The following is a 144,179-nucleotide window of genomic DNA, read 5'->3' on the forward strand; positions in this document are numbered from 1 at the left end:
GCAGACACTTCTTAGTCTTAACCTAGAACCGTATCATACCTTCAGGGACTGGACAATAAAATGGTAGATGAAATTCACTGAAGGTAAATATCTAGGTAGAGATGCATATGGAAAAATGATAACCCTTATTTCAGATATATTCTCACAGCCTCTAAGCTGGCGTTTACCATTTAGGAGCAAGGTCTTCCAGTTACAGCAATGAAGAGACTCTTTTGAATCTTTAATGCTGACCTCAAGTAAGTACTGGGGAAATTTCAGAAGAGTGGGAAAAATCTAGTGTGCCAATCTTTCAAAAGGGCAAAAAGGATGAATAAGTAAAAGCCAGTTACCCTGGTTATCTGGGAATTATGGGAGGATAGTAACACTCCATGATTTCATCCAAAAAAGCTCATGTACAAATTAACTCAATATGACTTGTTGACAGAATTACAAATATAATTAATAAAGGTAAGTGATGTGATATACTTAGACTTCCATAGACTTCATAGTGTTTTATGAAAATTTGATAAAAATTTGAGTATAAAAGCCATCAACAAACTTGATTGAGTGAAAGTGCAGAAATAACTGCAGACAAGGAATAATCTTCATAGGATTTAGAATTTACCCTGTTCTTGCAGGGTGATGATAGGTTAGAAAACCCAGGTCAGTTAATCAGTATTCTTCAAACAGGAATATAACACACATGATAAATGCATTTGTACCATAGATCAGACAACTAAATTTGTGGTGGAGTTACTGACTAAAAGAACACCTCAAAAAGAACTTGCTGTTGAAAAGAAAAGGAGGTTGAAAATGAAAAAGGAAAGGAGGTTGTGGCTTAAAGGTATCTTGAGAGTATCACAGAACCTTCCATCTGATGCTTCCTAAAGCCTAGTATAAAAATATAGTCAATCTAAGCAACCTTTTGCAAAGCCAATACCTCCAACTGAAATTACCTACAACAGAAAACTTGCATTGAAATTGTAATTTCAAGAATTTGAAATTGCCTACAACCAAAAAGCTCTAACTCATACTCAGGTCAGGCTAATCTCACATACAAAAAAAAAGAAAAAAGTAAAAAAAAAAAGAAAACCATCAATTCATTAAAGACTAAGCTGGAAATCATGAACACAATCAGTCAGGCTAATGTTATATTGAAAATGCTAACTATTATTTCCTATCACATGAATGCTTATTATTGCATCTTTAATTGCATTCTTTTAACCTTTGTTTTTCCAGTTATATGCGGCCCTATAGGGGGTTTTTATAAATATATAAAAACCTATAGGTTTTTATTTTTAAAAGCAAGCAAAAAATTTGATATATTGACAACCAAGAGGTTTGTCCACGGCCAAGTTACATTAGATTTGATTTATGAGTATCTTCCACTTGAGGTAAAAGAAGGAATGGGTGTGGAGATAGAGCTACATTTTCTCTTTTCTTCAGAGTCGCTCAAATGCAGTTGTTCCAATCTGTCACCCCTTTCTTTCTGTCCTGTTTCCATTACACTCCTTGTTTAACCATGATTGTCTTTGCATCCCAGCTTCTGTTCAGTAATATTTTTAACCTGATCTTTTCCTAATCTATCCTAATCCTGATTTTAGTTTTGCTAATAACCAATCACCTTTCACCCAATTATAATCTGCTTTCCCTCATCCCAGTCCCTTCCTTTCACTGGGTCTTCTTCACATTTCCATACCTGACCTCATTACAAATCTTTCCTTGCTATAACACCTTGACAGAGGCTCCGATTCACATTCCAGATTCCCTCTCACAAGACTTGTTGACCAAATTCTGCTCCTTATCTTTCCCCAGATCTGCCTTTTGAACCCCTCCTTTCTCCATGCTGCTTGCGTGGTAGCTGGAGACCACTTACAACACAGAAAACACAGGACAACTTGACCTTAATTCTGGCACTGGTTCCTACTTTCCCCTTGCCCTTCGCAAGGCAGCAAGTAAAAGCGAAGAGTCTCTGACCAGTGATAGGATCCAGGATATTGACTCACCTTCTGTGAAAGAGGCCACATACGGTTCAACTAGCAGTAGACAGTGTGAAAGGAAAGCACATGCTCAGGGAGGAAGAGTCTTTTGAAATTTTAGGGTTTTAATATGAACAAAGTTGGCTGAGCATATATTTCAAATGTTTATTATTTGGCCAAATTTCAACAGATTTTGAAGGGTCTAGCAAAAAACACATCCCTGACCCATATTTCAAGTCTCTGTTGGAAAGGAGGGGGCTGCTGTTCAAAGAAACATGACAAAAATAATGTATTGCTGAACCACTTCGGTTGAAATTAAAATAAAATGCAAAAATAAAAAATCTTAGCCTGAGGCTGACACAAAACATGGAGAAATTTCCACCCAAAGAACTGAAGTTGTGCCAAGTTATAAGCAACTGAAAAATAGGGACTTATAACGGGGACTGATAATGAAAAGTATTGATAATATTCATTTTAATATTACTAATGATGTGATGCCACAATCCTGTCTATAATAACTGACAAGTAGCACTCTCTTATATAGGCTAAAAGTAAAGGCATATAATCTACCACAACTATATGGACAAGCAGCCACATAATTATGTATCTTTCTCTTACAGCAAAGTGGGTGAGATAAGAAACTAGGTGATGGAGGATTTTGCTTCTCCACAGAAATAGGATTTTCATTGGTTTCACCAGTTGTGCAAATTTGTTTTTGTACAGCTGTATTTTCTTTTAAATCCTGAGGAGCAGACATTTGTCCCCTAGGACAATTTTTCAAACATGTATGAAAATATCCCTAGTTGCTGTGTAGAGTGAACAAAATCCATATCCAATATCCATACGCAATTATGTTCCATTAGTCACCCTTCCCTCCACCCCCTCCTTCCTCCCTATTACTTTTTTACCAAAGACACCTGGCTTTTTATTAACTATTGCACAGATTGAGGATGTCATCCTCGAGCTACTGAGTACCAACTTTTCACTTGACATTTTGCCAGAAAAACTCTGCTTCCTTAAAGACTGAGTGCTGTAAGCTCTATTATCACCAGTATTGCTGATCAGTGTACTCTCCTAGTTTACCTAAATAAGTAGCAGTCCACTTAACCTTTAAGAACTCTAGCATCTCTAATAAAAGCCTCGTTATTTTTCCCCTCGTATCCCAACACCTTACTTGTCAAAGGTCAGTAAGGGAGTGTTTACCATTCAGCTTCAGAAACATCTCTCAGCAAATGATATGAATGAAGAATTACAGTCAGGTATTGTCTTGCATATAATACTTCCAAATTGCAGTCTGAGGTTGGAGGGGTCTCTGTCTTGGGTTAGATGAATGTCTGTTTTATAATGATTTTTACTTGGCACAAACTTTGAAGGGGGGAGGGGACAAGGCTATAATAACTCAATATAGTATGAGCCTAAATTAGTGTAAGTAGGGATCTGATCTACATGCAATGTAAGTGACATCATATGCACATGGGAGTGTATCATTTATACATTTTTCCTTATTCAATCCAGCCTAAGTTCTCTGTAAAAAGGATTTTCTGATCTGCCATTGAAATAAAAAAAAGAAAAAAAGCAAGCCAAAATATGATTCATTTCTGTCGTCAACTGTTTCTTTTCTATTGTCGCCAATGAAAATTCTTTTTGATTGTCAAGACATGTGCCTAGGTTTTTTGAGTCCTTTATTTAAAGCTTTCCCTTAAAGACAACAATTGTTTTGTCAAGCTTTCTTATCATCAGTTGAATGTATTTACTAGTATGATACCTCTGCTGCTTCCTGTTCATAGATGGTGTAAAATGCCTGTCTTTGCCACTTCAGACCAGAATGCCTCCAGTTGTCTCTTCACATCATTCTTTACATCTTTATACAAGAACACATGTAGTCCTGCATGTGTATTAAATGCATGTTGCAGTAAGCATGCGTACTAGAACCAGATTTTGCATTAACCTATTCATGTAGAAACATCCTTGGTTCATCACAGGCACCAGATTGACTTTAAAATCATGCTGCCCTTTAGTATAACCTTTATGGCACACTCTACTGGTTGCATTATGCAGTAGCTTTATAAGACAGTAATATTATGCCTGATACTCTGATGTCCTATCACACCTCAGAGAACACACCAATTAGCCACATCCTAGATGGTAATCAGCCTGCTCCCCATCATTTTACTGAGAGAGGGTTTAGCTGTGCTTTTGTGCAATGCATGAAACTCTGATGTGCTTTTCACTTCTTTTGTTGATTAGATGAAAAGATGCTGCCCATGGCATCACACAGAATTTCCCTAAATCATTTTCAGTGACAGAAATGCTGTGCTGTGTTGGACAAGGTGGTGGGGTTGAGTTCATATTCATCACTAAGGAATTAAATCTTCTTGGCCATAAAAGGTGATAACAAGTATTTCCAGTAGCAGAAGGTCTTTAACTGTTCAGGAATAGTGCATGGAAGGATGTCTAGACACACATTACTTCAAGGGATGACTACGCCTTTGCCATTTGCCTTTGAACAGATAGGAAAGTAGCCTGTCATTTGGAGGAATAAGTTGGGGTTTTCTGGTCCTCTTTTTTCTAGCTATGAAAATAATTGGTGTCTGTCACTGCTTACACAGCACAGTACATTTTTCCAATACACAAGGTTAGTTACACAGGTTGCATATTATTATTCTAACTCATGCCAAAAATCCCTTCATACTTCAAGGACCTCCAAACCCAACTTTCCCCATTCTTCCTGGCCAAAGATATATTCCTTCTAGAGCGCTATCTTACAAATCCTCCTGTCTCAAAGCATTGCTGCCTTTCCATATAAGCTTTAAATTCTGTCACCCAAATTCCATGGTTTTTTGGCCCAGACCTCTACAGCTCAGAGCCCCAGCTGATACCTTTTACTCAACAGCCCTGCTCTCCTTGAACACTACCCTACCTGTCCTCTGAAGTCTCCACTCATACTCACTGCTGATTTCCCACCGACTGCTAAACCTTGCATACAGCATCATCTCCTCACGAGGTCTCCCCATGACAGCTATGCTTACCAGAAATCTTCCCACGTGAAATTTACAGACTGGGAAAAAAAAAAAAAAGATATGACAGGAATGAACATACATATGAAAGCTCTACCAGATTCACTCTACTATTATTAATAAAACTATGATTTTGGATTGTTCTTCAAAATATGTCATTCTACCTAGGAACATTATCATCTCTTCCTAGTCTAAAACATGTTTCAAGCAATAAAACATTTCAGCTAACAACTTTTATCTCTTTTTTAATCAAATGCATGTGTGCATGGTCTAGTTTATTTCTGAAAAGTCAGTATCTTTTTATCAATATTTTACCAAAATCTTAACATCCTTTCTGTTACTGCACCAATAAATATAAATCTGGGAAGGAAATGCATTAGCGACATTACCTAGTTAGCTCCAACATTTGTACAACTTATCCAGTCATGTTTATCACACAATAGGCAGAACAGCAAAACAAAAAAACATAACAAAAAACATAATAAAAAAATAGTAGTGTGGACAAATGTGATAATATGTCTGTGTCTTCATGTAAAATTTTATGATTTTGTACTTTACTAAAACCCAGTTCTTACTCATATTACCAAAAATTGATGCATGCTATTTCCACTGTTAACCAGACAAGGGATAAAACCATATTAAATTATGTCCTGGTATGGAAGGCATTAAATAATATCATAGGTAACATGGACAGTTGAAGGAAGTTGCAGCAGGGAGTAAGGAAGCCTTAAAAAGGTGAAAATTAAATCAAAGAAGAAGAAATTCTGGTATTTCATATTTGAAGCTCCCTGTGGAGACTAGGATTGGGCATGACCTTGATCTTACATCACTGCTGGCAGAAACAGGGTGTCCACCAGCTCTGCCTACCCTCAGCAAGGTGTAATATATTGTATAAAGGAGCTCTCTTTTATTACTGAGCTCTGTTTTAATGCTCTTACCAGGCCACAAGCTAAACATTATGTCTTCTTTTTACCTACCTTTTTGTTCATATGCTGTTGCTAGAATGGCTTTGGCTGTGTTTTATTCTGTGCCACTAGCTTCTGAGCTGTAGAGAAAAACTTAAATATTTTGCATTTAATGACTGACTGGCATTGAAATTTTTGGGTTTAGTGTATCAATAATAAAAAAAAAAGTTCTTTAAAAACAAAAGAACTGATAGCACCCCTCAAAACATATTTCCTGGGTTTGAAAAAGTGGTTGCCATGAAATATTTGTTAAAAAGGAAGAAGGGCTTTGTTTGTTTTTCTTTTTTTCTTTTTAGTAGACAGCTTGTTGCCAAGTAGGATAGGCATTATTTAGGGTAGCAAAGAGAAGATATACCAAGGTCTACTGTCTTTTGTTACTATATATTTATGAATTATGCTGGTGAGCTGCCATGTGGTTAACATCTTTCACTTTTTAGGCTTCTTTTTTTCTTATTTTCTCTTTTCCTTCCCTTCTCTTCCCAACAGCCCTGTGAGTCATTCTTTATATTAAATGCTTTCTTCTTCCACCATCCCCAGCTATCCAATTTCTACCCAGACCTAATAGTCTCTGCAGACAACATGCAAGTGAATGTTGCTTTTCCTTTCAAGTCTTGTAGTTCTGATTCAGACACGTAGCCTTAATGTTGCTTCAGCACTGTTCACCAAAGCTGCGCAATAGCCATGGATTCAAGAACCTGTCACACTGTAGCTCCATGATGGTATCCATGGAAAGATTAACTCTGCAGCTGTAAATACTTGCAGAGGTACAATAAAAACCACTTAGTTGTTTTTGAGATCCTCTCTTCTGAGGACTGTGCCCACGTACAAGAACAATCTGTTGCTACCAAGCAATGTAGTTTACTCCTCCTTTCTTCTGACTATTCTTCCCTTTTATTGGAGACAAGATCCAGTTGTGATCCCATGTCACATTATGGCTGAAGCTAAAGCAGAGAGAACAGAGAAGCACATGTGATAATTTTAGCAGCCACTGTTTTAAAACTGCAGTAGTTTCATAGTCTGAAGTTCCAAATGTAATAGAACAAAATGTTAGCTCTTTAAGTGCTTTATAGGCACAAGTATTTCCTTTACTACAGAAGTGAGAACTCCCATTCAACACAGCCCATGCCATTGACTTCAATGGTCATTCAGTAGCCTCCATAATGTGAATAATAAAAATTAATTGGGGGCTGAGGCAAAAGTGCAATATATCTTTCCTGAATCCCTCCATGTCCTGGGTATCATAAAGCTTTCAAACAAATCTTTCTTCCTGTTATCTATAAATATATAATAATACCTTGGGAGAGCTCCTCAACACCTACTTCCAGCTGCTAAGCAGCATGTAAAGTCATCTCTGCATATTTTTCTTGAAAATATGGTTGAATGGTTCCTAAGAATCCCACTACCAGAATGAATTTTCTTTGATATGCTGCCCACTGTGTTTTAAGTTTTGAAAAACAGCAACTCAGAATATTTTTTGCCCATTGCCTGTAAAGAGAGAGGAGATGATAATCCTCTAGACAGCGAGTGATTAAACAGCAGCTTATTGATAGGTAAGTTAAACAGCAGGTGGTTCTCAGTCTTCGAAAATACATTGATTTGCTTTCATTATTTAACATGGTTTATGTCTGGTTTTGTTTCACCTGAACTTTAAGAAAAAAATGTTAGTATAAAAATTTTTCAGTTGGAGATGAAAGGTATTAAGACTACTAGAACTAGAAAATAATAATTTTAAAAGTCCATAAAAATTATAAAATACAGATATAAAAGTTGATATAATGGATATCTAGCTAAGTATCTGGTAAATATGGTATATAGCTATTATATATATATATTTACTACCTTGCAAATACAATGGTGACACTTGTATCTTTTCCATAAGTATATTACTTTTGGTTACTTTTGTTATTTAATCCTAGTTATATACAATCAATAAAGACAGATAAAAGAGCACTGCTACCTGAAGGCTGAAGGACACGGGAATAAGACGCCATAGATATTCCTAAATGAAAAGAGAAAGTTTGCTGTAACTCTAGAAGATCCAGAAACTCTCAAGACCCTGCAGATGAAAACTACCAGATATGCTATTGCCATATTTATGTTGAGGTTTTAGATCAATGATCTAAACTGATCTACTAGATCTATTTTAGCTGGATTGTTAACAGTAATGTTAAACAATAGAAAAAACATCTTAAGTGCTCAGTAAAAGTGAGGAAATTGGAAAATATTATCCGGTGAAGTTTGTATTAGGGGTGATACTGGACTGAATTTGCAAACTGATTTTGCAAATTTGATATTGGTTAGCAACAACTTGCAAACTGATCGAGGAAAGAAAACTATTCTCATAGTAAGGAGTTTTATTTACACTAAGTAAGGATACCACATCACATCACAGGATGCTAACAGTCCTACTGCATGCATTCAAGCAGCCATTAGAGAAATACATGCATCAACTTTCAGCACCAATAACCTAAAGTAAGACCTAAGTAAGGCCTCTAAGAGAGAAAATCAGTAATTCGGCTATAAACCTAGAGTATATGCTTGACTTTGAAAGACATATTGAAGAGCAAATATTTTAATATTAAAAACATCTGTGATTTTTCTATCATTCCTAAATCACTTGACTGTCTGTTAGGTTCTTTAACTTCCATATTGCCTGATGAAAGGATACTTCATGATTCCTCACTGTTCATAGCATTCATCTCAAGTCACGGGCATTAATTTTGTTTCCTTAATAATTTTCAGAAATCAGTTATGACAACATGGGATTTTTTCCTCTTTGTTTTTTTATTGTGACACTTCCTTACCAACAACTTTAAAGTATGTTTCTACACTCTCATTCACAATGTATCTTTTCAATGTACTTGTGAACAAATGTAGATGGCTATTTAGATGTCTACTATATCAGCTATGTACAGTAGTTATGCAAGTGAACAAATCTGTCCAGGCAATGAAAGGATTTGTAAAGAATAGCTACGCTTCCTTTAGAAGACCAGGCCAAAAAGCAAGTCTGTGCCCTGCACACTGCCCCGTGGAGCTCCATGAGACCCCAGTGCTGTGTGTGTTTCACCTGGCATTCAGGTTTCCTGCAACTGCACTATACAGGTGGAGTCTGAGCCTACAAATCCCACTTATCATCAAGTGAGGTGATATCTTGTTAGCCCGACTTTAGTGATATTGGGTCTTTGTGACCAGATAGGCATCAGGCATGGGTCAGGCATGTCAGGACACACATTTGTTTCTGGCCCACATGTGTAGGCAATAGAATTGGACATGGAAGTACATTGACTCAGATTTCCCCTTAGTCTGCTCTGAAACTCACTGCAGCCGGAGCGGACACAGAGACATGCAGTGTGGACAGCTACTGGGTTTGTGCTTGTGTAGAAAAGTGGGCCTTAGTTTGATACACATTTCTGAGATGCACCAGATGGTTTAAGCAGGAATGGGTATAGACAACACAAAGTTAGCCAGCATTTCCTGATCACAGTTCAACTACATTTTCCAGTTCCTTCTTTTACCTTTCCTCTATATTAAGTTCTTAACCAACGGGTATATGTCACAGCCTACCAATAGGTCCTTGTCTTCAAAGACCAAATCACCTAATAAGCGTACTACCTGTACCATGGTCTGCCACAGTCAGAGCTTATTTAAAGAAAGAGAAATATTGCCATGCTTAGACATGAGGAAAAAAAAGAATTCACATACCTTTCTTTAGGAATATAGTAACTCACCCTGTATTCCTCTTTGTACACCCACCCAAGGAATATTGATTTTTTTTCCAATGCCATGGATAAGGTTGCCCTGAAATAGTACTGAATTCACCTTTCTCCCCAAAGAATCCATAGAGTCAAGTTTATAACATTCCTCCAGGAATCAGAAAATTGTGTTTGTTTCGGTACATTAAAGTGCTTTCTGACATGTCAGTGTATTATGGACAATATATGGAAGACAGGGAAAAAAACTTCCTTTAGTCTTGTTCAAAGGAAGTGTGTCAGCCACTACTGCGCTTCTGGGGGGCCTAACAAGTCAGGTCCTGAGTAAGAAGGACTCTGTTAAAATTACAGTGTTCCTAAGTGTTAAAAAAAAGCAAGATTTTTGTCACCCAAGGCACTCCGTTCTAGAAAAATGGCAAATATCCAGAGTTCAGGCATCTCTCATTTATGGGAACTAAATTGATCCTTTGTTGTTCTTTCCATTCAAAATTTTTTCCCTTTTTACACTATTTCTGTTAATCTGACTTTTTTTCCTGGTCCTTTAATTTCCCTTCAATAGTGAGAAATTATCCATCTATTTCTAACGTTAGTTAGTGGCTCCTGGCTGTGTACTCTTTTTTATGGGTTAGAAATAAATCGTGCCAAGCAAAAGACTGTACTGGTGACAGCACCTGCCTCCCTGCTCTTCCATCTCTGCAGGCCCCTCTTCATAACTACATCAACTGTGCAATTGGGTGAAGCAACTTTGTGGGGTGCTCCCATACTCTGGGCAATTAAGACACAATAAACTACTATCTGTTTTACTGCTGCAATGTGATCACACTCATGGTTCGACAATGGTAATCAGCTCTAAAAGGCAACACTAAACTAAAGCCGTTTCGCCTTTGATCAGTGAATAGCATTCAGGTGAGAGAAGATTCAGGCCTTACATCTATCCCCACAACGATTCACTGAACCACTTCCACACTAAAGAAACCTGCCAAAGTAATCAGGAGGTTTCTCACCAATTGCTTTACCAAACTGAGATACAAGGGTAAAAAGCAAAAAGCATGCTGACTCAAGCAGAAAGTATGCTGAAGAAGTATGCTGATTAAGCCCCCTACACCCAGGTGAAGTTAAAAAATCCTCTGACCTATCAAATTTTTAAAATAAATTCAAGGCAGGCTTCCTTATAGTTTGAAAGCTCTTGGATATCTATAATATTCTTACCTCATTTTCTTCCATGGGGAGAAGATGAAGACCTGTAGAACATAATGCCAGAAAAGATCACCAAACCTCCAAACCTGATGATCATGTGGTCTTCTCCCTTTTTCATATCACAAACCTTATATATCCCTCAGTGTCATACAAACCCTAAGGTTTTAATTAGACCAAAGAGTTTCAGAATAAACTCTGTGCTACAGACAGAGAAGAGGAGATCAAAACATTAGTAATGCCAAAGGATCCTTTGATGTTAGAAAACTAATGAAGTGAGAGCTGCCCTGATGATTCCCAAAAGCTGAACCACATCCTATGCTGCAGAGGAAGTTGAAAACACCTTTCCCCCAGCACACACACACACACACACACACACACCAGCATCTAGATCCCCGTCAATCTAAATCAGGTTTGACACTCATAAGACAATCGGCCCAATCCTTAACCTTGAAGCCAACCACAGCCACCAGGAACCAAAGAAAGCAGTTTGTCTTTGCTAACTCAAAATACAGTTCTGTCTGGACCTATTGTCCTGGACCTATTGTCCTGCCTAGCTGTGGTCAATCTCTGATATGAGGAAGGCCAGGAAAAATAAAGAGGATGCCCACCTCAGAGTACAGCTTGCTAATTACAGCTGGACATATCCCTGAGAGTTCCCACCCTGTTTTGCAGATACAACAGATGATATATTTGAAGCGTCAACACGTCTAGATCCTGGTAAAGGTGAAGACTGTGGATAAGTTTGCCCTATAAGGCAGAGAGATCTAAGCTAGCTCAGGACAAGGCTAAGACTGGAAGCAGCATAGCCACATCAGCATAACTACACTAGCCAAAGCATAATGCAGTGCAGCAATGATGTGTCTGCACTGCTTCCAGGACCTGGAGTATAATTTCTGTTCAGCATTGTACAGCTGTGTAGATCTACCTCCTCATCTGGAGCTAGCCTGAAAATCTTAAACAGAATTCTGCACTGTAAGGAGGCTCACCCCTCATACATGCTTCCTATTGTTTCAGGTCACGCAAGGAAGAACTTTTAGACACTGAACACATTCAGTATCTGGCAACGTAGCATCTACTTTGCATTATTAAAAACTGCTGCATCCCTTCTTGAAAACAGCTACTTGCTGTATATTTTCCCTAACACTGATCAGGCAGGACTGAACCCTGTCCATTTCTAGGAAATCTCAATGACCAGTTTACATCCAATATCATTGTGTATTCAACACCAGCAGCATAGGAGCAATCCTTCAAATAGGCAATGCCTGTTCTTTAAGAACAGTCTCAGGAAAATAGGTAGAACCTGTTTGTTTCCATTATTGTCCTTCTTGTTCTTTTTCAGTGGAAAGTGTATACAATTTAAGAATGAGCACTAATATCCTTTGCTTCCTCTCACAGTTATTCCTTTTTCACCTGTACCTTTTTACACATAATTTGAGAACTGACTTGACTAGTACCCACCTGCTCTCCTCAGAAAATCTATTCATCTGTCCTACGCATTGGTCATTTAAAACAAATTAAAACATGGGGAGCAAAGCCACATTAACTTCCTTCCTTCCTTGATCCCTTGAGGAAAAGCCTTTCCAGCATAGACTGTGGGTCTTATTTGACTGACTTTTGCACTTTTGATTGGTCCTTGGATACAGCAGTGAGAAGATATTTCCTGTGTTGTAGAGTGTAATAAGAGCAACAGATTTTACCCTGAGCCATGAGCTGAACAAAAGAGGAAATTGGAGTGCCTCGCAGTAATTAATCATTGTACGATGAGACCTGTCAAAACCCTTTCTAAAGCTGATATTGCTGTCAATAACCAGCTAGTACATCACCATCTGTGATTGTTTAAAATATCAGCCTATACTGCGATCAACATATTTTACACTTACATTTCTTTTTTATTTACCAAATATAATTCTCCTAAGTACTATATGTGCTACAGCATTTGCCAGATGACAGTACTGCTTGTGTCAATATCTAAACTAAACGCTTTTGCCCATAGCAAGTATCCAACAAATCCCCTGAGCTGTAAAATAAAGTACCAGCTAAATTACATTTGTATCTAGTCTAAATTCCAGTGGTAAGAAAAATTTATCATGAAACATTTGTACTCTGGGTGTTGGCTTATGGTTGAATGAGAAAAGAGAGAAGTATCTCAGAGTAGTTTCATGTCATACTGAAAGTTAAAACAAATAATAGCTGCCAGATTCTCAGCTGATATGAAAGAAAGTAATTCAACTGTAACTATAGAAAATTATGTTGCTTTACATCAGTTGAGAATCTGGTCCACAGGCCCAAGCAAATCTGAACCTAAATTTTATATTTTCTAAATTTTATGTTTTATCTCACTAATTGAGAACAGTGGCAGCAACGACTTCCTCTAAAAACTACTAACTTGCTCTTTCCTTTATCAAATGCCTGTGTGCTTTGTGGAATAGGCCACGAAGTTATGAGGTAAGGCTCAATTTACCTCTAATATTGTCTTACTTAACAATAAAAAAAATCGAAGCTGCTTTTCCTCTAACTCAGTGGCTGCATGCAGCCTGTGAGACACTCTTCTGTTGCCTGTAGCCACAGAAAATTAAAATGTTCAAATAGAGGTTAACAAGCAAAGTAAAGGAGGATACTGCCCACAATCAATTATTTGCACAATACTGTTTTTCAGGGATTTTTGTGTTTCACATGCTTGATAACTTAGTATTCTGTTTCTTCCAGATCCCACTGTAAGGGAACTAACTCTCCCCGGAGACTGCGTGAGGAACTTATTTGGCTAACTCAGAGTCATACTTCAAGACCCAGGCTACACACTTAATGTACAGGCCGTGTGTAATCTTTTGTGTTTTGTCTATAGAGCCCCACAGAACTCAAGCTCTCCCCATTTCCCTTCAAGATTTTGAATGTAGTTATCGTCTTTAGTGTTAAGAGCATGCAATACACAGGTAGCTGCAGAGCAACTGAGTTCTGCTCCTTGCTGTCACAGGAAACTACAAAGTGTCACTTATGGGACACGCTAAGGGGAGAAGGAACACAAAAGTCCTAGGACTTCTGGGGGTCAAAGCAGGGAGGCCATGATGGAAGGCTGTGAGTGATAAATTATCACTTGAAGAGCCCCGTCATAGAGGATGAGAATGGGAGAGGTTGCCAGCAGGTACTGGCTGTAGAAAAGTATGCAGACTGTAACAAGGTCTCCTGGGTTGGCTTCTAGTAGTCAGTGAGCATAGCTTCGCTGCTTCCCATGTCTCTCCTCATCCCATTCCTTGTAAATGTCTGGAAAATAAAAACCAACCCCATTGTTCCTTGTGGTCTGGATCTGATGAGATCAGCCAAATGTATAACCCTGTCATATAGCATTGGTCCTTGGTGTTCTACTCTTTAACTGACCACAATAAATCCCATGATTTGCTTGCATTCACATAACCAAGATAAACAGATTATTCTGCTGCAGTAACCTACCCTGTTCACTAGCTATCTCTCCAAACTTTTCCACCATTGGAAGTGGTGGAAACACAGCAATTCTCAATACTTTTGTTTCTGGTCACTGATACAAAGTATTAAATAGATTAGAACAATGAAAAAAATCCCTGCAAGATTCAGCTCAAACCTCACACATTCGGTGATAACTCTGTGTTTACATGCCAGGACCTGTAAGATAACCTCTTTCACTGTGTACCATGTTAATCCTGAATCACTATTTTTTGAACCAAAATAATGTATATAACTATATACATGTCATATATACACATCTGTAAGACATGTCATGTCTTACTGAAACCTAGGTACCTTGTATCAACAATTCTGTTTTGCAACCAAAGTAGTAATCTCACACAAAAGAAAGTTATTTTGACAGGATCTACTTTCCATATGCTTATGTTGATTGGCATCCATTCTATTTTCCTCCTTTAATTCTTTGGTAAAAGTCCCATATCAGTCACTCTATTTTTTGCCTGGGATCGACGTCATGCTGACAGCCCTATAATTATGTGGGTTGGCTCATTTAGTCTTTTTAAGCATTGGCATGGTATTATCTTTCTTCCAATCCTCTGGAATGTCCTTAGTGTTCATAGGGCTATTGCAAATCAACATCCTGGTACACACCAGTTGAATACGTGCTGGTTTACCACTCGCTAGTAATTTACTCCTGTAATCCATCTTACAGAAGTTTCCAGCCGATGAGAATCTTGGAGAACTTTGTGTGACTGCACTTTTTTGCCTAAGTTGCAGTTTCTGAATAAGAACTTTAAACTTTAACAGTATCATCACTGAAGTGAGATCAAAACCTCAGAACTTTTTTCCTGTATTTTTTATTCAAAAAAATTCCAGGTGGTTCTACATTAAAGCATGCAGGACATGTTTTCATATATACATGCTTGTGCTTGTGTGTGTTTATAAATATGTAAAATCACATATCAAGTTAAAATGAATACGTGAATTATATGAAAAATTATTTGTGGTCAGGATAATATTGTCCATGTCTATGCTAACAAGTGATTTAGTGCAACAGGAGGAGTCAGCAGACCAAAGCAGTTGCCGCTGTGGCTCCTAGATCTAAATGGTATTTCAGTCAGGGTCTTGCTCTGTGCTCAGTTTAGTTTGGTTCCCTGCACTGAGTGTATGTAAGTGGTTCTCAGCTATCTGAAGGACAAGTCATAGGTATAGATGGTTATGCCTTTACTGGGGGTTGGTGTTTGGTGTGCAACAAGAGCAGAACTTTTTTCCTCTGAAAAAAATCCAGCTGCATGCAGTGAAACTGCTCTACAATCCAAATCAATCTGCAGCAAATGCTTTGGCCAGGGAATTTGCTTCCAAGCTGGAGTGTTGTTCTCAACCAAAATGCAAATGTACACACAATCATTGACAATATTTTGTCGCATTGAAATAATTTGTTATGGAATGTTTCAGTTAGTTTGTTTCTTATACTTTAATAGACATTTTAGAATCTTTTTTTCACTAATGAAGTATATGATGTTGTATCAAAGATGATAATTAGATCTACCGTGTATCTATCTCTATTATTAATTTATCAAAGAAAAGCAAAAGAGAGATTTAATTTCTCACAGTTTAGCAAAAATTATTAGCTATTTGTTACATCTACTCAACCTAAAACCAGGTTGAATCTAAAACAGATGCCACAAATGAGCTACTGAGAAGAGGGTGCTGAGGGAGATTTAATTCTACCCACATCAAGCATTTAGATCAATGTATAGCTGTACAGGTTATTATTCTAACTACACTCTATATTGCACAGATTAATTATCGCTTCTGTAGTTGAAAAAGGCAATTGATTGCTTCATTTGCTCAGTCCTAAAATTAAAAACTGCAATGTTACACATGTCTTGGGCAGAAAGTGAATGTCATGAGGAACTTATAGCTGATAAAACATGTGATCATATTTTTCTGAATATCACAGAGCAGTATAAACAACTTCCTTCATGTGGCACTATTTCCTTGCTGTATATCAGATCTGACAGAATGGCTTGATATAGGTTCCACGCACAGAACAGAGATATGAATAGCCTGTCTAGGGGTTGCTGCTCTGCCTCTGGGACCATGACATAATACCACATTTCTATTTGCTATGTACTGCAAAGCTTACTCAGCTTGTAGTAACCTGTAGTTTCTAAGGGTTTGAGTATGGCCTCCTATTACTTCAGCCACTGCAATGTATAACACTTTTCAGTTACTGCCCTGATCATCATGTAAAAATGTTTTTGTTAATATATTTGCTAACATTGGTTCAAATCCCATTGGTTCTAGAACTTGATTGTGCTAAGAAACCTGCTTTCAGTTTCTGGTTTGCATTAATTCATGGCCACTTCATAGCCTTTGGTTATTGTACAAGCATTGTTCTTTGGCATTAGTTGTTTTTCCTCCCTTTCTAATATTTTTCTGCAACATATTGGAAGATGTAAGCAATTATAACCTTACTTAGCCTTGTCTTTGCTACAGTGAATGAAGAAGGCCTTTCAAGTACTCAGCTGAGCAATAAGAATTTGAGAGACAGGTAAAAATACTTTTTGATACATTCTTAAGCTTTGATACATTCTTTGTCCCAAAGCTCCATAACTTCAAAGAAAAAAAAAAGTTTTAAATAGGGAATTATTATAATAATTTTAAAATTATTTGAATATGCTTTAGACACATTTAACATATAATATCTTTCCTCTGAAGACCTCCAAGGAATTAAAAATTCACTAATTAAGTACTGTAACATCCTTGAGAGGCATATACCATAATTATCTCCATTTTACAGATGGAGTAAGTGAAGCACACGGAAGCTAAGTGATTTGTCCAAACTAACACATTCCACTGGAGTGTAGCCAGGAGAGATACCCATGGTTTCTAATTTCCAGTGAAACAATAGATTATGCTACACACACCAGCCCCCAAAGGCAGTATGTTACTGTTTCTTCACCAGAAATTGTTGGCTTCCTTTTTGAAAATAAGATGCAAAACTTTGCATTAGTTCAGATTATCTAGTAGCTGCCAAGCAGTCTAAAAAATGTATTAGCATACAAATAATTATAAAGGGTTGTACTCAATGAAAGACTGAGTTGGAAATGATACCCAAACACTCTTGCTCAACGAAAGCCTTCAGTCTTGTATCTTCTTTCCTAACTGCATATCTGATCATCCAAAATTCAGGCATCTCTCTTCATATGACAAAATCATGTCTGATTAGGTAATAGAAGACTGCATATGCATCAGGTCATAGCACTGTAGGCTGCTAGCATGTCCCTTTGACTAATTAAACATGCATCCATTACAATGATAGGGAATATCTTCATTTTGGACAGCATCCTGACATAGGTCCAATTATATGAGAGGGCAGAGGCTATAATCCCTGATTATCTCCATGACAAGCTCTGTGGCTTTCTCTAGGCAAAATTTTTGTTGCCTACTAGTAGCAGTTCATAAGGTTCTGGAAACCTTCTGAGAAATGTCTGTATTCTCTTTAATGTAGCATACTTCATCCGACATAAAATTCAATTTTGAGAGCCAGCACTGAAATTTAGGAACCTCGTTGTTTCCCTTCCTCTCTTTCCTGCATCTCCTAATTACTACTGGGTGATTCTCCTCTCTTGCGTATTCTCTTTCTGACCCCTGACTTCTTTGTTACTTTAGGATACAGCCTCAAAAGGAGACTAACACATCTGTCTCCATCTTCCCTAATTAACATGCACCCTAGAAGGAGCTAAAAGACACTTTCCAGAGAAGCACAATATGAAACAGATGGTTTGGACCACTTGGGCAGAGTAAGACATTGATTCTGGTCTTCCTTGACAAATTTCTAACTACTAGACTACACCATAAAGGATGGGAAGTGCAACTACTCTGACCTCTTCCACTCTGTGAGGAAGAAATGAGTGGACCATGTTCATTTCTTCTGAAATGGAGTGGGCTGTTGGCCTGAGAGTCCTAGTGGGTTTGCTCAAGTTGTGATTTAACTTCCTAAGTAGCTCTGGATAGTTCCCTTCTCAACACTTTGGCTGTTTTGGATACAGTCTCAGATGCTACTTCCCCTATAGCATGTTGTTTCAGATTGAGTAATGGGTCCAATGTATTAAAATTTGCCAAAAGGACAAAAATAGTAGAAATGTATAGCTCTTACAACTTCCCTGCCTTCCAGAAGTTGGTGACTATAAAATACCTGAGCTGATTATTTTACTAATTCATGTTTCATGCAACTCCTGCTCAGACTAAAAGGAATTGCACATACTTATTTAGAGGAGGAGAATATCATAAATCTGGGGAAAAAAAAGTGTTTATCATTACAAAATTTAACATTATGAAAGTACACGAAGCTGGTTTGCTGTTTGCATGACAGATACAGAGATTAAAATTCACTCTCAGAATTTCAACCTTACAGAACCTCTGCTGTCTTAGAAAGCGTACAATATCCCCTTACCATGACCTATTATTTGAAAAAATGTGGAGAAACATGGTACTGAATACATATGTGTTTTGAATACGAGATAATCACAACTTATTATAAAATTCATATATAGGTTTATTTTCAACATTAGGAGCTAAATTTAAAAATAATTTTTACAGAGTAAGCATCTGACACCTATTATTATCCAAATACATTTAAAAGTTTGAACTAAATAAATATGCTAAGAAATATGATCCAAAATTATAAATTTTAAGATTGTCGGTGGAGCTTTTTCCCATTCTTAAATATTGTGCATCAATTATCATGGGATAGACAGTGAATAAATATGACAGTGTAAAAAAAAAAATCATAAGACTTGTATTTAAAATGGATATACATATATAGCCAGTAAAATTTGCCAGTGATGCATGAGAAAAACTTATATATTAAACTCTTTACATCTACTTTTATGTTCCTATATATTCATTAATTAAAGAGCAAGAGCAAAAAATGTATAAAGTTGATGAAAGGTTTACAGACCTAGTGACCTATCCCAACCCCAAGGATTAGTACGGAAACTGTGTGTGACTGCAAATTATTACACCAACCTTATTAGGATAATGATTTCTCACCTTCCATGGTGCTGCATTGTTATCCATAAGCTCCCAAAGGTCCTTAAGCTTGTTAATAACCATTATAGATGTACAATGAAGTGAATCAAGACTCAAATGAACTCACCTGAGCCTAAGTAGATTAACCCTGTTCAAGTCTGATGATGTCCATATAAATTCATCTGGATCTCCTTCCATCAATAAATAGAAAAGTGCAGCAAAGCGATAAGACAAGAGTATATTTTATCCGTTCTTTTTTAAAAAACTGCAGGAAATTATGCAGGACACAAATTCAGGAATCACTATTTAAACTGCAAAAGAGGGTCACCTTTTCCTAGTGGGGACATATCTGGGCTCCTGGGATTATATTTCATATGTGTTCAGCACTGAGCATTCCTGAGTCCTGCTCACAGGCTGAGGGCACCGTGACTTGTAAGCTGACTGCAGAAATGTGAATTAAACAAAGCTGGACATCTTCTGCATTAGATTATTAGCTAGTCCCTAAGAAAGTCATTGAAAAGATGATGTGTGCAAAAATGAAGAAACATTCACATTCAAAATAAAGATGCAGGTAGCAATGTCTGAAACTTTTAGACTAGTTTTATATTTCTGAAGAAAGAAAACAAACCTTGAATTTGTTCTATTTTAGAGGGAAATCAAAACATGTTTATAAAATAGTCTGCTAGGATTCATAGACAATACTTAAAACAAAAAGATAAAATGTACTTAAACATACTACCAGTGGGATTTCACATACAGCCTAATATCTTATTTTTACACACATTTAAGTCATAGTATTCCTGCATGTAATAAATATATAACTATGCCATGTTTTAGTTTGCAGAAATCCTCATCTAATATATTAAATGTCAGATTTATAATTATTTTATTACATGTTGTTACAGACTGTGAAAGAGGTGGAGTTTAATGGGAAATTTAAAAGTGGAAATGGTGTTTCAATGTTTGAAATGGATAATGAAGAAAGAACGAGCTTATGATGGTGCTTAGATGAAGAGTGGAAACAGAAGATAGAATTAAATTACAGAGTCCTGACCATGATGATGTCTGAATTTGATGTCGAAAGACATGACAGGTGGACTTTGCAAAGCGTAATGTGAGTACCAGAACAGAGAGATAAGTATGGAAGTAATATTTCAGACAGGAATGATCATTCAGACCTGAAAAAAACAGATCAGTAATTAGGCAAGAAACCACTCTCCATGACAGCTCAGGCAGCAGCAGCAAAGAAGGGATATTTTAGTGTTATTGTTCAAAAATAAATAAGATTAATTACCTGGATATAATCTGTATGTTGTATGTGAAGAAGACAGATATCATACAAGGACAGGGAAGAGAAATCTGGACCTAGAATGAATGCATGGTAGATTCATCTGTTGTGATGGAGAAAGAAGACCACAGGGTGATCTGGAAGAAAAGAGAAGACACAAATTTGCTATATACTGTTGTCAAAGCCAGAACATTCAGCAAAAGAAGAAGGAGGGGAACAAGAAAAACCATTTCAGTTATGGGACTGAATAAACAATAAGTGATAATAAAATTAATATGGAAGTGGGTTGTTAGAGACCAGATTATTGGATGATTGGCATCATATCTGTGTGGAGGGAGAGATAGGGAGACAACCATTTTCTTTAACAGGAAAAATTTTGCATCGAGAAATATTGTTCATGATGGACTAAACAGAGGCAACCTGAAGCAAATGTCCCCATCATTCAAACTGCCTGTCTTCTTAGAGATTTATGTTATGCTCTGTCTCTTGTGCTCTTCCCCATTTATACAGGATTTGGAAGACAGTTCTGGAGTGATATTTTACCAAGAACACAAACACTCTCCTTTCCATTAAGAGTTGAAGCCAACAAAACAGCAGAAGGAAAAGATCTAGGTGCAAAGGCATCTCTTGATACAAGTGATTCAGCAGGCACTGCTTTGGAAGCTGCTCATTTTCACTCCTTGTAGTTCAGGCTTCAGATTCCGGCTCATCTCCCCATTTTTGCTCCTGCTGCACCTCTGCCTTCTTATTCTCATCCAATAGTCTTATTAAGTTTATGAATGAACAACTTTTTGCTTTTGTTTCTATGTAACATCCTTATCCTTTACACCACCGCCTGTTTTGTCTATGTAGATCATAAGCTATCCAGGGTATTTTAACCAACCTCACAGAAACACATAGAAGTCTGGAGAATAAACTAAATCAGAAAATTATATTTTTGACTGTAATTACCTAATTTATGCTTTCCTTAATCCTGGTACCTTTTCAAGAACAGCTACAAGATAGAAGATGGCAATGTCAACTTTTCAGATGATTTTCAGACATTCATGGGAAAGCGATTAAAAATAAGATCATGGAGCATAAGATCATGGAGTTGAGAACCAAAATCATGCAAAATCAAACTATTTCTAGGGGAGAAAAAAAAAGCCTTTACTGTTAATTTTATAGAAGGGAAAACATGGGTGTTTTATTTGTTTGTTTGCTCTTTCATTTTGCTTCATTTTTTTTTAGCTCATCAGTCTCAAACAAGATTACGGTATTTTCTGATTACTCAGATAAAACCTGCCAGAACCGGAGTTCCAGTTTCCTATGTTCAACTGTTGTTTTTCCCCACTGAGAAGCAAGAGTTCAGACAGATGTATGTAATAAATTCAGAAATGTTGATCTGCACTGCAGATGAAAGGCTGAATAACAGTATAGTCATAAAACTGAAACTTTTCATACCATGCAAGCAGCCTGTGCTATATTTTACTCCACACTTTAAGATATATCACAATGACAGATTTTCTAATGTCAGGATATCGTATCAGAAGAATTCAAAGAAGTTTCTCAGCAGCTGCTGTTAGAATAGTTGCAATTGACTTATAAAGCTGTCTGAATCATAGTAGTTTTCCCTTTTTCTTACACTTTTGGAGTACTTTTTTGTTAGTGAAAAATCAGATTCAGAACAATCTAACTAATATATTCAACCATTCCACAAGACTGCTAAAGATAATGTTCGTAGCAATAAACTGAACTGGAAAGTTTATAGTAACAAGAAAAGTATGTAAACAGAACTTTGAGAAGGTAAGTGATTTTTATTCAGACTATCCAAAACACTTTATTTTTTTTACTTCATAAACATGTACTTAACTCAAAGTCCTAAAAAAAAGGTGGCTTGACAGTTCTGACCAAGGTCGTAATCAACATCTGAACCTGTCAAAGCAGCTTCCAGCAAAGCCTAGAAAAAACACTGACACTCCTGAGGCTCCCAGTTCTCCCCTTTTACTCAGTTTTCCTGTTTCAGATCTCTTTGCTTTATGAAACAGTACCTTTTCCATCCTTTCTATGGCAACTTTCACATTCTTCTTAAAAATTTAAATGGACTATAAGAATATTTTCCTCAGCTTCTCAATGAGCATTGCAAACCACCAAAAGGGATGCAATCAGGAGCTTTGCTAATTGGCAAAGCAAAATGAGATGTTAAAGGACAACAACACTATTCAGAGAAAAAAAAAAACATTGAAAGCCATTTTGGAACAAACTTATGCACTCCAGTTTTCAGGAGATGTCCTTAACTGTGGAACATAATGTAGCACATTTGTCCCAAACTTCTGTGCATGCTTGTGGGTCACTAGTACAGTAGTACCAGTTTAATTCCCCCAGACCTGTACTAAAGTTCTATGTGGCAGTAAAACTGAATAAGATTAATTAGTAGGAAGCCTTTTGCAGCTTAAAAATTAGGCCATTGTTTTACCATTTATTATTTGTGATGAAAATCCAACATAATATTTTCTTGCATTAAATACATGCAAACTTGACTTTTAAAAAGTTTAGTAGTATTCAGATTGCTAGAATGCAATTACTGACAAATAACTTCTTAATTCCTTTTTTACAGGTAGCTTATGTTATGGCTGCTTTGTATGCAGGAGGTTGTAAAGTCAATATCCATGGAAAACTTTTGAAGCACTTTTAGCAAATGTACTATCAAGCTGTATCAGTCACAGCAGGCAGATACAATTGTAAACATGTTTGGTTTGGAAAAGAAACAGCTTGGCTAATGATAGAGATAAATATTGGTTTGCATTTTTAACATTTACTTTGTACTAATAGACTGTTTCATTTCATAAGCATATAAGCAATCATGGTAAAGTTATGGCAGGACTACAGTATACTGGCATATTTATTCCTTGAAGTTCCCCAATCAAAGACAAAACTCAGTTGTTTGCTTTGATATTTATTTAATGATGTGAGCCCTGACTGGACTTGAGTCAACCTCAAGTATTTCATAGAGCAGTGAGTTTCTTTTGAAATGGAGCAATGTAAACACACTTTCAGGTGTTGTATAAATAGCAAAACTGTAACGCATAATATTTCTTTAAATTAGCACAGTGTTAATAATTGATGGGGGAGGGGTCATATATAGGTTACCTGGCATAACAACAAAGCTGTTTCTCAATCTGTAGGAAAATGCATAACATAAGTTACAAATGTGCAAAATATATGATAGAATAATCAAGATTATTTAGAACTGTCCCTGGATATCTGAAAAAGACTTACAAAATGCTTCAATGATATATTGATATGCATTGTTTTTCCCAAAGGGACTTTTTAATCTTACCAGCCATATTAGCATTACAGTAATTATCTTATAGTATCATAGTCAACCATGCTGAGAGATCTCAGATGCTTCATGCACTCACTGCTAGTATTTTGATATGGGTGTTCTTGCTGCCTGTTCCTGAGCATTCGCAATTTCCATACTCTTCCTAAAGTGAATCAAGATCAGACAAGTCAATCAAGGGTAAAAGATTGAAAAATACTTTATTAAGCAATGACTGATGATACAAACAATAGGCAAGTGACACAGTGGTGTTGCTGTATAGGTACAGTTTAGTTGTGATATTTTCATTTCTGTATTCTCTGTAGGAAACATTGGCTACTGTCTACTGAAGGCAGTTTAGTCAATATGCTCTCACACACACACACTCCCCCTGTTTGTTTAATGTTGAGAAGACGCATAAATTGTAACTAGACCCTGGCATTACTAAAATTAAGAGTAAAGGACTAATGTGAGTGTTATTTGAGAGCATAGTGATTACTCCTATGGAGAAGTAGTATCAGTCAAACAGGGACAGTTCAAAAGTGCTTGGGAACTTATTTTGGAGCTAGTTTTCAGAAGTGAGGAGACACAGAAATTCCTCTCAATGTAAGACTAGAACTGACAACATCAAATGGAACAAGAAAAATTCCAACAGAAAAACACTTTACAGAAATTATTAGAAGATCCAGGCTGATAAATTCCCTCTCTGTCTCTTCACCCAGCCCACAGAAATGTCTTCCCTCACCCAAAATGCTCCTACCTCTTTACCTAGGCCCCACGTTTTTCTGGCCCTTGAAGGCGTCACCCCTTTCCTCTCACCCATTTTACCAGCACAGCTCATTACCTTCCTCCTCAGCCTGGTGAGATAGCGTTTGACTTCATGCAATGCTCAAAAGTCACTTCTCAAAAAGTTGTCTCAAAAGTCTTTCCCAGATGCTAAGGCCAGCCCCTTGGCTGCCCAGAAAAAGAGAAGTGAGCAATGCTTGGCTCCATTTTTGGAGGCAGGAAAGCAGGAAGAGATGGAAATTAAAAAAGCTGTAGAGATTGCTACGAAGCTCTCTGTGAAGAACCAAAGTGCAAGGGCAGGTAAGGAGCTATTGGAATTGGGACACAGTCCTTCAGGGAATACTGAATCAAAGTCAGATGAAAGGGAAGCAAGGGAAGCAGAGGAGCTCCAGATTAGAAGAGCTGCAATGCCAGACAACTGCACTCCCTATGTGGGAGAAGTCTGACCTGAGTGGTCCAAGCCAGAAGCCCACTCCTGGCTTACTTCATTTTTGGGTTAGACATGTAGCACAAGAACATGCTCTCCACGCCACACTGAAGGGAGCAGGTAGGGAATAGGGGATAATTGCAGGGGCAGGCCACAGAGCTTGCTCCCAGGCTACACCCAGGTTCTTCCCCACTAGACCCACCCTACTCTTCAAGACAAAGTGACTACTTTATGTGGGTTTCTCCAAGCTTTAGGCAGTATTTCTCCTAGAAAGGAGTAATATTTTTTGGCTTGTGGTTTTTGATGTTTCTTTTCTCATTGCTCTTCTGACTCAGCCTCTAACATCCATTCCTCAACAGGAGAAAATTACTCTTTCCACTTTACAAGATACATCCCACCAAACACTTGCAGAGACAAGAATTGGCTGCTCTTGCTATCCGTCTGCTGAATGCTATTTCAACCCAGAGGTGGCACACTTCCTGTATCATCTCCTCAAAACCTTTATTTCTACACCTGACTTTTCTACCTGTCTTTCTCTTCACTGCCACTAACGCTAAGGCTATACATGGAAGCACTACAAAACCAGAATAATTCAATGAGTGTGAATACAAAGGGCATCTCCCATAGTTATGAAGGTTCTATTTAGGCAATAGTCTTCAAGGTTTTTTGAAAAACAAGTTGTCAGTAAACATAAAACTTTCTTAATGTTCTGTATATCTAAAAGATTATGTCTATTATTCCTGAATCTGAGAACAATGCTAAGTGACTTTTTTTTTACTTTCAGACTACAAATTCTTCTGTCTTCCACCTAAATCCCTAGTTTGATCAGCACGTCCAGTTTAGATCAGTGCAAGCCACAATCAAAAGTAAAACACTCCATCTTTAAGAACTTTCACCCTACTAAACACATCTGATCTAACACTGGAGGCAATTTAAAATAATATTCTATACCATAAAGGATTACTGATGGTGTCTGCCTAAACCAGCCTTGCATTTGTGGCCTGCTTATCAGGATTAGCACATTTGACAAAGACAATGAAACTAGATCCACATGAATGAAACCATCTGTGGGTCCTAAACTGCAGAATATCCAAAGAGAGATTGAACTCTGTTCTACACTATCCAAGTGAAATGCAACAACAAAGTTCAATCTACATGTTTTACAAAACCATTAGAAGAGCTTGATGTCCATAAAGTTGAGATGAACTTAATGTTTTTTAAGTCTTTACATATTCTACATTCAGTATTTTAGCTAATAAGTGGCCTGACATTTTATAAGGTTTTGTAAAGAAATATATACAATACACATGCACTTCTATAGGCAGAAGAGCAAATAATTGACCACAAATAAAATGCATTCACTTTCAGGAATATTCTACTGTAGTTACCAGGACTAGTGTTAGATGTCAAGTAGAAGTCCAACTGGCATATCCATTGTGTACCCACCAGAGGTAGATGGCATGCAATACCTTAAAGTTTTTCTATCAGTACCATGCCATAGCCCTGACAGATAAGGACTTGTGCTTGACCTTAGCTGTTCTCTGACTGCCAGCTCCATGGCAGATTTTGCTAGGAATGACTTTCATCTGCATTGACAACCAAAATATAGTGAACAATGTTGTTACACTTCTGAGATGAGAGTGAAAGACCTATGTGTGAAGTGCCAGTCAGAAACAGCAGAATATGAAGACACATTACTTAATGTCACTTACAAATATAAAACACTTAGGAAAGACTAGAATGATAACTTCATCAGTAGAAGGGAGGGGGTAAGCTTCACAAAAAAATTTAGCATTTTTTAAACAGAAAAAAGTCAGCAAACAGCACAGGGTAGGGGTCAACTTGAGTAATACTAATGAACAAGCACTGATTTCTGCCCTTGGAATCAATAACAAAATTATACCATGGCATCCCAAATACATGCTTCTCGGACCTGCTAACTTTTCCTCTTGACAAGTGAGGTTTCTAGATGGGTATCTATACTCATCCAAAATCTTTTGGCAGCACAGTCAGTGAACTAATTCATCCAAAGATTTCTGAATTCCATAAACATTCTTCAGTATATTCCCTAAAACATGTGAATTCCACAAAAATGAAAACTCTACCTTACCAACAGTAAAGACAGCAAAATCAGTTTTTCAAATTTTAGAAGATACCGGAATATCCAGACTTAATTTAGTTCCTTGATCCACCAAGAAAATGCTAATATGTAGTGATGTGACCTTAGACTGAATATAGACTAAATAAATACTTTCCAGAAAACTTCATTTCTGTACCCACACTTTAAAAGACTGTTGAAAACCCAAAGAGGATTAAGAACAGACACACAGGTATGCTTCCAGTTGTAGAAAACATAATGGAAACCAAAGGAGTTATTTAGCTCTACTTAGCTCCAGGGGACTAAGAGTCACAGTATATAATACACAAAACCATTTCTGTCTGTATTAATGGACCTAAATGGTGAAGAGATGACTGCTGAGGACATACAAAGCCAGAGAAGAGCCTACGGTCATCATTAAATAGTGATCTTTAATGTTCCTTACTTTCTCCTGTCCTTCATTCACCTGCCCATTTCTTGTATTGCAAGGTCTGCTCTACAATTGCCAGCCATGGCTCATTCCTGCACTCTTTTACTCTGATGGTACTCTTACCATTAGTGAGTGTCTCTAAGAAATATCTAAATTCATGTTCTTTATCTAATGAGCAGGTCTATGTCCAGGCTAAATAGATTTGCTTTTCTTCCTAGTGGAACGCATGTTCCCTGTCCATGTCATCATTTCTGACATTTGGCTTATTCTTCAAAACTCTTGTTTGTTTCAGCACACAGGAGCTCACCAATTTATTTTAAATAATGACTGACAAAACCCAAGACCAAACCCATCTTATATTCTCACTAATGTATCCAGTCCATTTGCTGATCCTTCCCAAGTTCATTCTTATGCATTTTCTCATTTTTCTATGGTTGTAACTCTCCTGTGGCTCTTTCTCCTTGTAATATATGGATAGCTTACTATCTTCCATCTCACAAAAAATGCTTTTGATCTGCTTGCCTACCTAGTCCATCTGTCTTGCACCTCTGAGCTAAATAAAGTTCTATACTATACTAAAATTAAAATGCATTTCCATCCTATATCCTCTCAAACAAGTTCTTGTACAGTGCAATAAGTCAAAACCACTCTCATCCAAATGCCTAATGGCATTTTCCTAGGCAAACCTTAGAACTAGTATTCACTCTCCTCCTTGTTCTCTCAGCTACCCATCAACTCCAATCTTTTTAGAAAACTCCTATCCTCTTATGACTATCCTCCATGACATTTTTCAGGTTCTTTTTTTAATGTCTGCAATTGCTCTGTCAGTGTGTCCTTCCTCAAAGTATTTCTTAAATGTGATAGTCACAAAAACAACCCAATAATTTGACATCTGAATGCCATAACCAATATCATCCATTGTTTCTTTAAAATCTTATTTGCTGCTTCTTTTTATACCTGGTTTGTAAGCTCTGCATTTTATGATTATAGTATTCAGCACAGTGAAGCTCATGAGTTAGAGCTCCAAATTATAGTAATGTTATTCATATTGAAATTAGCTTTCAACGTTCTGGAAGGAAGTACCTTTTTGGATTCCCCACATTTCTGTGAAACCATCATAGCTCAGTACAGATATATGACACCAATTTTTGTATTTTTCTTTAGAGTGAACTCTAGGATGAGTTTGGTGATGAACTTGTTTGCTGATGAACATCTGAGTCACAAAGTTGAAAATAAGCCAGGTAAGCTGGTGAATTGTCATGTGTCAGTAGTTGAATAAGGAAAGATAAGTGTACATGAGTGTTTAAATGCTGGGTCCATCAGAGATCAAGTGTTCTGAGGAAAGCACATGATCAGATGCTAGGTAGAGATGTGAACAGGCTAAAAATCATAACAGTAATTATTACTATTTTGATTTTGTTATCAAATGTCAGGAGAAAAAAGAATTAAACTTGCTTCAACAGGAAATTCTAAAATCCCTCATAAAGAAATAATTCTCAACTTTATATATTTATGTGAATAAAACTGCTAGATTCAGATTGCCCAAACAACTTTAAAAAGTAGATCAAATCACAACTGTTCCAAAGTTCAAATAATGAATTTGCATCCATGATTTCAATCTCTGCCGGACGATGCAGACTACAGCCAACAGACATGGCATAAAACAAAGTGACCACAAAATCATCTCTAGATTTGGACCTTAAGCTTATATCCAGTCTTCAGCTATAACAAAATCAGAAAGAAAATCAACTGAATTTTGATAAACCCATTTTGCTCTTCTAAAAGACTCACTGTGTAACTGAACTATTTCTTATTTTAATAACATAAGCAAAACAATACAATTTAAAAAATCTGTTATAATTTCAAGGTTTGCTGTATTTTTTAATGTTTGGCACATTCTTTCTAAATACTTGTTTGTAAATGAGAATTTTTTTTTAAATAAAATATTCTTAAGTAATATTTTTTACACCAGAATAAGTCATGTCTTGAAAGAACTATCCTCCTATATTTAGGTGTTTTCTTTTCTTTTTCCTCTAGCTTTATGCAGAATCTCAAAGTTCTTCACAGTACCTTATTCTCGCGAGATTTCACCACTTCTACTTCTCTGCAATGTAGTAAATGTGAAAGTTGACCCCACAGGTCTTAAATAGGTGCCCTTTGCTTTTATGCTAGTCATGAAAATCACAATTGCTGTAATAATTTGCTCCTAGCAGTAGTCTAGCAGCTGTCTAAATTTACAAGGTCAGTTCTAGCACAACCTAAGCCAAACTTTTTAGAGACCTCAGGGTCAGGTTTCAAATAACTGCACATTCCTACTTTAACCAAAAGCAATCCCTGAGACTCAGCACACTTTAAAGATGAATGTTCATCTCTTCTCACATTTGAAACTTCAAAGGCCCAATTACTACTGGGCTGACATGGGCTGTTTCATGATACTTCCTGTGCAAAGTGCTACCTCTCTGCACTCTGTGTTTCTGATGCTTCTGTTATCGCTGGTCAGTTTCTCTTTGGCAACACAAAATTCAATACCGGGTTTCCTCTCACTTCTTCCTTGCACTTGTTAAAAGCAATTACTGTTAGCATTCATATTTGAACTTTGAGTTCTGTTTCCGGGATTGTTTATATTCCTTACGATGGCTACATTAATCACCAGCTATTGGGTTATCTTACAGTCAAAACTATTGGAAACACCTGGCTGGAAGATAAAAACAAAAGTAATGCTACCAAAAATATCAGGATTAAGCTCAAGTTAATACCACTATAACCCTGTCCGTACGCAGTTTGCTTTCAGGGAAAAAACATTGACAAAACTTCTCAATTGACTAAAAGACGATGTTTATCTTGGTAACAGCAAAGTTCTTCAACATATATTTGTGTATTTTTGTTATTGGGAGAGTTTTAGTTGCTATTTTCATTTCCATTCAGTGATTTAAAGGCTTTTTAAAACGGAAAAACTCAAGTGCAAAAAATTGTATCAGGCACAGAGGTAAATCACACATCTTTCACTCATAACTTTCCTTCCCTAAGTGGGTAATTTGGACAATATGGACTTATTTTTCTGATGTCAAATCAAAACTTTATTATTCTTCATTTAGTATCAATATTTTATTTTTAAAATAATCCTGCATGGTACATCATACACAAAAGACCTTGGTTAATTCATTAAAACTATTAGTTAATATCTGACAGAAAAAGAGAACAATCCCAGCATGGTCACTTCCTGAAAAGAACCATGAATTCATAGGACCAATGAAATGGGTTGGGATTGGATAGTGTGGAAAGGATAAGATTCCTTGCATAAATTAGTTACAATTTTTTTTTCATTTTTATTTCAGTGCAATGTCATTTAATAGAATAAGATATAATAATATAGTTTGTACTGCAATGTTCACTTAAGAAACAGCTTAAGAAACACTTAACAATCAACTATGACTTCTGAACCATGTTTTAAAAGATGTGAAGACTTATACTGTATTTAAGAAGCTTAAACCTAATTCACCTGCAAAAAATGTGAAAGTTCAGTTGTGTCTTGATATTAACCTGCAATCTTGAAATTGTTTGTTCTTTATAAGAAAAAAAATTAGTGAAATCATTCCCAGTAACTTAATACCCTTAAATGGTTTATACTAAAATGGTTTGCTCTCCTTTCAGGGATTTACCTTAATGATATCATTCCAAAGGAGTCTGGTTTAGATCAAACTGGGTTAAAGATCATGACTGTCAAAAGATGATGTCACTTAGATTCCATTACTAATAAAACCAGGGGTCATTTTAAGTACAGAAACAGATTGATATTCATGCTTTCTTTACCTCTCATACCTTTAGTCATACGTTAAGAAGTCATGCGTTACAAAGGTAAAATTTAGCCCCTTCCAGCATAGTTCAACAGCATAGTACATCAACATCATATGTACAGTTGTTTAGCACCATTATTTCTAAAGTATACTGAAAGAAACATCCAAAATCAATTTCAATAAATGAAATCACCCTGTTTAGCAGATCCTAATTTCTACATTTTACAAAAGTTAAGGATGGAGATGAAAAAAATCACATATTTATTCTATCAATCCATACAGATGTAAATACAAACATACTCAGTACAGCCAGTACTCAGTACAATGACTATGAAATGCAAAGTTAGAAAAAGCTAAGATAAGCTTGGAAGGCTAAAAATTTATAACACATTTGCAATAGTTCAACAGTGATTCTTCCCTTGCCTTATCTATTTATTATTTTATAGCTCTCTATGCTGTGTCTGACATTTTCCAGAACTATCCAACTTTCACTTATGCCTAGAAAACATTATATATATAACAAAAACCAAAATAAAGCAAGAATAGCAAAATAAAGCAAGATTATCCACCTGCAATGAAGGATTGCAATTATCATTTTAAGTGAGAAACAATAGAAGTCCAATTAAATTTTAGGGACATGGTGTAGTGGTGGACTTGGTAGTGTTAAGTTTACAGTTGGACTCGATGATCTTAAAGGTCTTTTCCAACCTATACGATTCTGTGATTCTGTAAATAAAGGAATATTTGCCACCGTAGGATACCCAAGTTGCATGAAATGGTAACTTTCAGTGAAATCTCTAAGAAGTCAAAGAAAATAAAATCCTATGATTTTCATTACAGGTTTAGATCTTGCCATCAGCAGTCTAACGTGCAAAAGGAAAAACAGGTACAGAAGACTGAGCACTTGATGAGCGTTAAAATAGATACGTAACTAATTATGATGGAGTTCGGTCTGCATATTTAGGATCCTACTCATCAACTCCTGCTTGCCTGAGTTCATGGTTTTAACAATTAAAATCCAGATAAATCTATTGCTAAAAGTTCAGAAAAGATTCAGAACTAATCCATTCCACTAGCCAAGATTTCATTTACTTTTGTGCATAGTGGTAATCTTAGTAGGAACCACTAGATGGTAGTATGACAGACAGTGCAACGACTTCTCTTCCTTGGATGTTTGTGGGTACCTCCTAAAAGATCTGCTGTTTGTCAGCTGTGACACAAGTCAGCATGAAATTCTATGGTTCTTCTCTGTATTCATCTGTACTTCCCATTCTTTGATACAGTTGCTGCAAACTTAAATGTTACTTAAATGTTACCTGTTACCAAAACATTTAATTCAGAAGTATGTTGTAAGGTGTTCTTCCACAGCCTGTCCCCAGCTATTCAAACAGTGCTAACCGTATTACACTTTGATTTCTCCTTTTACTCTTTCTTCTACATATTTTTCCATGCCAAATCTCCTGTCTGCCTTATTTTCAAGGTTACTTTCAAATTAATTTCTGCTCTGTATCCTGTAAGACATAAAAGAATTAAAAACAAACAAGAAAAAAAATAAATACCCATTTGTCAAAGGTGAACCATAATATTCTGAAACCTGAATGTTTCCCCTATTCTCCTTTTATTTTTTTGTCATCTTTTGGGTAAGAAATATCTAAAAAAAATATTTTTTTGTTTCTGAGATTTCAGGATGATAACTGAACAAAACCAAATATTAATAGAAGGATAATGTTTAGAAACAAAACTTTTCACAAGGGAATGTTCTTCTGCTTAAAATTCAGAAGGGCTGTATAAATATGTTTAAATGAACACTTTCTAATATATATTCTCAGTAAAATGTTTAACTTGCACTTAAATTAATGTGCCATATGGAGAACTGGACAAAGTTCAGCCTAAAATGGATAAACCAACCTTTGGAAAAAATAAACACTGCCAGATACTTCACAGGTTGAGTCAGCTATACAACCTGTTGAAACATGTGAATTACCTGTTGAATCAGATATTTAATCTACTAAATCAAAGTTAACACCTACTGAGTCAAGCCTACCACCTAGTAAAAAATTATTAGTAAAGATTTATATGTGTTCAAGTGAATTACAGTAAACACATTGCCCAAGAAATACAAAGTGGACTACGTCAGCTGTGTTATTTATTGCTTTATGTTTACATGGTAACAAACATTCTGCTATGAGGGAATTTCCCATTTAAATAGCAAGAAATAAGGTCTTCCTTTGGTGAGTCAGTTTTCTTCATTAGATGGCACAGATTCTCGCCAATGAATTCACAGATATTCTAATATCTAAGCAGAACTTGTAGGAGTAATCAGGGGGAGGGGCAGTGAGAAGACATCTGTGCAGAGTTGCTTTTCTCCCTGCTTCTTTTATTATTCTTTCCCTCATATATCATGCTGCTACACATGTAACTGCAATGAAAAGTATGTGGGAAGAAGAAAAGGGGCTCTTGTCCAACGCGACTCATGAGAATTTCAGTTTGTAAATCCACTCTTTCAGCAGCAGATGGTTCTGCACACTATGTCTTTTCTCAAATCCTCCAGTCCTTCTACTTGTAGAAGCTTGTATATAGGCTGTTTTTTTAATATTTTTCTTAGACATTTTTGGAATGAAGCTACATCTATGTTGCCTTTTGCCCCTGCACAGATTTCTTTGGTGAATATTTGTGCTTTTTCAGTATTTTGGTTGACAGACCTTCTTCATCTAGAAACCAGTGAATGTTGTTTTTTAATTCCATTTGTTCCTTAATATTCTGAAGAGGATACTAATTTTCCTTAGCTCTAGTATCAACAGATGTCCATTTGCTTCTTTTTTCTGCAACTCATAGCTTCTGATCAGGTTTCAGCATTCATTCCCTTCCATTGGTTTTGTATACAGATATCCGTAATAGGTATACTTTTCCTTTAGATCTGCCATTTCTTAAGTCATATTGTTGCCTTTTGTAAAGCTGCTTCCTTTCTTTTTGGTTATGGCTTGATTATGGCTTTTGAGACACAGAACATGTGCCTACATTTGTGTTTTAATTTTTAGCAGGGGAGTATTTTTGAATTGCCAATTGTCCCTATTACCTGTACTTTGATTTGCATCATGGAGCTGCCACAGAGCACATGAACTGAAATCCTTTTGGGTGAAACTAAACAAGAAGGCGTATACACAATGCAAGTCAGCTGCAAATGGGCTGCAGTCTATAGGACAGCCTAGAGCTTATTCCTCCATTAAAATGCATGTTGTGTGGGCATGAACACCACGTGTTTCATACTACAGATCTTGCTTCTACTGGTCCACACTACTTGCTACTGTAGAGATAACATAGACATAGAGTCCCAACTACCTTTCACATTTTTCTCTAGCAAATCTAAGACCTAAACTCACACCCACATACCCACACATATACAGAGATGATGATTTATCGAGATTAAGAATACTTACATTGACTCTGCACAGGAGGAAAAAGTATTACCATTTTTATGTGGATGATAATAAAAAAGCTTTCTTCCTTTTTAAAGATCCATGCAGGGCAGGTACAAATGCCTAAAAAAATTTTATAGTGAAATAAGCCCCCCCCAAATGAAAACTCATACTTAACGTATATTTGGGTAAAGACACAGTAATATTGAAAGTGAGACAAAATACAAAAAATTTCAAGCTTTTCTAATTATTTTGAATATATTGAGCAGTAATCTATCTCACTTTCACTGTAGGGAACCTCCCATTCTGATGCGGCACTTAACAGTTACCTCTCAGTAACAGGTATGCAGAAATACGAAGTAAATTATATTCTTCTCATAAGTTGGGGAGGTTGGTGTGCTTTTCTGTTGTTCTTTTCCTCTTTTGTTTTATCATTGCATAAGAAGTACAAGGAAATCTTCTGAATTCTGGATTATAATCGATAAATCAACAGAGTTTCTGTAAAAAGTTTTGTTGATTTAATGACCTAAGATATTTGAATGTTTGGCCTGGTTATCAATAGCTTAACATGATACTGGAAATAGAACACTGACTGCTACAGAAAGGTTGTGTGTTGTCCAGCAACCACGTTATGTTTCCAGAGGATAAATTTTCATATGGCACGTAACTGTGAAACAGGTTTTACTCATTAATACATGACTTGTTACTGACCTAAAAGAAAATTGATTAGTTATTTGCACTGCACCATGCTTGAGATACTGAGAAACAGCTGCATATGTCTTTTATCTATGGATTTGTCACACAGTATTTTCTGTTCATACACACAGGATCAAAAAATTGTATTTGTTTTACCTAAAGCAAACAATGACATCCATTATGAACCTACTTCAGCTCCTTTGGTATCTTGGAATAGGCACACACTAAACACAAATTGACATATATAGTACGTCTTTCATAAACTGAAATACGTTGTTTATGGTGGCTGGACATTTCTTAAAACCACAAGATAATTACAATTACTTTACACCAAATACTCAAAGGAAGAGTACTCATTATCTGTTTTATAAAAACCAGCAAACTGATCTAATTCTGTGTGATACTGTGGTTCCTAAAAATAGTAGCCTTTGGAAGGTTAGGTAAGTAATTATTGTAGTAAAAATGCAAACTGTTCTGCATATTAATGAAAAATTACCTTTTATTGTTGTGAGATAAAATAGATTCTTCTTTCATCTGGTTTTGAATTATTAGTGTCAAATTATATCATGAGAGAAAACATTGTTTCTATTATAATAATAATAATAATAACAATAATAATAACAATAATAATAAAATTATATTAACTATTAGTAGCAGTAGCAGTAAGCACTACCAAGACACACACTTAAAAAATTCTCACTTAAGAACTCAGAATAGAAATACATGGCAGCACAAGGGAAATAAAATCAAAAGGGCTAGACAGGGAAAAAAAGTGAGTTAAGAAGTTGCATATGTTAAAGGATTTTATATAGGGATGATTTGGCATTGATTAGGGCTCTCCAAAGGGAAAGTGTTGGTTGGCTGGAACGAGCTTTCCAGTGCACCTGCTAGCACCTCACTTCCTTCCTCTTTAACTCAGTCACCCTCGTAGCCTAGCTGGATTAATAGAGGTACGTGGTGACTTACCTCAGCATAAGAACGGTTGTAATCACTGTGCTCTCTTTCTCCTTCTTCAGGTTCCCAGGTGCATCTCACTCTCTTCTGCCACTGGAAAAACAAGTAGTTGCTTTTACGAGGTGGCTGACAGAGACATGACCTAGTGCCCTGCTGCTCCCCATGCTGGCTTCCCTGGAGCATGCCAGGCTTCATTCTTCACTTACTCTATCCCCGGGCTCTTCCCAAATCACTCACAAAAAATCTGTAAATTCAGGTGTCATGACTGTAAAAAACACAGAACCATCCTGAATATGAAAGAGCAGAAAACAAGTCACTACCACCTTCCACCAATTTGATCTTTGTTCTTTTAACGTCCTGAATTTTCTTCAGATTAGTGCATTTCTTTTAAGCACTTTGGTGCTAGGGCCCTTAGTGCATCCCTCCCAGAATCTGGCTGCCGGGGCTGAGGGACAGCTCAGCCCCAGCGCAGCCACGGGTGGCCCCGTCCCTGCTGACAATGAGCAGAGGCACCCAGGCAGCACCCTGACATCTGTTTAGGAAACAATCCTAAACAAATTCAATGAGTTTCAGTTTGGTGGGGAAGTTAGCTTCTAAACAAGAAGAAAAGACAATTGCTGGAATCTCGAATAGTCTCATGCAATTCAGAGATGTGCTTAACACCTGGGAGAAAAGGTACTTGTTTATTAATTAGAAGCAATGGTGAACGAGTCAGACCCCAGCTACTACACTGTCAGGATGACTTTATGGTAGAAGTTTCACAAAATAAATATCTACCACGAGTTTTACTTTTTACCCTAAAAAGCTCTATTTCTATGGAAATTGTGAAGCCAGGCAGCCCTGTTTTATAAATTTTTATGTAAACATAAGAAAAAAACAGTAAAAAACCAGTATTTTTGCAAATCCAATCTGGAGTCTACTGAAGTACTCTGACATACAGCAGTGAAAATGGCACACCTGGTTGAAGCCAGAATGGACTCATTCCAGCACAATTTTATTTGCATGGCCTATAATTACTACAGTTGTTATCACTTGACTATGCAAGGAACTTCTTGTTAAAATAGGATCATGTGCAAACAAGACTGTAAACATATCTTTTCAGTTATAAAATAATTGAAAAAAAAATCCCGAATATATAATCTTCTCATTTGTAATGTAAGAAACCTGTGCAAACTTTTAAGAGAGAGTTTTGTTTAAAGTGTTTTAAGTCACTTTAGAACGGAAGAAAAATTTTGCTGTGAATCAAGAGCAGGCTTTAATTGGGATTAAAAGTTGAGAAATAAGTACAAAAATTAGTGAAACTTTTTATCCTGAGAACATAGACCTGTGGTTCCTCTTACGCTGCTTATACCTTCTCCCCAATTCTTCTCACTGTTTTCCTTACAGAATTGTATCCCTATGTTGGCTATTGTACTGAGAATTAAGGCAATGTACAATTTGAAGCCCACCTCAGGTTAATGTCTTGATTTTTTTTTTTCTTTCTCCCTTCAGAAATTTCTTCTGTAAGTATTGTATTAAAATCCCTCTATTCTTTTTGAGAAGGATGGGGGCAAGGGAAGACATCCAGCAGATGCAGATCTAGGGTACATAACCAAATAACCAGTGGGCCCAGTAATATCAGTGACACAGAAATTAACCAAAATGGAGGAGCATGGCGATGAAACTGTATGCCTGATACACTCTCAACACACATCCATTCATTGGGATCAAAGTTAAAAAAAATCAGAACATTTATGAAAAAGACACCCTTACAGGCCTCCTTCAACATATGAAAGTCAAGGCACCACAGAGATATCCACCCTTTTCTCTGCAGCTCCTCCTCTAAAAAAAAGGCAGACTCTGCACACAAAAGAGGCTTTTTCTCTCAGCTTGACAGCCCACTGCATGCAGGCAGATAAAAGCATTTTGGATGCTTGCCAGGAGAGAAACCTTAAAGCAGCTTCATTAGGCAAAAGTAAGATAATCAGAGTAAATATACAATGCTGCCTTTGTTACTTAAGCTGTTTGATTGGCTGTTATGCTATTGGCTGGCCGATTAATACCCTGAGCACAGGGCACCGACAGTTCTGGGCACCTCAGGGTGCACGCAGGAGTGTCAGCATCCCATGCGTGGCAGGATTTGCAAAATGGCTCTGCATATTTCCCGCTTGTTCAAAGCTGAGAAGATATCCGCCCAAGAGGTCACTCCAACATGCTAATTATGATTTGTGTATGTTAATTATGTCAATGCATGCAAAAAGTGTGCAGCTCAGGAAAAAAAATATTAATTTGTAGGAACAACCTGAGTGCTGGCCCCAGCAGTGCAAAGGGGTAGGTAGCAGAAAGGGCAAGCAGAGCAAAAAAGTGTCCAGTGATGCTAATGGAGAGATCTGTGACTCTGCAAGTAAAAGAGAGGTGCTAAAGAAATTCCTTAGAGAATTACTATGAAATGGTGACCATGGAACCAGAGAGTGGGATAAATGCTACGAAGCGGAACGGTGAAGGAGACGAACATTAAAATGTCCTATGCTACAGTGGGAATACTACAGGGTCTTTAAGCCTGTCCTCCACAGATGAGCTGAAGATCTCTTCCCTCCACTTCTGCCATTAAGATTGCAGGCCATGTGAACATTGTTTCTTCAGAAAACAAGGAAGAATGTAGTGCCTATGAAATGTTTATTAAGTATTTATATTCACAGTTCCCCTTCAGCTAACCACGTTCTGCAGGCAACCTCAGCCAACATATTCCGTCACATCAAAATCCCCTACCACCCATCACAGAACCCCTCCCACCACGTTTATGTACAAGTGCATGACTGTAACAGTGCCTGTCTTTGTCACGAGCTTTCCCCAAACTGAAGGGAATCTTCCAAATCTGAGACCATTTTATTATATTATAAATTAAGTGGATTCAAATACTTAAGCTGCTTAAGGATGCACGGGAGAAGCTTGGTTCTTGTTGGTCCAATCACAGAGGGAAAATGTAGGAGGGAAAATTGGAAAGCTAAATTTAGGCTGCCAGGTAGGGGACTAAAGTCTCCAATGTGCATGGCAGCATTCTCTGAAATCCTGCATGGTCTGAGGGGCAGGCAGGGACCCATAATCTCCATGTGTAGGAAAGAAAGAGCCTATATTAGAAAGACTTGGCTGCACCTTCATTGTAACAGAACCAAACTGTCAGCAGTGGAAACTAAAAAAGTCACAGGGGTCTCTAAAGTGGAAGTTTGACTGGCAGCAAATGACAAGCCCTGTGTAAGGCATTTTAGAGTCTGAGTAGGAGGATAATTGATGGGTTTGTGTTCTTAGGCTGCTGACTTCTTGTGGGTGGTGAATTAGGATGTGCTCCAAACTGGCAGTTACAACCACAGAAGTCATAGTTAAGCCCATTTCTGCGGCAATGGCCACATCTGGCATGGCTACATCCTAGTAGTCTGAGCCTCCTTTGTCTCTGCAGCTCAGAAGGATGTAGTGGATATAGAAAATGTGCACATGGAGAAGAAAAACTAAAATGATCAAGGAGATGGAGTAGGTACTTCATAAGGACAGATTAACATTTTTTCTGGAGGGAAGGCCAAGGAAAGGATACGACCAGGTCTTACGAATTCAAAAGGGTAGATAAACAGAAATGAAGAGCTGTTGTTCACTAAACTCAGCAATACGTGCATGCTGTGGCAGTGAGTAAGGTGGCACCAAGCTAGTACAAGATGAATTTAAAATAAAATACCAATTTTACCAGTGGTTGGAGAATATCTGGAACTTGCTGCCCCAGGAGGCTGTAGAAGCAGATCTGAAGAAAACAGGACCAAAGTCATAAACAACAGGCTCACATGTGGATAACAGAAACGTGTGTTAAGATCTAACTTGCAATGTTCCTAATACAGTAGCTGTAGAAGTTGGGGGAATATGTGAGTAATGGCTTGCATCCTCTGACCTGCCCCTGACATAACACTGGGCTAGAGGGACTGCTGGCCTGCCCTAGGGAGGGCATTTCTCATTAACAGCAGGATCTTAACACTGCAATGTCTGTTGTACTATGTCAATGACCGAAACAGACTGTTGAAGCTAATCCTGAGAATACCTGATCATCACACCAACAGTGTAAACTTACCTGAAAGCCTTAATGTCTGAAGTTTGCCCTTGGCAGTTGTAAACATTCACCTCAGTTTTTCCACTTTAATCTGCTTGAACCTTGTTCTATCAAGCACACTTCTCATAGGTACTTACACCATGCAGATAAACTAACTGTCCAGTGAACAAGAATACAGTTTTAATTCCTCAATAATTCAGTTTTAATTCCTCAATATGAGGAGCAATGTCATCAAGCATAACGCCAATAAGACAAGAAAGATTAATTCTCTGTGCCTTAAACAAGTGGTAGTGTTTATCTAAGACTTAGTTATAGTAGTCAGCTCAATTGCCCAAGGGATTTTATTACAGTCCTCACAAGAAAAGCACAAGAGAATGAATCTGCCACTGTAGGTGAGGACTTAAGCAGCATACCATAGCTGCTCTTTGAGAGACCATATAACACCAAAAACTGTCAGAACTTTTTGTGAAAGTCCAACACTTCAATCCATTATAGAATGTTTTCCTAGACAGAACTTGCTCTTGAAATCAAATTGCAAATGCACTCTAATGTCCTGAAAAGCATGCTAGATATAGTGAAGCTATTTCACTATGCTCCCGTATTTCGAAATAGCAACTAAATCTATGCTTATTCTCATTCAGTAAGGCCCAGTTCAAATCAATCTAAATTGCTCAAGTAACTGAATGTTAGAGCATTTGGGTTCCAACGATTTACTATTCACAGCATAAAGAATTATTTCCTTTTATCACTTTTAAATTTGCTAACACTCAGAGTAATTGAGTGTCTTCTTGTTCTCACATTATGAGACTAAATTAAAAGCACCAAACAATCCATCTTCATTAAACAATTCACTAGTCAGTATACCTCTTCGTTCTTTCTTTTTTCTAAATTGCTTAAGTTAGCTTTTTCACACCAGTTTTCTTTCACTGCTTGCCCCGTTACTTTCTCTGTCCTGAATATTTTTCTCCCATTCATTTTTTGATCATTCAAAAGGGAGGTCATCCAAGATTAATGTCTTGTTTTCCTATGGTTGCTGAGTAAGAACTTTACTAATTCAAAACTAAACTAGTCTTTTTTTATCTATGTTTGCAGGCATGGGGTTTGCATAATTTTCCATGAGAGCTCTTACAGACTACTATGGACTAACCCTACCTTTGTTTGGACGTGCTGATGACTGAACTTTCTCCTTCCCTTCTTTCTCAGCTTGACCAAATGAATGGTCAACAAAATCTTGAGCTCTGCTGGAGGAAGAGAGGACAGAAGTTGGCTGTAGAGAGCAATTGGAGGAAGTCAGTGTCTTCCAGAGACAGGCAGAAAAGCTTGCTTTCTTCTTTGAGGTGTGTTTTCCCAGAAATTCCAGTACATAAAATTAGGAGAGGCACTGACTGAACAGGTAAGTGTTCTCAGCACAGTCTTTTTCTTCGGGAGTCAGCTCCTGATCAGTATTATTTGCTACCCTCATAGTTGGCAAATCAAAGAGAGCAAGAAAATGCATCTAAAAAGGTAGGGAAAGACAGATGAAAAATGTGTTCCCAGAAGCATAATACCCACCTCATATGACATTTACCATGGCTGCAGTGAATCTAATTTTCAATCCAGTTCAACAGAGCCCCACAAAGTCACTTCATTGGGGCCAAATGCCTAGATGATTCCCAAAAGCAAGATCATTCTAGTAGAATGCCTGTTTTTAAATGAAGATATTGCCTTAAGAGCCATATTACAAATATGATGTAAGGAAAATAAGTAGTAAGATCATAATTACAAGGTACAAGTTATTCAAGCATTTGCCCATACTGGGGGCACTGTAGTATAAACAGGGTCAAATGAGAAAGGGCATAAGGTAACTCTGTCAATCACTAGTGTTCAGTCCCTATGACTGAATAAATAGAAAGTGGGTAATACAGGGTTATGCTAATGATTTCCCCATTCCTCTCCAAAGCATGATAGTCATAGTGACTGGGGACACAGAAAGGCAAACCAGAAAGGCTGCAGCAGAAGAAAACTCAAGAATGATAGCAGTCTTCAGTCATAGACAGCCTGGCTAAATATCAGGTTAGGACATGACAGAGACAACACTCCAGTATCTCATCCAGAGATACTGAAAGCACCTCTTTGGAGCAGCTAGTTAGCAAATCCAAGAGAAGACAGCTCGTGCTTGCCTTGCTCCCAGCACTGACTAGGGTACCATTCAAAATTTTACTACCAAAAAGCTACTCTGCAGTAACTGATAGACTGTAGTCACAAATTCATGCACTGGCGCGAGCAGAGGTGAGGGGAGGTGGGACTTAATTTCAAATAGGGAAATTATCTAATGTGGCAGTATATTAAAAAGTAAATAGAAGGTGCATTTGAAAAGGCATAATACTTGCAGGTAGCTTGGAGATTGCTTGCAGACCACAAAAACAACCCAACACAAAGTTCAGAGACAGACAGTCAGTAAGGTTGCATAAGTATGTGGAAAGAATTCCATGCAAGGAACAACTAAAAAGCTACAATGCTTCAGCTTGGAAAAGTGATAATCAAGGATGGATAAGATGGAAGTCTGTGAACTTAATGAGTGCCTGTAAACTTAATGAAGATGTTGAAAAGGGAATAAGATTCCTTGCAAGAAGTAAAACATGAAACAAAACAAAAGGATCTAGTTCTTTGTGCACAGTATACAGTTACTGTACGGTACTCTTTGCCATGGGATCTTGCAGATGTGAAAAGTCAGTCCAGCCTTCTCTTCAACTAGTATGAGGTTTGCAGAAGAAAAATTAATTAGGAGTTTCAAAATTAACAGACTACTTGAGCTCCAGCAGTCTCTGAACCACAAATAGTTGAAGGCCAGGAGAGAATTGAGAGGAACTATTGTAACACCTTTCCTTCTTATAATCTTCCCTAGACATCTGGTGTTGGCCAAGAATGATACTGAGGTAGACAGACCTTTGGTCTGACGTAGTGCAGTCATTCTTATATTTTTATGAAGAACAAATCAATAACATGAGTTGTAGCAAGTTGCAAGGACCAGATGGTACTCACCTAGGAGTTTCAAAGGGACTAAAATATGAAAAAAATGCTCTGCAGTAAGTGATTCAGTTAAAACATAAAATGTCCTTGGTAGCATGGGTAGTGGCAAATAAAGTTTCAGTTCATAGAAAGGTTCTCAGTCTGAACTGTGGAACTTCAGACTAGAAAGCCAGATTTCCATACTGGAGAAAATGATAGAAACTAAAATCAAAAATAGACTTGGTAAGTCTATGGATAGCTGTGAATGTAAAGTGGAAGACATAATTTGCCTCTTGTAAATATATTTTTGGAGTTTATTCAAAGAATCAATGACCAAGCTGAAAATAGTATCTGACACTGGCTTTTCAGGATTTTTTTGACAAGATTCTTCAGTAAAGATTTGTAATGAAACTAAGTTCTCATGGACTAATAATTAAAAGATAGAAAGCAATGAGTTAAAAAGTGGTTGATATTAACACTGGAAAAGGTTACCACTAGGGTCCTGGGACCTCCATTTTATAACATGCATAAATGATCTAAGAGAGAGAATAATTAGGTGACAACACTGCAGGACAATGTCAAGATACTGAGTGACTGGGAGATCAAATGTCAGACAATATCAATGTTGGTAAATGCAAAGTAATGTACATGGGAAAATAATCCTAACTGTTCATATACACCAATGGTCTCTAAACTATATGTTACCACTCAGAAAATCCTGGATTTCCTGCAATTAGTTTTCTGAAAAACTTAGGCCAATACACTGAGGTCCTTAGAAAAGCAAACAAATTTTAAGAGTTATAATCAAAGGAATGGAAGACAAAACAGAAAACACTTTGACTGAGTTATGTAGACTAGTCAGGAACTTGAACACAGTTTATATTTCTAGCCCACTCACCTCAGAAGTATACAGTAAGATTGAAAAGCTACAGGGGAGGATAGTAAAGGTGTACAGAAAACTCTCTCTGAGGAGTGACTAAAAAGATTTGGATTCTTTAATCCAAATTATGAAATTACAAGTAAGGAATCCACAGAGAGGTAACTGATGAAGTACAGGATCATGGCCTATGAAATAATGAGTGAAACAAGGAGGACGGGTAAGGAAGTTGCTGCTCAGACAAGTGAGGAGGCATCAAATGAGACTACCAATTGCAGGCACAAATCAAACAAAATAAGCTTTTTTTTCCCATATATTGTTCAATTGACCTCCAGAAATCTGTTATGCTACTACAAATTCCAAAAAGAAGCGGGGGGAGGGAGAAGATCTGTTACCCCTAAGTATATTCATCTCCAGGTCAAAAGATTCCTAAATGGAGGACATCCTGGAAAGTTCACAACTATCTAGGAAGAAATACACTTTCTGCTTGGCCTGCTCTTACCTTCTCAGATGGAAATCTCTGACAGGATATGGGAGTAGGGAAGTTGTTAAAGACAGAGATTATAATTCCCAAGCATTTTCAATAACACTGCCAAAACTTTAAGAGCTGATGAATGAACTGGATTTGCCCCCCATATGATTGCTCATTCTAGAAAATAATTATTTTTCATTAATATTACATATTTGAAATGCTCTGTCAGTGCAATGTGACTCACTGCATTTTTTAAAAAGATTTATTCAAAATGACAGTGACTACTTTTTAATTTATTGTAATACAAACAGATTTCCTTTGGGCTTAGGTCCCTAATTTTTTGAGCCTATACAAACAGGTGTTTGGTACACTCAGTACAATTCAATTTAAAAAGACTCCTTAAAGACACTGCTATTTCTACCACTTGCTTCCTCTTCTACTATATTACCTCCCTCTTGCTCTGTTTCCTCCCTTCCCTTTCTTTTCTGAAACAGTTCCTAATTTCTGCTTCTCCGTGTTTTCTCTCTCACCTCTCCACCTTTTTTCCATCGCCTTTGCTTTCGGATGAATCGATTAAATAGCTAATGGTGGCAATGAAGTGTCATTATTAATAGGGGATAAGAGAGTTCATACCCCTGAGTCACTGTTAGAAGTAGGTTTAAGATTTGAATGGACACTGCTGTTTCAGCTACGGCTCCATTCACATCTGGAAGACTTCTCCACAATCTTCAGAATTAAGACTGCACATTTGGGTTTATTTACTTGCTTATAGAAAATCTTCTGTACTAGATGATCTAAATGCATGTAGAGGAATAAAAGTCAATGGATGGTATATTTAACACACGGCTAACAGATTCAGCTTTCTTCTCTTCCACCAGTTGTGAAAATAAAGACATTCTTAAAGCTGTTTGGGATAACTACCTGTATAAAAAAAGAGAGCTTATTAAAGGGGAGGATTTTTTTTTGGTCATTGGTTAGTCTTCCTTCAAAGAAATAATAATAATAATATCTGACCTGTCAGATCTTTCAGAAAGATAGACCACCATATTTTAAGTGACCACCATAATCTTTGGTTCCCCAGTAAAACTGAAACCTGAAGAAGCTCACAGTAAATATTAACTTCTCAGGATGACCTTTAAGGGAGGGAGGGAAGCCTGAGTCCACAGAGTGCTCTGGACAAAGAAAGACAGCCATGTACTTTTTATAGGTCTGCATAAGAATTAGGCCACGGGTTTTTTTAGGAATATAGCTAAATTCCTCTTTCTTCTAGGTCCATTGACAGGATGTGCAAAAATATCTGGTGAATAGAACCGATAGTCACGTTTGTAGGTTTCAGAATCTGGTCTCAGATCTCTCGGCCCAGTTCTCAGTTCCTGCCACAATTCTCTCTCTAATATTTTCTATGAATACCTACACATCACCTGAAGCTCAGCATGGCTAAAGCAGACTCCTAATCATTTATTCTTGTTACTTCAGGTCCTCCACTATTCCCTTTTCACTGTGGATGAGGATCACTGTGGCTATGGCCTTTCTTAGGATCATAGCTATTTGTGTCATCTGATTATGGTCTCTCATTAAACACTTGAGATCCAGATGGCATTTGTTTTGTAGTGTCTTTTGGTATGTTTTTTCTAATATGTGCTTCCATGTTTGTTCATGTTCTTATTACCTTATATCTCAACTTTCATAATATCTTTTCAACTGTCTTTTGAAAGTATTACCTTACTAATACCCAATCAGAATTAAGCTGCAAAGATCACTTTCTTTGTCTGTATTTTTTATTATTTCAGCCTTTTTAATTGCTCTATTCAGAAGTTAAAGTAAAGCTTTAGTTGTACCACTGTGTTCAGTTTTGAACCAATTGAAAAGAGTCTGAAAGATAGCACTGAAATTGATGAGAAGGCTTATATGGAAAGACTTGATGAGTCAGGGTTGTTTAACCTAAAGAAGAGATTCAAGATAGGAAGGCATGAAAGTCTTCAACTATGCAAAACTGCTGCATGGAGGAAAGGAAAAATCTGTTTTCCATGTTCAAGTTGGATAGGACAGGAAATAATGGGTTTCAATTGCAACAGGGAAGATTTAGGTTACTAATACAGATTTTTTTTTATAGTGATCAAAGTTAGTGAAGCATTGGAACAGATTGTCTGGGAAGTCTGGGAAACTCCTCTTTTGGAGATATTTAAAAATAGCTTGGACCAATATATACCTGAGATGATACTGGCCTTGTTGATTATGCCTTCTGGCAGGAAGGCTGAATTAGATGATCTCTTCATGTAACCTTCCAGCCCTATTATGATTACAGTGGTTATATTGCTAAATTTATCCACTCTCTTGAGAGCTTTGAAGACCAAGAACTAAGACCTGAAATTTGATTTGATAACTGAGACAGTCAGCATTTAATCAAAGAAAGAAAGTGGCTTGTTGAAGTGCATCTACTGTATTTAAATGTTAAAACATCGGAAATTTTTCTATATATAGAAATGTATTCCCGTGTGAAGTGTGTTACTGTAATACCCTGACTCAAAAGATAAAAAATATATGGCTCACCATGGGCACACTAGCATCTGACAAGCTGGAATACTGCCTCCTCACTATCCACAGATGAAAGAAAGTGCAGCAGCTGTTACTATTCAGGTAGCTGGTAGTGATGAAGAGCCCAGGAGGAGCCTGAGGCGGTCTACTGCCTTGACAATTGCAGGACAGATGGCCTTAGTTGTGATTTATATTACTAAATATTTCCCTCTTTCCACCTCTGTGCTGCCTGAATCTAGCATCGTTCAGGTGGTCTTCACCCAGGGACTGACTCAGGCAATGAGGCATTACTCTTGTAAGAGGTGCAGAATTACATACTATCAGCATGTGTGTAAGACTATACAGGAACTTTTGTTTAAGATCAGTCTTAAGTGTTTGTAAATTAATCTTTTTTATATTTTTATGGTATGTTTATTCCTTCTAGGATTAAGATTGTGTGAGTAGCAAGTTTCAATAGGGCAACTTCAGAACAGATAATCATTCTTTCATCCAGTCAAAAAGCTTTCTTTAAAACTTTCTTTCAGTAATGCTGCACTCCCAGTAGCAGAAATGTGAGATTCAGCAAAAGCACTTCTCAACAAACTGATGAAAAAATTTCTGATCACTTAAAAATAAGTGAAGAAAAAGTTTCACAGCATGAATTGCAGAACTTTGATCTTCTGAACTGTAAAGGATGTTTTAAGCCAAAAGTTCAAGATTCCAACTTGTTGAAATCCAAAAATATTTCTAAGATTTTTTTGTTTGAGAGGGATGGATTAAATTTTCAGTATTAAACCACAGATTAAAAATCTTCTTAATTGACAAAATGCATTTACACTCTAGAATAATTCAGCTAAATATGCTTTAGTGCCTGTGATTGAAAAGGAGAAGATAGATCACTTAATTTCAGTTTTGGCTATGAGGTAGGACACACTGTCTTTCTAGGCCCTACCTTGTCCAAATCTGCTTTTCTTTTTCTATAAGTACAAACAAATATTATTTTTAAAAAATTTTTCATGTGATTCCTTAATAAATAGCATTTACTGAGAGAAAACAATAAACAGGATGTTTTCCTTCCTTGATGTAGATATGCATCTGAAATGTCTCAATAGCTTCTTCATGCCTTTGATCTCTTGGTTGGACATCTCTTTTCCTTAGATTGTTCTTCAGCTTTGCATTTTAAAAGACTCTGGGCAGATAATGCTACTCTTTCTTTTCCTTATTGGGATTTTCAGCAGAAAACCTATTGCAATAGTTATTTTATAGAATACATATATATATACACACACACGCACACACTTATGTATGTATGCATTTGTATATATGTCATAGAAAAGGTTGGAAGAGATCTCAGGAGATCATCTAGGAAGGTTAACTTCAGAGTTAGATCATGCTACTCATGGCCTTTTCAAGTCAGGTTTAGAAAATCTCCATTTCCACTGCTTAACTACCTTCACCATGAATTTTCTGTTCCTCATATGTAGTATTTCCCTTGCTTCAACTTGTGACTGTTGCCTCTCTTGCTGTGCATGCCTGAGAAGAGTCTGGTTCTGTCTTTTTAATAACTGCCACTGTAGATACCTCAGTTTTAAGTACACACATATGTATGTCTGTTTAATGATAAAAACAGTTGCACAGAAGTGTTTTATGGAAGTTATTTAAACTATCATCGCATTTATGGAGAAATTATTATATTTTCATTCTCTACCAGATCATTTGCCATTCATGGCATATTTTTTTCAAGCAGTTGTCTGTTTTCCTTGCTATGAAGGGGGCAGACTTGCCATCTGACAAAATCCTAAAATCTTCAGATATTCAGAGGTAGTGAAAGCATCATAGAATCACAAAAAGGTTCCATCAAGAAAAATAAAGGATGCTGGCTCTTCTCTATACAGCTTTCTTGGCTGTTCCACTCTTAGCAGCTGTTTGACTTGCCATACACATTCAGATAATATTCTCCTAAGTTGCTTCAGTTAATTTTAAAACACAGCAGAAATGTGAGGAGGAAGATTCAGCCTTGGAAAAAAACATTAAAGAATCTAAGCAGAACAATTAGCCATGCCATAAATGTTGTGCAACGTAAATGTTCATGACTCACAAATATATAACTCTACTACATCCAACTACAGTTCTAAAAAAGAGAAAGCAAACACTGAAAAACAGCTCTTTGGGGGGGGGCGGGGGGGGAGATGGGACACAAAGAAGGGAAAGATGGGGAAAGAAGGAATCATCTTTTCTAACTTTCAAACATTTCAAACTGAAATGTTATTTCATTAAAATAACTGCATTCTAAAAAGTTCTAGTCAGACATTAGTTTTTGTCAGCTAGAGGGCCTACTTCTCCACAACTGCAATCCTTTTTTTATTAACATCAAAGGGTCTTCATTTTTATCAAAACAGAGGTTCTACAGTGTTTTGTTCTGCCCTTATAATTTCCTGTATTTTTAAAAATATTTTTAAACTATGGCAAGGTAAGAACAAAGAATCCTCATTTTTCTTCCAATTATTTGTATACAAAAGTTCTTTTTTAGCAAGGCTTTTCAAGAGCCAACTGGAAAGTTTAAAGTAAGGACACGTGAGACTTCAGAGATAATGTGCTGTTTTACGCTTGGATTATGTTCATGAAGTCTGGAGCCGCACATATGTTGAACTCATGTCCTGTAAAATGTTCACTGTAAAAAAAAAAAATCCATACATATTTGTTTTATTATAACTAATGGCAAAAGTCAAGATATGTAGTCATTGATTCCAAATGTAGTGGCTACTGCCTAAAGTACAAATCCAACATCACTGATGAAACCCGTTTTCTAGAGAGAAGATTAAATATTACCTACATCAATATAACTGCATTTTCACTCTGTTTTATAATGACATTGAAAAATGTATTTCAGATATCCTGCTTGTATAGCAAACTATTTTTGATCAGATTGCCTTTGATAGTAAGATTTTTTCATCATCTATCACCCATTTAATATTTAGAATATTTAGTTTAGAATTATCAATAGACAGTAAAGGCCAATAAAGTCTTCCTCTTGGTGACTGACCAACAAAAGAAGAAAAAAGCAGGGTCTCAAATGGACAGAGGAAGTTTTAGAGAAGCTGGAGAGTTTTCTGTAGAAGATTGTCAGCAGTGGTAATGGATGGATTTGTGAGACACGAAACCACAAACTTCACAAGGAACAAAATGTAAGAGCATATCACAAAGATAAAAAGGAGGCGGTGATCTCATTTCAATCAAGGTATAGACCTAATACACTGAAAAATATTCTGGTGAAGGTCCTAAAATAGAGTTTTGTGGTGAGCAAGGTGTGTCATGCAACAATCAGAGCCTAAGAATTTTCCAGCAGGGCTAGACGCTGAAGTTAATCAGCATCCAACTCCTCACTGCTAGGCATCCCAACAGAGCCTTTCAAACATAAGCTCTCCAAATAATTTTCCTATTATGTTAAAAGAGGTGGTTGTTTGGTTAAAAGAATCCAAAATTGTGTTTTGTTTGGCTAAAAAGGAGAAAACTATTACCCACACAATGATACTTGGTTACTCTGAGGCACCTTCAGACATCAGCACTGCTGTTGTCAGGAGTCTGTTAGCTCTGGTTGTGATACATCCTATGGCTCAGCTGTTTCCACCTGCTCTGGCTCTCTGCCTGAGGCTCTCAGAGCCTCTTGTAATTTTTCCCTCATGGAATTTGGATGAAGTGCTGGCTGCTTCCCTGCCAAATGTGTCTGTGTGCATTGAGGACTTGATATGACCACAGGACCAATCTCTCAGGACACCACCATTGCATGTGATCATTGTTTCTCATTACAAATATGCAGCATCTATTTCTGGGAGGTAGTGGCACCAAATACATGTGATATTTAGCTTTCTGTTTCACACTCTGCCGCCTGATACATCTGGAGGTCCCAAATCTTTGGCATAGCTTTTTCTCACAGTACAAGCATGCTTATTTTAATTCATTCTCTACTGAAGAAAATATTACTGTGAAACCCTATGTTTCATCACTGCTGTATTGTGAGAGCTGAATATGAGTACGTAGCCTTTTTGTTATGTTTCTTATTCTGACATCAATCTTCTGAAACCCATTAGATTGGAGATAGCAAAGACTATCTTTAATATTTTACAATAGATGTTCTGAAACATCTTGCAAGTACCTGCAAGAAATATTCCATAGCTATCTGATAGATGGGATGGAGAGATAGAACATGGTCGTCTTTTTTTTTTAACACAACTGTAAAAGACTGGGAACTTCAATTCTCCTTTTTTTGTAAAATACTCAGGCTTTCATACTTGCACAGACAAACTTCACTGTGATTTCCCACACTTGACATCACATATTTATGCAAGTTCTGTAGTTCTCTGGCATCTGTTGAAGTTCAACCATCTGGACTGATGTTCTAGGCTTAGGCATACATAACCTAACAATATTTAGCACATCTCTTTCCATATAGAAATTCATTTGGCGTCTTCTAAATTGTTGTTTTGAGCAAAGGTCCAGTAGAGCTCTGCTAGACCTTTGCTCAAAACAACAATTCAGAAGACGCTAAATGAAGGAAAGTCTGTAGTAAAGGTTTGCCTTTCATATCAGTCATCTATAAACTCTATTTCAAAGTTATACTAACATATTCCACTTTTCAGTTAGCTTGAAGATAGTATACAGGTAATACGGTGTGTGCTTTCTCTCTGAAAACCGTAAATCAGCACATAGATATAAAAGCTACTTCCGTCTTTTCTGAAATCATTTATCATAATGGTGATTTCAGGACACTCAAGTGCTACACTGTCAAATGGATTGACATTTCAAGTTGTGAGGTTTTATGAACCTGGGAAAGAGCAGATTGTTATATCACTTCATGGTATTGCATATGTCAAATGGCCACTAGGAAGTAACAGAAGAGTTTCAAGTTCCTTAAATCTGAATATCCTATTGTGGCAACCAATGCTTATCTTTAAGTCAGAATTTTGATCTAACTTTTCATTAGGCTGCTTCATATTTTTTCCTCTACTGCCTTCAGCACAGCAAATGAGTACGTCACACCACATATCTAGTTCATAGCTGTTCTGTCATATGATATGTGGAAGAGTGAATCTCATACCAAGTTGTTCAGTATTTTTAAGCACATCACTATCAGGGCTTCACCTATTTTCTGACAATTTAAACATGTATATACAAACTGCTTTAAATTTAAAATTCTGTTAATGAAATAATTGCCCTTGCATTTCAATCTTCTGGTGAAGTGCCTAATGAAGAACAAGCACTCAAAGTGATGTTTTGTCTTATATATTTTGCTCTTGGCATATAACCCTTGTCATATGAGAGCAGAAGGAATCTCAGCAGCTCTGTGATAATTCAGATCCCCACCCTTCTGAGTCCTTGTTTTCTCACACTGTCACCAAGTTATATATGGCTGTTTTGAATCTGTGTCTTCCACAGCAGGATCTCCATTTTTGTGTAGCCAAGATGCAAATAAGCACTTTCTTGTGCTTATTCTTCTCTCAGTACTTTTTTTCAAAAGTACTTTATCTGGAAAACAAACATAATGTTCCTCTTAGAATGGTTATGATTATTGGTAAAAAATATTCCTAGTCAATCTAAGCCTCCAGTCATCACTGGTATAGTTAACACAGAACCGAATAATGTAAGATCTTGGGTGACTATGTTCAAAGATTTTTTTTTCCTCCTTAAGAACTAGCTGACAACAGTCCAGGATGGGCATGTGGGTCCATGAAGAGATGCTTGTAGCAGCTCCAAATCAGTGTAATTGGAATATAGTTTCTGGCCAGGACATTAAATACAATTAAATTGTCTGCGAATCTTCATGAGTATTCACGAAATGAATGTAATTGCAGAGAAATCATTTGGGCCAGGTTCTACTTTTCTGTGAGACACTGTTCTCTGCTCCTCCTTCCCCTTCAGGAAAGGCATGCCTGTTTCTCTGTAGAGACATTTGGACAACATTTTGTTTCAGCCTAGTTGAACTGATGCCTGTGTATGCTTCTCATGACCTCCAGCAATCTTTCCAAGAGTAGTAATGCCATCCAGGCAATTCTGGAGTCCAGGCTTCCTGAGAGAACCATGCACATCAGTCTTCAAAAGTACTGGTTGCAAAATACACATATACACAGCATTTCTTACAATTATTAGACTACTTATTCTATAAAGTTTTTGTTCTCACACAAAACCACACAGAAATCCATGATCTTTAGGCAGAATTAAATGCAGGCATGCGTTTGATACTGGTCTACAGGACAGATATAGAAAATAAAGAGAAACTATCACATATTACTTCAACAGCCTGATTCGGTGTGCACATGTGGGGTTTTGGGTTTTTTTCACCAGTGTAGCAAAAACAATAAGAGTGTACTTCTACAGAGCACCTATGACTGCAACTATTCATGTTCAAAACAGAACCTGCTCTCCGGAAGACTTCACATATTTTAGATTGGGATCTATGATAATGCCAGAAGATAATGTTTGTCCTTTCCCCAAAGTTTAATTTCTCTTGTAGGATCATAATAATTTTCAGGTTTTGTGTAGATTCTCATCAACAGCACAGTTTTCCTTGTATGTTAAGAGTTTCCCAACCTTATAGCTTTACAAATGTAGCATCATTGTCAGTTTCCTCAGCCTCTGCTCTAAACTCTAAACTTTTCTAATTCCAGCCAAGTCACAACAGTTACAGTAGGTCTGATTCAAGCAATAAGTGCTCCCTAATGCATGGTGTTACTGTAATCATGTCATATGCCATGTTCTATGACCATTTTAGCTTCCAAAGTTGCACGGGAGAATCAGCTTCCTTACGACAGTTTCTCAGACCAGGTCTGTGTTGACAAAAGTTAAAGCATTTAGCTAAGGTGAGACCTTTAGACAGGTGAAGAAAAAAATGAACATGAATGAAACAATATTTAACACCTGCAAAGAGTGAGTAGAGAGTACCTGCTGGTTTCTGCTCCAAGACAATGTAAAAGCAGCAACACTCATTCCTCAAAAAGCTGTGTTGTAAATTGCAAGTTTGTTGTTTTCCAACACTGATCCAAGTACTGTAAGGGATTGTAGGCATGCCTTGGAGCTGCAGAAACAATACGTACTGATGTGGGAGACAGAGGGATTTCTTTTTTATCACCAATTTGTCCTGCCCAATGGAAGTGTGCATCAACTTCTGGTAATTTAAAGGACTGCACAGGAAAAAGATTGCAACAGCCCAGCATGGCCCCAGGGGCAGGGTACACCGCGAAGCTACACGCGTTCAGGAGTGCCTCTTTTTCCCTTCACTTCAGAACAAATAAGCAGTGCCCTCTACTGTCCAGCACCAATACTACAGCACACACCTCACTTGGGATTAGTTTACAGAAGTGAAAATGATGATCCAGTGCGAGGGCATAGATCTTCTTTTCCTTTGCCCCCTAGTTTTCCTACTTTTTTCCAGGGAGTCAGATTTTCCTGTGCATCAGAAAAGGTGTTCTTTTGCCAGGTTTGACCCATGTTATCATACCATGTCAAAAACTATAGCATTTTTTATGTCACAGCCTCATTTGAGTCTAATGTGAAGTACATGTATTTGGTGTTTGTCTAAGGTTTTCCAACTTTCAGGTGATTTCCATGCTTTTTTTTTTCAACATGGTAACAATTTTTAATGACTTATAACATCATCCCAAACACAGGAATCACTGTCCTCATCTCCTTGCACTGAATACGGATTAGTGTAAAAAGCTTCCTCTTGCTAGTGTAGTAGAAACAGCTAGGAATATGGCTCTCAGCCACCTTGTAGTAATAACCTTAATTATTTTCTCTGACTTCCTATCCTCAGCAGTTCTGACAATCATAATCCATAGTTCATTTTTGTTTTGTATAGATTAGACTTATATACACAAAGCAGTTCTGGATTTAGCTCCATATCAAAGTTCACTTATCAAGTGGCCAGGAGAACACGTACACAAGCATCTCAGCTTCCCCAGTTTTGTGTTCAGTGTGCAGATCCGAGATTTGTGCTTTCGAGATGGGTTGGCAGGACCCATATGACAATGACATTAATCTGTATATGGTTGATGTCAACTAAGACACGTCTTTTCTGTAAGCTTGTAAGCTTTTTCTGCATCTGTATTTAGGCCAAGGTCTCCTTTTCTGCTTTAATGAATGGCTCTGCAGTGTTAGTTATGTACTTGACATGGGAACTTACGGTCTGTAGTTTTCATTCCTTAATTTTACAATAGTTTTGTCAACATCTTCATTAAAGATATTCATGGGCAACTTAGTTTTATGTTGATTGCCATAGTATCTCACAAATAAGGCTCCTTAATCTTCACTTAGATAATTCTTAATACTTTTTTACCCATTGCAGTGGATATCTTTGCATAGCAGCATGATTAGATGCTGGTTTGGGTAAATAATTAGCACTAATTAGTGGCACATTTCTCTACATTGCTGAATGCTCCCCTGAAGCTTCGATCATCTTCCTGGTTGGGTAGGAATGTCTTTATGGTGGTGTCTCTGCTCATCCTGCCATGAATTTCCCCATATATGTTGTTGCTGTTAGGTGAAGACTTGTACTTTTGCTTGTCTACATTCAGACTATCATTTTTACCCTCCCCAAAGGTGCCCCCAAACTACAGACATTTTGCCCTGCCCTAGCTTGGAGACCAAACTATCAGTACCTTCTACACCATTCACATTTTCCAGTGAAATATCTCAGTTGCCATCTGCACCCTTATGATAGTGGGAACAGTGTCTACCTGAGGATTAGAAGAATTAAACTGCATGTCATGGTCCCTTCAAAGTCATTGGTGGAAACCTGCTGACACCTTTGATATAGCAAAGTACTCAGTATCAGTTCTAAATGTTTTCTGGTTGGTAGTTGTCCTGGTTTCAGCTGGGATAGAGTTAATTTTCTTCCTAGTAGCTGGTACAGTGCTGTGTTTTGGATTTAGAATGAGAATAATGTTGATAACACACTGATGTTTTAGTTGTTGCAAAGTAGTGCTTATACTAGTCAAGGACTTTTCAGCTTCCCATGCTCTGCCAGGTGCACAAGAAGCTGGGAGGGGGCATAGCCACGACAGCTGACCCAAACTGGCCAAAAGGCTATTCCATACCATATGACGTCATGCTCAGTATACAAACTGGGGGGAGTTGGCTGGGGAGGAGCGATCGCTGCTCAGGGACGGGCTGGGCATCAATCAGCAGGTGGTGAGCAATTGCATTGTGCATCACTTGTTTTGTACATTCTTTTATCGTTATTATTATTATTATTATTATTTTCTCTTCCTCTGCTGTCCTATTAAACTGTCTTTATCTCAATGCATGGGTTCTACTTTTTTTTCCGATTCTCTCCCCCATCCCACTGGGGCAGGGGGGAGGGTGAGAGAGAGGCTGCATGGTGCTTAGTTGTGGACTGTGTTTAAAACACGACAGTAGTATAAGCAAATGAGCATCTCCATGTTATTTACATCTTGCTCTTGTCGATCTGTGTGTAAGTGAAGGCTTTCATCTCTTTTTTTCCTGAAGCGTCTCTCATTGTTGCAGAAGACCTTCCTCAGGCCCAGTCTTGGGGCTCTGGTTCTTCAAGAGTCGTTCCACAAGCCATTTTATTTTGATTTAGGATCCAAAGGCATAATGTGCCTTAATTTGTCAAATTATCCCAATTAATCTTGTTCCCACAGTAATGAATTGCCTTGATGCTAAAAACAGAAAAGACATGCATTAAGCAAGACTTACAGTTAGAATTTTAGATGCAAATTTGTAAACAAAAAGTAAATAAAACACATTAAAAAATCCCAGCTTGTATTGTACAAGGCTCTTCTGTAGATGGCTTGGCATATCTCACCTAAAATTCCTCCCGTATGTCCTACCTTCAAAAAACTGGGACATCCAGCATTCACAGAATCATCTTTCCTGCCATAAAGCATTGACGGTTTCCTTTGGCTGTGTGATATGGTGTCTAGAACTAGAAATAGATCTGAATGCAATACTTTAAAAAGTGAGATCACTAGATTTACACTGTGGTTTCCTGTGTTTTCTCTTCTGTTTCTAATAATCCTTCACATCTTGGGCGTCTATTTGTCAGATGAACTGAACATTAAACTGATGTTTTTAAAGCACTATCCACAATAACTCTGAGACTTCTTTCTTCAGTGGTAATAATTTCAGGTCCCTCACTCTGTGTGTACAGTTAGGCTTATGTTTCCTCATATAATTTACTGATCATTTATCAGTATTTCTTCTATCATTTTAGGCATACCAGAGATGAAAAACCAGGCAAATAGCTGTTGAGAACTACAAGGGCATTGCCAGGGTGTGCAGAGATGCAGTTAGAAAAGCAAAAGCTCAGCTTGAGTTGAAATTGGCCAGAGATGTCAAAAACTACAAGAAGGCATTCTTCAGGTATGTAAACAACAACCAGAAACAGAAGAAAAATATTGGCCCACTGTTAAACAGGAGAGGTGAATTAGTAACCAACAACACTGAAAAGGCAGAAGTTCTCAACACTTTCTTCACCTTTGTCTTTATCAGCGCTGTTGGGCTCCACGCCTTGGGAATAAAAATCCAGGTTGATGCAAACACAGAACCACCGTCAGTGAAGGAAGAGTTGGTATGTGAACTATTACAGGAGCTTGACTCCTACAAATTGATGGGCCCTGACAATATCCACTCAAGGGTGTTAAGAGAGCTGGCTGACGTTGTTGCAAGGCTGCTCTCCATAATCTTTGAGAAATCATGGAGATCGGGGGACATCCCAGGAGACTGGAAGAAGGCGAATGCCACCCCCATCTACAAGAAGGGCTTAAAGGAGCATCCAGGAAATTACAGGCCCATCAGTCTTAATTCAGTCCCTGGGAAAGTTATGGAATGAATCCTCCTGGGGGCTTATCATAAGTCAAATGAAGCATGTGATTGGGAAAAGCCAGCACAGATTCACCAAGGTCAAATCATGCTTGACAAACCTGATCACCTTCTATGACAAAGTAACCTGCTTGGTTGATGTGGGGCAAGCAGTGGACATTGTCTACCTGGATTTCTCCAAGGTTTTCGATACCATTTCCCACAGCCTCCTTCTTGAGACACTGATGCATCATGGTCTAGACAAGTGGTCTGTGCAGTGGGTGGGGAACTGGCTGATAGGCTGCACCCAGATGGTGGTGGTAAATAACTTCTTTTCAACCTGGCGACCTGTCACAAGTGAGGTCCCCCAAGGATCAATGTTGGGCCCAACCAATGCTGTTTAACATCTTCATAAGTGATCTGGATGATGGGATCAAGTGTACCCTGATGAAGTTTGCCGATGATACCAAACTGAATGGGGAAGTGGACACTTTGGAAAGGAGATCCACCCTGCAGGAAGACCTGGATAGGTTGGAGGAGTGGGCTAACAAGAACCTTATGAAGTTCAACAAAGACAAATGTAAGGTCTTGCACCTGGGAAAACATAATCCAGGAGTGCAGCACAGGCTGGGATCTACCCAGCTGTGGAGCAGCTCTGTGGAAAGGGACCTGGGGGTCCTGGTGGACAACAAGCTCAATATGAGTGAACAGTGTGCTGCTGCGGCAAAGAAAGCCAACAGGATGCTGGGTTGCATCAAAAAGGGCATCACCAGCAGAGATAAAGAAGTCATTATCCCACTCTACTCAGTGCTTGTCAGGCCACACCTGGAATACTGTGTTGACTTTTGGTCCCCACTATGCAAAAAAGATGTGGACATGCTGGAGAGGGTCCAGAGAAGGGCCACAAAGATGATCAAAAGACTGGGAAGCCTGCCATATGAGGAAAGGCTGAGAGGACTGGTATTGTCACCATGTTCCAGTATTTAAAGGGTGGCTACAAAGAAGATGGAGACTCCCTTTTTACAAGGAGTCACATGGAAAAGACGAGGGATAATGGGTACAAGTCACTCCTGGGGAGATTCCCACTGGACACAAGAGGACAATTTTTCACAATGAGAACAATCAGCCATTGGAATAATCTCCCCAGGAAGTGGTGGATTCACCAACATTGGACACTTTTAAGATTTGGCTGGGCAGGGTGCTGGGCCACCTTGTCTAGACCGTGCTTTTGCCAAGAAAGGTTGGACCAGATGATCCTTGAGGTCCCTTCCAGTCTGGTATTCTATGACTGATTCTATGATTTTACCACTGTCATTCAGTATCACAAGATCTCCTGAAACTTTGTCATCTTTGTTACTCCTTTTTCTAGACTTATAGGTGCCTAGATCACTCTTTGAGGCCCTTTTAAAAATTTTTGTTTGCCAATTTCCATTCCTCTGACACTAAGGCTGGTAGATTTTGTGTGAGCTTCTTCTCATCTAATGATCAGATTCTAGGGATCAATTTGCTCAAAAATTAATGCTCTATTCATCTTCTGCTGACATGTTTTCCACAGGTACTCTGAAAAAAATTCCTTACAGCCAATGATGCTATGCTCACAATCTGGGCATACCTTGCTGGCACTAGAAATTTTTTCAACTGCAAGGATTTGTTTTGGTTTGTGGTGTTTACGACAGAACAAGCTCAGTGCCCTGTCCTTTGTCAGCTGGTATCCACTGTCCTTTCTTCCATAGGTCCTTCTTTGTCATGCCACAATGTCAGAGCAATGTAAAGCCTTCAAGAGGTTCACACTAGAATAGATGGAATTCTGGTGCTTGGCAAACTGTAATTGTTTTATTTCTAATTATCTTTGAGATATTTACACAAACACAACAATCCAACCTCTAGGTCCCACACGATTGCAAGACTACTCTTCCACATCAGACCAGATGCACATTCCTCAGTGTTTCTCATATGCTGTATATTTTTACGGATGTCTTCCTGCACTGGGTGCAGGTGCCCAGGCTCTGGCAGTGGGGGGCTGCAGGGACGGCCTCTGTGAAGAGAGGCCAGCGGCTGCCCCGTGCTGGACACAGACAGTTCCAGCCAGTTCTAGCTGGCTCCAACAGACCCACCACAGGACGCAGCTGAGCCCCTCAGCCAAACTGGTAGCACCTCTAGGAAAGTATATTTAAGAAAGGACAAAAAATGCTGGACAGGCAGAGGTGGGGGAGTAGAGTGAGAAGTAGCAGAGGGAAAACCAAGGTCAGAGAAGAAGGAAGAGGAGGAGGAGATGCTCCATGGCACTGGATTATTCATTGCAGACTGTGGAGGACCTGCACTGGAGAAGGTGGGTATTCTTGACAAGAGCTGTGGCCTGTGGACAACACACGCTGGACCTGAGGAAACGCATGAGGAAGAAAGAGTGGCAGAAAGAAACAGTTGCGTACTGACTATAACCCCCATCCTCTATGCCCCTTGTGCAGCTTGGGTCAAGGGTGGGGAGGGTAGAAGAGTCTGGACTGAAGGTGTGAGGTTCAGCCTGAGAAAGGGGGCAGGAAAGGTGTTGTTTTATATGTTTGTATTTTTGTTTACCACTACCAGAAAATATTTATTTTAATTGGCAATACATTAATTTTCCCTGACTCAAGTCTGTTTTGCCCGTGATGGTAACGATAAACAATATCCCTGTCTTTACCTTGACCCATGAGCTTTCTCACTCCCATTCTTATTCTTTTCTCCCTGTCCCATCCCACTGGGGTGGGAGTGAGAGAGCAGCTAGGTGGGAGTTTGGCTGTTAGCCAAGGTTAACCCACCACAGTTTCTCTTAAACATGTTTTTACTTGGCTCAGACAGAGAACTATTTAGTAAAATGCCTCCTTACTTAATGGGCAGCTACTGCTTCCAAATACAGACTGCAAATTATTTAAGCATTCCTACTTTCCTCATCTTTGGTGATTTTTTCCCTTCCCACCCACCTCTCCCCACATGCATCAGTGACAGAGATGATGAAATGGCCTCAAGTTGCACCAGGGGAGGTTTAGATTGGATATTAGGAAAAATTGCTTCACCGAAAGGGTTGTCAAGCATTGGAACAGGCTGCCCAGGGAAGTGGTGGAGTCACCATCCCTGAAGGTATTTAAAAGACGTGTAGATGTGGTGCTTAGAGACATGGTTTAGTGGTGGACTTGTCAGTGCTAAGTTAACAGTTGGACTCGATGATCTTAAAGGTCTTTTCCAACCTAAATGATTCTATGATTCTATGATTCTATGCTTAGCTCTGTGTAGCTAAGTGAGCCTTCCTTGTCTGAAATGGATGCTGGTCACAAGTCTGAGACTTTTTGGAATATATTAACATGAACATCTCCTGCACCATTTGCGAAACAAGCACAATTTTCATAGCACCTAATTTGAGAGGTGTGCAAACACTGGATTGGGGCATATATATATAACCTAGTAGGAATCAGCTGAAGAAAGTTGTCTCTAATGTTATGCGCTACATATTCAAAGAGAGGCTGAAGATTTTAGGTGACTATAAACAACAGATTTCCACCATAGTCCATCTGCTACAAGAACAGAGCACAGCAAGGAGACCTAACTGAGGGGGATTGAGTTTGGAAGTGTAGCACTGGTATTCTCTTAGTACTGTTCATGTAAATGTGATGGAACATAAGAATTAAGATATTTGACAATTAGAATACAAGAAGTTGACAGCAGTACTGCATACAGTGAAGAAAGATGGTTTAACTGTAATTTCCTTCAAAACCAGCTTGTTTTTTGCCTTGGCATATAACTTTGGATACCTTATGAGTAATGGAGGGATTATACCTTAGTTAGAAGCTACTGCTCTAGTGCAACTGTCCAAAGCAAACCAAAATGGAAATCTAGACTTGACTGGATATTACTGGTATCTTGTGTTTGTTCACTGTTGGGTATATTTTCTGCAGTCTCAGTCATGCAGTGGACTTCTTGCTATTAGAAAGCTTCACAGAAAAATATATATTTTCTATGGCCAAGTAGTGTTATTTTCTATGGGAAGGTAGCACTAGGCCAGCGCTAGGTCAGTGTCAGATTTCTGACCTTTCCTAACAATGCATTCAGTGGATGGACACAGTACAGCAGAAGAAGCTGTTTCAAACCTGCCAAGCTATGAGTTGCTCATTTGAGACGTTAGCTATCAGATCTCAAAACTATTGTGGGTTAGGCAGCCAATTCCATCTAGTTAGCAGCTGTGAGAGGTACCACAATAGCAAAAGACGAGTAGCAATGGAGCAACATCACTTGTTCAGAGAAGTGGCGTTTGTATACCTGGCCCTGTGACAGCCGTTAAGGAATTGTGGAGAAAGGGTAGAGAAGGTACTCAGGAGCAGCTAATTAATTAAGGAATATAACAAAAGAGGCATTCAGGCAAAAGGGTAAACTGCCTGGAAAGCTGAAGATTGCTCTTAAGGAGCTGAGCAACTGCAGAAAGTTCCTTCAGGAGGAAGACCAGAAGCTTTACAAAGGCAGCTGAGAACAAGAGACACAGATAACACATTCAAATAATCACAACTGGATTTCTGAAGAGTGTATCTTTTTAACACTTAAAGAAAAGAATAACACTAAAATAGTAAAATGCTGCGAAAGAAGTTCTTTCTATAACCAGTTTTGATTTTCCAGTAATAATAGTCAAACACAAGTTCTGAAAGAGTTTTTTTCAGTGTAAAGTATTTTTAAATAACCAGTTATTAAACTGAAGAGATTCAGATATATTATAGCTAAGTATCTTGAGACTTATTGACTTAAGTCACACAGTAAACATTAGTAACTATTTTCGTTTAAATTAGACGGTCATTGCCACCTTTGATTCTACAAACGAGTAGCAGCTCCAGCTCTCTAAACTACAAATATGCATTCCCTTGCAATTTTTATTAATCTGAAATGGAAAAGGTCCCCACCAATTTCAAATGCAATGGGACGGAGGTCTTCACTTCTATAGCTTCAGTTGAATAATTCTGTTCTATATAACACTAGGCCAATTGCTTCATCCTGATAAAGTCTCAAAGTGATTTGACTATAGGTCTTATATAATGTAAATATTAAAGGATGTCAGAAAACTCTTTACAAACAGGTAACACCAAAAGACCTGATGTTGTGACTACAACATTCTCAATCTTTAAGAACATCTTTTTTCTTGTATCAATTATGTTCACATTAACTTTAGTTTCTTATAATAAAAAAAAGTTGAATAATGTTATTTTGAAAATTTAAGTACAGTTTGAAAAGGGAATTAGGGAAAATAAAAGATAACAATGCTCTGTAAATACTTAAATATGATTTAAAAAACCCTTATATTTTCATCATGTAATAATGCTGGTATTAAATCAACTTATTTATAGAGTAACTGTCTTATGAAATAATGCTAATGACATACCAAATTAACATAGACGGTGTATATTTTACTAGACAAGATTTTTCATTTATTTCCCATTTGAAGTGCCAAAATTTGTCAGCATCATTTCACGCATTGGGAAAGCTGTTCTTTCAACTGTACATATACATACAATATACTACAGGATTTGAAAGCAGGCATTTAAGACTGACTTCTTCCTCTGAACCAACTAGAGATGTTTCTGAAATGTACATTTCATCAGAAAAGAAAACAAACCAGCCTGAATAAGGTAAATATTGCCTAGAAGCACATGCTCACAAAAGGCAGCTAATATAATGAAGATCCTCATAGTGAAAGATGGTTATAACAGGTCTATAAATTTACCCAGATTTTTTAGGTCTTTCATTTTTCCTGCACTCACATTTTCTCTCTTTCACTTCATATATGTACTTCAATTTTTTGAGCTCTTCAGGCACTGAAATATAAGAAGAGATTAAAATTATTTAAGATTCAGCCATTAACCATACAGTAAGGTTTCACAGGTTCTTGTCCTAGAAATGAAATGTTAGCTGTCTCTTGTCAGTTAGTCTTTGATGTTTTACACACATACACAGAATAATAAAGATGTATTGATTGACTTCTGTTGAGGTTAACCTTAAGATTTGTTACACTGAGCAGTGAGCACTGACTTAGTCAAGACAAGGAAGGAGAATCAATCTCTTATTTTCATCAAAATATCAAGACATTTTTAGATAGGCATAGAATTTACTTATATTTGGAATTCAGTTTTGTAATGAATGAAAATAAAAAGGTGGAAATAAAACAACTTTTTCTACCAGTTTAAAGAAAGGAGTAAAAATGTTCCTGCACTAGTGAATGGCTTGCCAAGAATGAATTCCATTTCAGGGAAACTGAACATTTGCGTGTGATGATTGTCCCAAAACATAGTTTTATGGCTTTTGAAAGTGAAAAAAGTGAAATTTATCACTATACTTTACTGTTTTTATATGCTCCAGAGTTTTCTACTGAGCTGTGAGGTTAGTCAGAAACAGACAAACAGAAAACATATACTTTAAATGAGAGCAGGATTAATCCTTTTTTTGAAAATTATTTAAAAAAAAAAGAAAAAATCATGTATCTGAACAAGTAAGATAAACCACCTTCTGGAAGTCATTCTATGTCTAATAATTAAAAAATTCAAACCACAAAATGGGCTTCTTTCCATTTTTTCTTTCACCATACATTTACTTCAATCAGTTCATTCAATGTATAAAGTTAATTTTCTGCATGAAAGTTAGTGGAGTTGGGAGAAATTAAAAAGAAGATCTGATCATCTTTAGAACTCTTGAAATTCCTTACTATGCATATGAGAAAGAATAAATATTTTGTAGCGTTCCAATAAAATTAAAAATCAGCACCAAAATTCCTTATATATCTGCTTTACCAAGCCCTTTTTTCTCCAGGAGTTATAATGGAGTCACAAGCAGTTATTAATAATTCTGCAAATACAAATCTGTAGTGGTTAGGCACCTAGGTTAGGATCCTAAGTTAGCATCTCTCAGTTTAGGGCAGAAGTCCAATCACATCTCCAACCTACTTGATGAGCATGCCATAGTCACTAAACAAATGGGTTTTATCCTTTTTTGCCATATGATTAACTAACTTTTTGTACCTGATTTCTCCGAATTTTTCCCAGGTTATGATTGTTTTGAGAAGACAAGACTTCTTACTTAATTTTTAAAGAAAAGATGCACAAGCTTACTGTCACAATGGGGTACCAAGCCATCAATCCCATAGTAATAGAGCCCTCCATACGCACATATAAATACTCTTGAGTCAAGCAACTCAGGCGTTTCCGTAGCTCATCAGTCCTCAGTCTGTTTTCCTGCCTAACATGAGGTGATTCTTTACTCAAATTGTGTGTGTGTCTGGGTTACCCTACTACACTGCAAAGGATGCCAAGCTGGCATCCTTGGCATACATTTGGCATATGTTTCGGGTGACAAAGAAAAGACCATCTATCACTTTTGGTCCTCTTCTGTCTGGTATTTTTTGCTTCTGAACCATCTGAAAATAAATTTTACCCCTGTTTGCTGATGAGCAGATGGAAGGAATCTTCCACCTGGCAGCACCACACTTTTTTGACAGTCACACATGCCTGCTCGGCACATATTTATTGTGAATGGTTTTCTCTTACTGTCCTGTTGGATGCATTATGTTGTGGAAAACAAAGCAGGAATTATCAGGGGTATCTGGACCTAAATGGATGATAATCAGTAACTGCAAAAAATAGATAGAGCACAGAAAAAAAAGATAAAATGATTCACTGTAAAAAGGTAATTCTACAATGTCTCAGTTTCCTGAGATAGGAGTAAATGATGGTATAAGGAGAACAAACATATTGTTTGTTGAAAACCTGTGTATTTAGAATTTGTATCCCTTATGTCCAGATTTTAAACTGGAGATAAAGTGTGTATGGATCTAAAAATGTGTGTCCTGAAGACTGCAACTACCATTTGGTATAGGTATGTATGTGCTGAAAAGAATAATAGGGAAATGGCTAGAGAGACAAGTGAAGGGTACATCACCTTCAGATACAAAGTTTGCACTTGAAGAATCTAGTGATCCAGAAATACTTAGATCCCTCTGAACACAACTCTCTTCTGGATCGTCCCTACATCAGGGAATCTCTCCCTGGTCTCACTGTACTGGAGATCTCTCCCAGTTACCTAGCACCATGTAGTGAGGATGTACTTTTCCATCGTCCCTACCCAAAGCCTCATCCTGGAAAACTAAAATTTGAGCGAGTGGAACTTCTTTCTGAGGGCAGGCTAGTTCTTTTGTACCTTCCTCTCACTTTTTAATACAATGGCATTAAGGGAAGCATACATCCTCCTTAGATGTAAACCATGAACAGCACTAAGGCTTGAATGTTTCTAAATCTCTTACAGGTGCTTCGGCTTTATAGCAGAGAGATACCAAAGCATGGACTGGACTATGAAAAACCTTGCAACAGTTTATGGAGAATGCAGAGAAGTCTGCTTGTTAGCCACAAAGTTAATAATACAGTATTTTACTAATGTTTTTTTCATTTCCCACTACTGCTGAAGAATAGGCCAGAAGATTAAAAAGGACAAAATTGTAAGCTAAAAAACCTGAAGGTCATTGCTTTGTTCTTGTATTTGGCCATTTAGTAAAAACAAAGAAGCAGGGAATCTAATAGGAACTTAACTTCCTTATTCCTGTAGAAAAGAGAGGTTAGATAAGAGAAGGGGAATACTGGTATTTTTTCCCTTTGAAAGTACAACATATATCTTCATAAAGCACAGCTTTCACGCACTACCTCCCTTATGTTTTTGACAGAGGTCCTGCCAGGATCTTCATCTCACAATGCCCTGGTACAATCAGGACTTTATCAGGAATTTATTATCTCCCCTTTTGGACTGCGGTTACAGATTTTCTTTTCTCTGGATACCTTGCTGACTTAATACTTAGAAAAAAATTCTTCATCCTCTGAGAATTTCTGAGATTTAAAAGTTTCCCATCCTACATGTATCTTGAAAATTGAAATCCCTAACTTCCAAAAAATAATTGAGATGGCATGAATTAAAATATTTTTAATGTTTCCTTTTTGCATCAACCTAGAAATGTTTAATAATTTTAATAGTGATTTAATATAAATTTCTCAACAGTGGTAATTTTGCAAAAAAATACCTTGATTTTTTTCATTTTCTTTTTGAACATGAATGGTTTTGATACATTCTAAAATTCATCCCATTTAAATTCATGCTTGCAAATAAATGGTGACAGTTTTGACACGATAACATTTTTCCATTGGAAGGAAAAATTAAAAAATCATTAAAAGAAATCCAAATGATCTCTTGAGCAAAGGTACAGTGTGCTAGCATGCTAGTGTGCTGATGCTTCTGTTGTCAGAGAAAGACACTTAGTTTACACTGCTGCTTAGCGGCTGTATAAAGATGTGGATCCCTGAAGAATATTTACAAGTTCAGGTATATGTTGTTTGCCTAACTTCAGTAGGTTGTTCCACACTTCCAAAAAATTTTTTTTCTCTTTTATCTTTCATTCCCAGCCTATTTCAGCTTTTCTTCCTCTCCCTATATCTTGTTTCTTGTCCGCTTTTACTTCTGTCCTCCTTTTCCTGTCCTAGCTCTCAGTCTCCGTTCATTTATCCATACTCCAACTTCCAACACAGTACATTATGCATTTCATTTTCAAGAACAGAAAAAAATCTTCTCAGCATCATGGCAGTGGAAATATTTGTGCAAAAGCTACAAAGCCAGTAGCTTTAAAAAAAACCCAAAAAACCAAAAATAAACCAGAAATCAAATAAAAATTCCAAAAGGAGATTAATTTGAAATCTTACTTCTTGAGGGTCTTGCTCACGTGTTTTGAATGCTTTGAAGTGTCAACCTTATTTGCTGTAGTACTGTAGCTAGTGGGTGTAAGTATCCTGTTGGGTCCAAAAGAGAAAAGACTAACCTTTTCAACCTGTGCTATAAACCTGTCTGCGACTTACATTGTCCTACAGCAAAAAAAGGAGTGGGCAAAGTGATTGCTTTGGAATTGCTTCCTGGTGATGCTGTGGGCATAGAGAAATTGCCTATTATCACTTACTCTGGCAGACCCTAAACTCTGTCTGGCCTTTTAATACTCAGGAAAACATTTTATATATATATTTATAGATATATAGAGATATATATACACACATATTATATATATTACATATATATACGCACACACACACATATACTCACAAACTCATGCATGCATAGAATGTGTGTTTAGGGGTACTTATAAGTGTTTCACTATTGCTGAGATACGATAAATACCTCAGCATTATAACAAAAGACCTTTTCAATTACATATACCAGCAGTAGCTGCTTATAAATAAGTATGTAAATCGTGTGTGCAATGTCTATTAAAGACATAGTACAACGCCAGGACCTTATGAATAGAAATAAATACCAGAGGTAAAAATAAACTATTGTCTGTGCACCCACCCTAAAGACATGAAATGTATTGTTTTTCAGAGATTTTTGTCAGATCTTGTGAGATCCTCCAGAAGCAGTCAGCGTCATGTGCAGTTCCTGAATGTCTTTTAAGATTTCACTGTCTGCAAGTGCCCCTCTGCTCCCACTTCTCCCTTCCTCTTCCTCCGCTCCTATTTCCCTCATGTCTCAGGAATAGTGTACTCCAGCCTTCACTGGCTATAAACAGATAAAACTGACATATGGTCAATAGTATTTTAGGGCCTGCAAGTTGTGGTGAATATTCAGCTTTTTTTTTTTTTTTAGCTTCAAAGAGAGTTGTTTTTCTCTCTCTCCATGGCCATCTTACTATCATTCATGCAAGGCAAGAAAGACAGGGAAGATCTGAACATCCAGGATTTTCTTCTCTTCTTTGACAGGCAGTAATGCTGTTCCTAAGTGCTGCCACTTTTCACCCACGGAAAAGAATCTTTTCTGACCTGCACGACTGTCAAAAATGGACACATATGAATGAGCCCTGTGTAGGCTGAGAACTGCAATATCAAAGAACCATTATTTACACACCCTACCTGAAAACACTGGTCCTAGGCACCCCTCACCCTGTCTCCTGCTTAGTTTAACCCCAGGCCACACAGCATAGCTCACTAATTGTGGAATGCTGTTTTGAATACAAGGTTCAAATAGCAAATTTAAGCTGTAGATTTAATCTTCCGAGAACTGTTGAGATGTATGTAATTTTCTTCCACAAAAGCTGAACAAAGAGATGGTATAACATTATGATTGTGTAAATCTTCTTTCAACACCTCCATTGTACAAAGTGTAGTCTCAGTGATTGAATAGCAACAAACAAACAAAAGTCTCTCTTCAATTAAACCTCTGTGACTCACAAACACACAGAAAGCTTCATCTAACATATATGCTATAATTAGATTCCTCCTTTAAGGTAAAGTGCTTTTGTTTTAAAACATGTTTGGAATAATCCCTGAAAAAAACCCTACGTGATAAAGATCAGATACCTGTTTTGTTCTGAATCATTCCTTTAAAGAAAAGTCAGAATTTTTCATTGGAGCTGTTTAAATCCATCTGTAGAATTACACACACAAAAAAAATTAACAAAAGCATGGAGTTTTGCTTCTATCACACGGCTATCCATCACAGTTCAGCACTTATAATCAATTGATATGCAATAGGCAAATGACAGTTTGTAAGTTATAAGTATTTCAGCAGTGGTAGCTAGGGGGACAAAAATCAGTATGTTGCCATTTTCAACAATTGAACAAATTTAGTGGAAGCTTAAAATAACTTTCAAATGAGAAGTAGACATACTGTGTAGTAAGAACACCTGTAAAATATTCATTGTGCAGCAACATTCAAAGGCAGTGGGACATCAGTATTCATTGTTCAGTATTAAATATAATAAATATAGCTATTCTGTAACAGAAACATTAGCTTTCTGTGTAAAAAAATAGCATGGGGTGTTAACCTTGAGGCCTTAATATGCCACATTCTTTCTCATATAGACATGCAAAACTTCTGCACATAGGGCAGTGCAGAACAGTTTTAAGAGTCATTCTGTTAAAATCAGACTGGTGTGACACATATTCCCTCACATGAAGAGGTGAGGGGGGCAAAGTGATGTGCTCCCCCTAATCCAGGAGAGGTTCTGTTATACCCGTATTATATTCCTGAGACTCTTCCTTCACTCATTGCTCCAAGCAGCCCCAAGATGCTCAATAGAAGATTGAGGATATAGCCAAACAGGTTTGGCTGACTCTTGTGTTTATATGGCAAGGCTGCAAGATTTATATCCATGGATTGAAAAGATAGAGGACAGGCTGACCTCAGACATATGCAAATGAAAATGAAATTATTTTGAACATTGTTAACATACATATGTGTTAGCAGGGTAGATTGGGCCTGTAGTTTAGCCAAAGTTAGGCTAAATGTTAAATTATTAATAGTTGCTTTTATTTACTAAATGATATTTACATTTTCTTAGAAGTAAAACTGGGCAGATAATGGGGTTTTTTTTCAGTTTGATGCCTGAACTTGGGGATGTAAGAGGAGCAGAGGTCAGGGATCAGTTCTCATCCAGCAAGGGCTGTTGTTTTTTAAGGCTTTTAGGATAGCCAGAAGTGTTTGATTCTGGCCCCCATAAGACTGGTCTAGAATGCCTTTGTCTCCTAGGAAAGGTGAAAAAACAAAGACTCTAAGCTCCTCCCAGCTTGCTTCTTTCCAAGATTCAGAGAGGGGACTTTCCTGTCTCCTATGCTGAAATACTGGCCCAGTATTGCAGTATATCCTAAGGCACAGTAGGAAATAAGTCCTCCTATTACCATTAATGAAGAAAGATCTGAGAAGAATCAGATGGTGGAGATCTCTTCTCATAGTTGTGGGCAAGGAAAGACTCCTTTCTGTTCTAGTTTTGTGCTGGTTTTACTCCAGTGTAGCTGCCAAAGTATTTTCAGGGGTCTGCAGGCATAAGTGGCCTGCTTCCCCCAATGCCAGTGCCATTCAGCCCCCTTGTAGCCTTTTCAGTCTTCTCTGCAACAAGGTGTGGGACCTACCCTGTAAGCCACATATTCATGTGTCTTGTTCCTTCCTCTGTAGCAAAGATTGGGCTAAACACATCCTTTTCCATCTAGAACTCAACATTGTTATTATATATGACACTTTTTGCCCAAGAGAATAAAGTACTTTCTCTCCAAAGGTTATGTCTTTTGTTCTGTATAGGAGGACTACACAATAAAAACAGTCTTATTTTCAAAGGAGACCACACAGGTGTCCCTCATGACTGTTTTATTTCTTTGGTCATACAGTCACTGTCACCATAGGTGGCATGAATGACTTTCCTTTTCCTTTACGCTAGCCACTTTTGGAACCTGTCTGTGAGTGTCTTCTGCAGTATTTAAGTGATGCTATCTTTCCAGAAGCTCTTTTCAAGCCCTCTTCCCCCTTACTGATTTATAGGTCATGCTCTGATGCACAAAGCTCCAAATGAAATGGAGTTCAGCCAGTAGTAGATCAAGGTGTGCTACAGCTATACAATAATTATTTTATTATTTAGTTATTTATTTTGTTATTTTTTATTTGTGAAAGGGTATGTTAGAATAAAAGTCATGTCAATAACAGAAGGAAGTGTGCAACTGTTACATCGGTAAGTTTCAGGTTAATCTTTTCCTATTCCCTGAATCATTGTAAAATGTTTATTGTTCCCATTCTATTGCTGTGGGTAAAGCTTCTGGCAGCCTTAGCTATGTATTTAAAACAGAATAAAATCTTTATTTTTAAAATTAATTTTCTTCTTTCTTCTCCAAAAGGGAAAAAAAAAGTAAAGGACCTTCCCATCTACACAAATATTTAAAGTCTCTTTGAGATACAATGATACAGTTTATTCCAACAAGGGAACATATTCTCTAGAAGAAAATTGAAAAGCAATTGATGCTATTTTATTTACAGAGCCCTGAGTTCCAACAACATTATTCCTCTTAGTCCTTGAGGAAGTAATATACTCTCACCCTTAAAACGCTGTAAGTAGTCGATAATCCATTATTACAGTAAGCCGTACACTCACACAGTAATTATCTAATAACCCCTTATAAAAGACCGTAGCTTCCTAATCTGTTTATAATTATCATTTCAATGATCCTGTGCATTAATGTCTGACCTTCAGCAACTCTGACCTGATCTTAATTAGCTCTAATATCAAATCATCACTATATAAGAAACTAGCCATGACCAAATGAATGAACCCCAGGTACAGTTAATTTCTGGAGCAATTATCTTTTCATGTAGGGAGATTTAAATGATTATCTGCACAATTTCACACAGTTTTATGTAATTCTGCGACATTATAAATTCTGTTTTAAATCATATTTCAAAGGCATGGCTCTGCAGACTGACTTCATATAGTACACTAAGCTATCAGGATAGTATATCATACTACCAGTGTATAAGAGTAGGTGATTTTTGTGTCATTATTTTCAATTATGCAAAGTGTATTTCACAAAGTGATAAATTGTAGCTGAAATATATAAATATGTGCCAAGGTAGTCTAGGGGCTAGTGACATCCAGTATAAATTGTATGTCATTTTAAAGAAATGTTACATTATATTAAAATAGTGTAAGTAATTGATAATACCATATGTGTTAAAGCAAGATTAGAAAATTCTAAAATGCGTATTAGTAATATGCATGCAGTATTTACAATGCATTTGAAGCTGAGTATCATTTATCATATTTAAAAAACTACTGTATAAAAAATGAGAATACCACAGAAAATATTTGAAGCTTTTATTTAACTCACAATTATGCAGTATTAAGGGCATAGGGACTATTTAATGTGCTGTTAAAATACTGAGGCTTCTGATTTATAGTTTAATCTGACTGGAACATAACACAGACCTTCATGTCATCCCAGCTATTTGCTTCATGCTTTTCTACACACACACAAATATACACACACTAGTGGGAAAATTCACAGTCTTTCAGATAAACAAAGTAATTTAAGATTCAGAAGACAGTTCTACAACCAATACATGGCTGTGCCATGTTAGTGAATTTTTGAATAATACATCTCTGGGAGAACCCAGTAAGTATTCATTCTAGGTTTTTCAGGGACATGTTTTTTACTCAGTTCAGAAAAAAAAAAAAAGTATAGAGCAGCCTTTTTATTTCAGAAATTGCAAGCCAGTTGCATGAAGTATTTCAACAAGCATATTATTTACTGTCCTTTCTTAACACAATTTATCAAAGTTAACCATTGAACCTTCTTTCTCAGAGCTCTTTCAAATGCTAACATTTCCTACCTATAAGCCAAAACATTTGTCCTACAGCCATCAGATGAAGATAGCAGCCTGATGAGAGTGATTGATCTGAAAGGTAATTTGAATGGAAGATGTTGTGTACATCCTCTTAGTGATGCCACAATGACAGCTCAGACAACCTTTCCATGATATATCACCCAGGGAAGCGGAAAAGAGTAAATTTAACAAGTGGCATTGCCTTCTTATCACATTTTTCTTTTCTTCTAATTTAGTATCTTCATTCTATATTATGTCTAGTTATTTATAAATATCAAAGATAGTCAACAGATGTCTTGTCTTACCATTTAATTAAGTCAAATGTTCAGTAAGTGATGTATAAAATCACACAATTAGTATCCACAAGCTAAATAAACTAAGGAAATAATTCTTAGAAATTATCAAAAAGTGATTGCAAAGAAATCCTAGCCAGCTTTCTGATCAAATACAGCCATCTGTTATCCTCTTTACAGGACCATTTCTTTTCTTTTTCACTTCCTTTCCATATACACATATATTTAATTCCTTCCATATACTTAAAATCAACCATGTGCTTTTTAGGTCCTGGTAATTTTCTCCTTTACACTTTCAGTATATTTTTCTTAAGGAAAAAATTGTCTCTACTTATATCAAACACTGAATAGTTTAAATCATTAAATAAACTTCAGCCATTTTAAAGGCTGAGGTTTTGAAAAAGTACAATGAATTGTTTTCATAGAAAATGAAATATTCTCTTTAAAAATACTGGAATATATATCTTCTTGAAATATTATCGTCTTGCTCTAAAATTATTTTCTGGTTTAGATCTTCTGTCCTGTATTTCATTTTCATATCTTACAGTTGAGATGATACACATATGGACACTTCAGGAGGCTTAAAATCAAAATCAAATTCCTCTTTTCTTCAAAAGAAAATAAGTCTACATTTTAATCAAAGACATTTAAGGAGAATACATATTTCCTTCTTTTTCACCTTCGATAATTTTAGTGTGAAATCTTGCTTTTTTCCCCCCATACATTTCACTTTAAAAAGTAATTTAGTAAAAGCTTATATGAATATTATGACATTCACTCATGGATTTTAGAAAAGAGAGTAGAGCAAGCGCACCATCTAATTGGCAAGAGCTGGAAGCATTAAATTTGTGTAGGAGACAAAGTCATCCAGGCTTTTTTGTATGGATTATACTTACTTTGGAAGAGAAATAGCTACCTGGAAAGTAGACTTTCTTCCATAAACCCACACACATACAGACCAGTCTTTCATCTTCTTCTTCTGGAGAATATCAAGCCAGAGGCAGCTAGATTTTCGGTCCAAATTACAATTACAATATTTCTTATGAGTCAGGTATGTCTCACATAAGGTCCAGTGCCATACACTATAAACTCTTCTAGCATATTAACCCAAGTCTTCATTAATCTGTTTGTCAGAAAGCTAGTATATGACAGAGGATAGTAAAGAAGTATTGTTAGATGTAAACAAATAAACAGAAATTAGCTGGAAAATGATGACACAGATCTTGTGTAAGTCCAAACAAATAGCATTGGTTCTTTTTTTATTTTTTTTCTGGGAGGTTGTACGTTCAAACTGAAGTATAGCTCTTAGAGTTACTTAGCTTGGAAGCTGTTCAAAACAGGGATGATGCATTTGTTCCATGTTTACTCAGTGCCTGATATAACAGAAAGCCAGTCTGCAATGACAGGTCACAAAGTCTACTGTAAAAATAGGAAGCATCCCATTTACAATAAAAATCAGTGATATAATGGGTTGAAGAAACTGACCTTAGGTTTCAGCAAAGTGCTAAGGACCTTGTAATGGTGACCTACATGTGCATAAAATGCAAAATTGTTTGGGATTGTCTAGAAAGTATTCATATATGGAACTGAACTTACTCAGTAATGACAAAAATTTCTCTGATGAAGTTATGTTCTCAGGAGCTAATGAATGGAGGATACATAAGCAACATTTGCTGTAGCTCCTACTTATCAATGACAATTCTTCCTCAGTTAATATAAGTGTTTTCTAGAATCGTGAATAGCCAGTCTGTACACAAGACACACACGTAGGCCTGGTACTAGCTCTGAGCATGGGTCTGCCTAATAAAGGTTTAACTCTAACGCCAGCTAAGCATGTGATTTAAAGTGCTCCTAGCAGTGAGGATGTCTGTGATTTTGGGGTACAATGACTGTGTTCATTGCATTACTTGTAGGTCTTTGTCTAGAGGCAGGGCAGGAGGTTTGACTTCATGGAGGAACTTTTCCAAGAGTGTAGGAGGTATGCCGAAGCTTTTCGTACTAGCTTCGGGCAGTGCCTTGAAGAGTGGGGTTTGTTCCCTAATAGAACTTTATTTTTTGGAGTGAAAGAAGGCTGAAGGCATATATTTGCTTTTAGGCAGAGAAAGGAAACAGACATCTGAGAATTTTACTGGTTTTGTATTGTTACTTCTGGTTTTGTTTTTAAAATTACTTAACAAGATCTGTCATACCTCAGAAATTTAGACTCAGGTGAGCTTGTTTCAAAACTAGAAAACAGTTTTTGAAACATCTTGACATTGTTTTTAGGTATTTCCCCAAAGGCTGCAGTCTTCCTTTTGAATTGAGGTTTTACTGAGATGAAAAGAAATTCTCTCTCATTGATCCCCATAGGAAAGGCATTTGTCTTTGAACTCTATTTTTAGAGATGTTTTAACACATATTTACACTTGGGGGGATATGGATAAATGTAGTTTTGTTTAAAATTAACATGTTTTTGTTTACTTTATAGGCAGGTAGAGTTCAGGATTTGTACATGAACTCAGCTAACATAAACACCTCCTGAGAGCCAATGTTTCCTTTGAAGAATTTCTTTCTTACCTGCATGCTCCACCCTGCTGGGCTAAGTGTGGTGGATAGTGAAGAGGGTTTTCCATGCATTATTATTACAACTCAGAACTGTCATTCAAAATAAGGCTCCTGAAATTACTAAGAGCTGTGCTAAATTCAGTCTTTCATTCAATCTACATCTGTCAACCAATAACTTTGTAGAATGACCCTGTGACTTCTACAATGGGACAATGTAAAAGGTTTTGATCAACTTTTATGAATCATCTTCATAGTTTTAAGATTCAGTGTAAGTTTTTATCCAATTTTTCTGAAAGCTCATTAGCTGCATACCATATCTACTGTTTGAATTAGAAGGGCTATACCATGTTGTGACCCCTGTTTCATGCTGATCTAATAGAAAACTGAATCAGACTATAAATTTTTAAGCTTTACTTGTTGAACACCAGGATTGAAGTTTCATACCTAGGACTTCTCTGTAAAGGGAAGGCAATGTTTAGGAAGTCAGGTCTTAACATGCCAGGTATGCCAGCATGATTTCCTCAACTGACTCCTTTGCTTGTGATAGGAGGTCTTTCCTGGGAGGTAGCTCCCCTCACTTTCACAGCCTACAGTTAGATTCCTCGTAACTTCAGGACATATTTACATGGAAAACTTTTTTGTAATGTACAACAGGTGTGAATTTAATACATCCTTTCTAGTCAGGAGTAATTTGCCATGTCAGCAATGTTAGCACACTGTGAGATGAAAGTAGACAAAGGTACCTTGCAAACTGTGAAGATCCACATGGAAGTCATCTATTGTGTGATTCAGCTGCACATGTTTTTTTACTGTGTACAAATGAGCTCTCATACTACACAGATCTCATACACTGACAACAGGTACTTGCTTGCAGCCTCTGCTGTTAAGTTTATGTACATAAACTCACAAAATCCCACTGTTGTGTGATAAGGGTCAGAAAGTTTAAGTGAATTAATTAACAATGTGTAAATTAATCTAGGATAGCAGCTGCAGCAGATGCTGGTTTTCACTGGAAAATAATGCCTCTTAGCAAAGGAAGGAGGCATGAAAGGACTTTTAGGTCATCAAGACCAGTTCTCTTCCACTGGGTACTCCATGGTAATTAAAATACTTCCTCCTATTTCCTAATCTTGTGAATGTCCTAATCTTGTTCATGGCCCTGCAGTTCTTTGACCAAAACTGTATTTAAGCTTATGTAATTCATCGTTCTATGATTCTATGATCTATTTTACTGTCTATCTTCTGCTCTTCCATTCTTCCATCCACAACAGCAGTCCATTTTATATCCTCTTACCCCTTATTTTGCCAAGACAAGCAACCCTATTCCTTTAACTTTTCATCAGCTGTCCTTTCCATTCTCTGGATTACTGTAGTAGTCCTCTGCATTTTATTGGTGTGATTCATCTTCAAAGTGGATAATTGGAATCATGCACTGTGTCCAGAAATAACTTGTCTGATATATCAAATGATCATATTTGTACAGAAAAAATCAATAGTTCAAATTTCAATTGTTATCCCATTTCTGCTGTGTCTGTCTTTGAGGTCATCTGATTCTTCTTAGATGATATTTCAGTATTGCTTTGCGTTATCATTTAATTTCATCAGTATCCTCTCTTTTGTGCTAAGTCATTAATGCCAGTATGAAAACATTCTGTCCCAGGCCTGATCCCTGGCTATCTAGCAGCTTCGTTCCAATTTCTATTTCTACTAATTACTATCTTCTTTACTTTCATTAAAGTATTTACTGCACATCATGATATCAACACCTCTCCCCAATGCTGTTTCAGAGTAAAGAAAAAAAAAAGGATTGATTAAACATGCTTTTTAAGAATGCTTGTCAATATGGAAAGCTAGGAAGCTACTGACAAGACTGCCTGAAATTAATAGAGTGCTAGTATGTCATGTTCAGATCAGATCTGTCTGATTGTGGTTAGATGCCAAATATATTCAATATCACTGCTAATTTTTACACTTTGTCTCATTGCAGGAGGGAATGAATAAAACCCTGAATCATGAGTCTCTTCCCAACTACCAGGATGGAAAAGAGTAAAGCAAAAGTTCTGTAGATGTGCAAAAGAAAATTATAAAGTGAGTAGTGAAGCATGAGAAGTAAAAGTAAAGAGTAAGCCAGCCTTTGGGCTTCCACCAGAAAGAGAGAGCTGGTAAGATAGAGATGGATTGTGTTTACTTACTGCAAACCAAGAGCCTGGTGGCTTCTTCAGAGATCTGTGTGGCCACCTATTCTTTCAGGCTTGTTAGGTGCGCAGTCTTCTCTGCTGATATTTCCCCCACCACCACTATTTTAATTGATGGTGTCTTCCATTATTTCAAACTATTTTTGAGACGCTGATGCTAGATTTTTTCCACCTTTATTTCTTCCACTCCTGAGCTCCTGACTATGCACCTTTTAACCACTGGGCCTCCAGGACTTTTTCCCTCCATCCCACCTTCTTATGCTGCTGCTTCTGCCTACCTTGCAGGCAGCGTGTCTCCCATTCTGCTGCATAGTAGCAACCACCAGCTGTTAGATTGTAGCTGCATTGCCAAGCTGTGCTCACAGCAGTACCAAAGGGCACAGAAATTAAAGTACTGGTAGCTCTATATACAGATATTCTCACCATTCCCTCCTATCTGTGGAACTAAAGCTGTTGTAGGAACAACTGGAAATTTTACTGAACAAGGCTCTCCGGCTCTGATTACAGGAGAACCCAGATTCTGAATGCAGCCCTTGAGTACCGTCAGTATGCACTAATAAACTAATCAACTGACCATGCCTTTGTGATGCTGTAGCAAGAAGAAACAATAAATTAATCCTGCTTGAACTTAATTAGATAAAAATTGAAACTTGGAACCACCCATTCACATCAAGAATATTTTCAAAATAAGTATGTATTTGGGACATTATTCTATCCCATATTTTGTAGTTATTGAACTAAGAGATGAATGTAACCCATTTACTGTTGACTAATTAGAACAAATTATCATCTGTTTGGCCTGTGAGCAGAGTTATTTCTAATATGCAACTGAAAAAGCTGTCTATTCCACACACCAGTATTCAAATTATCAACAGTTTTACTGTGTTTACTGTTTCCAGATGGTATCTGGAAAGAATGGCTGTAAATGTCACTGGGAAGGACTGATTGGAAGGGGAATGAACCTTAATGAAATGACCTCTTTTTCTTTTATAATTGCAGCAAACACACCTGGAGATAGAGGAAAATAAGAAAAGTAAGAAGTCCACATCTACTAGTAAATAATCATACCAAATTAAAATAGGACTTTGAAATACAAATTTGTATGCATTTTGATTGAAATTCATCACTGCTGTAATGATATTTATTTGAATAAATGAAGGACTAGGGAATCAATTCAGAAAGAATTCTGTGGTTCAGTTGAGCATTGAGGGGCTGTATACTACATTAAAGCTTCCTTTTGTTTTTGCTTTTTAAAGCACTAAAAAAAAGTAGATCAGTAGAATGGGAAGTGTATTTTACAGCTGATTTACACTGCACATACAGCTGTACAATATTTATATGCCCACTATTTGTTTATATAATGGAAACCTACTAAAGTCTCAGATTGCTAAAAAATAGGAAGAAACTTCAGTTTAATGTGTACACTCCATTGTTATCCAAATTATCCACTGTGTGTTTCTTGTAAAGTTTTCCAACAGGGGATAAAAGAAGCATGCAGAGTCCTGTCAATGCTGAGTGTTAACCATGACTCAAGAACCCAGTCTAACAGTAATTAAAAAACCAAAACAAAACAAAGCTAGATTGCTGAGATACAGAAGACACTGACAGCTATGGAAGTCACTCCTATGATCTTGGTTAGTTGTACGATACCAAAGTTAGAGGCATTTCTATTGACTCCCTAGAGGATTAAGCATGTTCTTCCAAAGGTTTGCTTAAGATGTAGTTATTAGGTTACATTTGATTTTTTTTAAGGGGTAGAAAATCAAATATGGATTTAAAGAAATCCATATTCATACAGATGCCAATCTGTTAACTTCTGTCTCCATAAAGCTGCATGCCAGATTTAAAATTATTCTCCAGGGAACTCCTTTTAAGTTAAATTCCATAGTCTCATATATATGTTTTATGACAGTTTCATATAGGCCCGGTGACTTCATCTTTATAAAAAAATGAATACAATCTCTACTTCGTGCACACTCTGTACTGTTTATTTTTATTTTAAAGTCAGATTGAATGTAATATATTAAAAACACTTTAATCATTTAGCTATAAGAATTCACTCAATAGATTTTTTCCTCTCTTTTTAATAGGACTTTCTGAACAGAGTTCTTTTGATCTCCTTGACTGCTTTCTATATTGTAAGTCTAATCCTATATTTAAACATTTTCCTACATTTCATCAAACACTCTGATTTAAATTTTCCTTAATCTAGCTAGTCATATTAATCTACTCCTTCACTTCACATTGTAGACCATGTCATTTCCTTTTAAAAATAAATAAAAATAAAAATGGTTAATGAAAATGACTGCTACAACATATTTGAAAATACTCCACAATTTAGCATCACAAAAAGTGAACATTTAAGGATTCTGCTTCTAAATGCCACCCTAATTAAAGGAACGTTCCTTTTAAATGTGCTTTTTTCACATGCATAAGGGCCTTATTCAAATGAAGGGGAAGACCTTTCACATACATGAGGCTATAATAGAGAGCTTAGCATAACTTCTACCTGATTTTCAATGCAAATGGCAGAGAAGAAGTTAGTGTGTTGATGCAGATTATGGTTTATCCTTCTCACACACCACAGAATTCTTCACGCTCTGGAAATATTTTGCTTATCAGTGAGAAGCAATGATCAACACCTCGCACCCCCAATCCCAGAGAGACTCGGAAAGTGAGATCATCAATATTCAGATATAGTCAGATTCTCACGGTTCCAGACTATTAATTTGCTCCTAAACTGAAGGTTTACTGTACAATTCGCAATATAAACATTTTACTGTTACATATCAAATTTCAAATAGAGTGATTAAAAGATAACTTAACAATGTTATGTTGGTGAAACGCAGCAGACAATTGGTATTTAAATGCATTATATGCAGGGAGACTGTTCCTTTTACTCTTCATTGAAAAAATTTACTATAATTTTCATCTGTACAAAAAGCACAATGTAGGGAGAGATTTCTATGCCTGATATGGCAAATATTCTCAAATTAGACTTAACAAGTGCATATATTGTTCACAACCCTTTAGTCAGCTTCTGTATTTGCTTGCTGTAAAAGCTTGAAGTCACTGCTAATGTCACACACAGGTTCTCCTTTCTCTGAAAACAGGCACTATTTATTACACAATAGAGGAAAGAGATGAGAAGTAAAACCACACCAAGCATCACAGCCTAGAACCAAATTAATTGATGCCAACACTAATTTGGACTAGCATCTCTGACTACTCAGCAGCAGTGCTACAGTTGAAGAGGAGAAGTATATGCTTGGTGTGCAGTTTTCATGAGGTTTCCTGACCATCTTGCTGGACTCTGATAGCTCTAGCCTGTCTTCAAAAGAAGTGAAAAAGAAAAAAGAAAGGAAAAAAAAAAAATAAAATGAAAACAAAAAAACCCTCTCTCTTCACTATTCAGGCCAAAAATGTGCCCCTTTCTGTTGGTGTCAATCTTCTGCAGGATAACATGGTGGGATTTGAGGTAGATCTTTGCTTAGGACATCATAGTGATGGCATTGCCATTTTTAGCATTTATTCAGGTATAATTCCCAACAGAGGGGAGTCTTTTAAGAAATTAATAATGGAAATATTTCTGCAACAGATTCCTGACATGCTTCCACTCTAGCTTTGTATGTAGTGATGGGCTGACATAAGGGATGATTATCAAGTGTTAATAAACCTGTTACAAGTGGACATCTTATACACATAACCTGCCAACAGGATCTTCCAGCTGGATAGCAAATCCTTCTGTGAGTTATTTTACCTCTTTCAAGCTGTCCCAGAAGACAAAGCTAGGACTTGTCAATAACTAGAGAAGAGAGGACACCATTTTCCCAGTTCCTCCAGAATGTGAAAAGCAGACTGCTGGTCTTCAAAAGTTTGAAATTAAATACTCCAAAAGTGTCAGGATATTTATCAAAAACATGGAATTTGAAATTTATCAAAGCAGAGTTCTATGAGCTCTGCTTGAAAAGCAGGGATTTTGTTTAGTTAGCAATGTAAATGAGGAAAAAATTGTTTAGTCAACAATTTTCAAGGTGGGTATATTTCTGATATTCCAGAGGTTGGATCTGAAGGGGTCCAGAAGAGCTCTGACTTGTAATTTACCATATTCAGTAAAGGTCATGGGGACAGTGTTTTGGGTAGCTGAGGCGTAAAGTAGTCAATTAGTATTCACTTTTACATCTCAGGTGCATCAAACACATGTTCTAGAGTATCATGAAATGGTGTCCAGGAAAATAATGACCAGGCATGTTGACTTTTCCCCTACATCTGCCTGAACCTTACTCTGTGGTGGTTTCTTTCAAATAGAGACCTTGCTGCTATGTGTCTTTGCCATAGGAAGACTGGATTGCTGTGCTTCCATGCTATGCCAAATTATGCAGTAGCACCTTTTGGAAGCGAGAGGTGGCTGCAGTTCACAGCAATCTCCTTGGTGAGAAATTTGTTTTACTTAAATCACATTGTCGCATCCCTGAAGTGCTTGAATGCCTCTGGATTTCCAGACACCATCAAAATGTTGGTTGCTTTTGTCCTATAAAAAAAAAGAAGGTGGGATTTTCTAACTCACTTGCTCCAGTTAAACTGTGCTGCCTCTGAAAGTCACTGAGAGGAAAATTAGTCCAGTGATGAGCCCTTCTGAAAATCCCCCTCTAGACAACTCGGGATGTCTGCAAGGTGTTTGTAGTACGTCCTCACACATTTTTTATAAGGTTCCGGAAGGAGAATAGTCTCCCTAAGACCTAAAGCTTCTCCCAAACAGACTGAAGATTATAATTTTCCCACACAGCTGAAGAATGTAGTTTTTGTGGGAAATGTCTTGTTCATACAGGTTACATATAAAGTGTTCAGTGGCTTTTCATGCTGGTTCATTTTTTTTGCACTGCCATCTTTTAAAATGTAAAAACACATCTGAAGTAGCAGATCAGTCTTCTATTTTACATCTTATCAATGATAAGTTTAATGTAACTTCACAAATTTCCTAGACTCTAGCTGAGATCAGGATAGGATGAAAATAAACTAACTGAAAGACAGTCCTGAGAATACTTTTTGGTTGATTTAAATATCCAGAGAAATAGCTCTGGATATTGGGGAAGCAATCTCTGGATCAGCTAATTGGATTAGATTTTTTAAATGGTACTATTTATATTAAAACTGACAAAGGTTCTTAAGAAATCATTATTTATGCCCTTCTGTAAATCCTTAGAAATGCAATGCGAAATACTGATGTTGTGTCAAGTAACAGGGCAACATGGCTAAGATGAAAGTCTCAGCAGATTTCTCCCAAGAGAAGGAAGAGCAGAACATGCCCTTTTAATTTTGCAACTTTCTTTATATGCAGTGGACTTGTTTCTCAAAGAAACACTATGACTGTTTCATGTATGACCAAGCAAGCACTTATTTTAAGTGCTAAAATATTTCTATCTCAAATCATTAGGAGAAGGTGCAAAAAGTCTTAAAAATGTACCATTTTTGAAAGTCAGCTAAGAGGATTTTCTGTGAGCATTAAAAATGTCGCACAAACCCAAGACTCAAACAATCATCTTCATTCTTTGCCTTACTTGCAAATGTCATCAATTCTTTTCAGGATACCTGCAAACTCTTCAACTGATGTCGTGGCACATGAGCTATAAGAGGAAATTATTTTCAAGTATTCTCTTTCAAAACATAAGAAAATACAGTATAACATATGTATAAACAAGAAACTCAAAATTTCCTTAGTTTTCACATGCCAAAAGGAATGATTAGGCTTCTGAACAACATGGGGCAATAGAGCATAAAAGACCCAAGGATTTATAAATGGGTGTCTGAGATAAGAATCTAAAACCCAGCGTACAGTACCTAAGCTTCCCACTCAGTGAATGGAAGTTAGATACCTGAGAAAAACGATCCTTAAAACCCAGCCAAAAATAACAATTTACACAGTTGTCTCTCTTAACTCCTATGATTTTGCAGAGGTTGAGCACCTGGTTCAGGGTTGCAAGCTTCTCTCTTCATGTACGACCAGAGGCCTGAGTCCTGGCCTCAGGTCATATATACCATGACCATACATTAACACATGCAAGGATAGCCCTAAGCACAGGTGTGCAAGACTATTTTTATAGACAAAACACTAGAGTTCCTATGTATGACATGATCATGCATTCACAAGCACTCCAGGAAAATTAATTCAGTGAGGTAAGATTTAGAGTACACCAGCTCTTCTTAAGTGCTCTTTCACTGCTCTCTTTCCGCTTCCCTAAGAAGTGGTCCGTGAAATGTTGCTATGTTTTATATAAGCAATATTATTGCATAATTCTCAGGAACAGTACTTATTGTACCTACTTAAAAGAAAAATGCTGTATCTCAAAGAGGTACAGATACAATACAGCTATAGAACAGTATAACCTATTCACTGACTCTGGGATTTTCTCTTTCAGGAATTTCCTCAAATCCACATACTGTTCTTAGTGCGGCATTCTACATTTGGATTTTCAATTTAGCTGAAGGATGTATAAAAACTTGTGTATCCCCAAAACTCCCAGTTGACCACACAGAAAAGACAGCCCAGGAGTATCAATTATCCTTGTCAACTGTAATTTACACTTGCTAAACTACCTGGCAGATCTCCTCCTTCCAGATGCTGTAGTAGGAATAACGTATGCAGTAAGCTAAAAAATTCGCCTTAATAATATTGTGCTTCTGTAATGTTTTTCATTCTGATGGAATGCCAAAAAGATTTAGATGTTACACAGAAGAATCTGTTTGCATACCATTTGTACAGTCCCTCATATTCAAAAAGAGCGAAGAAGAGAAAAGAAAAAAAAAGGTAATTAAATAGACAGAACTCTGAAATTCTGAAATAATTTTGAAATTGCCATTGCTTTTATTGTCCTATCATTCCTCTTGTATGTTTTTCTGTATTATCTGTTAATGTGTGTCCTTAGCTCAGCTTGCAAACCATTCAGGGTAAGAACAGTGATATTGCTCTATACTTGCCTAGCACGATGGGAACACACATTTTATGTTCTTCATGCTACAAGCGTATAAAGATCGAGATTAAATAACAAACCAGCTTAGCATGCAGCCTGACAAACTATCCTCTCTAGCAGCAGGATATGCTTTTCTACCACTCCAGCTGACATGGCTTCAGTACTGTTTTACAAAGAAGAGATGTCTTTAAGTATCCTGAATTTCTCTTGACATTTTCTTGCCCATGTCCTGATCAGGCTTGTTCTGGCCAAGCTTGTGAGACATCAAGGAACTTTAACCACAGGGGGTGTAGCTGGGAGCAGATTTAGATGACTCCTGGAGAGTTACTGCCAGTTACTAACAAGGCAGATGTATCAGCAAGACTGCATGATTCCTTGGCCATGGAATTTAATTCTTGTTACCAAGATGTGTTCTGGAGTGTCAGCTTTCCGTTTGGAAATGTGTTCTTAGCCCTTACAGTGGGGTCTAGAAAACCAATTGCAAATCTGTGGTATTTTCCATTTTGCTAACAGTGAACACCTAGTATGATTTTCTGTCTACCTGCTTCTCAGAGTCATCTCTGCCTGTTGCTGCTTCCTATCCCTTTTTTCCCACAAGGGGGAGCGAAATTTTATTACACAGCTGGTATTTTCAGCACTGTTGGTCCCAGAGTAGGACAATGGTATGAAAGGATGTTGACAAGTGACTATGGAAGTAGTTGAGATAAATGGCATATGAGAAGAGCTGCAGAAAAAAGAAAAAACATTGAAAAATAGTGAGTGAAGAGAAGGATAGACACAGCTTCTGAGGTGGTTCTCCTTAACAGTATTTTAGGTCCTAACACCTTCCTACAGCCCAAGAATGTTAGAGATCCAAAAGAATCCCCACTTTTTCAAACAATAACTATGGAAATAATCAAGTATTTTGCACAAGGTGCATATATTCAAGTCCAAGAGGTCACTGTGTACATACTTACAAATGGGAATAAGGAATGGAGTTGTAAGCTGTTCCAACAATGCATTAACATTGTAATGGAATTTAGGCACACTTACCATAGGGTACATAGTGTGCTGACCATCAAAATTATGGTCATGAAGATTGTGATGTCCACATGTTATAAAGTTTTAGATATTCACATGACAGCAAAGCAGCTCTGGATTAAAAGATTTAGAAGGACTACACTTTTTCGCACTCTTACACAGCTCAACCTTAATTAATTATTGCAGCTGCAATGCTTGGCACCAATACATACTCGTAGGCCTGCTGAAGTCAATAAAACTCTGCAAGGCCAAAGAGTACCTCACAACAAATCTTTTTCCAAGATTAGGGCCTGGAATTGTTTTGAAGCATAGCAGCTGTGTGAATATTATAATTAGAGCATGTCCTCATTCTGTGGTCAAATTCAAACAAATATATATCTTCATCCTGACTGGGCCTGTTCCTACAAGTGAATATGCCAACTTCAAATCATTTGTCAATTAAGGCATACATACACTAGCAACTTTAGCTTACTTTAGACATCTAACTAAGTTTACAATTCAGATTCCTGAAATTTAGTAACCTAAATGACCTGTAGTCAATGGAGAGAGGTAAGTGTCTTCCAGGGGTGATTCAAAGCAGCTGGACTGAATTTCTTAAATGCAACGGTATGCTAAAACTGGTCTGATTTGTGACACTTTTCTCAAGGCCTATCTAACCTCAAGCAAGACAAAGACTCGGGAAAACTGATTTTAGAAGGGGGGCAGGGGAGACAGCTCTCTGAGAATTATGATAATTCATGATGAAGATTTCAAATAAAGCTACTTAGAAGAATTGGAAAATAACAGTGAAATTTGGATTTTAAAAAATATTATTAACCACATCGAATAAAATAAGACAAATTATCAAAATTCTTCTGTAATAGATAGTTATTTCTATAGTTTTTTCCTTTGAAATATTAAAAAAGTACACCATTTAAGTTTATAAGTTTGTTTTTAAAGTCTTCAGAAAAAAAAATTATTTACACACAAGACTTTTCCAGTTATCAGAAGGGACAATGGGAAACAGCGAATCATGCATGACAGTCATGGAACTAAAGAAAGAAATGAGGTAAATTTAATTTTTAAAAAAATAAATGTAGGGGATGCTGGATGCAGCTGGAAAAAGTGGGCCTTCTTAACTGTATATTGCATGGAAACAGAGTCCCTATTGCTGAACAAACAATACTGAAGACACACATGCACATCCACACTTCAAGCATGAATAATTTCAGGTCAGGGTATGTCATGACCATGAAGCACTAAGAGGCTGATGAGAGATCAGAAGAGTACTGAACATCTTGATTTCTAGATATGAATGGAGATTGTGAAGCTTGCAGAGCCCAGCTGTTAGGTATTCCTCTGCTAGAGGGCAGGGCTTGGGCTCTAGTCCCTGCTTGCCTAAGACAGCACACTTCACCAGAGGCCCAGTCTAGCCCACAAGAATCTCCTATCCACTCTGCTGCATCTTTCTGGGATAGGGGTGGTTATTCCAGCAGCCAACACTGCCAGAATGACTGAAAAGTTTCCTTAGCCTGATAGCCTTTCAGCAGACTGGTCTTCCTTCTACCAACCCTTCTACAACCACCCCAGCAGGAAGAAGGGACTGGACTGACCTCAGCATCCTGAAGTACCAGCACTAGATTTCTCCCAGTTCTGCTTCTCTCCTTTTCCTTCTTCCACCCTCCCACCTAGAGTAGCATCTGGATTGCATGGAATGCACGCAGCTATTCACTTCATCTCCTGCTACTCTCTTCTCTTCCCCATACCGGCCACCCATGCCAACAGGTATAGGACGGGATAGATTTCTTGGTGACAGCTGCTGCTGGTGGTGTGAAAAGGCAAATGGTTGTTTCCTTGAAAAGGAGCAGAGTGGCCTATGGTGGAGATGGGGACAGGGAGGGGGTTGGCGTTTCCAGATACTGCAGCTGCCAAGGCTGGATGATGTTAGTCTAAGGCACAAACTGTACTAGAAATCATTTCAGATTTCAGAGTTCCTTTCTCTGGATGTCTCAGCACTAATTGGGAGTGACAGCTTCTTGTTGTCTCTCCTTGTCCTACTTTCCCAGGCCAGACTATTCTATCAGAAAGTTTGTGGTATGGATTTTGTATCCCTGCAGGTCAGGGAAGGAACTGGACAGAAGGGATGTGCCAAGGTCTGTCCCCTCTTTCTTTCTAAAAGTCTATGCACTGACAAGATGGAAATAACAGAAATCTTCAGTCTGGGTCTTGCAGGTCTGAGGTACCTGCTCTAGAGAGGAGCAGATATTCAAAGACATCTCTGTGTTTTCTGCACACTAACTCAAGTCATTTCCTAGTACAGTCCGTAGGCTTTCCCTACCACCCTTTGAAAGCAGCTAAAATTCTCCATTGACTGGATAGGGTATGTATATACCAAAAGTAAGTGCTGTATACCACCTCACTGAGACGCCTACAGCTGCCTATTGAGATACCTAAGTTGATGTTCCAGGCCAAAGGCAATCATCTCTATTCTCTATATTGACATGTCATTTTTATTGTAAAAAATTGCAGCAGTGGATTGTACTACCACCCCCTGAAAAGTTAGAAAGGAAAATAATGTTAGAGAGCCTGTGTCATGGAATAGCTTAATCTCCTGATAGGAACATGATAGGAACACACCAGCTTCAAGTCTTGCTTTCCCTACTTCGAAATATAAACTCACTCTTCCATCTTCCATCTTCCACATCATGGGCAAGTATAATAACCACTGCCCTACAAAGTCAGTCTTTTTTTTTTTCCCCAGCTTCTCTTGTTGATGCTATTCCATTTCACATAAATAATTAAATTTAACTGTTAAATAATAAATATTAAATAAATGGGCCAGAGAGAGAGTAGGAGAAATATGGGCACTAAGACCTTTCTCATAACATTTTCACATTTTTATTGGGTTTTTTTGGGGAAATGCCTCATTTTTTTATCTGCATTTCAAGAAAAACATCATAATTATAAAAAATTTTGATGAAATTACTTTTCCTGCCATCTATATCATAAGTTCACAAAACTGAACATGAGTACACATAGATGTAAACATTGTTCATTTTCCAAATCTCAGGCAGTAAATGCCAGAAACTATCCAAATTAACTACTGTACAGATAAGAATTGCTGAGGTAGGTCTATTCCAACTCATAGTCTTGCCTTTTTTACAGGTGCCACATTTTATGAGAGGGTTTTCTCTTCTGTGTGCACATGAACATGTATTCAGGCAGCTGTCTGAACAGGAGGTGTATTGAAATCACCCAAACACAAAGTGATGTTAAACTCCTGAAGCAGCTGTTGAAGTGGGAAATGTTTGCAAGCCATTGCTCATCTTCTATCCTTGAGCATTCTTCTGCTTTCAGAATAATTTTCTCCCTCTCCTTAAAAAAAATGCAACAAAGTAACAAAGAATATATTCAGTAATACTGCTTGAATGTGTAAATACCAAACATGAGGCCAGATTTTGAGCCGTCTATAGAAGGACTTGAAAACTACAGAAATTAAACACCAGATACTAAATGATTGATATTTAGTAAAAAAATCCCCAGATGCAACTTTATTTTCAGAGATTCCTTTCTTCCAGAAGTGTAAGCCACAGGCTTGCACACTGTCTTTCTGCAGTTATTATAATGAACCATTTTTTATTGTGCAAATTTCAGAATACTCAGAAGACAAAATTTGAACTAGTTATTTCAAAATGAGTTATTAGACATATATTTAACAATATACAAAGGTAGCACTTCAAACCTAACATCTGCATTAAACCTTATGTGCATTATAGTTAAAATGTATTTCATTACTTTAAATGGTTTCACTACTTTAGCTTAGTTTTAGTCCTTGGACATCTGTACTGTAACTTTAATTTGCAAAGTGTGCTGTTCATTGTGAACTGAGACTTTTTTTAGCAAGACCACTTTCCCTTAGCATTTAAGACTAAACAAGCATTTTTTTGGTAACCTGTATCTGGTGAGTTTTACCTTGTGGGATGAACTTCCAGTAGTCTTACGTTGCTAAAATGCACATTCTATTTTAAAATTATAAAAATAGCTCGGTGCAGCTTTATTAGTACATACAGTCCTGCAGACCCGTCTTTCATAGAACTTGTAAAGCAAATATTCATCTAGAGATGGGCTGATGTGATGGCTGAACTGGTTGTATAAAACAGTGATGCTATGAAGTAATGCTTGAAGGTTATTCAAGCTCAAGTGTGGTGTTACTAAAATGCAGTGAGCTGTTCTGAAGACGTCTGCCATTTTGGGTGACAATTCACAGAGACTGCTTTTGAACTGGAATGAGGTTGTGTCTGCCTTGTAACCGGGAAATAGGGCCGTTCTAGTTTTGGCTTAAATCCATTACCAGAGATTATATGATAGGTTCAGATTAGAATCCGTCTCTCTTCCTCAGAATTCAAATGCATTAAGATAGGAAGTTTTGTTTTCTGTACATCCCTCTATAACAATATGTCTCAGAATTAAAACAACAAACTTGCTCCTCAACACAAAGGTTATGACAGCATGTCTTAAAGGCTAAAATAAATACATTTTCCCAACAAGACAAATTATGCACCAATATTCAGTATACCTGGAAAGGTCAGCACAGAACTCGTCTGGGAGCAGAACCAATAAATTATTTGTGTGATAAAAGCAATGTGTTGCCTAGAACAAAATGCACTGTGTTTTTTAACTCTGACAATTTATTTTCCTTATAAATAAAACATTATCCATGGTAAAACAATGTAGTGTGCAGTGAACAGAAATAATCTACAATTTTTAGCATGCACTTTAACAATGGTGTGAGTAACAGTGAAACAAGTTCAGCAGTAGATGGAGACTAAGAGCTGGCTCTACAGGTAGGGAGGAATAACTGTGGTTATAATGTTTCTAAAAATATTACAATACAATCAGCTCTTGTTGCAAGATGTGCAGCCAGCTGGAGTTAAAATTCATAATCACGAGGAGGTTTGTATACTCTTTCTGCCGAAAGTTTCCATTTGCTTCATCTTTTTTCTTTCAGTAATATACAGTACCTTGGATATATGCTGAATACTCTGCTAAATCTGTCTTCAAAATCCTTTAATAAGTTTTCTGAAAACTCCTTTAATTTATAGTGCATATTTCTTTTACTGCATATTATAGTCAGAAAAAGGTGTTTTCAAAAATGTCATTAAAAAAAATTTGCATTGGAAATCTTCGTGTTTCTAGCCAACATGAAAGAAATATTTAGGTCATAACATGCAAGTCTATAGTAGCACATCCTGCTCTCTTCCCCCAAGCAAAGCCACTGAATAGAGCCTTCATTGACTGAACCCTGATGGACCCTCCTGTAAGTATCCAGATGGAATTAGGGAAATAGCAACAGCAACTTTTGTGACATGCAAGCTCTGTCCCATGGTATGCCAGCTCAGGCACTTCAATATTTACAGATTACAAGAATGGATCGAGGCGCCTTTCCTTAAACACCTAGTTACAAGTATTTCGGCTTCAATAGATGACCCTAAAACTCAAGGATGTGCTGCTACTTTTCTGGAAATATGTGAATTACCTCACCTTATCTGTGATGCTTATAAAACACTGGCAAGACAAAGTGTGATAAATCATAACTAATGTTCACTCAGCTAAGAGACTGTTGTTTTTCTGTTACCTTATTGTTTTTTCTTTCTGAATTTAGAAATTGTTTTTTTCTTTCTGAATTTAGAACTTCAGTTCTCTCTTCTTGTTCCCCTCTATGTTTTTTATCCTTTTTTTTTTTTTTTCCAAATAGAGTGTGAACCTTGGGTGAATAATTATTAGTAGAGATATATACAATATCTGCCTTTTGTACAATACTATAGCATATATAAGCACTGATGTCTTTTTCATGCTTTTTCTTTTTTTGTTATAAGCCATCTGATGATATAATTGCTTGTTTCTTTTAAAAAAAAAAAACATCTGTGAATGCATTTGTGAGTTACACATTGGCTGGAGATGAGAACTTTAACGGTTTTAATTCTTCATACTACCCTAGCTGTGGCTGGATATGAGGGGGATTTGCTAGGCTATGGGTTGAAGTTCCTGAATTTATCCTGAAGCCTGTGTTCAGTTCTGATTCAGATTCCACCATAGCCATCTGTTAGCATGAAAGTTTTTTTATTTGTTTTTAGCAAAACATAGAAATATGCTAAACTTCTACTGCCTTTTGGAACCAATGACTTACAGAAACAAAGAAAAGGTAATGGCATTGGTGCACAATTTGCTCATAAGGTGTAGCATTCACCTGAACTCACCTTAAGAGTTCTACATCTAAGCTAATCATTAGATTCCAGTTATGTTCAGTAGAGAGGGACAATCATCTTAAATGGTACCTTTTATAAGGAAAGCCTAGAAAACTAGCCAGATATAATATCTATAATGTGGATGTTGAAATGCAGATGAGCTGAATCCAATAGCTGTGGTCTATAGAACTGGGAGCAGAATAAAAACTGAATTTTGGTCAGTTGATTGGTACCGCATCTGCTCTGATGGGAACACAGTTTCCTGTCCTATCCCCAAGATCAAATGGTTACCATTGGCAAAGAAATTGTGAACCCAGTCCAAAACATTCCAGTGTAGTGCCTTCCATGTAAAAAAGACTAATTATAAACTAACCATTTTGCATAAAAGATAGCAACTATATTTTCCCCAAATAAAATCCAAAATTTCTTTACAATAATGTTTTCATTCAGGAAACTTGGCAGTAATAGCTGAAGATAAACTACAATGTAATTGTGTATAATATGTAATTGTACATATGAGAAAACATATTGAAGTTCTAAGTCTAAACAAAAGAAGCAGAAATGAAATTTTTCAGTAGTCTTGAAGCAAATTAATTTGAACTTTTATTTCATGAAATATCTGGTTTAGCTTTTCACGCTGAGCTAAGACTTTTTTTATTTCTTAGACATCTCTTTTAAATGCATTGTTTGTTTCTCAACCAGGTCAAATTTGCCTTTCAGTTCAAATATATGTTCATGTTTGCCATAATCAAAGTCAAGGGGTGATCTTTTGGAGGAAGGTTTGGAGGAATACAGAGTATTGCTCCTTTTTCCTCTCCCAGTGTTTCCCAGTGCATCACCCTACTGAGGACAAATGCGTCCTCCCATCTAGGATGCCACTGGTCACTGTATTCCAGTATCCATTTTGGCTCATCTGCCATTAAATTCTGCATGATGATAAGTAAGATGTAAATAGGTTCCAATAGCCACTCAGATTGGAAACCACGAGCCTGGTGTTCGGTGTGATAGGCAAAGGGCAACTGCTGAACAGCACCAGAACTGTAAGTTAATATCTTCCTAACAAAGCAATTTTTACAGAAGTGTCCTGAACAAATATAAACAAGGTAGGACTGCATTTGTCAAGACCAGAAAAAGATTATTGCACCAAGTGAGATGCAAATGATAGAAATTTGTACAAGACTTTTGCCTCCATGGTTGGGCAGGAGCTGGTACATCAGCCACAGGACAGCTGAGGTGTAAGCTTCTCTGTGTCCAACTTGCTTTCTTGTCTCTGTATGGTTTGGAAGAGGAAACCTGGAGAAGCATGACATCACTGGTAGGTCTTGCTGTAAGTGCTTGAAGAGAATGTGCCAATTATCCATGCAACTGGGCTCAGTTAAAAGGATAGAAAAGTTTTTGCATGAGACCTAGAAGTTCCTAGTAATTTTAAAAATAAATGAAACCATTGAAATCACATAACCATTTATTTCTTCTTTACTCTTTTCCTAGTTTTTCATCCTCTGAAGAGTGCTGAAATTTCCAGGAAATTAGTGAAATTTCTCATGTATATTAGAGGTAAGGTTCTGAAAACATCAACTGCGATGCAGAACATCAGTACACAAAAACTTTTTCACCTTATATTTTACACTAAATCTGACTAAAGAACCTATCAAGAGACTTAGCAAATCATCATGTCTTACTGTAAAGTAATTTACAGTTGCATTTGCAGGCAGGCATCAGCAGGCTCAAAACCCATTACAGCCAAAGATAACAACATTAACTTAATCCTGACAGGCAAAATACTCTAGTCAATACAGTTGCAGGTACGATGTGTTGAAATATCCAACTGCAAACAATCCTAAGAAAGGTCAGTGCAAGCACAAGTGTTTAACAATGCAAGTGTTCTAGTTTTGTGTTTTAGACAAAGGTTATCACCAATGTTCGAATCAGAGAAATTCACACTGAATCATTGCCTTTGAAGTTTTTGTAACACCAAGCTTTCATCACAACTGTAAGCAGTAGTATTCATGTATCACAAAGCCTTTGTTTAAAAACCTGATTAGAAAATGCATCCAACTCAAAAAGGTGCACAGCGAAGTAGTCAACCATTTATTTACATTTTTACATTTTGTAATCTTTCTGTCCATGATATCTGGATTACAAGGAAACGTAGGCAAGTATCTGAACATTTGCATTACTTCCAAGCCCGTATTCCCTATAGCACCAGCAATTCCTAGATAGTCTATTGTTTTCACAAAATCTTTTGATTTATGTTAATAGTCAAGCTAGAAGGTCTGTGTCTTGCCAGAGTATACAAACGAAGTATTAAATAAGCTTAGCTGAATTCCTCTTTCAGAGGGACAAACAGCTGTTTTGGAATCAAGCACTAAGAATAAAATTTAGCTATAAAAGTAGTAGTCACCTTCTGATTAGCAAAATTTCAAGAAAGGGAAGGAAAAGAACTCCTGAAATATAATAATGCTTTGCCTCAAACATATCTTTGTTTCAGTTAAATTAAATCCCTTATTGATTTTGATGTTTGCAGTAAATGTTAACTCTGATGTTACCTTAGAAATAAAGCAACCTTTACAGTATTTGTTGACTGTATAGGGCTGTTCCTCTATACTTACTTAATGCCAAGCTACTGAGGTCCCAAGTTCTAGTTACATACGTAATTTTTTAGATTAGCTAATGTAAATCACGTAATTGTTAAGGCTAGTATTTGCAAGGTAACATTAAGCCAAGAAGCTTGTTCCTACTATTATTTTAGGTTCAGACTTTGCTAAGAAAATTACTACTATAATTATTAGACTTTGAGACCTCATTTCTCTAGTGAATCCAGTCATGTAAGGGATAAATGCAAGAAAAACAAATTTAGAAGTCCAGGACTGGATTTCTTCAGCATTTTCCAATAAACAAATGTTTAGTATATTCTAGTAATGGGTTAATACTTCATGTGAAGAGTAACATGTACAGTTAATTACAGAAGATTATCAAATTACTCTTTGCTGTGGGGGGACAGTTATTATTACAATAATAACTGGCACGTTACTGTGTCATGACTCAATTTCTAGGAAAGAGCTGATGCTTCTCAGGGAGGGACAGTCTAGAAGGTTAAAGCAACCATGCTTCATTAAACAAATGCATACCACTAGATCAAGTGCCAATAATGACATAGCTGACATACAGCAGAAGAGGTCTGCACTAGTGTTCTCACCTTGTTTCCTCCAGCATGTGTCATTGTGGATGCCTGTACTGAGGCCCAGCATGAGCAAGGGGAAGAAAACAAATGATACCTTCATAGGGAGAGATGGGCACAATGTACAAATGTAATTTATCAAAACAAAGGAGAGACTGGAGCTGAACATCTGCATACATGTGTGTCTGATATACCTTAATTTCCAAGGTGTTGCGGAGTATACTCTGGGGAAAGAAATAAGGATGCTTTTTAGAGCATTTGTATTGTGGCCTCGCTGTGGAACTCTAGATGGAAATATGCAATACAGAAACAATTGTGGTTAATCCACAGTTCATGTAAAATATCTGACTTACATCTCCATTTTGAATTTATCTCTGAGTAGGTTTGTAAGAGTTAACATGCAAGTATTACTGGTTGTTAACATAAACTGAAATCTCCAGCTGTTTGCATAAATACTCTGCTCTTTATAAAACTTCAAAAGTTCAACAGTTTATACCATTAATTCATTTTTAGTCCAGTGGTAAACTCTAGCAGAGGGACAGGATGGGCAGCTAACCAACAATAATTTTTTTAGGTGTCCCAGCTATATTTATTTCCAGGTAATCTTTAATATCAGAAACATGGTAAGATCAAGCCACAGTAATTTTCTCCCTCATGTCTCATTAACTATGTTCCAAAAATGCTGAAGCAAGAAGTTTATTGAGTGTTTATTTAAGTGCTGTTACAGGGCTACTTTTCCCAAACACTCAAAATGCTTTTACTTAGATATTACTGCTTCATTCAATCCACACTGGCCACCTTTATTTGAATTTACTTTGGGAATTTACTTTGTGCACCCTATCTGCTTTGCAGGGAGGGTGCACACTGGCTCAACTGAGCACTGAGGGTCAGCAGCACATCCTAAGTGTCCTCACTGCTCCAGAAGAACCATTAACCCCATCCCTGGGGAAGAATCACAGAGCACTCAAGACTATTTTGCCATAAAAAAAGCATGGGAAATACCCCGGAAACTGTAACACCACAGAGAATCGGTGAAGGTGAAATAGTTAGACAAATATTGTCCTTTACGATCCACCTAAGGTGCAGTATGAAAGGCCAGATTCCTTTGGCTATCCACAGTGCTCATCTTTGGGCATATGATCAGGGCTGGGATAAGGAGAACAAGGCTGGGGTGCTCACAAGGAGAACCGTGCCTTTGCTCTGCATGTTAGAGCACTGAAAAGTACAATTACCTGCATACTAAGTTACTGGACTATTTCAGTGGATTCTAGCTACCACTGAGATACACATTAGGCAGAAAAGATGGTTTGTGCCTCTTCTTTAGAAAGGACCCGCTATCACTATTAAAAGATTAGGTGGGTTTTATAGAGAACTTAACTTCCGATTGAGTTGCCTGTGAAAGCGATAGTTCTGCACATATGCACATACACATGCTTGAGGAGCGTGCGTGCACACACACACACACACGCACACACACATTGTTGGGCCTTTGCTGTAGTCCAAGCTGAGGCTGCTCCAGGGACTGGCTGCCCCAGGAGCAGTCTGCGCACCACAGTGACTGCTAGGAGAGCGTGGATGTTCACCCCTAAGTGCCAATGGGCTTTCCAACTAGCACAGCTAGTGAGTAAAATCATGAGGCTGCCTGCTTCCTGCCTTGACAAGAAAAGTTAGAGATTTCTTTAGCTCTTCCAAGATCTTCATGTCTATTACTACTATACTGTTTAAATCCTATCACTTGACATGCATGTCTGTGCTATTTTCTGTTCAGCTCATAAGGGTTCAAGCCTGCAAAAAGGCTCTTTAAAGGGATATTACAAGCATTGGTCACATTTGCTACCCTTAGATGCACAGACCACCTACAATCTTTTTTCTTGGTTTTATAACAAGCGAATCATCACAACTTTAGTCTGATAATTTTCACCAGCAGCAAGACCATTTTTTGAGGAGAATGGTAGTGTGGAAATGGAAAGGAACTGAGACTGAGAGTTTGCTTCTTCTGGCTGTGCTTGAGCTAAAAGAACAGTGGAGAAACAGTAGAAGTCACCTTTTTCCTGTGTGTGTGTTTGTGTGTACAATACACATATACAATATATGAATGCACTTTCCTGTTCGCTATTTTGAAAAAATTTAAAAAGAATTGACTCCTCCAGCTATTTCTCCATTATAGAGATAGAGAATTGAAACACCTCAAAACTTGTTTCTTGGATATAAAAGGTAATAAGCAATAATTGAGGTTGAAAAGGCTTGTTGTTTTTTAACTAAGCTAAACTGTCGTACACTATCCACTACAGCAGGATATTGGGGGCCACGAAAGGTTAATCACTAAAACTTAGCACACAGCCAGTATGGAAAAGCACTTTAGGGACTTCAAACTAGGGTTAACTGACTTGCCCCCACCTTAGTCACCCCTTATCTGTGCACCTGTGTAGTTAAGCACCTATTAGAGTACAAATTAATAGGTCTGAGGTGCTTAAGATGATCTAAAGACTCATATTGATGTAATCTGTTTAAGATGATGTAAAGGTTTAGCATAGATTATGATACCTATGTATCTGAAAGCTTTAGTTTGGTTTATCTGCAAAAACCCTTCCAAGACATGGTTTGGAGGGAATAAAAGTAAAGTGGGAAAAGGGGAACATCAGGAATGTTGGAGAATAGTTAAGAAGCAAAGGTGCATATTTTGCCTTAAGCCACGCATTTGAAAGAATATACAAGGACAAGTCTAGAAACTCATGATTAGCCTGGAATACAAAGAAGGTGATAGTCAATCTAGTCTATTAAATGTCTCCCAAATGTGTTCATGGGAAATTACTGCTGACATAATCAGGCAGTTGCTGGATTTGTTATTTGGGAACCATTAGAGTTGTTTGACACTTTAAAAGGGTAGAAATGAAATTTTAATTTCTGGGCTAAATATATACATTTTGACCAAGTTTATTTAAAGAAAAACATATACAAAAGAGAACTTTGAGGAGAGTTGACAACATTAATTACCTTCCAATTTCCACCCAGCACTGCGATAGGATGGATGTCACTTGTGATGGTTGCAGGGAATTGCTATAGTTACCTATGTTATAGGTTATATTGTCATGCATATGTACAAGGGGGGGAAACCTAAGGCATTCAACTCTAATTGTCATGCTCCCTCATCTTTAGGAGCTTAACTGAAGAATCTTAAACTGGTTTTCCCTTATGTATCCATCTTGCCCCTCTGAAAAAAATGGGATTTTTCCTACTGATTTAGAAAGGTACACAAAAATGGCCTCAATGCTTTGCATTTAATAAAATAAGAAAGCATTTAAGGATTTGAGATTTGTTAGAGTTTTAATTTTTGCCTTCCTTCCAAAGCAATGTGAACTTTTCAGCCTACGTGCTAAAGATTGAAGTTCCACAAAGATAAAAATGGACAATGTTTCTTTAGCAGACAATTTGTCACATAGCCTTTAAGTTTTACTAGCCCGGAGAGATATCCGACAACTAAATAGTGAAAGGAAAGTGAATGATTAGCTGGCAGACCTTCAGGCTACTGAAAGATAGTTTTAGTAGCCTGTCATGAAAATCTGTGGCCTCAGGCTGCGGGCTACTTTTTATTTCCAAGCCTGTTATTGATTTTGGTATGAAGAAAATAATTTGGTATTGTTGCTTAAGGTGTCACTGAGAAAGGAAAAAAAAAACAAAAAAACAAAAAAACCCAACCACATGTTTCATTTGCTAACAGTTTTTACTTCAAATTTACCTTTTTATTACAACAGGGATTGAGCTGGTAGATGAAGGGCATTTACTACTTAAAGGTACTACCATCTTTATGAAACATGGCACACTAATCGAAAACACAAGTAAACTGAAAATTAAATTTAAAAGCCTATAATTTAGTATCTTCCTTGCCAGGAATGATGACTTTCATTTACGGAGGGAATCCAGAGCTGCTCAGGGTCAGTCTGATGTGTGCCATTTTCAGGCCTATCGCAGAGGCTGATGGAGTTGATTAATTTCTTGGAACTCAGCTTTGTCTTCTCCAGCTCACTGAACAACTTCATTTCAGCTGATGAGTTCAAACAGGGGTCAGAGCAATCCTCATTTCTGACAATCCCACAAAATGGGAATTAATTTTATGAGTTAGTACTATTGCGTTCAAAACTAAGCAGCAAGCAGTCAGCTAACTTAACCTAAGGAGGGAAAGAAATATTCAATTTTCGAAGCCTACTAAGATAGACCGAACTGTTTAAAAATACAGGAAAATATTTACATTAGACAGAAAAAATGATTAAACATCCCATAGAATCTAATGCCTGAAAACCCATTTAAGGTCCATGTCAGAGCAAACACTTAAATTGTAGCTGTTGCTCTTCATCGTTATTTAAAAAACACATTCAGGTAGATTAAAATGAGTTAGAGAGAACTGAAAGATGCAGGGCAATGAGGAGAGCATACCTGCTTTAGAGGTAACAAGACTACAAGCTCTAATTTTGTTTCAGTGGCTGCTGAGACATAATAAAGCAATGCTGTTCATGTAGGTAGTAATGGCATTTAACATTATAAATATTGATACTCTTTTCAGAATTGAGTATTTCACAATGCAATCTTCAGTCTTTCTGCTCAAAGATGATTAAATACAAATAACATTACTAAACTAATGCAATTTTGAAAAACAATATACAAACACCACCACTTGACCTAATTGTATTCACATCTTTCAGATATTACTGGGACTTACTTTAAAGATTTTTTTATAACTATTATTTGCATAGAATGATCTAGAACTATTCATATCTTGACATAAATATATAAGCTAAACTTACATATTAGAAGCATTTGCTAAGGAAGTTACCTCTGGCATTGTCCTTGCCAACGCCCTGGTTTGAAATCCTGCAATGTCTGAAACACCTCCTAGACATGTGGAAGAGGTTTTTCTCTTTCAGTGTGCTAGGGTCCGGTTGAGTAGTAGAGTTTAGGAACAAGGAGAGCACCATACCCGGCAACAGTGAATGTGAGTTTTCTCAAATAGACATTGCCTCTTCTTGATTTGATGTCGAAAAGTTAAAACACAGCCTTAAAAATGGAGTTATATTCAAGTCCCGTGGTTTCCTATTCATATATAACCTGAGTGGTGCAACAACAAGCTAGAAGCTGTAGATTTTTCTGTATCATCTGGTTTCTGATGTGAGTGCAATGTTTGACTTGTATCTCCACCAGTTCTTAAGCAAAAACTATTATCTTGTTCCTTTCTTCAGGGTACAACACAACTCTGGCTGGATGGCATGGTGGAAGTAGACAGAAAAGTCAAATATGTGAGAGTACAAAGCTCACTTTGTTGTTACTTTGATGTTTTATCTTTCCTCCAATTTGGAACAGGACCTATTTATTCATTCCCCAACTTGGTGGTCCAAAAAACCACAACATCCAAAAAACATCAATCCAACATTGATTCTCTAGAAGGCTAGAGTCAGAAATCCTGTCTTGAATGAAATAACCATGGTCATGGATTAATCCTGACAGGAAATTATCCATTTCTATGCATTGTTAACCAACATATATATGAGGATAGTTTCTTTAATTCAAATGTTGTGATATGAAATTTTTTCACAGCCATGTTACAGTTTCTAGTGTCTTTTGAATATTTTTATTATAATTATTTTAAAAGCTCAAACCACTTACAAGTCTAAACCAGTGAAATGAGATCAGTACCAAGAAATATTGTTGTATTTATTTGTATTTTCTACACCTTTGATATGCAGATTTTAATAATAAATTCAGTAGGTGAAGTTCAGACATCAGACTAGTTTTACCAGTTTGAAAATCCCTAACGCAAAGCATCCAAGTCAGTCATTACTAAACCATACATGGTGGTACTTGCAATAAGAACATTTGCCCATGAGATTCCTAGCTGATACCTTAGACTTCTCTTAGAATTGACCAAATGCTTTATTCTACAGAAGCCAACATTTATGTAGTCCATAAAGGTTAGAATGGTAGTATTTTTATGAATACATAATTTTGTCTGTTTTTCTGGTTCCATGCAACATATGTAAATAAAGTCAGCTTTTCAAGGGAAAAAAACTATGGGAAAGAATAATTTAAGAACTTCATTAAGTCAGGTAACTATTGGATTTTTGTTCTCAGCAATTTGATCAGATAACAGAATTATACTTTAAAAAATCTGTTTTGAACATCAGATGCTTTATTAAATATAACAATTTTCCCTTCTACTTGCACCATCCCCCTCATTAGTTTATAATTGGATCTAGCAAAATGTAATATTCTACCAATCAATTTATCTAATGATTGACTCCAAAAGCAATGAAAAATCCCAACAGTTGTTTACTTACATTCATTTCATACTAAGGCTTTAAGTGCTGAGAAAATGCACATGAAAACAGAAGAGAAAAACTTATATTCTAAATGAGACACCAGAGAAGAGTCTAAAGATTTACTGTTCACATCACAGAGACTGTTGCTCTGGTCTCTCCTATTTAGAGACTTCTCTGTATTTTTTATTTGTAAGGGAAAACTGTTTGGTCATAGATTTATTCCAATTTAGTCCTAGCTTTCTAACTATTGCATCCAATCGAACCATTTTGAAAAAAAGAACAAGCAAAAGTTACTCTGTCAGTGAGTAAGAGTGAGTAAGTTACTCACTGACAGAGTTCATCTCTGCAAAGCACGCAAATCACAAAAGTTTAAAAAGAATAAGTGATACTGAGGTACAAGGGATCAATCTTTTGTGTCATTTTGCATAATTTTGCACAATCCTTTTTGTGCAGGCACTAAACAAAGACACTAGCTTTCTTTCCCAGCAGCTCATGGCAGTGCTATGCAGGCGTTGATTTTTAACTCTGCCCCTTTTCTCACCCTTTACTTGCCTGGGAGTCAGGGAGATGAGTTAGAGCTTTTGCTTATCCGTATGATGTTCTGGGTTGCCCTCTTAAATAGGGTTGACTCATGAAATTGCAAACCTTGGGTTCAAAACATGAATCACTTTGCTGAGAGGAATAAAGGAAACATTTTCCAAGTGAACCCTTCCAACTTCCTTTGTTTTGTATATTGAAACGTATGGCAAATCAGTAGCTCAGAGCTAGAAGACAAAAGAATAATTTCTGCTGTCAACAATGAGTGCAGCAATTGTTGAAGCACAAACTCTGTGCTGGTGGAGTACATGGAGTTTAGTTGTTTTCATTCAACAGCTGATGTCTGACACTAACTCATGTAAATCCTATAAATCTACTTGTCCAATGAAGCTGTGATCTTGACGCAGATCTTATTAGCAGCAGATGTGAATGATACGATGCTTTTAATTGATAAAGGTATTTACATTCTCAGGTATTTCACTCAGAATAAATTACCCCATTGTAATTTGCAATGAAACAAGGCAAGCTGTGAATAACAGCTCAAAATGTCACTATGACTATGAACCTTAGCTACCTAGAAGCGAATTTTTCTGTAAGTCTTCTTTAAATAGAAATACTTATGCTATAGATAGCAAGTCTTGGGGGGCAAAAATCTGAGCATGATTTAGTTCCACTACAGAAGCCTTGAAGTGCTATGAATCACAATCCATGGCCTACAAAGATTATATGCTGGGCGAAAAAGGTGGTGTACAACTAATTTTTTCTTTGAATTATGCATAGAATCTCGACCACCAAAGATATCATCCTCTTCAGGGGAAAAAAGAAAAAGAAAAAGAATGTATTCATCTTATTTCATTTTGAGCAAGGTATTGCTCATTTTTCTTCAAACCTCTCCTACTACTGGCTTTACGTAAGTAATTAAGTATCCTATTTGTAACTGCAATTACTAGTTATCAGATTATACACACTAATGATTAAAAGGTACACAGAACACTGAAAGTGGATGGGGAGAGTTATCTGATCCAATTCTGCAAGTGGTAACACATTTTGCAAAGCAAAAATCTGTCTTTTTAGACTAATTTTCCTGGCTGTCTCTCCTTCCAGCACGTGCAAAACTTTCATACTGCCTCTGCTTTTCCAAGTCACAGGATGATAACTTATATTTTGTTCACAGCTATCCACAGTGCGTCTAACTCCCACCTCAAAAAGTCTTATTATGATGGGTTTACCTTTTCTTTTCCTCAATAAGGGAGGAAGTTAGGCTATTAAAAGCCAGAGACCTAATATTTATCCAGATTACAATGCTGTGTCATTTCTCTATTGATGCAGTGATTCCTCAAAGTTTGGTATTTTCTGCACTAGAATGAAGTCCGACTGTGGGTGACATAGTTTAAAACAATTTCCAAATCCTGGATACCTTGAACACCAGGGTTAGAAGCAGTTTAGCTTGTATTTTGATTGCTGCAATATACTTCAAACTCATGGGCACTGTTTATGCAATCTTCTGAGTAGTACTGCTGACACCTAAAATCACTTGTGGACATACATACTTCTACATGATTATTTCTAAAATGACAACTGATTACTCAGTAAGAATTTACACAAATTGAATATATAGATAATTTGCAAAGGATGAGAGATTAAAAATTATACAGGTTGTTGTGCTTTGAAGTGCTGAGAACTTTGAACTTCCACCAATGTCAGGAGACATTCTGTCAGCTGCAGAACTGTGTCTTTCATTGGCACTGCAATTTGTGAAATCAAATCGATCTTTTGATAGCACAAATTTCAGCCACAATTTTAAGATCAGGAAAGTGCAAGTATGCTTGTATCTGTGTAGGTTGTAAATTGGAGTTGCAGCTTTTTCTGCAGTAAAAATGAAGTTATATACTATTCAAAACTAATTATAGGATGAAAAATGAGAGTGACTATGTACTCAGGTTTGACACATACACATTACATCTATTTCAGACACTGCTGTTTCTGCTGAGCTAAGTATGGAAAGATTCTAGCAGTCTTCTGGCCAAATATATGAAAGCATTAAGACTTACTGAAGCCTAAATTAATACCTAACAGCAAACACTTCTGCATCAGCTACTTGCCATCTCTCCTTGTAACACAAGAAAATGGACAATACACATGGGAACTGTGTGCTTTCCATTCAGAGGTCTTCAAATAGCATTCCTTGATGAATCCCCACAGGATACAGTACTGAGAAGTGGAGTTTCTCTCATTACTTAGTTCTCAACATTAACAGTACGTTACACTAATGGGATGGCAAGCTGTTATGAATTGGGATTTTACATTTATTTTAGCATCCTTAATCCAGCCCTTCACAAACAAGACCTTGCATACACTGTGCTTCACTGTGCTCTTGTCTATTTATGCCTAGAAAAGATAAAGCACAGATTGCAGCCATTGCGACACTGCTACTCAGCCCTAGCAATTCACTGCTAATCTGGCAATCTGACCTGAAGGGACCAGTTTTAGGGAGAATGTAATTTAGTCATTATGCCCATTGAGTTTTAGGTTTATCTCAGCCTCTCAGTAGCTTCACCCCGGGCATCGTCAGTTATACTGTTCTGAATGGTTGCTTATGAATTAATATGCAGTCTCTGATGAACCTGGCCACGACACTCTGAAGATGTTGAAAACTGAGACCTGGGACTTGAACTGCTGCTGAAAGTCAAGTGATAGCCAACAGAAGATATGAAAATCCTGGGAAAAATGTTTCGCTTCTCCAGCCAATGAGATTACACCTACATTCTGCAAAGTCAAGAGGTTGTGAAGATCCCTCATCACATTTAAAGACTCATCCCGATCATAATTACTACCAAAGAACACAGTAATGACTACCTCTAGGGCACAAGCTCTGTCAACTAAATAAATTAGATTTCTCCTGCAAAGAGCAGGAATCATCATCCTTTCTTATACATATTGATAACTGAATGTGCAAAATAAATGATAAATTTGATCTGAGGAGATCCTCTGGAAAACAGATAAAAGCCTTTTTTTTTAAAATCCTTGAATAATTTGCCCATTTCTTCATCTTCACGTTTATTTCAGCAAATATCAGACACAAAATTAAAGAAAGAAAAAAAAAGTTGCAAATGGCAGGGATATGATAACAAAAATAAAACAGGTACAAAAGAAACATTTTCTTTTCCTTCAGTTCCCACCCTTTACATGCATGAAAAAGAAGCTGTATATCTAGTACACTGAGTATATCAGGGGTAGCCAACACCTTTCGCACTTATTGAGTGTGCCTGATATTCCTTTGTTGACCAGCACTCATCGAGAATTCAGGCCCCTTCATGTCCTCCCCCTGGACGAATCCAAACTCTGTCATTTCCCATGGGATTTAACCATGAGAGCCAAATGAACCCATGTCTTCCATGCTCCCTGCCACGTAGCTTGTCAGCTCCCTAGTCTGCATTTGGGAATCCCTTTCTGAAGATTTTGCCTCCTGTAATGGATTTTATGGTGCACTTCCATACCAAAGATATGGTTGCCTATTCTACTACAGATTTTGGGGCTTAATCCACAGGTTTTATACATCTGGCCTTTGCGCTTTTATATATACACACAGAAATATATCTTTATATATCCATATAAGGTATTTATACATACCAACGCAGATATTCCCTATATACACGCTCTATACTATAAATGTGTGATATTACACATACAGCTATATGTAAAAAGGCAGATATTTATAAAGACCTTAATTTTATAGTTGCAGATGCAGCTGTAGATTTATATTTATTTATAAGGTATATCTAAAGGTTTATATTTACATCTAAGTATCTATCTTCAGTAACTGTAAGATTTTGGATATAGCTGTATTATGCTGAAGGAGACATCAGCAACACACATACACCTCAGAAAGGAAGTGTAAAATTAATGTGCATCTTATAGTGATGGGCTACCTGCCACTTCAGTTCCACTCAGAACAGCCAGGCCAGCAGGGACAGAAGCTCAACTGACAGTGTTGGAGAGTGGCAGCAGAAAGTTGTAAATTATCACTGGCAGAAAGGAGGCTGTATATCTGTGTATACATCAGTGTGTCTTAAAGCACTGGGAGATATGACAACTGGTTCGCTGCTTATCCATTTTGTATGCTGCATCTCTGATGTAATTATCAGTTGTGCAATTTATGCTTTTAAAGCTCAATAAATGTGTGTTCAGCATTTAAAAAAAGGGAAAAAAAGGACCCATCAATTCCTCTAGCATAGGCTTTTGTTGGCTATGGGCTATGACACAAATCTTATTTTGCTCATGGACTGGCTTTTTTTTGCTGAAAACTACTGGAGGAAGTAAAGTAGTATTCTTTCATTTTCATGTCATTTTTCATTATTAAATTGAACAAGTAGGAATTGGAAAGCTGAGCAGATGGTTTCAGGGCACCGAAAGTAGCTTGTCTCTTGGACAGAAAGAATGTTAGGCTATGGAAAGTATTAATTAACGGTTATCATTTGTGGGAGTTCTCAGCATTGAAAAGATCATTAGTGACCTACATAACGTTGTTTTCAAATGCTATTTTAAAGTTAAGAGTAAATTTGTCAGTCTCCAGTGTAAATCAAATGGAAGTAGCTGTCATAAAATGATGGACCATTGAAATTGAAATTCTTCATGACAGCAACACCAAAACAAGATATCCTGGTATGGACATATACCACTGTGGGGGTGATCAGAGTTTTGGAAGGTTATAGGGGGAGAAAGACAACATGTCTTTCCCCACATCAGTACACCTGCTTCAGAGCTGATCTGATTTTTCTGCAGAGCCAGGCTCTATTCCTTGGAAAAGTGCATTTATGATGGAGGTTACAGTGCAAGCCAGAGGTACAGACACTGGAAATGCATCCTCCAGCTGCCCTCTCTTTCAGACACTATGCGCACATAGACTCTTGACAGCAGTTTTTTATGAATTAGAAGGAAGAGAAAGGAAGTAAATATTAAATTACTGTAATATTTTAAAGAAAGAGTGGAAAACAGTAAAGCTACTTTTATAGAGTATAACATTTTCCTGGCAGAGGAAAGAAAATATTTTGAAGATTAAAAAGTCATGAATGAATATTTAACATACATAAACAGAAGTCTATAAAATCTGTAACAGCTGTTTCAGATAAGATTTGTAACAGCCACTTAGTTTTTCACAAGCGTGATAAAGTCTTCTGACAGAAGAAACATAATTCAAGGAGTTAGTAAAACTCAGCAAAGTGACTATTCCATTTAAGTCACAATGATATTTTCAAGCACATAAACTTTCCCTGCATTCAGGGGGCAGCTCTTACAAATCAAACTACATTCATGAATACCACTACGGGAATGAAGGGGGGCGAAACAAAACCTGAAGTTTATTAAGATTGAAGTTGGCGAATGCTCACTTTTATTTTCCCTTGTGCTAATATCTTTCAAAAGTAAACAGTACAGAAGGGAAAAGTCAGCAAGTGACTAGCATGGAGAAACAGGGAAGAAATAAGTACTGACAGTGATTGAATTATGTTGATCATATCAGCAAAACAGCTATCATTGGCACAGGAGACCTGGGACCATCAGCCTGGGACCATCTGGCAGCGATCATTGCAGTGCCTGACATCAAGCAGGTAATGTTAACTCCACCACTGAAAGGGGGCTATGAACTATGATCAGAGATACAGCCCCATCAATAGACATCTATTTTCCTGCTTTGCCATAAATGTCAGTGTCCATAGACCCCTCAATTATTCAGTGTTCTGCTGAAGGTTAAAGGCTTAGAACTGATTTTATAAGCCAATCTTGACACATATTGTTTCCCCTGACCACACACACGCACACACACAAAATGCAGGCTGGGAATACCACAGTAGATAAAGATCAGCTGTAATTCATTTGTGATAATTAGAAAAAAGTGAGCAGTACTTAAGGTGAAGAAAAAGCAACAGGCTTTGTTTCTTCAGAAAAGATTCTTTGAAAGCAAAAGGCTAAACATATTCGGCTTGTTTTTGTTTTTCCCATTTTCAAAACCAACATTACAATTTTATGATGCACAAAATGGAAAACTTTCAAAAATGTCAGGTTTTGAAAAAGATTACTATGAATAATGTATTCCAATACAGCTTTGTCAAAGTGTTCTATAGTACATACATTTGTAATTTCTTAACACTGAATTTACTGGGAAGTGACACTACTGTGCTCATGCTGTTCACACTTGTTTACAAATAGAGGCAGTCAGGCTTTGAGCTTCAAATTCAAGTGTCCAGATACTGACGTGACTTGCCTGAAAGCACTGGCAGGAAAAGTGTGCCGTGTTAAAAATTCATAAAGAACACTGCTTTTTATTTCAAGAGTAACAGGAGCAAAAGGTTTTTGCAGTGCCCTGGGAAACAGAAAGTTCAAATATTGTGAAGTTGCAGGAGTAGATCAGAGCATACTATTCACAGTTAAAGCCTACAAGGCAGTTCTTTATAGTGTCTTGGGTGAGACAACTGAAGGAGAACTGAACCTAAGGAGCCAATTTGCTGAGTTTTGTTCAGTCCGTAAATTGAGTAGTTTTTATTATAGAATCATGAGCTGCAAGAACTGCATATTGAACAATGGAAAACTGTATTTGAATCTGTGTATTTCTAGGTTATCTAAACTTATGTTTCTATAACTCCTCCAAAATATCAAATAGACCCATGAAAGGCTGATACAACAGATTAGATCTTTCAAAATTCTGAGTCTCACCAATTATTGATCCCATAGCTGGCTACTCTTTCAGGCACCCTCATGTGAGAAGTAGCCATGTTCAGGTTCCAGGCTAATAGGAGACAGGTATGTTTGGGTTTTTTTAAACTGTGTACTCAAACTTCCCTTTCAAAAATGCATGCACTCACTTTGAATTAGATCTAAAAGTCTGCTGCCTAAGGTGAAGCATTTCTTTAGCCTCTTGTCCTCTTTACCTGAAGTCTATACTGACTGCTAACAAAACTGTTATGCATCACATATTTTAAAATATCTTTAAATGAATATTCAGCAAAACAGCTTTGTATTTTAGGCAGTTTCTGAAACAGATCCTTCTAGGAGAGACAAACAACTAGAAACACTTGTCAAATATGTTATTTCATACATTTAATTAATATCTATCAAATGTGTGTCAGATGGCTGACTGAATCCTTTGAGGAAAAATTAGTAGAGTAAAACCTCAGTGTTTGACAGTAGTCAAATTATGCAAAGGGGGTCCACCTCAAGCATATGCACACAAATAAGGAAGTGCCAAGACAGCAGCATCATGGGGAAAGCTCTCACACTTTTGGGGGGGAAATCAGCATGACTGGGTGACCATCTGAAGTGCCACTACTCTAATGCATGCAACATGGGGAACAAACAGGATGAATTAGAGATCAGTATGCAGGTGCAGCTTACGATCATATTGGGGTCACAGAGATGTGGTAGGAAGATTCCCACGACTGAAGTACTACAATGGATGGGTACAGACTCCTTAGGAAGGGCAGGCTGGGAAGGAAAGGAGAGAGAGTTGCCCTTCGTGTGAAAAAATAGCAGGCACACATGGGGCTCTGCCTTGGGATGGATGACAAGCTAGTCAAGATGGGTGATGTTGTCATGGGTGTCTGCTATAGGCTGCCTCAACAGGAAGAAGAAGCAGATGAGCCCTTCTGACAACAGGAGGAAGTGTCATATTCATATGCCTTTGTCTTCATGGACACTTTAACTGCCCTGATATCTGCTGGTAGGGCAATACAGCAGGCCACAAGCAATCCAGGGAATTTGTGGAGAGCATTGATGACAACTTCCTAACACAGGTCATCAATGACTGGACAAGGGTAGGTCCTCTTCTGAACATGGTATCTACAAACAAGAAAGACCTTGTGGGCAATGGGAAGGTCAGGGGAAGCCTTGGTTGCACTGGCCAGGAGATGATGGAGTTCAGGATCCAGAGAGAAGGGAACAAGGCAAAAAATAGGATCACAGCTCTGCTCTTCAGCAGACCAGATTTTGTCCTATTCAGGGACCTGCTTGCAAGAGTCCCACAGAAGACAGCTGTGGGGAGAAGAGGGGTCCAGGAGAGCTTGTTGTTTTTCAGGTATCACATCCAAGCCCATGACCAGGATATCAAGCAAAGGTGGTAGGAGGCCTGCATGGATGAACAAGGAGTTCTTGACTAAACTCACATATCAAAAGGAAGTACACAGAATGTGGAAGGAGGGCCAGGCAGCACAGGACAAATGTAGAGACACTACATGCTGGGATGAGTTCAGACTGGAGTTGGACTAGAAAATCTCCAGACTTCCCTTCCAACCTCAAACATTCTGTGATTCTGCAATTCAGCAATTTTGTGAAATATTCACAGAAATGTGCAGCTCTCCCTAGTGTGTCTTAATGAAATTTTAACATTTTTTTCTTAGCTTCATTCAGCCTTCTCATTCCTTCTCCATCCTGTATTACAATGTGTATTTCCAGGTCATGTGGGACGTATACCTTCTGTACACACACATGCAGTCCTAAAGCCACCTACAGTTTTCTTACATGCTGACAGCCGGCATCCTTAATACCTGGTGAAATGTCAACACCCTAGTCCTTTCCAGGCTAAAATGAGTGGCATAGGGAGGATGTGAGATTCCTATGTCATGAGGCATCTATGAAGAAGCTCACCATCATTCATGAGGAAGCTTCTAGGAAAGGATATAATGCTGTGATTTGTGAAGTTAACTCCCAGTGGCTCAAGGCAACGTACAAGACTTCAGAACTCAGTTCTTCTGATCTCAGAACCTTTAGCAACAGTGGAGCGAAACATCAACAACTTCCATCTCCCCTCCACTGTGGCAGAGCTGCTTGATATTTTTGTTGGTATTATAGAGCTGTTCAGTATGTTATGTCCTCTTTTTTTGCCTGTTCTCCCCTTTTTTTGCAAGTTTATAAGGGAAGTAGTTGTGGTTTTTTCCTCATATCCTCTAGCCAGAAAGAGAAACGACTTTGTATGGCAGACCTCGGGATGAAGGCAACCTATTTGTCATTCCTCATTGATAACTTCTGATTATTAACTATTTTTGGTTTATTTGGAAAACTGGACCCTAGATTCAAACTATATTTAAGGGTCTTGATGTAGGTTTTCCTTGCTACTGGAGATTTTTAAGCATATTTTGCAAATGCATCAATATAACAAGGTGATTGGCTGCTTTGTAAACAGCATTAAAAAACCAGAACAGCATTGGTTTGATGCAGTATTCCTTTCTTTCTAATGACACGGTACATGTAAACAGCTGGATTGGAAAACCGAGCATCCCAAACTCACAAAATGGGTGACCACAAAGTTTTCTCTTTATGCAAAATCCTATTTCAATTAATTTTGGTTGGATGAAGAAGCAGTCCCCTGGGGCCTCTTCTTACACACCACAACTCTGTAGGCTCCCATGTAATACAGATTTCCACTTCCAGCAATAGATATGCAAGCATTTTTCTCATATCTTATTCAAGCTTTTTGTTTCTCACTGCCTAGCCTTCTAGTCTCTGCTTTTCACTCTCACCAAACCAAAAAATCCAAGGTTCCTGCAGCTCTGCTACAGCTGCATGCAGCTACAGCAATGACTATACAAAGTCTTGAAGGTCAAACATCACTTGAGTACAGGTTCAGTGCCTATTAGCTCAGATTTTAATGACATCTTTATTCACCAAGAACATTGTGGAAATTGTCCCTGTTAGACTCTAACACTATAATAGAAAAAGTTCATCTTTTTAAAATTAGCATAGGTACAAGTCAAAAGCTTCATCTCGAAAATGCTGCCACAGTAAAGGAAAACTGTCAAATATCTCCCAATGAGTAAGAAGGTAGGGAGATGCAATTACAAATAAAATGCCCTCCACTTATTAAATAAATAAAATAGTGTAGAGTTAATTCTTGTCAAAATTAGGTGTATTATCTTAGAAATTTACTCATTTTAAATCTGATCAATTTTTTCTATCAGGAAAAGACTTTATCAGGCTGATACTAAAAGAAACCATTAATTTTGTGATGATCACAGTCAGAAGATGCAAAACAGTTTAGACAATATATTCTGCTACATGACTCTATTCTTGCTCAGTTATAGAGTACCATTAGAAAATCTAAAACAAATAATGGTTTATCTAACAAGAAACAAAGGGCAGACACAGGATTTATCATAGCCTGTATCATTCTGGATCTAGTCAAAAAAGCTATGTACTTCACTATTCTGAAAAAAAACTACATGCTTTTGTAAGAAGTCCCTGATGAATCAATCAATATGTGGATAGGTAGATCCCTAAGGCAGAAGTAAATATGAGGAAATGGATAATACTTACATCTAATAGGGATTATGGAAGAAAATGTTTTTGTTGTGTTTTCTCCTTTTTCAAATATATCAAAAAACCAAATACACTGAAACAAAACAAAATTCACCTTCTTATTTAGATTGTTATCAGCAAGTATTCTAGGTACTGACATCTTGTTCTTTTACTTGGCAACACAGATTTTCAACTGGAATTTGGATGCTCCGACTTCCAAAACTAGGAGTTTCCTTTTGCTTTAATTTTAAGGGATCATTGCCAGACCTTTTCACATGACCAAATTTTAACCTTGAATAAATTACTTATTACAAATTTCTTCTCAGTTTAATATATTGTTACAGTTCCTGAAACTATTAATCATATTTCTTTGAACTCTCCTTACGCTTGAAAACAAACAAGGCTATTCTCTTTAGATTTGCTGCTTCCTTTTATTCCTCTACAGGGTTTTGACATTTGAAATATTTTACTTTTATCTTAATGATTGCAGTGAATTTTAATAAAATTTTCATTTGTGGCTTATTTAAACTCAGGGATGATTCTGGCTACCTTAATATATACTTTTAACTCTCTAGGGATAAGTCCATCCAGAATCATATTCTCATCTGGTCTTATTTCTTTTGTATACAGGAATTATTAATGATTTCTATATCCACTAATTTCCCTTTTCTTTTCAGTGTTCCAAATTCTATCTAATTCCCAATTTTCAACATCTTAAATTGTACTGAACCTGCTCTGAAAACAATTCTTCCCTTGTTAAATTTTTCTATGTGTACTTTCACTCTATAATCCTTTTTCAGAATAATATTGCAAACAAATGGGATTATGTCCCCATCCCCAGTTTCCTTGTAATTTGGTGATAGAGATAACAGATAATTTATAATCTAAGAGATTTTCCATTTCAAATGATTGCCAATTACTGCTGTTGGGGAGTAATACTGACACATCACATTCTTTTGCCTCTAATACCCTCTTATACTCATTACAAAAAGTCTGAAACATACATTTATGTTTCAGATACTATTTCAGCTTACTAGTCTAGAATAGTATCTATGACCTAATATGTATTGTCTTAACAGAACATATGCTTTCTAGAGAGCAATTTTGGCAATTTAAAAATAGTTGATAAACTGTATGCTTCTTTTGTCAGCATGCCCATATCAATGCATTCAAACCTTCATCAGACCTTTCCACACTTTTTATACAGCAGGTTCAGGACACTCCACAATGGATTCTGATATAAGAAAGGAGTCAAAGAATAAATTAAAATCATCTGTATTCAGGACAACACTTAAATATATTTAACCTTGAATGTCAATCTCATAGACTTCAATAAGAATTAATATACTGAAGATCTGCGTGGAATAGCCTTAGCTGTTACAACCGACTGTATATTGTACATATGAGCTCTTCTACAAAGATACCTAATTATAAAATATTTTAAAGACAGCAAGTGAAATGAAGTGTCTAAAAGACAAGTTTCTTCAAAGAGTAAAGAAGAACAAATACAGCATTGTAGCATAATCCCCCTATGTCACCGAGCCTGGTACTACTCACGGCCTGATTCTAGTCCTAAATACTAAAAACACTTGACAAATCAAGTTCAATCAATAAATGACTCCTGTGAGGACCACAGATATTTATTTCCCTTTTGGCTAAATGTTTCTTTTGTTATCATTGATCACATTTGGTACAACGATTGAGTTATTGCAAATTCTAGCTGATTAATCTTCTTTGAGTATTCTGCTTCACTGGACCTGTCAGTTACCTTTTTTTTTTTGCTTCAGACAATTCTTGAGTGTTCACTAGCTTTTGAGGATGCTGCTAGGTTGAGTGCAGTGGGAAGCATGACCAAAATGTAATGTACCCTTCAGTGTACAAGGTTAAGAAATCTTCCTTTATTCTCAAATGGTCTGTATTTTTTTCACAGGTGTATCTAGAATTACTGTTGTATATGGACTGAAAACCCAAAATTATGGTTGTAGATTAATAGTTAGAACCATCTGAGTAAATACTGTGTAAACCATTTGGCTAATATCGTACTCCATTACTTTATAAATTGTTCGCCAGATTGACTGCCTAATGAAGAACAAAGGAAGAGCTGAGACAAACAGAAAGATACCTGCTCTTCTTCTATTTAAGACAGGGGTTGTTGCAGGTAACTCCCTGCAAGCTGGAGAACTTCCCTTGCTGCTTATGAAACTAGTGCTTCTTCAGTAAATCTCCAAATGGGAATGTCTTGTCATAATGCACAATCTCACATGCAATGTTGACTCAACCCTGGATTCCAGAACACCTTAAAATGAATCAGTCTTGCTTTGCAGATAGGAAAAAAAATTCTAAAATAGTAAAATACATTGCACAGTTTCAGCACCTGTCCAGTGGAGCCACTTATCATGAGCCCTGTCTGTCCACGTTGTCACATGGCTTCAGGACCACAGAATACTGCCACCGAGTGTTCATGTAGTTCATATTCTCAAATAGTATCTAGCCTTGTAATGAGTGTGAAACTTCCAGAGGAAGATAAAGCCAATGTTTGTATTTTTTAGTATAGTAGCAAAGAAACACACAAAAGATTAAACCAGTTAGGAAACAACTCAGAAATGTCCCCTTCACCCCTCTCCACTTCCACCCACCCCACCCCCCAGCCCCCCAAAAAAAGAGAAACCACATGGCAATTTTGCCTCCTACTGATAATGGAATTTCCAACTTTCATCTTCCAAACCATCACATAGGAATCTTCAGTAAAAACACTTAAAGAAATATGGGTACATCAGACTATTGCTACTGCTTGAAAAAGTTTTTAATCTATTTGTGGCAGAGATTGTGTTCTTAAGTAAGTTAACAAGATGATGCTCTCACATCACCTTGCTGTTGATAAATCTTGACACATTTCTTCTACCTTGTTTCTAGCAGAAAGTGTTTATGGTATAGTGCCTGTGTTGAGCTGAATGTTTATAGGATGCCACAATTCTACCTGAATCATCAGTTTCCTCATCTCCTTCAACGGTCGTATGGATTGCAAAAGTCTCTAAATAGGCATCTTCTGCTGAGTTTCAAATCTTGTTCTCCTTTCAACATATGGAATCTTTCTCTCATTTTGTTTACATCTGCTTCTCAGTGGAAGAGATCCCTTTCTGTACTTTGCATGATAGAATTGTAAAAATGATCAAAATATTTTTACTTTTCCTTTGGCCTTGCTTTCCTCTCATTGAGTTTTGTGAATGCATCAGTATAAATGTTTCAGCACAAGAGTTTTGCATTGTTTCATTTTTGCTCTGCCAGTCACTATATATACCTCTATTTCTTCCTCATCAGTTATTCTTGTCAATTTGAGTGTACACTTCTTGGGTGTGTAAAAATTGTGACAGCAGATCCCAGTAGTGATGCCTAAAACTTCATTCTCCATCTAACAATGAGGGCTAACATGATCACAAATCACCTCAATGAAAGGACAAAGTGTATTCTTATGAAACTTTCAGATATCACAGTTGCAGTCCATTGCCCATGTTTAGAAAGACCAAGAATTCTGCAGCAAGAATTGGAGAATATTAACTGCCTTATTAAGACAAAGTGCAAAATCACAACTTCTCTGGACAAATTAGAAGAAACTTTGCTACAGATTGGGGTGTCACTAACAAAATGAAAAGGGAACTGGACAAAATTGTTGATGACAAAGCAGTCTAAATGCCATATAGCCATGAACAATTTAATTCCAGGAAGCAGGGTATTTTAAGTAAAGAGAAAGAAATATCAGTTCTATTGTACAAGTTTTTACTAAGACTTCAGTAGAATATCAGGCTCACTTCTGATTAGCTATGTTTTGAATGGTAATTTCAATGCAAAACCAGCCTACTCAGATGATAAAGGGTCTTAGAGAACAAATCTTAAAAGAGACTAGTGAAACAAAAGTTGGGGCAGGATATGATTATTTTCTTTAAATACACTTACTTGATGAACACAATGGAAAGACAAGGACTGTCAAAACTAAATATGCCTGTACAAGATCAAAAGAATGTAAAAATTAGTCATGGATATATCTTCCCAGCAAATGAAAAGAACATTTCTAACCATTAGAGATTAAGTTCTGGTGTGGTTTTTTGAATGATGCAGCAGAGGCCTGGAACATACGTTGACTAAAGATTATATTTGAAAACATCTGCTAGACTCCATGTGGTCACCAAAATAAAAGCAAACAATGGTACTATTGATACATTTCATAACTATATATACTTGTAATTTGAGCTGCATACATGTGTAACACATATATATATAAAAATATGTATGTTTATACACATACATGCACATATGTATTCTTGCAAGCCTAGTGTTTGAAGTCCTATATATCCTTTACTTAAAATAACTAAATATATTGGTTCTTTTATTTGGCTGTGACAATGTACTGAACAGATGTTCACTGAGCTGCTAAGATCTAGAGATTTTTCTTGAACAATTGTAGTGCATTCAATTAAAAAACCTTTTAAGAATAGGATCAACTCAAGGACCAGGGTACATTGTCTTGTTCATTGGTAACATTTCTCCTAGCTTATCCTAAGGCACAAGCAATCTTGAGCAATTCAGCAAAGCTGTTCCAGCCCTTCATCCAGTTTGTCAACGAAAATATTTAAGCACTCATAAAGTCTCTTTAGATAGTCCATTATCAGCTTCCTTTTGTATTAGAATACGACCATTTTTTTCCTTCTCTTTCACTGCTGTCTCCCAGTCAGCGTTGATCCTTCTTTGTCCAACTCCACTGTGAATGAAATTTCAAGTACAGGCTGTTCTTTGAAACACTAACATAGACATTCGCTGTACATAAATGAATTTATTTGTAACTCAGTTAGCAATGTTCCAACAGACAAAGATAAAATATCAAGAGGAAGAAGAAGATTTTTCATTTTTTTCATCAGTGGTACTGGAAATGCTCTTCCATAATGAGCCGTTTGAGTCAGGTAACATCAATTTTTACAATAGTTCCTTATAAGACCTTTTTTTTTTTTTTTTTGGTGTTTGTTTGTTTATCTGTTTAATCAGAGCTATTTTACATCTATTTGACAGAAAATGTGATTTTTAATTCCCTTACACCAATTGATAATTTTCCAGTTTTCCATTGTGGTGGGTGGACCCTGGCTGGATGCCAGGGGCCCACCAAATCTGCTCTATCACTCCCCTCCTCAGCTGGACAGGGGAGAGAAAATATAATGAAAGGCTTGTGGGTCTAGATAAGGACAGGGAGAAATCACTCACCCGTTACCATTATGGGCAAAACAGACTTGACTTGTGAAAAAAATTAATTTAATTTATTACCAATCAAATCAGAGTAGGGTAATGAGAAATAAAAATGAAATCTTAAAAACAGTTTCCCCCTAGCCCTCCCTTCTTCCGGGGCTTAACTTTACTCCTGAGTTTTCTACTTCCTTTCCCCAGAGTGGCACAGGGGGACGGGGAATGGGGGTTGCGGTCAGTTCACCACACATTGTCTCTGCCGCTCCTTCCTCCTCAGGGGCAAGACTCCTCACACTCCTCCTCTGCTCCAGTGTGGGGTCCCTCCCAGGGGAGACAGTCTTCCACAAAATTCTCTGACTTGAGTCCTTCCCACTTGCTGCAGTTCTCCACGAACTGCTCCAGCATGGGTCCTTCCACGGGGTGCAGCCCTTCAGGAACAGACTGCTCCAGCATGGGTCCCTCAGGGGGTCACAAGCCCTGCCAGCAAACCTGCTCCAGTGTGGGCTCCTCTCTCTCCACAGGTCCTGCCAGGAGCCTGCTCCAGCATGGGCTTCCCATGGGGTCACACCCTCCTTTGGGCCCATCCACCTGTTCCAGCATGGGGTCCTCCACAGGCTGCAGGTGGACATCTGCTCCACCATGGACCTCCATGGGCTGCAGGGGGACAGCCTGCCTCACCATGGTCTTCACCAGGGGCTGCAGGGGAATCTCTGCTCTGGCGCCTGGAGCACCTCCTCCCCTTCCTTCTTCACTGACCTTGGCCTCTGCAGAGTTGTTGCTCTCAAATATTCTCACTCCTCTCTCTGGCTGCTGTTGCACAGCAACTTTTCCCCCCTTCTTAAACATGTTATCACAGAGGCACTACCACGGTCACTGATGGACTTGGCCTTGGCTAGCGGCAGGTCTGTCTTGGAGCCGGCTGGCACTGGCTGGCATTGGCTTTATCAGACACAGGGGAAGCTTCTAGCAGCTTCTCACCCCTGTAGGCACCCGTTACCAAAACCTTGCCACACAAACCCAGTGCATCCAGTCATTCCAAATATGATTCAGAGCAGGTTTGGTTTTCCTATTTTCTTTTAATGTGAATCTGCATGGCCTGAAAGAGATTTGATAATGGCAGAAGAGTGTGCACCCATTTAGTTAAGTTCTGCCACCAGGAGCATATAGCTGAAAGAAGAGAAGTTTCTCTGCAGACTATACAAGTCTGCAAGGAAATGTGGGAACCTCAACTGAAATGTGGATCAGACCGTGAGGCTGGAGCAACCAGCCTGACTGATGTCTAGGTAATAAATTTCTGCTTGGTGGCCAAAATATATCAAACTTTCAACTTGCCAAGGAGAACCAGAATGAATATGACCAAGTGTGGACCCATGTATGAGATTCAGGGTCTTGTCCCCCAAAGCAAAAGGTGTCTCCAGAGAAGTTTAGCCTTGTCTGCACCAGCATCAGTAAACTAGGCAAGTACTCTTATTTTGAAGAGAAATCTCCACACCCATCTCAGGTGCAAAGCCACTACTTGAGCATTAAATTTTGGGTGTTTCAGAGGGAAACTTCTGTCTTTACTCTTCAGTTTAAATAGTTGTTCATACAGGCAAACATAGTTCAAAGATCTTCTAAATTATCTGAATAAGAATCACTTGCCCTGTGAATCAGGTTTATTTTCCTTGGTATTTATGAAGCTGTAATCCTGTTAAAGTTCTCATTGTTCAGAAAATATTCTCTGGTAACAGGTACTGAATTTTCAATTTTAAAAAATGTGGAAAAGATGCACAACTTTTCATGAAGAATGAGGAGGGGCAGAAACTTATTATTTTACATTAAGGGTACAAGTAGAACTATTTGCCTAAAGATGAAAAATGGCAGCCCCAAGAAACTTCCCAGCAGTATCAGCTTTTGCATAAACATTATCACAGACTTGCCTTGTAACTGTGTAGGTGTTGCATCACCACAGTGAAGACATGAGGAATGGAGGGGAGAAGAAAACTTCTGTACAACAGAAGAGCTCACATGACAGAAGACAGGACAAGATGTAACCAGTGATATGTATGGCTTCATAAATAACTGGTCACTTGCTGTGTGCCTCGGGAGAGGAGCAATGACCAGACGAAACGGAGCCTTTTGATTTTCCTAGTGTAACACATGAATGTTTTGCTGTTGCTCTGACCAGCAGCAAGGAAGACTGTCAATACAGTCTTAGTGGGTATATGGTCCCCTGTTGTGCTATGGGAAACGGCCACCAAAAAAGTAAGAAGCAACTTGAACATGCTGTGTTTGGTTTGGCTAAACTGTAACAGATACTAAACTGGGTCCTAAGAGAGCTTTAATATACTCTGAATCCAGCATATTTTGATAATAACCTCTCCATTATATTAGTCGTTAAGGAAACTTGAAAATACCAGTTCACAAACTAAACAGAATAACTCTTCTCCATTCCAGACTTTTGCTACAATTAGAGTAATTTATTTTGGGGAAAAGCCAGGAAAAGATAGAGGGGGGGAAGTCTGAAAGAAAGCAGTAACAATTAGATCACTTCTGCCTCTGCTTGCTGGGTGGGTCCTCTGAATGTCAGCCTCATTATTCTGGACATCAAGTCCAGGCAGCAGTTCCTAAATGCCGTTCTAAATAGTGGCCTAAACGGCAGTCCCTGTTGTACATTCTTTCTCCAGTAATAGTGGCAGGCTGTTGGGAACTTCTTTTAGTTCATAATAAATTTCAGGAGCGCTAGCTTGAGAACAATGTTTGAGGCTTACACCAACACAACTGGCAGATAAATGCTTCGAATCCACAATTTCATTATCATTTCTGCAAGTCTGTAGACTGCAAGTCTTGTTCACTGGTGGGGAAGAGCCCAGATATTCTGAGGTGACAAGGATGACTTACATAAAACATATAATCTCAATGTCTCAAGGGCCCTGCATGGCCCTGTTCACCAGGGACTTTAAGCCCCTCACAAACATTAAAGAAAGCATCTTCATTGTGGTTGCATTAAAGGAAGAATCTTTCTGTGAGGTCATTTGGGATCCAAAACATGGACAAATTAAGTGAACAGACAACAAATCTGTGGCAGTGCCAGGAAATCATGTTGCAATTCTCAGTTCACAGCCACAACCACAAGAGTAATCTCCTTGTACATTTCTGGTAGCAAAAGGGCGGGGGGCAGGGGAAGTCCCTCACAGAAGCCTCTTCATTCTTGTTTAACATGGATTTTATCATGCATGGAAACAACTGTTCCATTTTCTCATGTAGACTGTAGCAGGCTGTTGAACTGAGCTCCTGACAAAATGCTTATACAACATGTAAAGCTGGGCTGTTTGAAACGAGAGATTCAGACTTCAGGACGATTCAAAATGCAGACTGTTTCTCACTAGCAGCTGTGCCACAAGCACTAACAAATCTTCATGCCTCTCTCTCATTTGTTTGGAGGGACAGCCAGTACCTTCAGCTGCAGGAGGCTGATCCATGGCTATAAAAGTAACTGAGTCTGTTATGAGCAGATGGCAAACCATTTCTCAAGCTATTCTTTCTGTTAGTTTAGCTAAGAGGTAGCTAGGCAGCCACACCTTGTCACGGGCACTTTATAGCTGCCAGAGCTGCCTCTCCATTGCTCAGAAGTGCCAAAATCCATCCAGTTACACCTCAGTCCTCATGCATGGCCATTACAGTAGAGGAGCTTGCAAGATGAAGGCAGAATATTCAAATGCGTTTCTCCTGATCATGATGCTCTTGTTCAGGGCAGGTTTACCACCGTTTGCCTGGGAGAAGTCAAAGTATGTGGCTAGTTTTGCTCTCTTCTGATCACTGTTGCTTTCCTCCTCTGAACTATTTAAATGAAATACATTTGAACAATATAAAAACATCAAAAGAGCATATTTACTTTGTGTTTACATTTTTTGAAGTCCAGCTACCACAGAGAACTGAACAAGTCCAGGGTAGAAACACATGAATTGAGCCAGATTCTCCAGTATGCTTTAGTCGCTTCACTTGCCAGGGCAAAGGCAAGCCCAAGCCCTAACGCTTTCACTCAGTGTCACAATCCTGCTGCCACGCTATGGCTGGGGGAAGGAGTAGCTGGTTACTGCCCTGACTGTGTTCTCCACCTCTTCTCACAAAAGCTACATGGTGGATAAGTGAAAAGCTATTCCCTGTCCTCCATACAGACAGAGATATACACCAGTGGATGGATATATAAGCAAGTTCTAACCCATACTCAACGTCTCCCACATTTCTGCAGGGGTGACTCTATGCTTCCCAAATGCTGGTTACAAAGTGGAGGACTCACTGCAGTGAATGGATTCTTCACTTTGGCTCAGAACATTACTTCAGTTTTCTGTGCAGTATTATATTTTCCATGGTGCAATTTTGTTTAAAGGCTGCTCTTAAGAAGCAGTGTAGAATAGAAAAATTAAACTCGTATTTCAATATCCAGTGGCTCCAGTAACTAGACCCCTAGGCATATGCTGTGCCAGCGTCTGACTAATGTTCTTCGGCACTTACTTGGGAATAGTCCTTCTCCCTGCAAACAGCCACAAAGTCTATGACTCTATAGGTCTAGAGAATTTAATAATGAAAAAGACAAAAAAATATACACTAGCTGTGAGTCAAAGCAAATGTAAACACAAAATAATACTCTTAGATACGTAGTTACACACTGTTATGAAAACCAAACAGGTTTTAGGGGTGACTGTCTGCTACAGTCAACAAAGGGAACAAAAAAGGTGTCAGATAAAGGGAGGGGTACATGGCCACATTTGTCTCAGTCATTTAAGCAACAAGCTTCCAAAAGAGAAAGCAAGCCTTTTTTAGAAGTTAGAATTTCAGTGAGTTCCAGACCAGAATGAAATTTTACCTGGAAGGTGCCCCTATGCTAAAGGAAGTCAGCATGACTTATCAAATCTGTTTTGAGTATTGCTCTGTATAAGTGCCATTTCAAAAGATTCATTGGCTATGTAGGCTTTTACTATCAGCATATTTATTTCACCTCCTAAATGAAATCCAATTTGAGGCTATTAATATTAATGTGCTGAGATAATTCTGATGATGAATTAATAAAACACTTGGCCTCTCAATATGCTGTTTGCTCTTACCATTTAATGATGCTCTTAACTGGAAAAAGGAAGAGAGAGAGCAGACTCCAGCAGGAGCCTGAAAATTAGAAACCACTTCATTGTTTTTAGCTTGCCGCTTTAATGACAATCAATGGCATTGATTTTGGACTAGAAAAGTATTTACTAAATCTTTACCATGTGCTACAATCCCTATTTAGATTCCTTAAGCATAATCTGTATGTAACATCTGCTTGAAATACTTCAACTACTTGATGAGAATAACTTTAAAAATATTTAATGCATTTCTGTCGTTTGTTAGAGATTTGGCCCTGTTTCTTGTTTGCCATAAATATTGGGTTATTTTGCAAAACAATTCTGCCACTGAAAGCACAGCTGTACCTTAGAAAAATCAGATGGCATCAACAATCTCATTCCTTTACAAGAGGAATTTCAGTTCACTGAACATTTTAGTTCAGATAAGGCTAATTCACCTACCTTATTATGCTAGAATAGATTTCCATTTGAAGAACTGAACTCAGTTAATGTACATGATTTTTACATTAGTCTTCACAGGTAGCACACAATCCTACTAGAAAAAAAATCTAAATAATAATAGGATATATCCACAGACAATTAATGTAAAAACATATGTGTAGATATCTATAGTGTCATATTCGTAACTTATATAGTTTTTTATTATTGATATAAGTGAATACAGAAAACATTTCATTCTAAGCTCACAAATACATATAATTTATTATGGTTAAAACATAGAACCTTAATGCTAGTCATTTTTAGTTTTCACCTAAGAAAGAATGAAAAAATTCTAGCACTGTGATTGCCAACAATTGCAATTTCATCTCAGATTTCCATCCTGGAAAGCCTGTCAAAATGGTGGCTAGCAGAACACATGCGATCCAATTTTCAAAGTATGAGTTGTACTTTAAAAATTCTAGCAGGATGGCAAGCATGAAAGTGCATTCCTAATACACTTCATGTTTAAGCCTGGAGTTTTCATTCAAGCAAAATTGCCTCTCTTTGAAATGGGTCAGAACTTCAGATGATACAGACTGTTTTACCTTAGCTGCATTGTAGTAGTATGCAAAAATATCAGGAGACAAAGAAGCAACACCTGTAGCATATTATTGCTGAGATTAATAACATTATTAATAATTATGTTTCTGAAACAGAAAAGCTAAACAAATTACTACCTTCAAACTGCTTCTTCAGAGAGAAAACAGAGAGAAGAAATTTACTGTTGTTATTTTTCATTAAATTATGAAGCACTCAATGTGGTAAAAGCCCTGTATGCATCTAGAGAAAGTTCTCTGATGTGGAAGAGAAATGTTTATCATTTCTAAAATTATGCTTATTGAGAGTCAGATTTTCATTTTTATTATTTGTGACAGGATAATAGCAAGTGGGTTTAGGCGGTAAGGGAGATGAATGATGTCATAGAGTACCAGTTGTGTATCAGCTCTTTTTGATGCTGCTTCTTTTGAGCAGGCGTGGAAGGGAAACCTATACAGCAAGTTATAGTGCAATCTGCACTTCATAAATTTTGCCCTCTGCAGCCATATCTGAGTACAAACTAGGTAATGCAAATCAACAGTCACTGAATGGCCACATTAAAAACCCAATCAGGGGACGTCTATTTTTTTAGTCTATTTCCATTTCCCCCCTACCTGGATGAAATGTTTAAGTTCTCTCAGAATTTCTAACAACCTAAAAAGCTAGACCAAATGAAAGACCACTTGCAAAAATAAATACAAGTATGAAGGTTTAGATGTTTCACCTCTAAGCACATTGCAAAGACAAAGAAACTGTTCCTTCAGCAGTTATCATATTATTCCTTTAGAACTAATATTGATTAACAAATATATCTTATAACTTGCATAAGGCATAATGTAGTAGTCATCACTTTAACTTCCTTCACTGGAAGTACTCCGAGCCTTTTCTTTCTGCAAAACACTATCCTTTCTCCTGTTTAGATATACCCAGTTCCCAATACATTCTCGTTATTTCTCTCATCGGGCTGGCGTATGAGATCTTCAGTTACAAATTCGTGATTCATGCTACATATGAAGAATGAATTTCAAACATGGTATTACTCATGACTTTCCCTTCCATATACTCTTGGTTGAAAATTACAAGTTTGCAGAAGCTGTGTAGGTTTGTATACTTCTTCCCAGTATTTCATCTTCAGACTGAGAACTATAATTAAGAGAAATTAAACAAAACCCACATAGCTGCTACCAACTCCTTCTAAAACAACCAAAGTTAGCTACTTTGGTAGCCACTCTAACCATCAACAGGATTCTCATGTTACAGTTGTTGATAGTGGTAGCCACAACTCTGATATTATATAGGAATTTAGTTTACTCTAAATAAAGACTTCATTTTCTTAATTATGTGCATGATGGAAGGGTAAGGCTTTCAAAATGCACTCAATGCTTTGAAAATTACATTGCCTGCATGTCTTTGGCCACCATTCTGATGATCATAATCCTAAGAAGACTTTCATCTCTGCTTGATTTCATGCAGTTCAAATAGTCCTGTCAAAATCAGAGTGGCTACACTGATGCCTGTAAGTTATTCAGAACTAAAGTCATAATATACAAATCAGCTGACTTGGGTAAGTGATCTGTAACTCCTAAATCCCCATCAATGCTGTGAATGACAATATTATTTCTAGGAAGTGTACCTACTTTCAGTCACTCTTGGAATATTTGCATGACTGTACTTTGTATCAAAGTTCTGACCTCTGAGAGAAAAAGGAAATAAATGAGAAGAATCAGAACACCTTTAATTTGAAGATGTTTCTAAGAGACTGATTTAAGAGGCTGCTTTATTATCTTCTTTCTATCATAAAATATTACACATTTTAAAATCAGTTATTTTGGTGAAAGAAAACTGATTTTAAAATATTAAAATGCATTTGAAAATGTCTTTTTAAATACTGTTCAATGATAATAGGCTAAAAAATTCCTATATTTCAGCTGCAATATCTTTTCTTAAGCAGCTGCAGTGATGTTTCATAATTAGATAACCTAGGGCTAAAGACTGGGAGTTTCTAAGTGTTGAGTACCTTAAACTTTTGATAAAGCAAGAGCAGAGAGTACTCAGTGCCTCAAAGGATAGGTCAGTATTTATATAACAATGTGTGAGAATCAGTTTTTGTCTTGTTTTTCTTAGACATAATTTGATGTTTTACAATAGAAAAAAAGTGTAAGCACACCCCAGCATATCTCTTCTATCACTGGTGTGTATAAAACACTTCCTCTACGCTTTTAAGGTGATGAAAAGGACAACTAGCTTGTGTCTAAATCAGGAGAGCTTGATATGATGTCAAAGCCTTTGGCTAAACATAGATTGACTTAATTCTTTCAATAATGAACTTTGGTCCAGAGCATTTAACAACCACAAGAGGAGAAACCCAATATAAAAGAGAAAATCTCCTCATTCAGGTTATCTTGACTCTGCTGCAGGCAAAACATAGAAATATTTTTTTTAATCGAGATTCTCTGCAGCAGCCCGTTCCAAATGCCAGTATCCATCACTGATGACTGGATCAATAGCTCTGTTTTGGCCCCAGTCTCCTACGAGAGATGGCATGCCATCAGTGACAGACAAATATCACAGTTAAGCAAAGTATCCAGCCAGACCTAGTAACATTTTTATTGATTTTTGTTGTGCAAATAATGTCTTTTTGGGCTGAATAAATGGCTTTGAGCCAAACAGTCATTGTTTATGATTCCAAAATGCAATAAAGGGACAGGAAATATATTATAGCCTATGTCTCAAGGCACACAACATAATCATCCTTTGGTGGTGAAAAACTATCCAGCTGAAACCATGAGTGCATATTTATCCATGCTTAAAGGTACCTGTAGGACTTGCAAATCTTACACAAAATGTCCTGTTAGGAAACAGATGGTATTGCCCTTTAACCTATTGAATAACTACTAGAAAACCAAGCAAAAAATAAGCACTATATTTCTTCAATCAATACAAAGAAAACACTTTATTATTTTCCCTTCAAATGAAATATCAAACTTGCCAAAATGGCATTAAGATGCTTTGAAAAAAGGACAAAACAGAAAGTACCTTAACAGTTTTTCAAATGCTACAAAATTACATTAATAGTAGCCTAGAAACAATATTTGTTGGTTTTGTCTTCTGTTCTTTTTTTCAGGGATTACTAAAACACTTTTTGTATATTTTTTAGTATTAAAGGATCATATTACTTATCTTTCTTTAAAAAAATTCTTTTTTGTTTTGCTAATATAATTATTATTTAATCACTTAAGCTAGCAATATAAACAAAAATATCTCCTTACGGTTATATCTGTGCACTAAATCCCAAACCTTTTCTACTGGATATGTGTCTAATATATCCAGTAGATTTAATGAGAAATCTCTCTTAGTCTCAGCAAGTGTGTAGTGGCCAGACTTTCTAGACATGCAGGTGTCATAAAGAAATATTCTCTTTCAACGACATTGTTAAGTCACAAGCACAAATCATCAGCAGTGAAGGTCTGAGGAAAGAAATATTCTTATAACTGCCACACTATCTACAATGAAATATTTTAACAGGTTTGTTGTTGTTGTTGTTTCCATTTAACTAGAAATAAGCTGTATTAGCTCACATTATTTCAAGACTGGTAAAACTATTTTGCCCTCATTGCACAGCCCTGTATTTTCATGGAAAATATCAATAATTCAAACACCTCTCAGAAAAATTCAAGGATATTTATCCTCACCCCAGAAGAGTCCATTCGTCTGTAGGAAAATGCTACAGTAATCAAGTGCCAGCTTAAATCCTGTCTCTCTCATACATCTTTAAATTCAAGCTTTTATTAACTCTCTCATGACAGCCCTAAATACACTTTTGAAGGTTTTTGAAGTGCAAGACAAAGGCTGTTCCTAAGAAACAAAACACAAAATCAGGAGGTTTATTTGTAACATTTTGAAAATTAAATTGCAGAAAACAGGATGGAAGTCAATGGGAAACTTTAAGAGGAAACACAACTGTATTAGCCTATATTTGTTAAAGAACTTTTTATTTCTGCCATAAAACAAAAGCTCTGATCCTCTTCCCAATAAGCCAATTGCAAAATTTCTATATTCTTCAGCAGAAGTAGGTATTCCCTTTGAATTGCATAAAATAATTCCAACAAGCCTCCCGATCATACATCTCTGCTGTATGTCTTTTTAAAGAGTTATTGAACTTTAATCACTATGTCATTGAATGCTTCCAAAAGTTTTTAGTGGATTTAAGCTTCTTTTTTTTTTTTAAATTAAATTTCCCAAAGTCTCAACCCTGGAAAGATTACACCTGTGATCAGAAATCATATGTGAGGACAGCTTCTCTGAGTCAGGACATCTCATGAGCCCAAAGTTACTCCCATGTCTAAAGGTTCATGAAGGTAGGATATGAAAAGGCAGAAGAGAGATAAAATGAGATTGATTTTTAACATATCACATATCCTACAGGATACCCATAGATTTGGCACCTCTTTTCCCCTTGCACACCTCATCCAAGTATTCAAAAACCGGAGTAAACATGTTTTGAGAGAGATTATATCAGATCATAGACGTGGTCTTCTGTCCTTCACTGACTGGTGTTAGTTTTTTGTACACATTAGAGCTTCATATCATAAGCAACCTCTTATCTCTCAACCTAAAGGGAAATAAATTGTCATTCTTCCATTTCATAGGGGTCAAGTCTATTAGACAAAAATCTCTTGTTCTTTGAAACCCTGCCTTCAGCAACAAGTACACTGAAGCATGCGTGAGCCAAGTCTCTCTGAATCCCCTGTTCTAGCCCTGACAATTGTTATTTTTGCTCCAAGAGAGAGAACAAGAAAACGGTAAGAAACACCTATTGAGTGCGATTCATCTGGCCTATTTCCAGATATCTCTCTTAGCAGGAGATGAACAGTCCTCTGAAGGTGTCTGTTTCTTTCCATTAACTACAAGGGGAGCCCAGAATTACTGGCTTAGACTTAGATGTCTATTCTACTTTTAGATATCCAAGTTAAGATAAATGAATCCCAACTTTGGTCACTCAGATGGTTTCAGGCTGCAGATCCTGAGCAGATGATGGTCTCTGTGTCCTTTGGGGCTGAACTGGGCAGGATTTCAGGCACACTGGTTTTTTGTACTTTCAACTGTCATCCATCCTGAGAAGTCTGTTTACTTATTTGGGAGCCTCACTTTAATTTTAACCCAGAAAGCTGGTTCTTAATGTTAGGTATTTTGAATATCTTTCATGTTCAAAGACAGAATATCTTTCTGTCTTTAGAAATTCAGATGTTTTATTGGATTTGGCCTAAAATGTAAGATTTGTTTGGGCTGAAATCAAACTAGGAATCAGTTGGAAGTAATTGGACCTGCGTATTGTACTGAAAACAGGTACATTTTTTTCTTTTCTAAGTTTAGAGGGTTTCAGGGCACTTTATTTGAGATTGTAAACTCAGTGTAAATCGGAAACATTAAACCATGGAGTATGAAGCTATTGGCAAACACTTCAGCGCACAATCAGCCAGGTTACCAGTTCTCTGGAGTAGGTAGCCCCAGGAAAACTCAGACCCATAGTGAATCATTCCTGAGCCGGAGGACCAGGCCTACATAAAAGCCAAGCTGAGTATTAAGAGATCTGTAACTGCTCCTCCTGCAGATCTCAGGAACATATGTTCACATGCTTGACACAAACCGTCTGTGCCAATAAAACCCGGGCCATTGTCATGCTAAGGAAATTCAACCCTCCCTGCAGACTAAGCCCTGTCTATGTCAGTTGGTCAGGCACATCTCCTCCTGGGGGAGTTGAATCCCGCCAACTGAGTACATGGTTTCAAGAGGGCAAATAAATATGCTGTAACTGGATAGCATGTGAAATCTTCCTGCAAAGACTAGTCACCTGGGTGTTATGAACTGTGAAGTGAAGCTACTAGAATGAATATTGTTAGAGCATGAAATCACCTTCACTGATGAGGCCAAAAATAACGGAATAAAAATGGTTTGTTCATAATCCTCTTATTACAGATCCTGTTTTCTCTTTAGGTAAGAACCCCTCCACCCATTGCTCTCACTTCAAGAGTACAATTTAAAATATTTTTTTATAGCAAATGCAGCAAGGTAAAAACAGACGTGCTTTACTGGCTGGCTTTTAAAGACAATGACAGCTGTGGCCAGACTGATCTCATCACCCCACTGGCAATATTTTTATAGCAGTTAGAGTAATGGTAAGGCAGAGGCTCTCATACTTGCATTTACCTAACTGTTTTCTTTCCAGCTCCTTCTTCTCTGGTGATATCTGAGTTTCCGATCCATTTTGTAGATGAAATTTTCCACACGTAGTCTCTACCCACAGGTAAGTTACTGGGAGTGCTTTATTGACACTTGGAGGTGTGTGAATTGCAGCTTTGCACTGGACTTCACTTCCTGGATGGAGAGAAAGGCTGATGGGGAGTAGGGGTAGGCTTGGGAATGTGCAAACACGAGGTCTGCTGAGGTGCACTTAACCAGCACAGGCCTGGATACGGAGCAGCTAAGATTTGCATAAGACAGGCTTCCTGGAGGAAACAGCATGAGCCAGTGGACAGGCCCCTAACAAAGCAGTCCAGATGTCTTGTGATCTATCTCTAATTTTCTCTAGGTTGCCATGTGATCTTGGGAAAGACTCTTCCCCTCTGGGCCTTAATTTCACAGTCTGTAGACACTTAGAGCGACACCTAACCTACAATGTAATTTCAGATCTTTCTGAAATGCCGATTTCCAGCAACTACGTTACCTACAAAGCATTAGCTGACTAATAATAGTAAGTTTACGAGGGAACAAAGGGTCGTCTATTATACACTTGAGAGGCAAATCTCCAGCTTGACCACTTTGTGTGAGCTCTAGTTTTCCTTTATCAACAATATCTGTTTGCTTTGTCTTTTTCTCTGAGTACATTTGGTACGGGAATTATTCTTAGGCTCCCAAATATTAACAGCAGATTTTAAAAGACCGCACTAGGAAGAGGAGGAAAGTGAGATTTCTGCCTCCTGTAGAGTGCAATTTTCTCTTCAGAACTTCTGAATAAGTTTGCCTTGGAAAAAAAAAATCAGAGCTAGGCAATATTTAAGCCTGAACAAGTTGCAGCAGTTTTTATTAAAAGCAACAAACTCTGTAAGCCACCATGGGCTGAAACAGAGTAACTCACAAGTGTACCTCCCCTATTGCCTCTGTAACATAATAAAGAAGTGATTATAGTATATGTGAGCATATACAAGCAATCATATTCACTGTGAACATCGCAGGCACAGGTCACAAACCAGAACAAAAAAAATGAAGTAGCAGCAGCATTAGCAATTAGTGCACAGTTTCTGCAAAGTCCCTGAGAATATCACCAGCTTACTGGAGTGCAATAAAGTCTACACCCTCACGTGTCTTCAATGATACAACAGATACACTAGATAAACTTGTTTTGCTGGGGTGAATAAGTCCAATATGAGCTACAGGTTCATAGCCTGTAAACTGAATGGTTTCTCCAAGGATTAGGAGATTTCAGAGACTTTTATAGGTTGGTTGAGGAAATCCTGATCTTTATGGGGAAACCATCTCGATGACTTTGGGTTTCTTCTGATACTCATGCTCGGGGAAGGAGACTTAATTAGAGCAGCAATATTCTCTCCCTCATATACGCACATTCTTGTGTATGAGGGAGAGTTCCATCTCCACACTTCCTAACTATTTAAGCCATGCTGAAGTACTCAGTCATTTGATCTCAGTATCATCTGGGGACCAGCTGTCCTGCCAGCTCTCCCACTCCCCATGTGGTCTCTGCACCCCATATGTTTCCGGCCCTTTTTCCCACATGCCTTGATCTCCCTGTATCTACCAGATACCCAGATTCCAGCTCTCTTACTTACCTTACGAGTTATCTAGGCATGGTACAAAGGATGGTTTCCACCTCCATTTTATCCTTAGCAGGTATCTGGCCAAGCTTAGCACCAGTTTGCCATGGTGTTACAGCAAAAGTAGCACTTCTGGAAAGTTCCTGTTTTGCTCAGTAAAATAAATCAAAAGAAAAAGTGCAAAATATTAAAAAAATCAGATAGAGGATTTTTCATCATCCTGATAATGTACTTATTGCCTGGAAAAAGATAGGGGAAGATATGGTCTCTGAGGGCCAGTGACTGTCTTTCCAAAAATCAAAATTCTGCCAACAGCAGAAGATTGGTCACCAGGCAGAGTGAGTCCTTTACCTCTTTCTGTCTGCTTCGTCATCAGTGATGTTGAGGTTTCTGTAGGTGTTACAACCACTTTCTGCTGTTAGAATCCACTCTTTATTATAATGTTAATATTATCATTATAATCCAACATAATCTTGTATCTAATTCTATCCATGTGACTTTAAATTCACTTCTCTATCCTGCCATCCCTTTTCAAAGGCTTTATGATCATTTAAGATTTATCTAGTAATATAAATGAAAATACATTGTACTGTTTCCAAACACTTCTTATATTGTGTTATATTTTATGTACTGCATTTTATACATCCTGTAATCAGTCATGAGTATGCAAAAGAAAATGTCTTCACTATGAGCCCATTTTAGAATGTCACTTTGACTTGATTACTACCAAGCTAGAAACAAGGGTTATACTGCATAGTCCCCATCTGAGCTCTGAATAGGACATCTTGAGAACTAGAAACAATACAGTTTTTCCAGGGTAACACTCCACTAGCTTCTCAGCAACACTTATTGCTGGAGAAGAACTATTTGCAAAATATTTTATAAAATACACATGGAATTACAAGTTATTTCTGCACAGTCCTTTGTTGACTTGCAGTTAGACATATTCTTCTCTCTTTACTTCAATCTAACATTAATGCATAACCACACCTTTCGACCTGGAATTTTGCCTTGGGTTGAGAAAGTTGTAGCAACCCTACTGATGCAGCTACCTTCACGAGTGAAATGTTTAAAAACAATTAATCACTGTAGACAGTATCTGCAAAATGTTCCTTGTACCATGCAACTCTACAGTTCAGGATTAGACCCTGAGATAGCAAAGCATGAAGCAGATGCATAATTTCAAGCATGAGAGAAGTTCCTTTTACTTCAATGAACTGGTGCCCGAGAGTTTTTCTGGATCAGAACTTGCACCCTCACAGCAGTAACTAAGGCAGAGTCAGGCTAAAAATCCAGGGATGAAACTGAGGATAGGGAGAGCAATCTTGGTCCCAGAGAGTTGTACAAATTTGGTGAAGCTTTCAGGACATGAGGACAGTCAAGCATTGCCCAGAGAGGTTGATCAGTCTCCATCTGTGGAGGATTTCAAGACCAGAGTGGATAAAACCCTGAGAAACCTGGTCTAACCTTGTAGCTTGATCAAGAGGTTGGACTGTAGACCTCCTGAGGACCTTTAAACCTTATAACAAATTATCCTATGACCTTATGAACATAAGGATACAAAAATTCAAAAATCAAAACCTTAAATTGCATCAATTTATCCATGGTCTTACTTCTCAAATACGATAACATTGCCATAATTCACAAAAATATATGAAAAGGAAACATTGACGACATAGACCTAAGATGTCATCAAGGTTTTGGCCCCAGCTTCTGTTATTTGTTGCCTGGTGGTTCTCTCTCTTCTACCTCATGACTATTGAAGACACTTGCTAATAAGCATAATGTTTGCAAAAGCACAAATTAACTGGAAGAGAGGATCAGTGTTCTTAGTCCCTGATGATGATCTTATCAGTATAACAAAATGACACAACAACATGATCCTCATGTTATATGAGACATTTAGGAACAAACAAAAGTTGTCTAAAGATATTTCAGCAGCATATAGCTGGACATGTAGCTGAAGAGGTTTTCTAAATTAGTGTCTCTGACCATGTTCCTCTGCTTACATAAATACTGAGAGGCAATGCCTGTTCATATAGCAAAATACTTCTCTAGTTCCTTTGTTTCTTGATTGTAGCATAAGTAAAATGATGGAAAGTATCATTTTGCAGAAAAGAAAAGGACTTTACCACTGAGAGGAACTTAAAAAAATTTTTAAAACACTTTACGAAACTATTGCAACAATATTGTCATAGTAACCTATTCCTCTTGGACTGTGATTATAGGAATCAGGGAGTGAGCAAAGCAGTCATGAGGATTTTTCTGGGTTATCTGGCTTTGAAAGGATCATGTTCAAACCCTGAAATGATAAAAGAGAGACTATACAGATTGTAAGCTGGACCGTTAAACATTTCCATATGACAAACTCCTCTCCTGAGATCTGACCTGCCTGTAGATTCCCCAGTTTGCAGATCTAAAGGAACCAGGCCCACCCCTGCTTGCTCTAAAGAGAAGCTGGGTCTGACTAGCTTTTGAAAACTACTTTCAAATTCTTGCCAGAAAATACCTCAATAAAAAAGGAAGATATATCCATAAAACATTCAAAAGAAAACCCCATGAACCAGGATTTTTAGAAAGTAACTCATCTAAAAATTATTGTAAAAACAATATCCCATGTAGGCATTTCTGAAAGAAATAGCTGCCCTCTGTAGAAGACATTTCTTTTTCCTACAGATTACTGGTAAATTATGTCCTTAGGCAGCAATCCTGACATTTATGCACATGCATAACTCCAAGCACATGGCTAGTTTCATAAACCACAATGGAACTATCTGCATTCTTAAAGTTAAACACATGTATAAGCATTTGCAGTATTCAGATCTGTAGTCCTAAATCAAAACTTTATCTGCCAGCAATAATTATGCTGGTGGGGTAGAAAATTGGAGGCAAGAGTAGTCAGATGTAGATGTTTCTCCTTCATCCAAAAGAGTGTTTCTCCACTATACTTCTAGCATCTCCACAGATGCTGGAACCTGATCTCACCTTCCATCCCCGTGGTGAGGCAGGGCCTTAGGTAAATCACAGGAAAATCTGGATTTCTGCTGCCTCTCAGGACAGTCCTAGCTGCACACCTACCTACAGCAGTTAGTGACCAAGCGCATGCTCCAGTGGTCATTGTATATCGCAGCTGTCCATGTCACGTTGTCATGTGGCTGATGTCAGGCAAATAATGTAGCTCAAGGTCATTCCCGAAAGCTCGTCACATCATGTATCACAAGACCAGGTGGGACTTGCAGGCAGCCTGAAATCAGTCTGCTTTTCAAACAGAACAGGCACCCACCACAAAGCTACAGGTATCTCCTCTACAGGAGAAAATATTGGTACTGCTAGAATACATTACTAAATAGCAAATATTCAATGAAACGTCAGAATGCTAGGAACAAAACTATCAAAATGATAATTTTGATCAATTATCAAAGTAAAATCAGGCACCCAGGTTAATATTGAGTGAACAGCCATCATATAAATACAGATGTAAAATAGTTTTTAACATTAATGGGAGTCAAGTTGAAATCCAGCCGTTAACTTCTGACACCCAAAATACATGGGTGCGTATGTCTTAAGAAAGCCTACCACTTAACTATTTAAAATCTATTCTTAGCAAATGAAGAACAGCTTCTCTGGCAAGTTTCCCACATGGAGTCCCAGTAACTATTGTAAACCCACTCAAAGCGCTCAATTCTCATCACAAATTTCCTGTTAGTTAAAAATAATAATATTGTTAATCACCTATGTCATCATGTCCAGTCATTAAAAAAAGCTACTTTGACAATTCTGATCAGCTAGTGTTTTGTGAAATGTTAAGTGGTAATGGTCTGTCCTGTGTTTGGGAAAGCTGGCACTCGCTGGAGAGCTAGCCACAGGTTGTTTCTCAGCTTAGCTTGATACCAAAGTTCCTCGCTGACAGAAAGCCCCACTCAAATGCATATTAGCTCAAGAAACTCCTCTGTGTAGAGTAATCAATCTGAGCTTCTAAAAGCCTTCTTTCTCTTACCATGTATATATTGCATAACAGAACAAATTTCTCATTCTTGCCAATTATTCTTAGCAGATCCGCAAGCCTCCTCCCTGCTGCACATCCCTCAGGAACCTCTCAGCAGTCAGCTGCACATAGCACAATCACAGCCCAGCCATCTGACAGCCCAGGGCTGTTTCACTTCAGGCATCTTCTCCTAAATCAAGAAGTTTTCACAACTGTAAGTATCAATAGCAGCTGCAACCGTTATAGGAACTACAGAAGTTAGGAAGCCTGGTTTCTTGTGACTTTTGTTTTGTGGTTGAATTGCTCCATGTCTAATGGATTAATGCCTCCATAACACATTTCCACGTGGATCTTCTGATTCTAATATTAGAAATCATGGTACATCTTTTATTTCTGCAGGCCCTTCTCCATTCAACCACCTCAAAGCCTGTGGAAACTTCTTATTTTTTGAAATCTCTGTTCTTGTACCAAACTTGCTACAAATTTGCTAGCAATTTCAAAAGACATTAGACAGATATTTAGATCCCCTGACTTCATAAAACATATTTCTTCAGGAAACTGGTCTGATAAATCTGCTAGGTTTTCATATTCCTACAAACATCACTGTGAACAGTAGACCTCATCTTCACAGGCTCATTTATCATTTCCATGTGTTTTGACAAGTCATTTGAGTACAGCTTGTTTAGATCCATCGAAATAATTGGGTTTAACAACCATTAATAAATCGCTAACTTACAATTTGATCTAGCAGCCAACTCAGCCATCTCTTAAAATTTTTATATTTTTTTATATAAAGGTGAGTTCGTCCTATTTAGACTTTCACACTCTCCGAACTGAGCAATTATTCACATTCAGAGGAGTATCAAACAACACATGCATCTAATTATTAGTTAAAGAATGATATTACTTTAGCTCCTACCATAGCCTACAGAGAAAAAAATGTTCAAAACTTTCAGCCTTTTAGACTGACTGAGAATTTGAGGCGTGGAGTATGGAAAGTAATTCGATAGGTAGCAAATCCAGGGCTTTGAAATTCTGTGGAGCTAGAGATAGGTCATAGAAATTATGTCTATAAACTGAGGAGACAGTTGAAGAAAACACTGTTTAGTCATGTGCACTATAGAAAGATAAAGTCAATTGAAGCAAAAATTTGCTATAATGATGGGAAGAATGGAGAGTTATTGCCACTGAATATCTATATATCTATATCTATATATCAGTGTATTAGAGATCACTTTGACATAATAGAGGCCAGTTTTAAACACTAGAACAAAATTTACCAAATTCTTTCAATAATAACACACTTTTTGCTAACAATTTTTACACATTTTTAATTCTTTTCACTACATATGGAAAACTGATAATTCTTAACATTTATATCCTTAGCTGTGAGTATACAAATTATCTGTGAGTATGCACAATTACAAGGTGATCAGGCTCAAGAGCTCTTTTGGGAGAGAAGTTGGAAAAGAAATGGACTCATTTTTCTTTCTTCTCCTATTTTTCTTGCTTTTGCCTGATTTTTAGTGCTATTTACCCCCCTCCCAAAAGAGGTTGTCCTCAGCTAGCCCATGTGCTTGTTCTTTGTCTTCCAACTTTTTGTTACATGCGTGCTTCTTACCTGCAACTACACACATCTTTTCCCCTTTGATGGTCACATTATTCACATACTTATGTAAAATGCTTATACATTGTTTCTGGTTATGCCATGACAATTTTGCAAAATATTTGTATACTGTTGTTGTTTAAACTATTTTAGTTTGGTTATATTTAACTAACCATTATTAATTATATACTGATTAAAACAGTTATAATTTCTAAGTAAGTGTCACAGATCTCTGCTTTGGCTTCAGAGTCCATCTTACAAGAGGAGGCTGAAATAACTTGGCAGAGAACCTAATAAAAATAAGGTGGTGAAGGGTTACCTGTTGATGATGGCCATGACATTCTGGAACAGCCTTTTGGCAGAGCAAATTGAGGGGGGAAAAAAAAGAAAAAACAAACTTGTAATTTTTAGGTGGAGCTGATCAGTTTGTTCTATTTTTGAAAGGAGCGATATGTTGTGATTTCTGCAATGGCAGACAACCAGGTATGATGACTCAGTTCAAGTTCTATAATCTTGTGTTCTCCTTCTATATGTTGGATAATGATTAAGTCACCCAAGGGAGGGGAGAATTAATAGTCTATGCAAATAGGAACTACTACAGTGACCCACCATTATGCACATCCGGCACAGAATAACGTTCTTCTGGAGCCCTTTGTGACTAAGCCATTCATAACCTGCTCCTGCTTTTGTGAAGAGGCAATGAGCATTTAATGAATAACTTCAGGCTCTGCAGCCTTAAAGAGGAATTGCGCTGTTCCTCTTGAGATTTGGTCCTGGATTTTCATTTCTATCCTATCAGTCCTAGAACTGAGACTACTATATGACCATTTTGGAAGTTTTATCTATTTGGTCAAATTAGGATGACAGTTCAATATTTCTGAAAAAGGGAATATTAAACAACCCAATAGGAAAATAGAATTAATCTTGTATTATTCACTTCTTAATATTGCAGTAGGAAACTGGAAAACACGGTACCCACTTTATACCTTACCAGCAGCTACTCAGTCAAAGCAGAATTCATAGCAGATAGAGACAAATCATCTGATGGCAGAGGTTAAAAGAAACCTGTTACTATGACAACAGATAGGGTCAGATAACAAAATGAACAGACACTTTTGATCTTCAAAAAATTCTTTTTCCTTTGCTCTCTCCCTCTGTTATCTGGACCACTCCATCAAAAACCTAGCAGATAACAGAGTTGAAAACCCAATCGACCTTCAAGGAAGACCAGACAAGTTGGAAAGTCTATGGAAAGGTTACTATTACAGTGGAAATGCTTATGATTATATTTTCCGTGTGTGTGCGTGTATGTGTATGTGCATGTGTGTGTATTTTACCAAAGTAACAGAGTACTGTTCAAAAGGCTTTACAAAAGCCTCTAACATTGCAACATTGAGGTATTTTTTTCACAATGCCACTCAAGGAAAGGAAATAGAATATAATGTGATCTGAAAAGATCTGCTACATAGTCATATTGTACATTTAGAATACTGTGGGTTAAAAAAAATTCATTTAGGCACTTCTGGATTTTGGAGCAGTAATTTATTGTGCATGCCTTACCACTAAATGTTACTTCATGCATGCTACAAAAGCTGGAAAAATACCTCTGAATTCCAAGCCCTAAAAAATATTACAATGTCATATTTTAGTATTTTTTTACAGTATTTCAAATATTTGTATATTAATAAAAAGCAATATGTTATGCATTGATGAGTTGGAAAGAAAAACAAAGCACCGTGTTACCACACTTTACAGTTGAAATGACAAAAGAAGAGCAAAGAGGAAAACAAGACAGCAAAACTACACTAACTAAAAGGAAAATGCTGCCTTTCCATCTGAGGCTACTGAAGAAGTATGTTTTCAATGCACAAGTTAAAAAGTCTGTGTAGGGAATGGCACTTCCTACAGGTAGTAGTCCTGCTGTCCTAAAGGGATGTCTCAACCCAGGAACTGGGTTACGTAGGTGAATGTATTTGGGGCCAGGGGTTCTACTCTGACATTATTTTCCAGTCCTCCTCCATATGGCATTGCCTTTGAATGGTTGTGAGAGACTGACAGCTCCAGACATTGTGTTAAGTATCAAAGATCTTCAGCGTCACATGCCGTGGGTCAGGAATCTCTCCTGGTGACTCTGGCCCACATTCATCCATGGTACTTGTGTAATATATTAGATTTACTATGTGCATCAGGGGAAATATTTATTCTGCACAAAAGCAAAAGTTGTGTGAAAATTTCACAGGGACTCTTGCCCTGATTTCTTTGAGTTTCACACAAAACCAACTGACTTAATGCTAACCAATCACCAAAAAAGGGATGACAAGGTGTGATGCTGTCACAGAAACTGCACTGCTACTTTCAATATTGTCAAGAGAGAGAGACAACCACCCACTATTTTCACAGTAATGAAACAGATTTTTTCCTTCTTTCTGTTTTCAGCAAGAAATCTAAAATCTCTATCTTTGACCAAAATTTATATTTAAAAAATATTAATTTCACTTGACAAATGTTCCTGTCAAAGCAAGATAAGATATTTGCATTTTAGCTGATTCTACACTAGGACCAAAAAAAGGCTGATTCCTGCATGAATAAGACCCTACACTTCAAAAAAATAATTTCACACTTCATAACTTGCATAATCTTTTGTTTCACAACCAAACTTTCAAAATAAGTATTTTCAAAATATTTTTCTAATATTTTTCTGTAGCTATCAGAAAAGAAGAACTGAAAGTTCAGTGTTGGTATCACTTATAGTTGTGTTGACTTCATTTTTTGGCCAAATATTTTATCCAAATTTTCAGTTTTTAAAAGTTTCAGAGATTCTGAATTCACTGTTTAATGGTTCCTTGTCCATATTAACAAGTCTGGGAGTTTGTTTGGGTTTTAGCACCTTTAATTTTCAATCTGAAAAGATATTTTTATTTAGCTTAACTAATTGTAAATATCATGCTCTGAAACTCATATAGCTTCTGGCCACAATTCTGATGGAGAACAAGGACAGAAAGTGCTGTGCTATAAACATTATACAGTACTAATCAATTTCTGTAAATTAATCAACTATAGATATGAAAATCCTTGCATGAAAATCCTAGTACAAAGCAAGAAATAGGCATTGCGTATGAATGTAATTCCTTACAATTAGCTGATCTTTGAACTTTTCAAGAAACCTGAAGGGAGTCTTCTGTTGTCAGTGAAATGGTCTCAAAAAAAACCCCAATTTCTATTATTTCCAAAAAGTACCAAAACATTATCCACAGTTTAGAGTAATGGGGGGAAAGGAAACGGATTTTAGGAAATTCTGCATTTGAGCAAAGATAGTACTATCTTGCTAGCACCTGTTTAGTGCATAAAAGTATTGCGCTGTTTGCATACTGTGGATAAAAAAAGTCAGGTTGAGGCAGCTTTCAGTTTTGGAACAATAACACATTGTACATGTCTCTCTCCTCACCACTAACATGCTTGATAACATGTTGTTGGGCCACAGCAGTCATGAGATTAGCTTTAACATAGTAGTTGTTTAAAACATGGTTCTATGTTTGTTTTTATTTTTTCTTTAGTTTTAAGCTCCATCTTTCTAAACTTTCCTTGTAATTCCTTATAAATTCCTTGCAAACTCATAACTAAGAGGGTGAGGCATTTATTTTTCTCTAAAAGTGAAAACTAAGTATTTATATAATGACTTATGTCCAGGTGAGGTTTCAGCAGAAGCATCACAAGTTGTTAACAATAGGAAAAAAGATTGTTCATCAAAGTCTCAAGTTTGACTCTTATATCATGACTCTCATGAGGCTCCTCATGCAGTTCTTGCAGAATTAAAAGGCTTTATGTTTTTGCTGCTGGAATGTTTTACCAGATATCTCCTGTAAATTAAAATTATGCCCCAAAACTCAGAGGCAACTAGAAAACAAAGAAACCAAAGTACCCAGGATGTCATGTCAGCAAAAATGGACATTCTCATTTATTTGTTTCCTTAGCAGTGGCATAATAGAGTTGAGTGGAACTGAAGTGATCTGAGGCAGCCAAATCAGAGCAGTTCTAAACTACATTTCCTATGAGGAAATGTAGGCCAGCTGCCTCATGGAAAGAGTTACTTATGTTCAGGAAAGCTGCAGCCTCTTCTAAGGGCAGATTCAATGGCCAGACTGCGTATTTTAATGTGATATTCTGAGCCATATAACCTTCCTGTTGGCTCTTACAACACTGGTTATGGAAAGCTTCTCAGAGATATGGTGGGGGACTCAGTCCCGCCAGGGAAACTGCTGCATGGGAGAGGTATGGGACAAGCAGGCATTTCCAGGCAATGCAGCTTGATGATGAATTGATTTGAAGCTCAATGATTGTCATTTCTCAATTTAAAATCCATATAAAATGGGTTGTTGCCAGTATGTGAGAACCACGAGATACATACCTGAAGAAAAAAAAAAACAGCAGGCAACTTTGTAAGTGTCTACATATACTCCAAATTATTCTTAGACATCAGTGAGTTGGTATTGTACAGTACGTGTGCATACTAGTGAATGAATATTCATAGAAGGAGCCGGGGCAAGGGCCTGGGATCCCATCGCTCATTTGTTCAGGTAGCAGACAGCATGATAGCAGCAGCTGCTGCACACTCTTCCTCCCCTCATCCTAGCAGGTCCTCTCTTCAAGTTACTTAGCCCCTGTGTTGAAGCAACAGCAAGGTCACCGATTTGTGCTAATTACCAGAAACTGGACTTGGAAGGCCTTTTGTTCAGGCCACTGAAGAGTTGCCAGTCACCTCCAGTTATTATTCACCTGATCTTGAGATGAACAAGAAAGAAAACAATCCATGTTAGAACATTTCCAAAGCACATATGCTGTATCTAAAGAAGAAAAAAGTATTATTAGAGAAAAAAAGATGTGCTACATAGTATGTACTTCATCAATGCATCCACATCCCAAGCTAGAAAGAAAAGTCCAATCCCTTTTTTTTCTCAGCTCTATTCATATGGGAAAAGCAATTTCTGATTTTAGACAAAGAATGTTTCTAGATAGTGAGTATACCTGTAGCACCTGCTTTTTTTTTTTTTTTAATATTCTTCCATTTAAGAAAACCCTTCAGAGAAAAGATTTTCAGATAATTCCACAAAGTGCTGATGTCAAAAACCCTGTAAAGGGCCACTGTTTGGTCACTATTCAACTTGCTTTTTTAACAAAATAAAAATGTGCAGGTGTGTATTGTACTGTATGTCAATAACTGAAAAAAAAGAGATGTTAAAGCAAGCTAAATAATTGCCTAACAGTACTTGTACTAATGACCATAAACTTCTACTATGCTAATTTTTCTCTGCACTTTTAATTACAGATCAATAATACTTTGTGGCTGACATTTAAAAATGCTGAACTGCATGTAGGAACATAGACTGAATAAAAATATACAATGTGGTACTGAATTTGCCAAATCAATAAACTTTGCCATTTAACAAACAGTAGCATGTAAACAGTCACCAAGATTAGCAAGTGTAAAAGACTATGCTTCAAGTGCTTAATTATTGTTTAATAACACTAAACTTCAGTTCATTGACAAAATTCCACTGCTGTGAAAATCAGCCATTATATTGTTTGTTTGTTTTATTTATGCACAGCATTTCTTTCAAAGGTTTGAATTTAGCTGAACCAAAAGCTAAACAGCAGTCACACATTCTCTTTAGAAAACAAGGTTCTTAAAGATCAAAAGGTGAATAATTGCATAGGTTTTAGCTTACCTTTCCTTACTTAGATAAATGATTTTTTTCCTTTAAAAATGCTTTATTGCGACAAGTACATTTAATAAATAGGATCATGGCATTAAACCATAATTACATATGAGAATATTAATATAATATCAATGATTCTGTTTGAAACTAAAGGCTAGAATCAATAAAATGCCGTTCAACTTTCCTATACCAGCTCATGCTAAGATAAGCAGGAAAGAGCAATTTTTTTCAATCTTCTGACCCTGCAAACTGCTTTTCTTTTTTCTTTTTTTCTTTTTCTTTTTTTTTCTTTTTTTCTTTTGTTTTTCTTTTCCTCCTCTGGGTTTTGTCTTCCTTGCAGCAGTAGGCTGAATTTTAACTGAGCATTGTCACTACCTGATTCCCACGCACACAAAAACACTTCTAATCATGTTAAGTGGGGTTTTAACTCCAAGGAGTATGGAAGGAAATGTAAGTGAGGCTGAAACTAATAATTCAGTGGGAGAATCAGTGATTCGGTATTGCTAATGTACCTATTAAGTTCAAGTGCTGTTCTACTGTTTGAATTTTCTGGCCCAAGCTAAGATTGTTGAGTTGAGTGTGAGTAACTAAAGCTAGTCATAATCACGATGACCAGTTCATGAATCTCTACAATATTACATAAAGCATGTGACCCCTGCATATAATTTCCAACCTAAATGATCATTAGAGTAACAGATGCTACAACAGAAATGTTCCTTTTTTGCTACTGCATGAGATATGGCACA

The sequence above is a fragment of the Ciconia boyciana genome, chromosome 2 (assembly GCF_034638445.1).
Source record: "Ciconia boyciana chromosome 2, ASM3463844v1, whole genome shotgun sequence".
Classification (NCBI taxonomy): Eukaryota; Metazoa; Chordata; class Aves; order Ciconiiformes; family Ciconiidae; genus Ciconia; species Ciconia boyciana.